At 43.8% G+C, this 142,561-nt stretch overlaps 3 protein-coding genes across 7 annotated transcripts; 1 reads left to right on the top strand and 2 right to left on the bottom strand.

Annotated features, from left to right (window-relative positions):
• Positions 1 to 4,086: 4,086 nt before the first annotated feature.
• On the top strand, positions 4,087 to 52,183 carry WDFY2 (WD repeat and FYVE domain containing 2). Its single transcript, XM_053380480.1, has 12 exons — positions 4,087 to 4,332; positions 28,491 to 28,558; positions 29,980 to 30,053; positions 37,471 to 37,525; positions 40,399 to 40,549; positions 41,519 to 41,631; positions 42,972 to 43,098; positions 44,367 to 44,472; positions 48,457 to 48,558; positions 49,692 to 49,822; positions 50,096 to 50,204; positions 51,202 to 52,183. Exons 1-12 carry the CDS (start codon positions 4,190 to 4,192, stop codon positions 51,229 to 51,231), a joined length of 1,209 nt encoding a protein of 402 aa, XP_053236455.1. The 5' UTR covers positions 4,087 to 4,189; the 3' UTR covers positions 51,232 to 52,183.
• A 336-nt stretch (positions 52,184 to 52,519) lies between these two features.
• Positions 52,520 to 67,174, bottom strand: DHRS12 (dehydrogenase/reductase 12). Of its 3 annotated transcripts, XM_053380481.1 has the most exons (10): positions 67,018 to 67,170; positions 64,574 to 64,707; positions 62,650 to 62,732; positions 61,350 to 61,442; positions 60,020 to 60,101; positions 58,302 to 58,363; positions 55,747 to 55,851; positions 54,870 to 54,960; positions 54,145 to 54,282; positions 52,520 to 53,458 (listed from the first exon to the last, which is right to left on the bottom strand). In XM_053380481.1, exons 1-10 carry the CDS (start codon positions 67,071 to 67,073, stop codon positions 53,343 to 53,345), a joined length of 960 nt encoding a protein of 319 aa, XP_053236456.1. In that variant the 5' UTR covers positions 67,074 to 67,170; the 3' UTR covers positions 52,520 to 53,342. The 3 variants fall into 3 exon arrangements, 2 of the variants coding, with proteins under 2 accessions (XP_053236456.1, XP_053236457.1); XR_008329348.1 differs by lacking the exon at positions 52,520 to 53,458 and having other exon boundaries at positions 54,185 to 54,282; positions 54,870 to 54,985; positions 67,018 to 67,174; XM_053380482.1 differs by lacking the exons at positions 52,520 to 53,458; positions 54,870 to 54,960 and having other exon boundaries at positions 54,181 to 54,282; positions 67,018 to 67,173.
• Positions 67,175 to 73,896: 6,722 nt separating this feature from the next.
• Positions 73,897 to 84,805, bottom strand: TMEM272 (transmembrane protein 272). 3 transcript variants are annotated; one of them, XM_053380484.1, is made up of 6 exons: positions 84,340 to 84,805; positions 80,342 to 80,446; positions 79,882 to 79,963; positions 78,072 to 78,131; positions 76,811 to 76,893; positions 73,897 to 76,027 (listed from the first exon to the last, which is right to left on the bottom strand). In XM_053380484.1, exons 3-6 carry the CDS (start codon positions 79,937 to 79,939, stop codon positions 75,665 to 75,667), a joined length of 564 nt encoding a protein of 187 aa, XP_053236459.1. In that variant the 5' UTR covers positions 79,940 to 79,963; positions 80,342 to 80,446; positions 84,340 to 84,805; the 3' UTR covers positions 73,897 to 75,664. The 3 variants fall into 3 exon arrangements, with proteins under 3 accessions (XP_053236459.1, XP_053236458.1, XP_053236460.1); XM_053380483.1 differs by lacking the exon at positions 80,342 to 80,446; XM_053380485.1 differs by lacking the exons at positions 76,811 to 76,893; positions 80,342 to 80,446; positions 84,340 to 84,805 and having other exon boundaries at positions 79,882 to 79,921.
• Between the last annotated feature and the right edge of the window lie 57,756 nt (positions 84,806 to 142,561).

Here is a 142,561-nt window from a genome sequence, read left to right on the forward strand (position 1 = left end):
GCTTAGGGGTCTGCTCTTGTTGTAACCAATTCACTTTGGTACTATGGTGTTCTGTGGACCTCTTTGGATAATTGGGTTATTTGAGAGGCAATACCTCTAATTTGTTGGAAGATATGCTCAACCGTTCTTGCAATTAGAGTTAATTGGGTGCTCTCCCTACTTGTTATTCCTTCCTCTCTTAGCGGCACAGGATCAACTTGCCCCATTTCTGGATCCAGATCCACGCTCTCACCTTGAATACTCTCCCCACACTCACAATCATGTTCAAGGGGAGAAACCCAGTTTTTTGTTGGAACTATAAAAGCAGATTTGTTTAAAAAGTCCTCTATTTTAGATTGTTTGGGAACCGGTGAGAGAGCTACATCCTCTGGGTCCCTGTGGCGTTTACTAGCAGGCATAGCGTCGCCATGGGGAGTAAACAAGGAGAGGTTTTGTGATGGCTTGTGAATGCTCTCCGCAAGAAATACCTCTGCTCACTCAGAGTTCATATATACAGTCTTTATTTTACATATGTACAAGCAGCACGTTACAATCATGCATCTGAATCCTCCAGCTCAGATTCTGGGAGTGCCTTATGCCCGCCCCTTCTCCAACAGAAAAGGCGTGGAATTTTCATGTGATGTCTCTGTCCCCTCCTCTTTAACACTCTCCTTTCCTTGGCAGACGGAACAGGCATTGTTTCACTGTCTGTGCCAGAACTTCCTGTGCGGTGTTGAGGCTCTGGTCCAACATCTGTGAGCTGTCCCTCCTCCTGGCTTTCCCTTCTTTCCTCCACCGCCACTTCCTGCCCCCCTTCCTCTGCTCCTCCCCTTCATTCTTCAGGAATACCATGACAGGTTTCCCCAACCAAAAAAGAGAGAAAAAATAGAAAGTGCTCAGTTTGTTCAATTTAAGAGCTTCTCCGTGTGGAGACTGCCAGGAGTTCCAGGAACAAAGTATAGAAGGCAGCTGGTGGCCTGGCCAGGATGCTTCACAGAACTTGCCCAAGATGTTTCTCATAGCATAGACAAGAAGGTGCTGTTAGAATCTCAGTAGGTTGGTAAGTTTAAAAGTAGAGAAGTAAAAAAAGGAAAAATTACTTCCCTGGGTAGCAATCAATGCTAATTACAGTCCTGTTATCTGCGGAGCTCCAAAGCCTGCTTGCTAAGCCGTCGCCATCTTGGAAGCTCGACCTATTCTGAAATCAACATATATATGCTGAAGGGTCTTACCTTTTTTGTCCTCTCAAAGAGGGGTCCAGAGGGGGAGGGGGTGGGCAAGGGGGAGGTCTCTGGGATAGGCGAAATTCTATTCTTTCTTCCCAATCAGGAAAACACTTTTCTGAGTCTGCAAAGCCTAAAGAAAAAGAGAAATGGGGCTCACTGTTAGTGCTCTCTAACACCTCTATGCTCAAGATGAATTCTCTATCATCAAAGAATTTTGATGTTAAAGAAATCCTACTTGCATGTCTTCTCCTTTCTCTCGCAATCACAGAATGATCCAAGCATAGGAGATCCCAGGCCTTCTAGAGCTCTGGTGACCTATGAGCCAGCAGAGGGAGATGTCACAATGAACCTTGTGACCCAACAACCCTGGGCCCTGAGAAAACCAGCAGCCACAAGCACTGCTCCTATTAAGTGACACTACTAAGTTTTCTCATATGACTTTTCTTCCATTTTCCACTTGATAAATATGCCAAATGTGCCTATTTTGATTCCAGCTGTAGTTGTTCCTGACCTACTGAGTACTAGCTGTCTCCTATACCTGTCTTATACCCCCCAACATTTCTCCCATGAAAATAGAAATGTCCTATTCCATTATTATGATGATGATGATGGTGATGATGATTCTGACTGGGTTGCCCCAGCCACTCTGGGAAGTTTCCAACATATACAAAAACATAATAAAGCATTAAACATTGGGGAAAAAACCCTTCCCTATACAGGGCTGTCTTCAGATGTCTTCTAAAGATTGTATAGTTATCTCCTGGGCTTGGGGGGTCACATAACTGCATATGCTGCAACATTTCTCCCGTGAAAATAGGAATGTCCTAAGGGTGGTGCTGTGGGTTAAACCACAGAGTCTACGACTTGCTGATCAGAAGGTCGGTGGTTCAAATCCCCGCGACGGGGTGAGCTCCTGTTGCTCGGTCCCTGCTCCTGCCAACCTAGCAGCTTGAAAGCACGTCAAAGTGCAAGTAGATAAATAGGTACCGCTCCAGTGGGAAGGTAAACGGTGTTTCCGTGCGCTGTTCTGGTTCGCCAGAAGCGGCTTAGTCGTGCTGGCCACATGACCCGGAAGCTGTACGCCAGCTCCCTCGGCCAGTAAATCGGGATGAGCGCCGTAACCCTATTCATCCGCGACTGGACCTAATGGTCAGGGGTCCCTTTACCTTTAAGGAAAAGAGGGCCATTCTGGGTTCAAATCAGAAACCGGGAAGGCTTCTGTTAATCTGGGACTGTCGCTGGAAAATAGGGACACTTGGCAGGTCTGCTGAGGTGCCCAGATGGGAGACCACCAGGGAACCTATGATATGGTGCTGCATGAATTATGCAGCCAAAAGTACTGTATAAATAAATAAATAAATAGACACACTAAGTTTGCCACGTGTTGCGGGCGGCTCTAAGAACAATGCCATGATTGTGTGATACATCAAGAAAGCTGTATGCAGCTCCCTTGGCCAATAAAGTGAGATGAGCGCCGTAACTCCAGAGTGGGCCATGAGTGGACCTAATGGTCAGGGGTCCCTTTACCTTTAAGAAAATAAATTAGAGCTGAGTACAACTTCAAGGTGCAGAGAAAATATACCAAACGATATTCGGAAGGAAGGATTGATATCCCAGGCAGGATCAAAGCTCCTGATTCTCAGTAGGGAATCACTTTTGCCAGTTTCAGAATGTCATACTGTACTATGTTCTTAAAAAGACATACATCTGAAGAACCTTAGAGTTGTATCCAGAACAGACTTCCTCTCACACAAAGTTACTGCTTCTTTCCCCTGTACAGTGGTACCTCGGGTTAAGTACTTAATTCGTTCTGGAGGTCCGTTCTTAACCTGAAACTGTTCTTAACCTGAAGCACCACTTTAGCTAATGGGGCCTCCTGCGGCTGCCGCGCCGAAGCACGATTTCTGTTCTCATCCTGAAGCAAAGTTAACCTGAGGTATTATTTCTGGGTTAGAGGAGTCTGTAACCTGAAACGTATGTAACCTGAAGTGTATGTAACCCGAGGTACCACTGTAGTTCCCATGAACCCCAATATCTGCAGTTGCAAGGGAGGCACCAAAGCAGCGCTGAAGGATGGGGAAGAATCCAGCCGTTGGGGGGGGGCCGTTTCAGCAGCCGGGGGGGGGGGGACGCAGGAGAACAGACCCGACCCCTCCGGCTGGGGGGGTGGTGGAAAGAGCCAAGGGGGGGGGGGCAAAGGCAACATCTTGAGTGTCTTGACCATGGTCTCTCCGGGAGGGGGAGCGATGCTGATCCCAGGTGTCCTGGCCAAGGGAGCCCTCCCTCCCCCGGCCGAGGAGGCGCCCCTGGAACGGGCTGCCTCATGAAGCACTGCCTCTGACGCCCTGCCTGCGCCCCGTCCCTCCCGCTCACCTTCCTCCGAGACGCCGAGGAAGCCCCAGAGCCCCCCGCGTCACTCACGGCGGGGTCCGGAGAGCCAGACTCCACCTGCCCCAGCAGGAGCGGGGAAGAGGGAAGCTCCGGGGACGCCACAGGGACCTCCAGCTGTTTTGGGACTACAATTCCCATCATGCTTAACCACTGGTCCTGTTTGCTAGGGATGATGGGAGTTGTAGTCCCAAAGCAACTGGAGGGCCAAGTTTGGCCATCACTGCCAAAGGGCTGACAAAGCCAATCCTGATCCTCCCGCAGATGCTGCTGCTTCTTCGGGAACCACCAGCCAGCCGGCCCGACCACGCATGCGCGCTGCGACGGAGAACGCGGACGAAGAGGGGAGGAGCTACAATTCCCAGCCGCAGCGCCCGGAATTCTTTAAGCGGGAGCGACGGACTCCGAACGTGCGCTCGGGAGCCGGTGGTGGCGTTGTAAAGCCCTTGGCCCCGCTTCCCTTGGGCACCGCCCCTCCCCTCCTCCGTCGCAGCGCGCATGCGCGGCGTGGTCGGGCAAGGCCGGCTCCTGGTTTCCCGAGCGGCTGCACCTGAGGGAGGAATCCGGCTGGGCTCTCTCCGCCCCTCGGTCCCCCTATGGCGGCGCCGGCGCTTCCCTCGTCGCCGCTCCGTCGCCGGCCGCTGCTGCTGGGCCAGGTGGAGGGCTCTCCGGACCACGCCGTGACCATGGCGGCGCTGGTGCCCAAGGAGGACGGCTTCCTCAGCGTCTCGGAGGACAGGTCAGCGGGGACCGAGGGCGCCAGGCTTCTCCCGGCGGGGCGGCAGCGCTTCATGAGGCAGCGCGTTCCAGAGGCGCCTCGGCCTGGGGTGGGATGGCTGTCGGGGCCGCGAAGAGGCGCCCCGAGGCTCGCTTGGCGAGGAGAGGGGTCAGCATACACCCCCCCAGGGACCATGGGCAATAATAATAATAATAATAATGCCCCCCTCCAGAGACCATGGACAGTAATAATAATAATAATAATAATAATAATAATAATAATAATAATAATAATAATGCCCCCCCTCCAGAGACCATGGACAATAATAATAATAATGCCCCCCAAAGACCATGGATAATAATAATAATAATAATGCCCCCAGAGACCATGGACAATAATAATAATAATAATGCCCCCCTCCAGAGACCATGGACAATAATAATAATAATAATGCCCCCCTCCAGAGACCATGGACAATAATAATTATAATGCCCCCCTCCAGAGACCATGGATAATAATAATAATAATAATAATGCCCCCCCTCCAGAGACCATGGACAATAATAATAATAATGCCCCCCAGAGACCATGGATAATAATAATAGTAATAATAATAATAATGCCCCCCAGAGACCATGGATAATAATAATAATAATAATGCCCCCCAGAGACCATGGATAATAATAATAATGCCCCCCTCCAGAGACCATGGATAATAATAATAATAATAATAATGCCGCCCTGAGAGACCATGGACAATACAGTAATAATAATGCCCCCCCCCCGAGAGACCATGGACGACTATTATTATTTATTATTTATACCCTGCCCATCTCCTGAGGGGTCAGCAAGCTAAGGCCCATGGGCCGGAAGCAGCCATGGAGGCCCATGAGCCGCCTCTGAACTGAGGTGCCCGCTCGCGCGCTGCGCTAAACTGGCACAGCACAGTGCGGGGACTCGCTTCCATGGTGCTAAAAATCGCAGGTGCGCACGCACACGTGTGATCTCCGTGGGACCGATCCGGCACAGGCAAGATAAACCTTGCTGACCCCTGGGTTACAGGGAACCAGGCAGAGGGTCTTCTGTGTAGTGGTGCCCACTCTGTGGAATGCCCTCCCATCTCATGTCAAGGAATAATAATAATAATTTATTATTTATATCCTGCCCATCTGGTTGAGTTTCCCCAGCCACTCTGGGCGGCTCCCAATCGAGTGTTAAAAACAATACAGCATTAAATATGAAAAACTTCCCTAAACAGAACAAATTTTTTTTTCTCTTTCCAGTAGCACCTTAAAGACCAACTAAGTTAGTTCTTGGTATGAGCTTTCGTGTGCATGCACACTTCTTGTGCATGCACACGAAAGCTCATACCAAGAACTACCGTATTTTTTGCACCATAACACTCACTTTTTTCCTCCTAAAAAGTAAGGGGAAAGGTCTGTGCGTGTTATGGAGGGAATGCCTACGGGTGGCATGCCTACGGATTTTCCTGCTCTAAAAACTATGTGCGTGTTATGGTCGGGTGCGTGTTATAGAGCGAAAAATACGGTAACTTAGTTGGTCTTTAAGGTGCTACTGGAAAGAAAAATTTTTTTTTGTTTTGACTATGGCAGACCAACACGGCTACCTATCTGTAACTTCCCTAAACAGGGCTGCCTTCAGATGTCTTTTAAAGAGAAGATAGCTGCTTATTTCTTTCACATCTGAAGGGAGGGCGTTCCACAGGGCGGGTGCCACTACCGAGAAGGCCCTCTGTCTGGTTCCCTGTAACCTCACTTCTCGCAATGAGGGAACCGCCAGAAGGCCCTCGGCGCTGGACCTCAGTGTCTGGGCTGAACAATGGGGGGTGGAGATGCTCCTTCAGGTATACAGGACCTGATGTTTGCTTTGGGTCCCCTTTGGCTCTCTGCCAGTGACCCCCCCCCCCGGCCATAAGGGTCGGGTCTGTTCTGCATTAACGGCCCCCACCAGCGGCTGGATTCTTCCCCCGAGGAGACACTACCATTTGGGACTCGCACTCCGTTCTCAAGCCTTGTTTTGCTGCCCCCATTGCAACTGTGCTGCTCCTTTGGGCAGGTGGGTTCTTAACTACTCTGAGGAAGAGGGGAGAGGCACAATTTTTGCAGCCCCTGGTCCTGCACTGTTGGTGGGGGCCAATGTAAACTAGGCTCTGTGGATGGAGTGCCTGCTTTCCATGCAGAGGGCCTCAGGTTCAGCACCTGGTGTTGAGTGGGCCTGGAGAGCCATTGCTGCTGGGGACTCCATAAAAGGTAGCTTGGTATGTGGTGCACAGCTCCAGATTTATGGTGGTTCAGGCTGTTGCCCTGCAAAGAGCGCCAAGCAAAGGGGGTGCAAAATTGAGAAGATCCATTTGGATTCTGTTCTTGACTGAACTCTTCCTTTCTTGGGGTATTTTTGATATGTACTCCCAGGAAAGTTGAAAGGCTTGCAAGTTCTCCTCAGAGGTGCGACACAGAAGCAAAAAATGGTATTGGTTTACCTGCTTGTGTATCTTGTCTTCTAGCACAGCAATAATACTCCCCCTAGAAACCTGCAGCCAAGCAGTTGGCTGGCTGGTTCAAATCAATACGTGACATTTAATCTCACCACCTTTGCACATTGTCTTATGGCCTGCATTGCTCTTCCTAGGTTGCTGAGTACTGCAGTCCCAGGAGAAGCCACAACAGGCAAACTTCCTTTCCTGCATAACTGTTTGTTGTTGTAGTTTTGTCAGGATCAAGTTACCATTGCATGTGGATACATAACAAGGCCCTGATCACCTTTAAAATGAATGGGGAATAAAGCTGATTGAGATGGGCCAGTTTAGGAAAAAGCTGCAGTGTGAGGGCTGTTTTAGCCTTTCTCTGCCTGCCACTTCTCCATTCCTATCTATCCCCAACTGCTTCTCCCTCTGTGCAGTGCTGAACCCATGTTTGTGAGGGTAGAGTGTGGAAACAAACTGGAAATAGCTTGAGAGGGAGGAATCTGTTAGTGCAGAAGAAGGGTATGGAGGGTGGGGTGCTTTTCCTCCTCATTCTCTACTTAAAACAACCCTCTTCCAACAGTGTTCTTTTAAAATAAGTAGGAGATGACAAATTGTACTTTCATGCATCTGCTTGCAATGTTGATGAGACAGGCGCTTGCAAAGCCTGCTATTCTGTGAGGTTTGGTCCCATTTGCACGTTCTCCTCCAGCTCCAGCAGTCATTGCTTCTTAAGAACTGTTATACATCCTATTTTATTTTTTTGCTGATAGGATAAATGTATGTGTCAGCTAAGTGGAAACTTGGAGATTGCAACTTGAAATGTTGCCTGTGGTATGGTGCAATGCAGCTTGTCATGTTCTCCAAAGTTCCTTGTCTCGCTGGAGCCTTCTTCCCCTGTTTCTCTGTCCGTTCTGTGCTTTTCCTCAAGTCTCACTTTCCAGCTCTTCTCACGGGCTCCTCTTTTTTCAGTCCATTGCCTCGCTGCATGCTTCCACCGGCCACCTTGCCTCTGGCCTCTCCACCCCTTCATTTTACTATCTCCTGTGATCTCTTTCTAGTCCCCAGCTTCCCCATAAAGCTCTGCCTCTCCCTAGGGCCTGTGTGGTGTTTTAATCTTAGACACTATGACAAAGTTCTTTTTCAGACTAGAAGTTGAACTGAGGGTATTCTAGCAACTGTGCTCACTCAGCTGTTAGATAATAATCTGTCTGGGGCTTTTCCATCAGAAGTGTAATACGATATAGTGTACCCCCCTTTAATTACCGCATTTTTCGCTCTATAACACGCACCTGACCATAACACGCACATCGTTTTTAGAGGAGTAAAACAAGGGAAAAAAATTCTGAATGAAACAGTGGATGTATCATTTTTGTGCCTCATGCTGTGGCCACAGACATGTGATCTGATGGTGAGCTTGGGGTAGCCCAATGCAAAAATCCTGAGGATCCATGTGGATCCATGCTTTGTAACCACATTTTTGCTCCACTGCAGCCCCAGGCAACAGTGGGTGCGTGATTTGTTTGGTGCAGGCTGCAGCCATGGACATGCTATGTGATCTGATGGTGAATTTGGGGTGACCCAATGCAAAGATCCTGAGGATCCATGTGGATCCATGCTTTGTAACCACGTTTTTGCACCACTGCAGCCCCAGGCAACAGTGGGTGTGTGATTTGTTTGGTGCAGGCTGCAGACATGGACATGCTATGTGATCTGATGGTGAATTTGGGGTGACCCAATGCAAAGATCCTGAGGATCCATGTGGATCCATGCTTTGTAACCACATTTTTGCACCACTGCAGCCCCAGGCAACAGTGGGTGTGTGATTTGTTTGGTGCAGGCTGCAGCCATCGACATGCTATGTGATCTGATGGTGAATTTGGGGTGACCCAATGCAAAGATCCTGAGGATCCATGTGGATCCATGCTTTGTAACCACGTTTTTGCACCAGTGTGCAGAGAAGCAGCTGGCTAAGAATGCAGGAGAGGGGTATAACGGGAGGGAGGAAAGGAAGGCAAAAGCCCCCCCCCCCACACACACCCAAGCCAGCCCCCCCTCTCTCCCACCTCCATGTTTTCCCTAAAATGCTTCCCTGGACGCAGCACTACCGGAAGGACGGAGATCCTTTCCTTTCCCCTCTGCTTGCCTGGAGGGAAGGGGTTGCCTGGAGGGGAGGGGATTTGCCTGCTCTTTGTTCCGTTTGAGCAAACAGCAACCGAAACAGAAGCGGGTGGGCAGTAAGACCCTGAGGCAGAATGCAGGAAAGCAACAGCTTCCTCTCTCACGGAGCTCCCTCCTCCCTTCTCCCTGACGCGTGCGATTGGATTTTTGTCTGATTTTTCCTCTGCGCTTGGGAGGGTCGGCTCCAGGGACCCCCCACATTCGCTCAATAACACGCACAGACATTTCCCCTTACTTTTTAGGAGAAAAAATCTGCGTGTTATAGAGAGAAAAGTACGGTAAAAAAAAAATTACAGACATAGTTTCTGTTTGCATATCACTGTCTTTTTTCAGTGCACCAGTGTGCTTGAGTTGTGTTATCATTAAATGTTTGGGCAGCCCAGTGACTGGTGATGTGACAATTGCTGAACACATTCTGGAGGTGCTGCCATTATTGTGGTGTTAACATTGTTATCTTCTCAGGTATTTAATTACTTTCCAAAAGACATCTATAAATTACCTCCCTAAGCAGTCTGCTATATGAGACATTAAAATATAACTTTTCATTTGGAAAGGTTGCTGAAAAATAATTCATTCTTGTGGTTGGCTTTCTTATTTTAGGCTATTACCCCAGTCTGTCAAAAACCAACCTCATTTTAGCTTTAATCTGTATTAGCCACAGAGTTGTTTTGTGAATTGAAAAAAACGCACCACTTACTCAGGCTAATATATTTTGGATCCACGAGCACAATATTTCAAAAAAATGTGTAGGTAGTTTTCAGCAGTGGTTACAGATGTAAAAGCTCAGTTGCAAATGGCATATGCTAGGTTTTGTGTCATTGCATCAATGCTTTAATATTTCATGATGTCTGTAGTTAAGACAGGTTTTGTAGTGTAGAAGTTCACAAACTCCCTTGGGGTGTTTTTTCTTTGAGGTACAGGATCTCTTAGACCAGGGGTCAGCAAACTTTTTCAGCAGGGGGCTGGTCCACTGTCCCTCAGATCTTGTGGGGGGCTAGACTATATATTTTGGGGGGGAGGGGGAGGATGAACGAATTCCTATGCCTCACAAATAACCCAGAGATGCATTTTAAGTAAAAGGACACATTCTTCTCATGTAAAAACACGCTGATTCCTGGACCGTCCGCGGGCCAGATTGAGAAGGCGATTGGGCCGGATCCGGCCCCAGGGCCTCAGTTTGCCTACCCATGTCTTAGACGCTTCACAGTACCTTCCTAATGCACAAAGGTTGAAAATAATGCACCTTTCTCTGACAGATCAGGGGTTAGTTTGGGTCTCAGTTTGTAGTACAGCAGCTGTTCTGCCTTTTGGGCAGTCAGTTCTTAGATTTGCAGATTCAAGAAACCCCGTCCACTGAGAGCACGCTGCTCTGTTTTCATAATGTTAATTCAAAGTCTTGCACTCGGGTGGTTAAGTAACAAGATGCCATATCATGATGACTACTTTTTGCACAGCCGAGCAGTCATGTTTGGATTTGTAGCTGGGTGTGTGTATTTTAATTACAAAGAATGTGGGCTTGATGAGTCTTTACTACTCAAGAGTCACGTGATTCTAAAGCATCTTCCTTGGAATGATTTTTTTTTTTTTGCTAGGCTAATAAGATACCTAAGGCCCAAATTTATACAAGGTTGAAACTATGAAAAGGAGACACTGTGTTGCCTGTCCTAACTCTGTCCTGAGGGGCAATAGTGTTTCACCTTTTCGATAAGCATCCCTCAATCTATTCCATTTTGGTGCACATCTCAGCGCATGTGAATTGTGCTCTGCCTTGGGGAGTGGCCTTGTCATGAGACTGCTCAATCAGGAATTGAGTAGCAACATAGCATGAGAGAAAGTCACTCAGATCCAGGTTTATTACATAGCTTTTCTGATGAATAGAGGAACAATATGGCCCCTCCTGCTTTTGTTCAAGGGTGCCTGTACACAGACCCCCCCTGCCTGTACAATACATTGGCCGTCCTTGGCCTACATGAGAATGGAAGCAGCTTGCTACATGCTTCTTCCTAGCCTGGGTTACAATTGCAGTGAATACTGCTATTCAGCTTCTCTATTTACAGAAATGTACTGTATTTTTCGCCCTATAGGACACACTTTTTCCCCTCCAAAAATGAAGGGGAAATGTGTGTGCATCCTATGGGGCGAATGCAGGCTTCAGGAAGCTATCTGCTAGCCGTGGGAGATGCAGCTCTCCCACGGCTAGCGGAGAGCTTGCCGGCACCCAGAAGCTTGGGGCGCGCTGAGCTCAGCACGCCCCAAGCTTCGGGCTTCGTGCAGCGCTCCGCTAGCCATGGGAGAGCTGCGCGACTTCGCGCAGCTCTCCCACGGCTTGTGGATAGCAGCCTGTTCTGGGGTCGGGGGAAGCTCGGGCTTCCCCTGCCCCAGCCCCGCACCCGGGGGAAAAATAATTCCCCCCCTTTATTCCCCCCCCCAAAAAAAACTAGGTGCGTCCTATGGGCCAGTGCGTCCAATGGGGCGAAAAATACGGTATTTTGTGCTTTGGTGCTGCTTGTGAATATACCGTATTTTTCGCACCATAGGACGCACTTTTTCCCTCCTAAAAAGCAAGGGAAAATGTGTGTGCGTCCTATGGAGCGAATGCAGGCTTTCGCTGAAGCCTGGAAAGTGAGAGGGGTCGGTGCGCACCGACCCCTCTCGCTCTCCAGGCTTCAGGAAGCTATCCGCTAGCCGTGGGAGACCCAGCTCTCCCACGGCTAGCGGAGCGCTGCATTAATCCCGAAGCTTGGGGCGTGCGGAGCTCAGCGCGCCCCAAGCTTCTGGGTGCCGGCAAGGTCTCCGCTAGCCGTCTAGACCTTGCCGGCACCCAGAAGCTTGGGGCGCGCTGAACTCCGCAGCCCCAAGCTTCGGGATTAGCGCTCCACTAGCCGTGTCTAGGCTGCGGATAGCAGCCTGCTTCCCGGAGCGTCGGGCGCCCTGAAAGCAGAGCGCCCGGCGCTTCGGGAACACATCCGCAGCCTAGGCAACCCTGCGGGAGATCCCGCAGGGATGTCTAGGCTGCGGATAGCAGCCTGCTTCCCGGAGCGTCGGGCGCCCTGAAAGCAGAGCGCCCGGCGCTCCGGGAACACATCAGCAGGGTGGGGAGCCCTGCAGGAGTTCCCCGCAAGGCTCTCCAAGCTGCGGATAGCAGCCTGCCGCCCGGCGGGTGGGGCGCCCTGAATCAGAGCGCCCCTCGCGCCGGGCAGACATCCGCAGGGTGGGGAGCCCTGCAGGAGTTCCCCGCAAGGCTCCCCAAGCTGCGGATAGCAGCCTGTCGCCCGGCGGGTGGGGCGCCCTGAATCAGAGCGCCCCTCGCGCCGGGCAGACATCCGCAGGGTGGGGAGCCCTGCAGGAGTTCCCCGCAAGGCTCCCCAAGCTGCGGATAGCAGCCTGCCGCCCGGCGGGTGGGGCGCCCTGAAGCAGAGCGCCCCTCGCGCCGGGCAGACATTCGCAGGGTGGGGAGCCCTGCAGGAGTTCCCCGCAAGGCTCTCCAAGCTGCGGATGGCAGCCTGCCGCCCGGCGGGTGGGGCGCCCTGAATCAGAGCGCCCCTCGCGCCGGGCAGACATCCGCAGGGTGGGGAGCCCTGCAGGAGTTCCCCGCAAGGCTCTCCAAGCTGCGGATAGCAGCCTGCCGCCCGGCGGGTGGGGTGCCCTGAATCAGAGCGCCCCTCGCGCCGGGCAGACATCCGCAGGGTGGGGAGCCCTGCAGGAGTTCCCCGCAAGGCTCTCCAAGCTGCGGATAGCAGCCTGCCGCCCGGCGGGTGGGGCGCCCTGAATCAGAGCGCCCCTCGCGCCGGGCAGACATCCGCAGGGTGGGGAGCCCTGCAGGAGTTCCCCGCAAGGCTCTCCAAGCTGCGGATGGCAGCCTGCCGCCCGGCGGGTGGCGCGCCCTGAATCAGAGCGCCCCTCGCGCCGGGCAGACATCCACAGGGTGGGGAGCCCTGCAGGAGTTCCCCGCAAGGCTCCCCAAGCTGCGGATAGCAGCCTGCCGCCCGGCGGGTGGGGCGCCCTGAATCAGAGCGCCCCTCGCGCCGGGCAGACATCCGCAGGGTGGGGAGCCCTGCAGGAGTTCCCCGCAAGGCTCTCCAAGCTGCGGATAGCAGCCTGCCGCCCGGCGGGCGGGGCGCCCTGAATCAGAGCGCCCCTCGCGCCGGGCAGACATCCGCAGGGTGGGGAGCCCTGCAGGAGTTCCCCGCAAGGCTCTCCAAGCTGCGGATAGCAGCCTGCCGCCCGGCGGGTGGGGCGCCCTGAATCAGAGCGCCCCTCGCGCCGGGCAGACATCCGCAGGGTGGGGAGCCCTGCAGGAGTTCCCCGCAAGGCTCCCCAAGCTGCGGATAGCAGCCTGCCGCCCGGCGGGCGGGGCGCCCTGAATCAGAGCGCCCCTCGCGCCGGGCAGACATCCGCAGGGTGGGGAGCCCTGCAGGAGTTCCCCGCAAGGCTCTCCAAGCTGCGGATAGCAGCCTGCCGCCCGGCGGGCGGGGCGCCCTGAATCAGAGCGCCCCTCGCGCAGGGCAGACATCCGCAGGGTGGGGAGCCCTGCAGGAGTTCCCCGCAAGGCTCCCCAAGCTGCGGATAGCAGCCTGTCGCCCGGCGGGCGGGGCGCCCTGAAGCAGAGCGCCCCTCGCGCCGGGCAGACATCAGCCAGCCCCACAAGCTCGGGGGACAGCAGGGAGGCGCAGCGCCACTATCCCGCTGTTCCTCGACCTGGTTCGGTTTCCCTGACCTGCTTTTGGGGGGGAAATAAAGGGAAATTTTTTTCCCTTTATTTCCCCCCCAAAAAACTAGGTGCGCCCTATGGTCCGGTGCGTCCAATCGTGCGAAAAATACGGTAACTGAAGTAAAATCTGATGCCTTAACTAGGTCAGAAGGACTCCAGTGATGGTCATTGGCCTTGAATAGGAAGGCTTTGTCACTTTGATTTAGGTGCATATGGTTGCTGGCCCTGGGTTATAGGCGTATAATCTAATATTTGATCATTTTCAAGTTTGTGAAAATTTTAGGGCCCTCTTTAATGACCTTAAGTAGCCCTGTTTGTATTGCGGAACTTTGCTAAACTTAGGGGTAATGAATGCCTTACTATTCTTCCTTCAGCATTACTTGCAGAATAAAACCACCAAGGCAGAGTCATAAAGTTTGTTTTGTCAGTTCTCTGGTGTGTGACATCTTGAACCACATGTCAATAAACCATGGTTAATGTTTAACTTAACTTGCTCAGAAGTCCCCACATCCACTGTCTCTGCAAGCAACAAACCAAAATACTTGGTTTGTCCTGTTGTCCAAACCTGGGTTCATCACATTTATTAGCATTACCCAAGTATGGCAGTTTGATTAGAGAAAGCTATCGTAGACACACCCCAGTAAAGGAGATAATAGATATGGAATAGAACAAAGCTTATTTTGCGGGTTCAAGTTCTTTAGTTCTTTCATAGGTTTTCTGATAAAGCTTTTAAAAAAATGTTTGTGCAAATAAACGACTGTAACTTCAACATCATCTGGTGATTTGGTCTTGATTCTCCACCTATGGAACAGATTTTGTAAAGGCATTATATTATTTCAATTTAGTTCCTGGTTTCTTTTTTAAAAAAAATTAGCAAGACTCTTCTTATTACCAGTAGTTTTTTCCCTTCTAGAATGTCTCAGTGAAAGAACAGATTTGTGTTCAACTATTGACAGTATTATGCTGACGTAAACCAAAAATGCATAGAACAATCAGTGTTTTCAGTAACAAAATGATCTCCGTAATCAGCTGCGTGGAACTGAATAGGTCTATAGCTATGAGGCGATATTTCTGTGCCCAGTGTAGAATTAAATCCTTTTATGAGCCAAAATATGATCTAAGAAGCACAGGCAAGACAGGATGGTGCCTCAGCCTGCGGTCTCCATTTTGTCTGACTTCATGGTTACAATATCTAGCCTAATTTTTCTACATTATTATTGTTGTTGTTGTTGTTGTTGTTGTTGTTGTTATTTTCTTTATTGTTTCATAACGTTTATACAAAGTCTGGTTGTTAAATAAAAAGGCACCTCAAAGCGGTTTACAAAAAGTTAATAATAATAATAATAATAATAATAATTTATTATTTATACCCCGCCCATCTGGCTGGGCCTCCCCAGCCACTCTGGGCGGCTTCCATAAAAACCAAAAATACAGTAAAATATCACACGTTAAAAACTTCCCTGAACAGGGCTGCCTTAAGATGTCTTCTGAATGTCAGGTAGTTGTTTATCTCTTTGACATCTGCTGGAAGGGCATTCCACAGGGCGGGCGCCACTACCGAGAAGGCCCTCTGCCTGGTTCCCTGTAGCTTTGCTTCTCGCAATGAGGGAACCGCCAGAAGGCCCTCGGCGCTGGACCTCAGCGTCCGGGCAGAACGATGGGGGTGGAGACGCTCCTTCAGGTATACTGGACCGAGGCCGTTTAGGGCTTAAAACAAGAAAATCAAGAAAAATTCACAACCGTACTTCAGAACATACAAAAGTTAAAATACTAAAACAGATTAAAATCACTTCAATTATCTAAGCTTTATTTTTCACCCCGTGGTTCCCTACTTAGTAACATCTTGCCAAACGAAGAGTTCTAAAAGCATTCAAAACGTTTGTGACTTTTCTTTTAGGCCTAATGAAGATACTGTTAAACACTGGCATTTGAGCCTCCCCAGCCTGGTGCCCTTTCAGGTGTTTTTGCCTACAAAGGTTGTTTGGGACTGAAGAGACTTGTAGTCCAAAAAATCTGGAGGGCACCTGGTTTGGGCAGGTTGTTTCATAGGTACATAACCTACCAAAGCTACCCTGAGCTGGTTCCCAAGTATGGAATCAAAGAATCATTAAACTACTATCTTAAACACTTCCCACACTATCAGACTAACAAGATGTTGTAAACACTCTGAATTATGATAACATCCTTTAGTACTTGTTAAGCTGTATTTCCCTCCTTTAAAGGGGTTTTTCTGCCTGCTGTAGCAAGGGTAATGCACTTTGCTAGGTGCTGTATGGTTTTTAATTGTATTTGTTATAGAAATGCAAAAGACCACCTGAATGAATTTTGCAGACTGCAATTTGGAAATCACAGCTATAGAAAAAAAGTTTAGGTTCATTGGACTAACTGGCCTAGTTCCCATCTTTGTTGATAAGAATTCCAAAGTTGGCAATTATTTTATAAATAAGGGTTTTTTTGGCCTTGTTAGCAATGGTCATTTAAAAAAGCAAGTTGGTAATTTTATAAATCACATTCAAATTTCCCTTTGATTGGTTGGTAGCTAGCTGAGATAAATACTTTAAAACTCATATAATCTCTTAATGAAAGATGAAGGCATATTATAAAAGTGTCAGATTTGGTAATACTGATGAAATGTTGCCTGCTATTGAGCCATCTCATGTGCCCTGTTAAAGATATGAATTTGAACCCCTTCTTTGATGTGATTCTAATTTTGATCATAGCTAACATTCAAAATTTGCCATGCGCATTTTGCTGTTGGCCACTTGCGACCAGCTGAAGATGCCCAGGTGCCAGAATTGCATTTGAAGTCTCATCATCAGCCTAGATGAGGCGCGTCCAACTCCCAAGAGACTGCGATCTTGCAGTGATCATTATCATTGAGCTTTTTTGGACATGCCTGGCCTAGATGAACAAACTGTTCTGCACCTCCAACTTGTTATGCAGGTTCTCTCAATCACCCATAGCAGATTTGGGGGTTCATGGGAACAACAGGGTAAAGAAGTAGTAACTTTGCATGAGAGGAAATCTGTTCCAGATACAACTCAAATTTGTTCTGCTGTATGCCTTGTTAAGAACACAGTATGACTTTCTGAAACTAACTTGGCAAAAGTGAGCCTGTTGGGAATCAGGAGTTTAGATCCTGTCTGGGAGATCAGTCCTTCCTTACCAATATTGTTTGGTGTCTTTTCTTTGCATCTTGAGGTTGTACAGTGGTACCTTGCAAGACGAAATTAATTGGTTCCGCGAGTTTTTTCTTCTTGCAAGTTTTTTGTCTTGCGAAGCACGGTTTCCCATAGGAATGCATTGAAAATCAATTAATGCGTTCCTATGGAAACCGCTTGCCGGGCTGGCGGTGCGGAGAAGGGCTTTTCTCCCCACCGCAAGCCTTCAGAACAGGTCCGGGAACAGAGGGGAAGGCGCGCTGCGCTTCTCCTCTGTTCCCGGAGCTTGCGGGGCTTGCGGTGAGGAGAAGGGCTTTCCTCCCCACCGCCAACATTCAGAACAGCATTCTGAATGTTGGCGGTGGGAAGGAAAACCCTCCTCCCACCGCAAGTCTTCAGGACAGGTCCGGGAACAGAGGGGAAGGCGTGCAGCGCTTCTCCTCTGTTCCCGGGGCTTGCGGTGGGAGGAGGGTTTTTCCTCCCCACCGCCAACATTAAGAACAGCATTCTGAATGTTGGCGGTGGGAAGGAAAACCCTCCTCTCACCGCAAGTCTTCAGGACAGGTCCGGGAACAGAGGGGAAGGCGCGTTGCGCTTCTCCTCTGTCCCCGGACCTGTTCTGAAGGCTGGCGGTCCACCGCCAGCCTTCAGAACAGCCATCCGAAGGCTGGCGCGGGGAGAAGGGCTCTCCGCCCCACCGCCAGCCTTCGGAGGAGCCTTCCGAAGCCTGGCGGGGGGAGGAGGTCTCTCCGCCCCACCGCCAGCCTTCGGAGGAGGTCTGAGGACAGTGGGGAAGAAACGCTGCGCTTCCCCACTGTCCCTGGAGATTTCCCTATGGGCTTTCGTCTTGCGAAGGAAGCCCATAGGGAAATTCGTCTGGCGAAGCACCTTGAAAAACGGAAAACTCTTTCTTCTTGCGAGTTTTCCGTCTTGCGAGGCATTCGTCTTGCGAGGTACCACTGTACTTAGCTCTCATTTGTTTTCCTACAGTCCAGTTATTCAAAGTACTGTATTTTTCCATGTATAGCACCCCCCCCGGTGTATCACAACCCCTGTTTTTTGGGACTCAGAATTGAGGAAATGAGGGGAGATTGCAGAGAGTTGTTAATCTTTTTCTGGGGGGAGGGGGGATTGCCCAGAGTTGTTGAGCTTTTTGGGGGAGGGATTGCCAACAATCGCTCACCCACCTGACCGCCAATGCCAATTGCATGCATCCAGGAAGCCAACAATCATCTGACTGCTCGCCACCAGCAGCCAACAATCGCATGCCTTATTGCCGCAGCAGACCTTGCCACAGCCATCATTCACCCCACCAAATGCCAATGACAATCTCCTGCTTGCGACAGCCACCAATCGCATGTCCCATCTCAGCACTACCAGTGTATAAGGCGACCCCAAATTTTAAGCATTGTTATTTAAATAAAAAAAAACCTCATCTTAAACACAGAAAAAACGGTATATGTGTTCACATGCTTAATAAGTTAAATAAAAATTGCCCTGTTTTCTCTGGAAATTGATCTATTGGTGTTTCATTCTTAAATTTCAGTAATCCCAGAGGATTTTTAAAATAGATTTATAATCCACCCTATACAAATATCTCAAGGTGCATAACAAACTTTCTCCATTTATTAATAGGTCCCATTGATGATTATCCCTGGGTATGTGAAAGACTGATGTGGCTAGGCTCAGGACAAATTCCAAACATTGGGTGATTTCACTCAGTGTAGACCCATTGAAATTAAAGGCTCTAACTTACTTACTGGTATGTTTATTTCAGTGGGTTTACTCTGAGTAAAACTTGATTACCTTCAGTTGTGTCTTAGCTTTTTTCCAAATCACAATTTGCTTCCTTTTGAGAGTTACCGTATTTTTCGGTATAAGACGCACCAGACCACAAGACGCACCTAGTTTTTGGAGGAGGAAAAGAAGAAGAAAAATATTCTGAATCTCAGAAGCCACAACAGCAAGAGGGATCGCTGTGAAGTGGTCTTACTGTTCTGGCTTCTGGGATAGCTGCACAGCCTGCATTCGCTCCATAAGACGCACACACATTTCCCCTTACTTTTTAGGAGGGAAAAAGTGAGTCTTATAGAGCAAAAAATACGGTAACTGGTAGGCAGCGTGGAAGATTGCTCCGTGGTGGCATCTGTTTCCTGAATGCTTAGGTTGTAGAAAAGTCATTGTGCTGTACTAAGCAGGAGGTAAGTGCCAAAACGTGGGAGGCTTTGTGAGAAATCTGAAAAAGTTGTTAAACTAAATTTGATAATATAGCTGGCATAATCCACATAATGGGGTAGCCAGTGGGTCTCAAACCCTCTGTGTGTTAGGGACTTCCCTTGCACGCAAAGAAAGGCTCTGGCGGATTGAGTGGAGGAGACTAATAGTGTGTCCAGTGTTCAAGAAAGCGAGGAAAGGTAGCCCACCTAGGAGAAGGAACACTCTGATCCTAAACCTCCACTGCCTTCTTCGTCCCCCCCCCTCCTTGCTGCCTGTATGAAATGGGCCGGAGGGCTGAAGGCTTACCACCCATTATGTAGACACAGGGAGGAGCTAGGAAAGAGCAGTGGTTCCTACTGTTGACTTGGCAGGACTGACTGAGCTCTCTTGGAACCAGATGGCAGTGTAGTGTCTGTGGTGGTTGTTGGCATCCATCTGTCTTGGGAGACAGTGGAAGACTGCGTCTGGGTATACAACACCTGCTGTGGCTTTAGAGACAGACATGTTTTGTTGCAGCTGGGGCAGGTGAAAGTGTTCATTGTGCTGCTACAGATACACCATGGTGTTTCTTCTCTCTGCTCCTCCCAGCAGTTTCCTCTGCTGGTCACTGCTGTGGATACACAACCTTGACTGTCTCCGGGCGCTGGGGTCGTCTGCAAGGGATTCTCAAATGGCAGTGGTTGTTATTGCCAGCCTTCAAGTCTTGTTTGCAGACACCTTTGTAACACAGAGTTGGTCTGCCAACAGGCTTGGTGCCTGAAGCCAGCTCCCTGGAGATCTCCCTTGGGGATCCTGCCATCTTCCATTCTGTAGACATGGGCAAGCCAGCGTAGACATCACTGAGACAGGAGTGTGAACGTGCTGGGAATGTGGGTTTGGGAGAGCCCATCTTTGAGACTCTGTCCTGCCATGTGATGCCCAAAATCTTCCTGACACAGCATATGTGGCTCCTGGAAATTGCAAATTGCCTGTGGCTCACTTCCATAAAGCAGCGTGCTCAACACATAAGCCTGGTAGACCTTCATCTTGGTATTGGATATATTAGCATCACATTCTACCATGCCCTTTTGGAGAGGTAAGCCATTGCCGTAGCTGGTAGGATAGCATCAAACAACCAGGACCGATCTAATTCATGCACACGGTAAGATAGATGTATATAAATTCAGCAAATAAATTAAATAAATAAGACGACAGCAGAATATGAAGTTGATATGTATGTAGAATGTTGTACATAGCAGTCAGACTTGAACTGGGGTTTGAATTTTAAAAAGAGAACTTGTTTGTTGGACCAAAGGATTCCCACAAACCCCTTGGAGTTGCCATGCTTTGTCTCTCGCCTCTCTCCCCCTGAGGTTCTGCTGAATAAAAAGGATCACCATACAGTCACAATCTATTTTCCCTTCTGCTACAGAAAGCTTTGTTTGTGATCACATAGACCCTAGTCTAAGTACGTTATGCAGTTAAGTCAGTTGTACAGTTCTTTGAGAGTTTGGGGTTCATTTGTGAAGCAGATGGAATAAGAAGGGCAGTTTCCCAAAATAAAGGGGAAGAATGAAAAAGGGAAGAGGCAGGGAGAGAGGAGTTGGAGACTATAGCTGATCAGACAGTGGAACAAATACGAAGGAGAACAAGCTCAGCTCACAGCTGACTTAATCCTGCAGGGAGGCAGTTCTGTGCATCTCCTGCTAAAGGCTTTAATTCAGACTGAAAGTGGCTCTTGGGATTTCACTTCACGGCATACCAGAGAGATGCCCAGCAATGCTTCAAAAGTGACACTTGAAATGACAACCCTCCTAGAATGGTGTGGTGCACCCAGGTATCTTGCTGTGTGCTAAACGAGCTGGAAGTGGGTGTGCACAAGATGTGCATTTTCTCTCTCTTGTGGCTGCCGCATGAAGAGAACAGGACCTTGCTTCTGGGTTCAGGAACGAGACAGAAATCGTCACGATGAGGTCCTACTTTGGGGGATAGGGTAGCTGAGAGGCACCACCATTGTGACTGTGCTTCTGTTTTCGTGCTGAACTCTTGCTTACTTTTCCTGGATAGTTAGGAAGGAAATTTTCATCTTTGGAAATCTTAAATCATTTTTCATTTGGAATATCTGTAGATAGAAATATATATTTAACATACTGCCATTACAAGCCTATCAGCTTGCCAGATGGAAGTGTCTCCTGCCACTCTCCCTGCATGCAGATCTGGGGGTTGTCTTGACACACACACCCACAAGACAATTTTGGGAGGCCTGCAGGGGAAGGGAAGGGAGGAACCTCCATTATGCAAGCAGAAGCCCTTGGACAGGGCTTTTGTTGATAGGGTTTTTTAGGTGAATGGTGCCCTTTTTATATACAGTCATACCTCATGTTACGTTTGCTTCAGGTTGAGCGTTTTCAGGTTGCTTCCCGCGGCGACCCGGAAGTACTGGAACGGGTTACTTCTGGGTTTCATTGCTCACACATGTGCGGACACGCAAAATGATGTCACACACATGTGCAGAAGCGGCAAATCACGACCCACGTGCAGACGCAGGTTGCGAACGGGCCTCCGGAACATCTCCCATTCTCAACCAGAGGTACCACTGTATATATACTATATACACACTGTCTGTCTATACATCTAGATACACATATGTGTACATACACATATGAGTAATTTTCAAAGCAATGTGCATTGCATCCGAAACTTAGTCTGGAGAAGTCTGTTGGGAACAGATTAAGTCAATTTATGACTTTTATTCAATCAGCCCATGAAACGAGACTGTTAGGTAAACAAAACAATTCCATGAGAATTAATGAGTTGTGTTTATAAGACTTGCCTCCTTCCTCCCCTTCAGCCTCTTTGTCGACATGTGCCTGACATGTGCAGAGCACCTGGGAAGCTCAGTCAATAGAGCCTCACACTCTTAATCTCAAGGTTGTGGGTTCAAGCCCCAGGTTGGGAAAAAGGTTGAACTAGACGGCCCTCATGGTCCCTTCCAACTCTACAGTTCTCTGACACATTTGTACACATTTGTTGCATAGATGTGTTATGCTTTTTAGATGCTCATGTAAAATACTTTGCATGGGCACTCTTCTAAAAATATGTGCAAGAAGGCAACCAGAGAACTGTGCTTTTTTGCTTCAGAACAGGGCCTGATAATATCTATTGACTACATAGCTTGCAGGTACCGTATTTTTCGCACCATAGGACGCACCGGACAATAGGACGCAATTGTTTTAGAGGGGGGAGAACAAGGGGAAAAAATTCTTCCGCTCTCTGCCCAGCGCCCCTTCAGCGAAGCGGCAGGAGGCGCTGCGCAGAGAGTGGGAGAATTTTCCCCCTCTTGTTTTCCCACTCTAAAACAAGGTGCCGTTTAAGGTGCGTTCAGGCGGCTACCTTGGAAGCCTGGAGAGCGAGAGGGGTAGGTGCACACCAACCCCTCTCACTCTCCAGGCTTCAGGTTCCTTTCGACCTGCTCTTTGGGGCTGGCGGGGGGAAGCCCACCACCAGCCCCAAAGAGCAGGTCAGGGAGCAGCGGAAAGGCGCAGCGGAGAGGCTCCTGCCATAGTCACGCGTCACTTCTCCAGCTGGGAGAGGGTCGCGGGGCTATAGCTTCTTTAGCCCCGCACGCGCTCTCCCGGCTGGAGAGGTGACGCATGGCTATAGATGCTCCTGCCATAGCCGCGCGTCACCTCTCCAGCCGGGAGAGGGTCGCGGGGGGCTGCTTTAGCCCCGCGCGCGCTCTCCTAGCTGGAGAGGTGACGCACGGCTATGGAGGCTCCTGCCATAGCCACACGTTACCTCTCCAGCCGGGAGAGGGTAGTGGGGCTATGGCGTCTTCGCTCCATAGGACGCACACACATTTCCCCTTCATTTTTGAAGGGGGAAAAGTGCGTCCTATAGAGCGAAAAAAACGGTATCTTGCTTTTACTAGACTCCTGTGTCAAAGCCAGGGCATGCTTTGGAGAATGCATTTCCTATTTTCTTATGACCTTCCTCCTCTAAAAATAATTCACCTTTTAAGTCTTTCCTCGTCTGCCCCTGGATTAGTCAGAGGTTTGGCTAATAAAAATCCGTTCTGCTAATGTTCTTGCTGTACTTGATTTGCTCTTTAGGCAGCATCTTTCCTGGCTTTCTTGAAAAGGGGCACGAGGCTTGAATTTGCACTTGGAAATGCTACGCAGTTCTCTCTCTCTCTCTCTCTCTCTCTCTCTCTCTCTCTCTCTCTCTCTCTCTCTCCCCCCCCTCCCCCCCCCCGGTTAAACAGACTGAACGAGTGCAGAGGCATCTGCAGCAGGATGCAGACAAATAGGGCACACTGTGCACAAATCTTTTCACTTAAAATACTTACGCCCTACTCTTGACCACAAATACTCTTAAAGTGACTAGCAATTATAGAAGTATAAAATTATCTCTGAAATGCAGAATAGAAGCAAAAGCAGCACCGTCTCAGTGGGCCAGCCTCCAATGGCTTGCACATTCATTGCATAGGATAGTAGTTCGGTTCCCAATTACCGTGGCTAATTACTGCAGACCCGCTGTTTTTCAAAAGCCAAGCCACGGGCTCCCTACTTTTGAAAATTTTGGTAACTCTATTGTAGTTACCTATGCAAAGCAATTTTTTGAACAAAATGTGGGGTAAGCAAAGGATTTTAGGTATACTAAAAAACCCCGTCATTGTGGCCTGGGAGAGGAGGGTCGGAGCCCTACATTCCTCCTTTGTGTCAAGCATAGAAACCAAGGGGAATAGCAGTGGTTAGAAGCTCCTTTCCTCTTCCAGGCCCAGCACAGAACTATAGCAGGCAGCTGCAAGAGGGATGGATTTCTTAATCTCGTTGGTGGGACTAGTAATTATTTGGAGCATTGGAAACTTTTGCTGGCTTATTTATTTGGCTACATAAAGGTATTACTCTTTATTCACTGATTAACTTGGGCCTAAGAACAGAGAAAGGGACGCGGGTGGCATTGTGGGTTAAACCACAGAGCCTAGGACTTGCCAGTCAGAAGGTCGGCGGTTCGAATCCCCGTGACGGGGTGAGCTCCCGTTGCTTGGTCCCTGCTCCTGCCAACCTAGCAGTTCAAAAGCACGTCAAAGTGCAAGTGGGTAAATAGGTACTGCTCCGGCGGGAAGGTAAACGGCATTTCCGTGCGTTGCTCTGGTTCGCCAGAAGCAGCTTAATCATGCTGGCCACATGACCCGGAAGCTGTACGCCGGCTCCCTCGGCCAATAAAGCGAGTTGAGCGCCGCAACCCCAGAGTCGGCCACGACAGGACCTAATGGTCAGGGGTCCCTTTACCTTTACCCTTTAAGAACAGAGAAGGGAAGTAGGCAAACTGCAGGGCCCACTCTTCATCTTTCCAAATGTACAGGTAAGGAAGAGGGAGGAGCAACAAGAACACCGTTGCCTTTAAGTATCTTATCCTATCCGAACAATTCTATCAATGGAGGCAACAAACTCCATTTCAAAGGCTCCTTCCACTAAGTGGAATACAGTGGTACCTCTGGTTACAAACTTAATTCTTTCCGGAGGTCCGTTCTTAAGCTGAAACAGTTCTTATTCTGAGGTGTGCTTTTGCTAATGGGGCCTCCCGCTTTGCGTTCATGCCTCTGGCGCGCGATTTCTGTTTGCATCCTGGGGCAAAGTTTGCAACCAGGAGCAGCTACTTCTGGGTTAGTGGAGCTCGTAACCGGAAGCGTTCGTAACCAGAAGCGTTCGTAACAGGGGTACCACTGTAAATGTTTGAGCACTTGCAAACCTGTGATGAGGATTTTGCCCAGCCATGCTATATAGCATAGCATGTCTATAGTAAGACTTCTGGGACAATCTGAATGAGTGAACTGGTAGCTCATGGACAGATTGTGTTGCTGCGGAGGGCTGAGAGGCTGAAAAGCTGCATTAACAAAGCAGTTCACAGTCTGGGCTAAAACTTTACCCATGCTGTGTTGTAGGTAAAAGAAAACCTTGACTAGAGTTGTGAGAGATACTGCAGTTTTCTGCAAGCTATTGGGAGCAGAGCAGGATTTGAGAGTTCTTGATTGTTCAGTAGTATTGCATCAAGCTTTCTGTTTACTGATGGTCTAGCTGCTGTGAATAAAACATTAGCCCTGGGCTGAACTGTTGTGTTATAAAGGCTGAAAAGAATTCAAAGCTTGTGATTGTGTATGGTGATAAGAAGGAATAAGGAGGGATATTTAAGTTGTATCTGTCCACACACACACACAAACACAATTGCTAGTGCATGAATTGGCTTTTGCATTGCAATAATCTAAACTTTACCATAGGTACACATGTTATGTGAGAACATGTAACATGAGGGCAAAAGAGAAAGGAATAAAAGATGACAATTTCATCGGTGTGGAAGGCAGAAATGTACAAACTGATGACGGCTGGAGCTGATTCACCACACAAATAAGATATTTGGAGGTCACTTGTGCTTATTTCAAACTAATTAGCTGGCATCTGCCCGGGATTACACTTTTGATTAAGTTTGTAAAGTCTTACTGGTTTTATAGTCTTAGCTGTGGATGCTATCTTGTATCTCTGAGAGAAGTATTTAAAGAGATTAGCAACTGGCTGTTCCTCGTAAAACAGTGTGTCAGCAGTTAATGTTTTTATGGCAGATTTCTGTGCACATAATAGTTTGGTCATCTGGAGAAAGAAGTTATTCAGATAGTAGTATCATAGATAAGAGTGCAAAAATGACCGTAACAAATTCCAACAAAAATTTAAGCCATTTGCAAAGTTAGAGCAATCTGATGGAGGCTCCTTCAGAGCAGATTTGGGGAGGGGACTGCAGCAAACAGCGTTTGAAAGTCGCCAAGTGCATTTTGCATCTGGCTATCAGTCACTTAAGGACGAGGGTGGTGCTGTGGGTTAAACCACAGAGCCTAGGACTTGCCGATCAGGAGGTCGGTGGTTCGAATCCCCGCGACAGGGTGAGCTCCCGTTGCTCAGTCCCTGCTCCTGCCCACCTAGCAGTTCGAAAGCACGCCAAAGTGCAAGTAGATAAATAGGTACCACTCCGGCGGGAAGGTAAACGGCGTTTCCGGGCGCTGCTCTGGTTCGCCAGAAGCGGCTTAGTCATGCTGGCCACATGACCCGGAAGCTGTACGCCAGCTCCCTCGGCCAATAAAGCGAGATGAGCGACGCAACCCCAGAGTCGGGCACGACTGGACCTAATGGTCAGGGGTCCCTTTACCTTTTTATCAGTCACTTGCGACCAAGTGAAGATGCCCAGTTGCCAGGATGGTGCCTGACACTATCCGCAGGTGCATGCTTGGGTCTTGACTGTTTTCACACACTAGCAACACATTCTGTAGAATTATGTCTGTTATATTTTATCTACACAACCAGAATGAATTTCAGGAACCAAAAAGTCATATTGAAAAATACAACTTTTCGAGCCGTCTGACCCAAAAATGGCAACTAGGCATTCCCTTTTGGCGACTGCAACCCTGGTTTAAGGAGCCATTTGGCACCCAGTTTATATACCTGAGTTTCTAACACTGGCAGACAGGAAAGGAAGAAGTCCCATCACTTCAGCTCACACAGCATTTGTTACTTGTCCCATTCACACTGCTCACATTTCTAGTAAAATATTGTACATGCATGCCTTGGTCAGTTTCTATCCAAATTATGGAAACATGTTTGGAAACAGCAGCTGGTGCAAAATGCTGCAGCCAAATTTATGTTGGTCTTAGACCAACTGTACTGTCTTCCCGTTAGTTTTCTGGGCTCAATTCAAGGTGCTTCTTTCCTACCCTTAAGGCCTCTAAGTGTGTGTCAAATAATTATTTGCAGTGTATACAACAAAAAACAAGAAACAGTAACAATGAGCTACTCTGCTGGGAAGGCCATAGATACGCATTACTCCAAAATGGGTGTGTGTTGTTTGTGTAAACCATAATGTGTACAAGTTGTATGAGTATGAGAAAACAAGATGATAATCTGTCATCCTTTCACATCTTGGGTTTCTTCCTTGGCAACAACACCGCAGATACCTCCATAGAACGTTTCATATTTCCTCCCTATAACTACTTTTTAGTGGAAGCGAGAGATGAGTAGTAACAACAGAAAGAACTACAGATGACAGCAAAGTCATGGCCTCTGGGAAAAGTGATTTGCTCGTAATATTCGGCTTGGTGCTCATTTGGCTGAGAATATTTTTGAACTTCATAAAAAGTAAAGGTACCCCTGCCCGTACGGGCCAGTCTTACCAGACTCTAGGGTTGTGCGCCCATCTCACTCAAGAGGCCGGGGGCCAGCGCTGTCCGGAGACACTTCCGGGTCACGTGGCCAGCGTGACAAAGCTGCATCTGGCGAGCCAGCGCAGCACACGGAAACACCGTTTACCTTCCCGCCAGTAAGCGGTCCCTATTTATCTACTTGCACCCGGAGGTGCTTTTGAACTGCTAGGTTGGCAGGCGCTGGGACCGAGCAGCGGGAGCGCACCCCGCCACGGGGATTCGAACCGCCGACCTTTCGATCGGCAAGCCCTAGGCGCTGAGGCTTTTACCCACAGCGCCACCCGCGTCCCTTGAACTTCATAGGACCAAACAAAATTTGCATTTTTGTTTTGCATCTACAACTGGTTGAGAACTCTTGCAAACACACAAACGAGAAGTACGGACTCTTCCTAATGGTGCATCAATATTGAAATGGCCACAAATGGTGTCAGTTGGGTTCAGTGGTGGTTTTTTCTGCCCTCTGCTTCAGCTGCTCATAGAAGACCATTCCAGAAGGGGAGGCGCCAGTGAGTGGCATGTTAAGTGTGGGATTGAAGTGCTCTTGTGAGAGAAGGTTGCCATATGCGAAATGGCCCTTAAGTGCTGTAACAAAAACTTTATTGCTTTTCTTCTATCCTCCCCATGGGAAAATGAATTAATATTAGGGGTATCCAGAATTTTCCAGAAAACCCGTACAGTCATACCTCGGGTTACAGACGCTTCAGGTTGCGTGTTTTTGGGGTTGCAGACCGCCAAAACCCGGAATGGGGTACTTCCAGGTTTCAGCGGTCGCACATGCGCAGAAGCACCAAATCGTGCTATGCGCAGATGCGCCGAATCGCAACCCGCCCATGCACAGACGCGCTGCTGTGGGTTGCAGACGCTGCGGGTTGCGAACGTGCATCCTGCACGGATCACGTTTGCAACCCGAGCGCCCACTGTATAAGTTGCTTTTTAAAAAAAGATTCAGGAAATAAGTGGCAAGATAAGGCTGTTTGATGCAGTTGCTTATGGCTTACCAAGCTACTTTTCCATACTCGTTATATGAAGGCATGGGACCCATTGGGGTTAATGTTGGTATTCCATGTGGGGTTAATCCTTCATGGCTGGCAAGGCTTCCAAGTCGAGTTAGCCAAATCCTCAGCTAGCACTTGTGTCCATTTTTTGAATGAGAACCACTAATGATGGGGAAATGCTAAAGATTCTTCCTCCCTTTCTTTTACAGAACTGTTCGTGTGTGGCTGAAGAGAGACAGTGGTCAGTATTGGCCTAGCATATACCATCCACTGCCTTGTAAGTATTTGCAAGACTTAGTCCATTTTAATTCTCAATTTTCAACACCACTCCCACCAGTAATTAGCTGTTGGGAACACAGTGTGGACCTTCCACAATTCTGATGGCACTTAAATACGTTGAACTTTTTAAAACAAAAGATTCTGGTGTATGACAAATTTAACCAATGTGACACCAGTGTTCTTGGATTCCACTTTTTATCCTTGCCCATTGACTCTGCTGGCTGAGGCTGATGGGGGCTATCTGGAGGGTATCCTATAGACTACCCTGGCCTATGATGTTCCTATAGCATTGAATATCCTTCCTGTTTGAGATTCCCAAAGACATGAAAAAGAAAACATTGATAGGAAGAAAGTAAACATAAATTTGTGTAGTACTTCAGGCGGTGTGTTAACTTAAAATCAAAAGCTCAGCTTAATTGTTACCAAGAGGCATTTTCTGTGTCACTATTAAATACAGCAGAACCAAAATTAGTTTAAAAACCATAATTGATTATCTCTCAGCTTCACCATTTTTCACCATTGATCAAAATCAGCTTCTTCCAGGCAACATAGGCTTTTAAAAAAGTCCTGTTCTCCAAAAGTGAGCTGAAGGATATTTTGAACTTTATATAATTAGGGTATATTTATCTAGCATTCGAAAGAAGCAGGCTATCAAATTGTAATGCAAGAGCCAGAACTGATACACAGGAGTATATTCATGTATCTACTGAAAGAAGAATAAAGATCTCAGAAGTAGAACCTTGTCAGAACATAATGTTGCTAGGATGCCGTTTGGAAACCAAAGCAGCACAGAACTAGGAAGTGTTTGGGGGATTTATAATCAAAGCTGTGTAGAAGAGCATGAAAATGTTGTGAATTCAGTTATATTTCTTATCCAGTGGGGAAGCAACCATGTGTACTAATGGGAGGAGCAGTAGACTAATTCACACCTGGTTGCCTCGTAGCTGATTTGAGGAGCTCAAATATAGCACAGCTTTGTCCTGGGCATTGAACAGCACATTCATCCCAAGCTTGCCATGTGCTTCCTGTTCCGAAACTTTAACCCCCAGTTCATGGTTCCTAGGGCTGAGAACATGGAGACACTGAGTATCATAGAACTGTAGAGTTGGAAGGGACCACAAGAGTCATATTGTTCAACCCCCTGCAATGCAGGAATCTTTAGCCCAATGGGGCTTGAACCACAACCCTGCGATTAAGAGTCCCATGCTCTGCCAACTGAGGTCTCCCAGCTTGCCCCCTCTGAAATCTTTGCTCCCCAAAAGTGCATTTAAAAGGTTCACCAGCAACAGGTGACATGCACTAGATTCCTATCTTTCCATCCCTGTCTCCCACACTGTAACAAAGCTGCCTTGATTGTCCTTTGACATTTGTGAGCAATAACACTAAAGGTCTTAAGTTCAACAATATGTTCATTTTCAGCTCCGTGTTCGTGCATGTGCATTAATCCAGAAACAAGGAGGCTGTCTGTCGGTCTAGATAACGGTACAATCTCAGTAAGTACACATGATAAGATTTCCAGTTAAGATGTGCCCCCATCCACTCCCAAAGCAGGCCTCTGTGTTCTGAGAATTTCTTTTTGATTAAATGGCAGATGAATGGAGCTGAAATCTACGGTACAGGAAATGGCAAGCTGCAAGCAAATTTGATTCCTGCATTCAGTAGCACTCTCATAACTAGGGGGCTTGGACCCCATGGACAGCATTTTTATCATCATGAGTCAAACATTTAAATATTTATTTTATTTATTAAATTTCTGTACTGTCCTGCATCTGAAGATCACAAGGCGGTTTACAGTATATCAAGGGTGGTGTTCTGAGAAAACTCCTGTTTTTTCCCTACTTTGTTTACTAGGTACATGGATCTGTACGGTGCCAAGAGTTCAGAGATAGGTTTGTGCAAAGAATTAGAAGCCTGCCCCGTGGACGGAAATTCCTAGCTGTAGCACGGTTCAATAATGCTAGTTTTCAAAGGCGCTGTTAAGACTTGGAGAAAGTGCAAGCTCTTCAGCTTCCATTCTTCCAGTTCATTTATTGTGAGCTGCGTCTTCTTGCCAGGGTTATGAATGCTTATCCATTGCCATCCTTCCTGTTGCGCAGATCTGAGGGCCAGTAATGTGGGTTTTCTGGAAATTACTCCTATGCAAATTAGGGCAATCTGCATAGGATAATTTACACCATAAAACTTCCTGGTGCCCTAGAGTCCGGGTGGGAAGCCTTTGGCAATCCAGATGCTGCCGAAATACTTCCCCCATGAACCCCAGCCAGCTTGGCTAAATAGAAACATCTGGTGGGCCAGAGGTTCCCCACCCCAGCCCTAGAGAGTGATCTAATTTAGTGAGTCTGTTTTACTAGCTTTTAATATGCAAAACTGAATGGTGAAATGGCTAAGCTTGCCTAATGCAGTATTTGCAGTTTGCATCCGTTCATTGTTACTAATGAACTTGTGAAACTGAAATCTTTCCACGGGGAAAAATTAAGCACTAGACACGTTTTTCTCTTCATCTTGAGGCTCGTAGTGCTAGCTGTCCTTTTGTTCATGGGCTACTTTCAGTTGGGAATCTCAAAATATATCCAGAAGGCGCAGTGTAGCTTCTTCACTTTTTCTTTCCGTTCCCCCTTCCCTAAGGCCCCTGTAACTGCCTCTGTCCTTTTGCTTGTGTGAGGCAGACTACACTGAGCTAGAGGAAAACAGAAATGACCTCCTGACCTATTTTGTCACAGTTCTCGCAAATAATTAGGCATTTAGCAGTACTTGCAAACACCAGGGTAGGGAATAGTGAAAAGAGATCTGGGCAACAAAGACCAGCTCCAAAAACATTGGATTGGTCTGAATTCAAATCAGCCATGTCTCTTGTATTAGAGGCTTTCACCCTGCCTTTAAAGTCACCAAATTTAAAACATGGCTTTCAGATGGAACAATTCCACAAATGCCACATTGATATTGAATGGGAGACAAGCATCTCAAAAAAAGGACATAAAATGTGGTATCACTTGAAAGCTGATATTAAAAAAGCTCTTTTTTTAAAGTCCAGGAAAATGACTGTTTTAACTTGTCTGTTGTGCATTCCACCCAGTTCAGAGACTCATCCCTTGGAATCATCTTCCTGATACTCTCTTCTTTTGGGGAGGGGTGTGGATTTACTATTAATCATCAAATTGCTTGAAGCATAACTCAGCACTAATAAAAAAACAAGATATTCCCTGCTGGCAGGCTTATAATCTAAAATGTTTAACAAATCAGGAGGGAAGGGGAAAACAAGGCAACTAGGCTATCCCATGTTTGCTATCCCTCGTTTTCTGCTGCAGGTAGATGATAGTTGATGACTTTCATACAGGAGTTAGATGGTCCACTTACCAAAATGGAAACCTTTATATAGGGAAGTACAGAGCAAACTTGCTTGGTCCCTGGAAAAATTTGCACAGTATTTGATCATTGAAGCAGCAACTTGCTGTTGGACTTACTCATTTGACTTTCTTGACCTGAGGTGATACTACAGCAGATATTAAACAGCAAACCCATAAGCACCTAGAAGAAAGGAAGTGTTTATTAGCAGGCAGCATGGTTTTACACCAGCACAGCTCTTTTGATCGCAATTGGCAAACAGAAGGAAAATATTATTGGATTTCAGAAAGGCTTTTGAGGGAATTCAAATATTTTGAATGACCTCATGGTATCTAGCTCATGGAAGATGAGCTAGAAGGAACCACTGTAAAATGGGTATTCAACACATGAAATGTAGCAATAAAATATCATGGTGGGGAGACTGTCCAGTGACAATACAAAAACATTATCGTATAACCATAATCAAATCCTGAAATAAATATCAGTGCATGAATTTATTGCAGAATGATGTAAAACTTTCCAGTTCACCAATATTACAAATGGCAAATTCTCATGTACCATTCACATTAATTATTGTAATGAGGTTGTTACATAATAAAGATGGTTTACAGTTTACAGATGGCAAAAGTCCATTTCAGCTTTAACGATCTTGTATCCGTCAAAATATCAATACAAGCAGCCCCAAAACAACTGCTTAGATAGACCAAACCTTTCTACCGAGTGCCACAAAGGGAGCTCCTGTCGCTTCAGCTAACAATCTTCAAATGAACAGTATCCAGGCGAGCAAGAATCTGGAGATGACATGGAGTTAGGAAAGTTCTTTTTGCAGTTTGCACTCCCAAAGACGTGGGTGGCGCTGTGGGTTAAACCACAGAGCCTAGGACTTGCCAATCAGAAGGTCGGCGGTTTGAATCCCCGCGGCAGGGTGAGCTCCCGTCATTCGGTCCCAGCTCCTGCCCACCTAGCAGTTCGAAAGCACCCCTAAGTGCAAGTAGATAAATAGGGACCACTTTATAGCGGGAAGGTAAACGGCGTTTCCATGTGCGGCGCTGGTGCTGGCTCGCCAGATGCAGCTTCGTCACGCTGGCCACGTGACCCAGAAGTGTCTTCGGACAGCGCCGGCTCCTGGCCTCTTGAGCGAGATGAGCGCGCAACCCTAGAGTTGGTCACGACCGGCCCTGACGGGCCGGGGTACCTTTACCTTACCTTTACTCCCAAAGAAGAGGAGATTGAGGGTAAGGTGCTGACACTTTGCAGATGTTCACATCTCTTTGTGAAAAAAGGGGGGGCAATTATTAGTTCACAGGAAAGACAGGAGTCCATGGTTTTCGACTACAGTACAGGTAATTTAGTTTAGGTTAAACAAACAGAGCTATGTGTGGCCTGCCCTGCACCACTTAAGCTATTTCCCTCCCTTGGGTGTGGTGGAGGACACTCTCCTGTCATCAGCATTGAAGCAAGATTCACCAGTCTAGCCAGCATCTGCATGAGGGCACCATCTTGCCTCAAGACAGCAAAATGGCTTGGCTTGTAAGAACTCTTTATCATTTAGTGGGGAAGCTCCTAAACTTTGGAACTCCCTGCCTGTTGAGATCTAGCAAGCACCTACACTGTATCCTTTTACACACCTGCTAAAAATATTCCTGTTTAAGACAAGCCTGCCCAGATGCTTAGAAACTTCAGGTAACCTTAAATCTGTTTTAGTATTTTGACTGTCGTGTGTTTTAAAGCATGGGTGTGACTTTTTCTTGATTTTACTGTTTTATCTTTTGTAAACCACATTGAGGGTTTTTTGTGTCCTGAAGGGGAAAAAAGTTAACTCCTTAGCTGATTAAGAGCATGTGTCTCAGAGATGGGGCTGAGTTGAATTCACTGGACTCTTTGGGGTACTTGGAGTTGTGCAGCATTCTGTTCACACAATTTCAGCCTCAATCGTTATTCTTGTAGCTTGCTCCCTATTTTATTAGGCTAAAAAAGGGGGGCACATCTTTCCCAGTAGTTATTTGTTCACACAACTTTTGGTGTGATCACAGGGCCGCTCACCATACAACAAACGCTGTTGTTCTTCCATTGCGGTTGTTTAATTTTGTGCAAGCCAATGACAGCATTTTAAAAGAGGTGTTGGGAAGAAATAAGAGCAGATAATATTGGTTTTTTCCCCCTTTCCCTTCCAGCTGTCTCCTCCAGCTCCATTCCTTTTCCAAATCCTTGTCTTCAGAAATCTTGGATTTCTTTATCTTCTTTATCAGTTTATCCCAACAGACGTGCACTCTTTAAAATGCACTTTTTTAAAAGCAAACAAAATACTGTATTTTTCTGTCTATATGACGCCCCCATGTATAAGACGCTCCCTATTTTTGGGGACTCAGATTTAAGAAAATGGAGGGAGATGGCCCCCCTGACTTTTGACATTATTTTTAAGGAAAAACCCCAGTCTTATACATGGAGAAATACGGTATATTCGAGTCGCTTTTTAATTTGGGCCAGGCTTCATCATATGTACTGGATAATAGATCATTTTCTGGAATTGGAACCTTTTATTCTCTTCTAATCCTGAACAATTTGTGCACTCCCAAGAGAGAGTGGCATTCTCCTGGGATTTTTAAAAGAATGTTTCCCACCTCCCCTTAAGTCAGTGTGTTGCTGAATCTTCACAGCATTACAAAGCTGTGTTGTCTTTGGCATGTAAGAGTCCAAAAATCAAGGTCATTAGAGTCTTGCCTTTCTTGAGGCCTGGCTGTTGTGCAACGAAGTCGCCTGAAGTGGAGGGAAGGAACCTCCATTTTCCTTCCTAAGCTGCAGAGAGGAAGTGGAATGGATAACAGAAATGAAACTTCCAGCAGGGAATTGACTGTAGGATATCATAAGATCAATAAGCATATTTGAGTGAGGTCAGAGTTGGATATTGATCTGTACTGGTAGCATAGTCAGTAAAGTCTGGGTTCTGTTTTATTGACAAGTTTCCAGTGATTGCTATGAGTAGCTTTTTTTCTTTTTTCACAAGCCTTATTGCCGTTAAACATTGGGATCATCTGGCTTACCATAATAAATATTTGCATATGAACAGAACATAAAGGGCAAAGCTGGATTTCTGCTTTTCCTTCCATTCGTGGGTTATGAATAGAAAGTATGTGATCAAGTTGCCGGAGAACTGGGTTCTTTAGTATTGTCAAATTGCAGCAGTAATGGCTGACTGAGCTCCAGAGGAAGATATGCCTGTGAGAAAGTTGAGCATTTAGCTTTGCTTGTTGTGTGAAGCAGCAAAAACCACAAGCAAAGCTCTGGGCAGGGGCGCAGTTCTACCCAGGCTGATCTCTCCTCAAGATGAGCGGGTCTAAATCTCCCTTAGATTCCACGTAATAATGGTTGCTGTTATTTTGTCTTAAAGCCATTGGGTTAAAAAAACAAAACAAATCTGGGTGAAATTTACAGATTTTCAGTTTCTCCTCATGACTTTGTGCTTCTTTTTGTTTAGTCGTTTAGTCATGTCCGACTCTTCGTGACCCCATGGACCAGAGCACGCCAGGCACTTCTGTCTTCCACTGCCTCCCGCAGTTCGGTTAAATTCATGCTGGTAGCTTTGAGAACACTGTCCAACCATCTCGTCCTGTCGCCCCCTTCTCCTTGTGCCCTCCATCTTTCCCAGCATCAGGGTCTTTTCCAGGGAGTCTTCTCTTCTCAGGACGTGGCCAAAGTATTGGGGCCTCAGCTTCAGGATCTGTCCTTCTAGTGAGCACTCAGGGCTGATTTCCTTCAGAATGGAGAGGTTGGATCTTCTTGCAGTCCATGGGACTCTCAAGAGTCTCCTCCAGCACCATAATTCAAAAGCATCAATTCTTCGGCGATCAGCCTTCTTTATGGTCCAGCTCTCACTTCCATACATAACTACTGGGAAAACCATAGCTTTAACTATATGGACCTTTGTTGGCATGGTGATGTCTCTGCTTTTTAAGATGCTGTCTAGGTTTGTCATTGCTTTTCTCCCAAGAAGCAGGCGTCTTTTAATTTCGTGGCTGCTGTCACCATCTGCAGTGATCATGGAGCCCAAGAAAGTAAAATCTCTCACTGCCTCCATTTCTTCCCCTTCGATTTGCCAGGAGGTGATGGGACCTGGCAAATAGAAGGGGAAGAAATGGAGGCAGTGCTACCTTCATGTAAATTTGTCATCTTTTTGAGATCTGTGCTAAGCCGGGTTTCTGAGATGCCCACATTTACCTTTCTTATTGAGTACTTTATAGAATAAAAAACTTGGGATAGGATTTTGGTGGTGGTAACGATGATTTTCCTGTCATAGCTGGCGTCCTCTCGTTTTGTCCTCGCTATTTAGTTCTTCGTTTGATTTCCTCCTCAAAGCTGCCTTGCACAATTTTCCCTTCTGCTTCTTAATCTAAATCACATGCCTGCCTAAAGTCCCAGATGCTTGGTCTGAACGAACAGTACTCAGGAGTCTCATTGTCAGTATTGTGAAACGGTAACATCAGTGCGGCATAGAAGTCTCGCTTCCTTGGGCTCAAAGGAGCCAGTACACTAACTGAACTTCCTGTTCAGTTAGAATGAGACACAAGTAATGAGCACTATTTTCTTGGCAATAGTTCTTTGCACATGTATATGTTTGTCTTGCCAGTTGGGGGGGCTGTTATTCAGACACAAGGTTCTGGATATCTGACTGACTTACTGTCGGGGGAAAAGAACCAGTGCCTGCCAGTGCAAATGATTTCCCTGTTCACTTGTATATTTAACTTTTGTGTAAGCGATCTTTTAAAAGACAATTTTACTTTTAAAAGACAACTGAAGGCAGCCCTGTTTAGTGAAGTTTTTAATGTTTGATGCTGTATTGTTTTTAATATTTGGTTGGAAGCCGCCCAGAGTGGCTGGGGAAACCCAGCCGGATGGGTGGGGTATAAATAATAAATTATTATTATTATTATTATTATTATTATTATTATTATTATTATTATTATTTTGCATGAGTTCTATGAAGGCAGCCTATAAATATTTCCTGTAATAAAATAAAATAAAATGATTCCATATACCTGACAAAAAGAGGGACAGGGAGAAGCAGAAACTGAATCTGAGGGTGACTCTCTTGATGTGTCCTCAGTGGAAATCTGAATTTCCTCCCGCTGCTAGTAAACATGCACACTGCTTCTAGCCCATTGCTGTAATGCATCTCTGCTGTTTTGGAGGTAAGGAGTAAGGAGTTTTGGAGTAAGAAGGGAGTGCTGCATGCCCACAACTGTATTGAGGAAAGCAAAGATATGCAAGCCACACTGTGGCCTTTCCACAGCTATCGCCGGAGTGTGAAGAGGCAGAGAAGACAGACCAGGGATATAGGTTCCATGCACCTCTAACTGTGATACCCATACACAGCTCTTCAGTATTGCTAACTGGGCAGATGGAGTTGATGAGCTTAACTTTCCACACATGTTGATCTAAAAAGATGCGACTCCAGTCCAGAGCAAAGTGATAAATTCTTGGATTTTAACAAGAAACATTACATTGCAAACTACTCTGTAGATATCTACTTCATACTTCACATTCTAAAGTGGCTACTTTGTTATTTTCCAGGAATTTATTTTATCAGAAGATTACAACAAGATGACTCCACTTAAAAGTTACCAGGGTAAGAGATGCAATCCTACTTGTAGAAGAAGAAAAAAGAGGTTTACTTTGATCTTAGCTTGCCTCATAGGCCTTCAAAACAAGAAACCACTTAGGCTTATGAATATTTAGATCAGCTCTTTTTAAATTTCTGGCAGGCCTGAGACTGTTTTCTGGGAAAGTTTAGAATGGTTTTGCAAACATGCCAAAACATCTCCAAAACGTTTAATCTGTTCTGTCCTCTTCACTGTTAGATTATGGATTATGAAGTAATAATTTGGCTGCTACAGTGGTGCCTCGCAAGACGAAATTAATTCGTTCTGCGAGTTTTTTCGTCTTGCGAATTTTTCGTCTTGCGAAGCACCGTTTCCCAAAAACCTCAAAAAAGGCTACCACACCGCGTGCTATGAGTTGTTCTTGCAAGACGTTTTCGTCTTGCGCAGCAAGCCCATAGGGAAATTCATCTTGCGAAGCAACTCAAAAAACGAAAAACTCTTTCGTCTTGCGAGTTTTTCGTCTTGCGAGGCATTCGTCTTGCGAGGTACCACTGTATTGTGTTTATTTTTTGAAATGAATTCATTTTTTAAAAAAGAGAACTTTTCAAGAGAATTTTTCAAGTATGCACTTTGAAAATATCAAGTGAGTTGTATACTTCCCAGACCTATTGCTTTTGTGTGAAAACACAGTATAGTAACAAATACGCCACATTCAGGTAGGTAGCCGTGTTGGTCTTGACACAGTCGAAATAAATGAAAAAAATAAAAATTTGTCCAGTATCACGTTAGAGACCAACTAAGTTTGTTCTGGGTATAAGCTTTTGTGTGCATGCACACTTCTTCAGATACCACATGGTTGCAGAAGATGAGATTCAGAGGCCAAATGAAGTGGCAGTTTGCTGTATATGGATCAGAACGATCACCCACACCTCAAAACACTGTCAGGAGAATCACAGGGACAGAGTGGAAGGCATTTAAAGAATGATATTACATTTCTATACATTTCATTTATTGTTCTGTTCCATGTTTTGTCGCTTACAAAGCGAAATCAGCTCGGCCTCTTCCCTATGTGTGGCATCTTTCAGGCCCCCAGATCCATAGCAAATCCTTTAGGAATTGCTGAACTCTTTTTTTTTTAAATAGAGCAGGAAATAGTTCTGGAAGCTTTGTGCACTTCAAAAAGGCAGCCTTGTGCATTGAACTCCACAAAGAACGTGTAACTTGAATGATAGTTAAATCCGTAGTTCTCAAAACTGTAAGGTGATCGTTGATACTTAAGGTCTCCTAGAGCTGTTCAGCTCTGGCCTCTTTAAAAAAAAGCACTGATTTCATCATAATTTTATACCTGTTTGGTCTGTACACTGTGTTTGCAGTTTGCATTTGGTTTTTCAAGGCCTGCAGGGGTGTTTAATAAACCTCTTGTTACAACTGTGGGAAGCCAGTTTTCTCATCAAAGCCAATTTCTCACCATATCCTTCAGTTCTCTCCAGCCTTCTCTTTATCCTCCCAGGGTACTTAAGCCGTGCTCTGGCTTCTGCAAGCAGCAGCTGCCACAGTTCTCCCGCTTGTGCGCTCTTTTGCTCAGCGGCGCACACATTTCTAACATTTTAGTCAAAGTGCCAGCATTTGGGAATCCAAAAGCATGGTGTTTCGAAACAGTGGTTTCTTTAACAAAAGCCGTCTTGAATAGCATTGATGTTCTATGACATGGAGCTGATGAGAGGAAGAAGGCTAATCAGCACTCTAATTCATTTTTTAGTTGTTATTACCATATTGTGTACATTGCCCTAAGGCATATATGTAGAAGGTGGTTAATAAATAACAGCAATAATAAATAACATAATTGGATTGAACAGATGATTGTTTGTTTGAATAAATCCCCCCCTCACTTTTAATGGGGAGAATGCAAATAAAATGGCTAACTGTGCTGTGGTGGACCCAGGGAAAAAAACACCACAAAATTGATGTTGTAACAGTTCTGGAATCTTAAATGTGGTATGAATTAATTGCATGTGGTAGTGGTTTCAGAGGCTTCTGTTCCCTTTGTTCTCTCCTATTGGTGTTGAACAGGGGTGGGGAACCTGCGGCCTTCCAGATGTTGCTGGGCTGCGGTCCCATCATCCAACATCTGGATAACCTCAGGTCTCTCTCCCCTGGTGAAAGAACTACGGTCACTAAAAGCAGGAATAGCTCACACTGGCATTTTGCTGCCTCGTCTTTTCGTCAGTTGTGTTTTTCTGACATCCAAAACACCGCATTTAATTGCAGCACATTTTTAGGGCCGTGTACTCTGTTCAGCCAGCTCTTATTTCTCCCCCCACCCCAAACATGCAGAACCTCACCAGCACTTTGATTCTCTCTAGCTGAATCAGGCTTACATCAGGCCTGATCCTCCCACCCCATTTTAATGGCATTAAAGAATACATGAAAATAGCAGAGATTAGGGTAGCATGGAAGAAATGTGAATAGCACGGGTGGCGCTGTGGTCTAAACCACAGAGCCTAGGACTTGCCGATCGGAAGGTCGGCGTTTCGAATCCCCGCGATGGGGTGAGCTCCTGTTGCTCGGTCCCAGCTCCTGCCAACCTAGCGGTTCAAAAGCACGTCAAAGTGCAAGTAGATAAATAGGTACCACTCCGGCTGGAAGGTAAACAGCGTTTCCGTGTGCTGCTCTGGTTCGCCAGTCATGCTGACCACATGCTGTACGCTGGCTCCCTTGGCCAATAAAGCGAGATGAGCGCTGCAACCCCGGAGTCGTCCACAACTGGACCTAACTGTCAGGGGTCCCTTTACCTTTACCTTTAAGAGTGGAGTGGAAGATGGGAGGTGGAGATGGAGAAAAGAGATAGAGAAACTCCCACACAAGATGTTAATGCCTCTCTTCCTCTTTCCTTTTGCAGCTCACCAGAGCAGAGTTTTGATGGTTCTGTTTGTTCTGGAGATGGAATGGATCCTGAGCATAGGACAGGATAAGCATTTCACATGGCATTGCTCAGAAAGTGGGCAGCGACTTGGCAGTTACCGCATTAGTGCAGGTGCCTGTGGACTCCAGTATCCTTTACAGTAATTGTGGCATCTCTCATTCACCTTTTTTTTTTTTTTTGCTGTGTGTGTTTGTGTGTTGCTTTAATTCTTAAGGATTTAAAAGAGCTTTCAGAGTTTACGTTTTCATAACCTTGTTGTGCTCCAAAGATGGTGAGCATAGAATTTGTAAAAGTGACTTTGTAAACTGAGCCTTGCAGCAGGTCACAACATATAAGCAGTATAAACAGCAAATAATTTAACCTTGTGCCACTAGGGGAATCCAAAACGTTTCTTAAATAACCTTTTTTCTCAAAAAGCAATCCTTTAACCACTTTCCAAGTTATTAATTTCAAGTCAGCTTTAACATCTCAGGAAAACGAAAACTGTAGCATGAATTAGGGATGCAAATCTGGGCGGCAAGTTTTCACGTTTGTGGTTGGTTGTGGTTAATTAACATTCTGAGGTTTAAGCGCTGACTTATACTAGCATTTGTGGTTTGTGTGTTGCTTGCTGCTGGGATTAACTAGTGGAAATGTGTACATGTGTGCATTTGAATGAATGAATGCCTCCGATAGTGTGTTCTGCAAAGACAAAGGCAGAAATTTGTTGTTGCCACATAGAAAATGAAAACTGAAAACATGAATAGATCCATACTATAGTAGTCCTTTCCCCTCGTGCATGAGACTTAAAGCTTCCATTGCCCAAGTATTTTCTGGCAAGCACAGACACATAATGAAAAGCATCCCTTTCCAGGGACCATGATCTTGTTGAGGTTGAGCGATGGAAGCCAGACTGTGAGTTGTGAGCATGTGCTGTGTGCTGCTGTGCTCAAGTGCTTGCCAGATGAGTTGTACAGATGTTGCCTCTTGCCCAGCATCCCTGAGGTGCAACTGTAGTCCTTTGGGGATTGCTGTGCAAAGTCATTCAAAAAGGTAGCAACACGCACACTTTTAAAAAGTTGGAACTTTGTTAGATTCCTGAGTGCTTCCTCGCCAGATTTGATATGGAGACCCGGCATGTTTTTATCGGCGATCATTCGGGGCAAGTGACCATCCTGAAACTGGAGCAAGAAAACAGCAACCTGATCACAACTTTTAGGGGACATACAGGTATGACTTGGTGCATGTTTAGTCTCTTTGGATTGCTATATATATATGAATACTAATGGGAAATGCCATGCAAGTGGCGAGGAAACTGCCTCTTAGCTATAGGCAGCGGCGTAGCTAGCTGCTCAGGCACCTGAGGAGGCATGTGTGCCCTGCGCCAGGGCAAGCCACCCATGGAGTCTGCTGCTGCCTCCCCCTCAGCTGTGCAAGACCCATGTTGCCGTTTCGGGCAGCTCGGAGCCTGCAAGTGGCCGAGCCACTGTGTCACTCCCAGGAGTGCCACCCCCGTGGTAAGTGCCACTCCCGCACTATGCTTCGGGCTGTGGGAGTTGCTTCAATCTTTGCAATACGTTTTTTCTAGCTGTTGCGGTTGCTTGAAATTTATTGAAGGTTTACAGGGCCATGCAGCTTGAGCAGCATTTTGTAAATGTCTTCTTCTTTGGCGATCACTCATAGCCAAGTAAGATTGTCTTCCATAAACACGGTTTTAACAATGTCCGTCAGTGACTGTGGAGGCCAGTTCTGGACCCACACGTCCTTCCACAGTGGGGACATTGGTTTCTGGGCGGGAGATGATCATGGTGTGGATTTGCCAAGCATGCCTTCCTCTTAGCGCGTTTCTCTCTTGCGTCCTGAGTTTGAGTGTCTTCAAAGCCCACGACACCTTTGGTCAAGGCTGTTCTCCAGCTGGAGCGCTCACAGGCCAGTGTTTCCCAGTTGTCAGTGTTTATACTACATTTTTTTGGATTTGCCTTGAGACAGTCTTTAAACCTCTTTTGTTCACCACCAGCATTACACTTTCCGTTTTTAAGTTCAGAAAAGGAATAGAGAGCTCCAACGGATAGAGAGCTCCAGAATAACATCAGTGAAAGAAGTTTCAAAGTTCGCAAAGTACAAGTGGTGGTTCACAAAGCTGTACTGTCACTGAGGGATTGCACAGCAGCTTTCGCATGCAAAAGACGTCCATTGGTTTGACAGCTGTGCTACATAAAGAGCAGGTCTGTTCAAAGGGAGGCTGCACACAAGCAGGCTGCCCCAGTTTGATGACAGTACAGATAGAGTAGTACATTCTTCTAACTGATGCTGCAAGCTCAGGTTTGTCATAATTGGGTGAGAAAAGTGAAATTCAGGGGGAGGAGGAATTCCTTATCAGTACCCCAGGTTAGTGTAAGCCTGCGCATGTCTATCATCTGTAGTTCCCAGGCTCTTAAAAGATTTAAATCAAATGCAGTCAAATCCTTAACTACTTGATGATGATCTGGCAGTTTACATAAGCTCCTGTATTTCAATAGTAAAAATCCTCCCTCCCCCCCCTCCCCTCTTCCCTGTCCTAATATTTCCAGGTGGAATCACTGCCCTCTGTTGGGATCCTGTGCAACGTGTCTTGTTCTCCGGCAGTTCTGATCATTCCATTATTATGTGGGACATTGGAGGAAGAAAAGGAACAGCCATCGAACTGCAAGGACACAAGTACAATGCGCTGATCAAATGCTTTGCCCTTCCAGATATATCTCGCCCACAGAACGTGCCTGCTTTTATTCAGGCAGATATCGCTCACTGAGAATTGTGGATATAATGAAGTTTTCGGAATGAAATTCAGGAACCTTCAAATCAGCCCACATGCTCTAAAAAACTGGTTTCTAGCAAGTAAAGCATAAAGCAGGGGTGGCTAATCTGTGACACTCCAGAAGGTGTTGGACCACAAGGCCTATTGTCCCTTAGTGCTGAGCATGCTCACTGGTGCTGATGAGAGTTGGAGCTACAGGTTTCCCATCAGCCAGTTAAAAACACTCCTAGCAACTACTACTGCTACTTTTTGCATCCTCTTGGCCTTTCTCACACTGTGGCTGATTTTGTTCTGATTGACAGGCCACCTGGCTATCCCAAAAACAAACTTCACACACACAGACACACGTTGAGTAGGGTTGGATGAATCTGTCAGTTTTGGCATCTCAGTTTCTCATTTCTTGTGGAGTTCGCACCATCTACACATCATTCTGCAATTTTTAAAAAGCTTGCAGGAAAACGTAACATGTATTTTTGTATGACATTTTGTCTAACATACACAATTTTGCAAGCACTTTCCCTATATAATGACCCATTTTGTACTTTTTTCGGGTGGAGAAACTGCATTGCAAAAATTTGTAGTGAGAATTTTGAATTACAATGTGAACCCATCTAATTTATTATTATTATAATTCACGCTTCCAGAACTGACATGTGAACCCAAGTGCAGATAACCTTCAGAATTCTCACTCCTCCAAATTTTAAACCAACCTGAGGTGCAATGGGTTGCAGTGCGTTCCATTTAATTCTGAATAGAGGGCAGGGTTTAGATCAGTCCTGAAACTTGCTAGATGATTTAGTTAGCAGCTCGGCCTGATTTCTGCAGTTTTATCTTCACAACAATCCTTTGAGAACCCCACATGACAGTCCTTATAGATACCATTCTGAGCTTCCTCACAGGATGTGATGTGGGTATCAAAATATGTATTTGATGCTATGAAGACTAGGTCAGGCGTCTCACTGAAGGAATTTATTTTTTAACTAAGGGGAGTAGGATTAGATGCAGGCTTGGAATTTCTTCTGCACAACTGGGCTTTCTGCTCTGCAGAATCTGACCCATTCCAAGCATATGAATGTATTTCTTTGACACAGAGGGAAATTGGCACATTCAAATTGCTGTTTCCTACTCATCAATTGTCTTCTAACTTTTATTTTTTTTATATTTACTGCAGTGATAAAGTTCAGTCACTCTTCTATGCCCATCACACACGGCAGCTTATCTCTTGTGGAGCAGATGGAGGAATTGTCGTCTGGAATATGGATGTTGAGAGGCAGGAGGTACATACTCAGTTCTTCTCCTTTATCTGGTCAGGGAAATGACAGCTTTTTCAGTATTGAATATTTTTAAGAGTACACTGAAGGCCAGTTTTCCCTAACGTCTCTCTTTGAACTTGATCACAACTTGGGTTCATATAGCACTTTTTCCTATTAGGTACATCTGTTTATCCACTAATACTTTTAGCATTAAATGGGCATTACTTAAGGGTTGTAGGTGTGACACATTGTGCAGGGAGGGAGGGATGTTTTTGCAGACATCTTCTGAATATGGAGGGTTCATTTTAGTGATTATGGCTAATAGCTGCTGATACACCCATCCTCCCTGAATTTATCTAATCCCCTTATAAAGTCATCCAAGCCGGTGGTCCACATCACATCTTGGGGCATCAAATTTCAAAAGTTAATTATCAACTCATTGAAGAAGTGCTTACCTGTTTTGCATCTACTGCCAATCACAGAATTTTTAGACCATGGGGTCATCTAGTTCAGCCCCCTGCAATGCAGGAATTTCACCCAACAAGGGACTTGAACTCGCAACCATGAGTTTAAGAGTCTCATGCTCTACCGACAGCTCGTTGGGCAATCCCAAATTTTAGTAGTATGAGAGGAAGAAAATTGTATCTCAGGATCATGCCTAACTTTTATAAATCCCTCTGTTGCTGCACTCAAGTGGTTTTGAACAAAAGGCTTTGTGGGTCAGTTAGTGTCTTAAACATAGGCAGTTCTAGGAATTTGTACATATTTCTTCCTAGGAATGAGTTTCTTTGTAGAATGCCTTGCCTATTACAGACATTAAAACATCGAAACATTAAATCCAGTTACTCTTAAGAATTTCTCTGTTGTTATTATAGCATCGCCTGATACAGATTTGTGGCAGACCTTTCTGCTCAGCTATGTTTTGAACCTAGGCTGGGGCAAGTTGTAAGCAATATTTAACCGGGTTAAACAAGCTTGCTTTGAACAAAGACTAGAGCCGGTAATTGGAAAATGGCTCTTTCACCTAAAAAATGTCAGCCATGTATTTATTTCCAAAATTTGTATCCTGCACTTTAGACCGATCCATGGTGGCAAACACTAAGAACAAGAGGCAATAAAACTAAAAAGAACCTCCTATATTCAAAAAAACAGATCACAGATGAATCAAAATCGCCAAATAGTCTTAACCTGGTGCTGGCTTGATCTGCAGATCCATTTCTGGGAATATTAAGTCCCCACTGGTTTTCTAACAATAGGTCACGTTCCTTGTTTTGAAAAAGCAGGTGGAAAAGGCTCTTAACTATCAGCTACAGGCTAGTTTCCAACCTGTGGAAAGTTCTGCTGCTGTAGTTAGAAAAACAAAGGTTTTGTTTTGCCTCACACAAACGGCAAGTTTCTGTTTTGCCCTGAATGACTTCACTGCTGAGTTGTACATGTCATTCCAGTCTTGCACCACTAAGGATGGCAGAACTAGTACCTGTTGGACAGGACAATGCTTTGCAGGGCATTGCAGTTACGGTCTATAATCCTAGACATACACAGTCACTGGACTGGAATGACTGCTTCTGTTAAATTTCAATTCAATCTGTATAGAACCTGGCTCTTGGATTTTTTAAAAAAATCTCTGGGCCTATTTTTCAAAGCCATGTCTCACGATTATGAAGATACACTTGGTAATGAACAGGTGGCGCTTGAGTCCAGTGTCCAGGTGTAGATTTTCTGTCTCGTGTGTCCCTATATCTCAGGGGTGGGGAAAACCTTCATCTTGAAGGCTGCGTTCCCTTATGAGCAACCTCTGGAGGGCCAGAAGTAAAAATGGGCGTGACTAGAAGTAAACCTGCCAACCTAGCAGTTCGAAAGCACCCCCGGGTGCAAGTAGATAAATAGGGACCGCTTACTAGCGGGAAGGTAAACGGCGTTCCGTGTGCTGCGCTGGCTCGCCAGATGCAGCTTGTCATGCTGGCCACGTGACCCGGAAGTGTCTGCGGACAGCGCTGGCTCCCGGCCTCTAGAGTGAGAAGAGCGCACAACCCTAGAGTCTGTCAAGACTGGCCCGTACGGGCAGGGGTCCCTTTACCTTTACCTAGAAGTAAAAGTGGACGGAGCAACAGACCTGTTCAGTGTGCTACCTTCCAACCCCACGTCAGAGGTTTCTGTCTCCCTATGTACGTACCTGTGTATACAGTCTCTGTCTCTATCCAACTTCCACCCAGGTGAGCAGGAGACATTACCGCAGTTAAAGTACACAGTCCATCCTGGCGCTTATGGAGGGCACAGAGCAGATATGCTGAAGGATACAGTCAGGAGAGAGGGGATGTGGCCTAAGCAGTATTCCTCAGATATAAGGTCAGATAGTGAGTGGCCAGGAGTACCACGTTCAGCCCCCAGGCCTGAAATTCCCCACCCCTGACGGTGGGATTCTTTTAGCCTTCTACTTTATAACACTGATAGTCAGCTTGAAATGGGCTTACAGATGGGTCAGGCTGTCAGCAAGCAAAGATTCCGATGTAAAATACCAGCTATTCTGCACAGATGTGTTGACCCAGGGCATGGGGAGCTGGTCCAGTTTGTATCCAAATATAAGGTATTTTCCTTTTAGGCAGTAGACGGAGGAAAGCAGTATCTCTGTATACTCTCTCGTTTCATGCTCAGACTGACCAAATGGAGTACAGTGGTACCCCGCTAGACGAATGCCCCGCTAAACGAAAAACGCGCAAGACGAAAGGGCTTTCCGACATTTTTTCTGCTTCGCAAGACGTTTTTTTCTATGGGGCTTACTTGCAAAACGAATTTTTTTCCGTGGTCTCCCTTTTTTTTTTTTGCCTTTTCTGAAAGGCGCTAAGCTCCTAATTGCCGCTTATCCGCTTATCCGCTAAGCGCTAAAAGCCGCTAAGCCGCTTATCAGCTGTTTTACCGCTTATCAGCTGATCGGCTGATAGCGGAGCTCCGCAAGACGAAAATCCCTGCAAGACGAAGGCTCCCGCAGAATGGATTATTTCCGTCTTGTGGGGCACCACTGTAGTAGTATTGTGGCCAGTGGCCTCATCCCTGACCCCAAGCAGGTCACGCAAAAGGGCAGAATGGGTCCTATAGGCATAACATCTATATGCATGACCGGGAACTTTGACATGTGCTGGTTTCCCAATGTGCACAAGTGAGACCCTGTACACATGTACCCGGCCCATTCTTATTGCCAGCTGAACATGCAGGGACTGGGTCAGCTAATGAGGTGGCCCTCCCTCTCTGCATCCAGTGTGAAAATGAAATGAAGGCACGAATGGGCCTTAGGATTTCAAAGGGTTTCTTTTTGTTGGCACTCTGTCTGTGGCGAGATTTGATGCTCTTAACCAGATTTGAGTTTATTAAAAGTGCCCTTTTGTGAAGCTGAGAGTGTCTCATTCTGATGGGAACCCGCTTTTCAGGATCAGGGACTCTGTTTGAGAGTTGCTTATAATTAAATGCATTTAATTCAGCCACACCATTCTCAACTCAGGGTGAGACTATGTATTATCCTGGCAAAAGAGATGTTTGCTGGTTAAGAGTAATGTGTGGGGTAAAAAGTCACTTGACAGAAGAGAAATTACAGGTGGGAAAGGAAATGCTTAATGCTTCCCCTGCTACCAGTCCTTCGCCAAGCCAGTTTTTCTCCTGTTAGCTTATGTTCTGTTCTCAGAGCATGCTGAGGGAAGGTTTCATGGAGAAATGGACAAGGAATGCAAAGCGTTAAGACATCCTTTCCTGCCCACTAGTGCTCCCCTGTCATTAGTAATCACAGTGTTGGGAAACCATGTCTGCCCTGTAACTTCTTGCCTATCAGGCCGTGCAGGTAAACTCTGCAAAATAAGAAAATATGTATAAAATTTGCTAAAAGTACTATAATGTGGGATTTCTTGGCTGCACGGTAGAAGCAGCCCCATAGTGGCCCTAATCCTGTTACAGTTTTGATCTGTATATAGAATCCTCTTGCAGCTGGACTTGATGCTTTTTCCATCTTCATTCTTGCATTAGACGCCTGAATGGCTGGATAGCGACTCTTGTCAAAAGTGTGATCAGCCGTTCTTCTGGAACTTCAAACAAATGTGGGATTGCAAGAAAATAGGCCTTAGACAGGTATGTGGTATGCTTAAATAATTGAAGGCACACTCCTGTTTTCACTTCATCAGTGTCCTATCTACATTAGTGAACTCATTCAACTAATGTGGATCCTTGTATAGCCCAAACAGCCAAGATGTGAGTATCACTAGGCTTGAGTGAAATCCAAGGTTTTCAAAAAAAAAGAAGCCTGTGGAAATGAATCTGTACAAATTAGTTAAAATGGGACTGGTGTAGATAAGGACCTTTCCCACTGAAATAATGTAATATTTTCAAACCCAGGTGTTTGTGGTGGATTTCTCAGTTCCTCCATGTTAGGGCCACCCCAAGACATATTGGCACCTAAGGTCAACCACAAAATGGTGCCCCTCTTCCCTGGTGGATTAAGATCTTCATTGGGATCTGCTGCCACTGTGGATCCTGAGTTGGTTGCCCCACTTTGCCTCATGGGTAGGCCCTGCTCCCTGTACATAAAATGTGGATGTCATCAAGAAGGTGATATCAGGGGGATAATAGAATACCTTGCCCTTTGAAGAAAATCGTGTGGGCTTTGCTCAGCTGTGTGGGGAGTTGCTGGGGAAAGGTGAACTCATCCATTGTTCAAACTTAAACACACGTTTTATTTGACTTCTGCTCATGTTACTTAGCATGCAAGCCCGTAGGTAAACTTATTATCAATATATTATTACCACCAATAATGAGTTGTTTGTTAGGGTTGAAGCATTCAAATAAATGAGAAGGCTGCAGTTGTAAGTCAAATGCGATTGTCATAATTGGAAGGTTTTGGGAACTGTTTTGCCATAGATTTTCATTTTGCTGGCTTTCGAGGGCACTTGATCCTATGTTGAGATAGGATTACAGCCTAGAAAAAAATAAGTGTGTGGTTTTTTTTTAAGGCAAGCAATGTCTCTTACAGAAATAGTGGCTTTATGTTATGAAATGCTGGTCTAGATAAGAGTTGGAGCTATAAACAGTTTCACCTTTTTCCTCCTTTCCAGAATAGGTTGCTAATTCTTGATCCGGATTGACAAATCTTACAAAATACCCTTGTAACTCCCTTTTGTAGGATAAACTACAGCATGTAAACCAATATGTCTGGCCTTGTTCTTTCATCTCGTCCAAGTGGTGCTTCGCTGTGTTTTTAATTTCAGCATCATTGCCGGAAGTGCGGGAAAGCAGTATGTGGCAAGTGCAGTTCAAAGCGCTCTTCCATTCCACTGATGGGGTTCGAATTTGATGTGAGAGTCTGTGATAGTTGTTACGAATCAATAACAGATGAGGAGTAAGTAGCAGCCGCGTGTCCTCTCCCCTCCTTCCTTGTTGTCTACCTATCCTGCCTTCTACCCGTCCATGACAAAACATTCCAGTTTCTGTAGGGAAACTGATATTGCAACAGACTAAATGTTGGAAATTCTCTTCTCCAAGCCTTAAGAATTGTGTCCGTAGTGATGCTCCCTCAGAGCAATGCAGACATGAGAAATCAACTTACTAATAGATTCCACCACCCTTTCTAAAGCAGAGCTTCTGCTTCACTCATGGTTTGCTCTTCCCTCAGGCGTGCTCCCACAGCCACTTTCCATGACAGCAAACACAATGTCGTCCATGTACACTTTGACGCAACACGAGGGTGGCTCCTGACATCTGGGACAGACAAAGTTATTAAGGTAAGTACTGCCTGGTGGGATTTATAGGTACACCCCCTATATCTCAAGGCAGAAGTACCTTTTCTTGCTATTTATAATTTCAAGGGCCCTTTCAGATCTCACCCACTGAGCTTCATGACTGAGTGGGGATTTTTCAACCCTGATCTCCTGGCTCCTAGTACAACACTAACCGCTATACCACACTGGCTTCTTACACTACTTCTGCTATGGGGCAGCTATCTAAATTAAGTAAAGGGACCCCTGATCATTAGGTCCAGTCGAGGCTGACTCTGGGGTTGCAGCGCTCATCTCGCTTTATTGGCCGAGGGAGCCAGCGTACAGCTTCTGGGTCATGTGGCCAGCATGACTAAGCCGCTTCTGGCGAACCAGAGCAGCGCACGGAAACGCCGTTTACCTTCCCGTCGGAGCGGTACCTATTTATCTACTTGCACTTTGACGTGCTTTCGAACTGCTAGGTTGGCAGGAGCTGGGACCGAGCAACAGGAGCTCACCCGTTGCGGGGATTCGAACCACTGACCTTCCGATCGGCAAGCCCTAGGCTCCGTGGTTTAGACCACAGCTCCACCTGCGTCCCTAAATTAAGTAGGTAAATACATATGGGGAAAGTAAAATGTCACTTAGAGAAGGATCTTTTATTTTCCTTGAAGTTTGAATTTGTTTTATTCTGGATTGCTTTACTTGATGTGAGATTTTTATTTAAACTATAAAATGGTATAAAAATGAAATGAATAATTCCATTGCGGGGGAAATGGTGCCTAGACATTCTGTTGTGGTGACTACAGCCTAGGTTTAAGGTGGCATTTGGCAATTAGCTTATATATCTGATTTTCTAACACTTTTGTGAAGAGGCAGACCGCATGCCACCCTACTTTGGGTTTATCTGTCCCTCATTGGGTTCTACCGTCCCTGCTGTTGACTTGTTAGAACTATCCACAAATAATTCAGTAAATCACACCTGAATCTCTTCTCACTGCCCACATTTGTATCTTTTTAACAGTTGTGGGATATGACACCTGTAGTATCTTGATGCATTGGTGAAACACAAAGCAGCATTACTGAAGAAGGGATTCTTAATGTACTGCAGAAGATGAAGCAAGCTGTGTGGCGACTGTTAACTTCCGGATGGTTTTTCAAGTGACGTACTAGATCCAGGGTGAACACTTGCACCAAACACTCTACTTCTTTGTTCTCAAAATGCAAGAAATATTTTTTTAAACTTAACAACTATACAATCTGGCTCTGCTCAGCCATTTGGAACTTGTCTGGGGAGTCTGTGTGCGGTGCGGTTTGTGTTTCATGTTCTCTGTCGACTTGTGCCGTTTGGCACGGAGGAATTCTTGCAAATGTGAGTAGCATTCTGCAATATTAGGTTGGAGAGGCTGAATCTGCTCTTAGGGGCTAAAAGAAAAGCAAATGATTCCTCTTTCTATCTTTCCCAGCAGAGTCATTGAGCAACAACCTTAACAGTAAAGGTCGTCTTTGCAACGACATTCTAGCAAATGGTACTGTGGGTTGTGAGGGGGAGAAAAAGTTAGACAATGTCCAGTCTTTTTCATTGCATAGCCAAGAGAAATGCTTGTTTAGCAACTTCAGAATTTGTTGCTAAACTATTTTTCAGGCTTGACCCATGAGCACAGAAACCAGTTCAAACTGAGGGCTGCATAAAATAGTTTTATGCAATTGCCATACCTTGTCAGTGTGGAAGTATTCTTGTTTAGCTGGACCAGTGATACCTGAACATTTTTTTTAGAAGGCGGGGTGAGAATTATGCTAGTGTTACTGGGCATGGTTTGAAACTAACTATTCCATTCCTGTCATCTCTCTGGCAGGATGTGTTTTTAAAATTGCTGATAACTGTGATTTGTTTCTAATTCTCAATGTTGCCCCCCTCCCCAAATTAATGTGGTTTAATTTCATATTTTGTTTTGCTGCCTTTTTCAAAAAGTAAATTGCTGAAATAAAAACTTCCTTTCATAGCATCTGGTATAGGAGACTCGCCTATTTTATAAACCTCTGCCATTTATTTTAATTTTCTTCCAAACTGGGAAGATCCTCCTTCAGGGAAACTTCCACTCAACTTTCTCTGCTAGGATTTTTGACAGCAGTGTGCAAATATATGTTAACTTGGTTCACATCAAGAACACTGTATGCTGACTGCCAAGTGATACCAAATATATGAGCTTTATCTACATAAGAAACTATGCAAAGTACTGCCAACTTAAATATGCCGTTTTAAAATAATTCATACAGATGTCTATATGACCTTAAATGTAGCTGTCCGTCCTTCAAAAAAGGATGGCCTGGAACAAACAGAATGCTTTTTCAAACATTAGGTTTTAATTAGATTTTTCTTGCAGGAAAACTTCAGAAGTGCAAACCAAAATACAATTTCAAAAACGTTTAGATTCTAGCAAATTTACAATTCTACAGAGGTTTTTAAGCAGAGGTTAGATGGCCACCTGTCGTGTATAATCTAGTATTCCTGCAGGGGAGTTAAACTAGATGACCCTTGGGATCCCTTCCAACTCCACAATTCTGAGATTCCAGAAGGTGGGCTGTTTCATACTTGTTGTGGCACAGTGGGCATTCTTGATGCATGATTATTACATAAAAAAGAATTAGCACCTTGAGAGATTTTTAGAAAATAGATACTGTGCTCCCACTGGAATGTTAATAATACAAGCACTAACCATCGCAGCATCTCATCCCCAAGTATTTGTGATTTTTTAAAGAACAAATGTGAAATGGGTAATAAACAGAAGTTACAGCATGAAAAGAAGGAAATGCAAGTAGGCATACAAATAATACTCTGTGCTCCATAATCAAATCTTTTGCAAACTAAAGTATGCCTACAGTTTTCTTGACTGAAACCTAGCTTCAATGAAATTGCAGCCCAAATGCTTTCAGCTTTTTTTCTAGCATCATTCCAGAAACTATAGTTCTAGCTGCAGGAAATTATCAAGATGCAAAGCATGTCAAAACAGAATCACTGAATTTTTAACAGTGCCTTTCTTCCTGCCCTATAATAAAGCATGTTATTGGGTTATACTCACTGGCACATATTATAGCTTTCCAACTGCAGATTGTCAAGAGGTCACTAGTTCAGTACACACTGTTAATGCTTCTAGACTCTAATGATTATCTGGGTTTAAACTTTTGTGAGAGCTCTTCCAGAAACTGCATCAGTTTTTCTTCATCACCCGGTGAAGATTTGGTCTGTGCAAGTGGTAAGTGAGTTGGAACAGGCTGCCGGTCTGGAAACAAAAGGGCAAAATAAGTTATTTCAACGATCAAGAATCTGGGTTCTTGAACCTGCTTTTCTGGCCTTCCTATCAGTGAGTTGAAGGGAGGACAGAGATTGCAGGAATGTAAATGTTCATAAAGTTAGGGTAGCACGACAAAAGCAGGTTCCCACAATATATATTCAGTTGGGCGTTGCAGCCAATCCCAGCCCTGTACAGTTTGTATACGAGTTCAATGTGTTCATTTTTTTAGGTTTACCCTTTTTGGTTTATATATATTACTAAAGGTAAAGGGACCCCTGACCATTAGGTCCAGTCATGACCGACTCTGGTCTCGCTTTATTGGCCAAGGGAGCCGGTGTACAGCTTCTGGGTCATGTGGCCAGCATGACTAAGCTACTTCTGGCGAACCAGAGAAGCGCCCGGAAACGCCGTTTACCTTCCCGCCGGAGTGGTACCTATTTATCTACTTGCACTTGGACATGCTTTCGAACTGCTAGGTGGGCAGGAGCAGGGACCGAGCAACAGGAGCTCACCCCGTCGCAGGGATTCGAACCACCAACCTTCTGATCGGCAAGTCCTAGGCTCTGTGGTTTAACCCACAGCACCACCCGTGTCCCTGTATATATTACTAGGGACAGCTTTTTCTGTCCTTCTCTATTATTATACCGCATTCAATGATCCATTAACTCCCTTACCTTGGAAGAACTGCCCGCTTGCTTGCTTGCCTGCTACATGGGAGACTGCAAGCCATACCACCGTGTCTGCCCCCTGGTCCTCCGTCCGCAATCTATTCTTCATTTTCTCGTAGAAATCTGGCATAGATGACCTCACAGCTGCAAGGTGACAGTTGTGCTAAGCATATGTAACAGCTTCCCAACAAACATATGTCTTCCACGAATTATGCTCTTTGACTGCTACTACCCTAATCTTGGGCTCTGCTACGGCTTCGGTCTACAAAAGGCCCTTGGACATTTCTTCCTACAAACCTTAACGCTCCATATGATTTTATGCTACCAGACTCTATTCTTCCTCACACTACCTAAGCCCTTGGATAACACGGAGCCCTTTAAACACACTTAAAAGTTAAGTTCTGCCTGGGCACAAGTTACCTGCAAGGTGGCAGGAATTCTCCAAAGCAGCTAAACCAAGGATGGGGCGAAAGAAATGCAAAAGTTCAAAGAGAAACGGGAATAATAGAAGTGTGGCACTTCTCCTTCCTATTTCTCCCACCCCATTCATATAATAGCAAAAGATACTCTCTGTTTAGCTCTGGGGTGAATGTTGGACTCTTAACTCCTATCAGTCCCGGCCAACCATTGGGAATGATGCAGCTTGCAGTCCAGTAACAGCTGGAGGCCCACAGGTGCCCCACTCCCGATTTAGCCAAAGAGATTAAATATTTCTGCTCAGCAACAAGTACCTGGTGTATCTGCCCAGCCAGGATGCATAGAAGAAAAGTGAACACTGGGATGTGCTTTAGCCCACTGTTCTGTCATGACCACTTGCTGTCTCTAGGGTACGACAAAAGGCATAAAACTGAAAAAAGATCAATAGGCCATTAGCCTGGCATCTTCATATTCATTATTGACTTACGCAGCGCGGTTATTTCTTCCCTTGGAAGCTCAGCACTGCAGCTAGCCTGCGCCCTGCCTACTTTGTGTGTGACAACAGGGCAGGTTTCTATTTCTGTTCCAGTTTTAGGGCAAGGCAGCTCTCAAGTATAGCCCTCATTGCACACTCACTACTCATGACACACACTAGGCCAGAAGGGCACCTCTGAAATCTGGTCTGCTTCAAGCAAAGCAGGAAAAATGAACTACCATTCCAAGACGGTGATGCAAAGGTACAGTAATGACATTTTCTCCTGCCTTCAAGCAAGTGGAGAATGACCACCCACTTGGTACTGCCCAATAAAGTCGTCGTCGTCGTCTTACACCTGAAACCAGGGTGGAAAAATGCTTTTCAAAAAGCAAGTTTCTCTTAAATAATAACTAGTTAACATTAAATAATATCTGGACTTTAGAATCTCCAAACTGAACAATGCCTCTATGAGATACAGTGAGTTAAAGGAGTCTTTTCTATGTAAATAAAGACCCAACTTGACAAGTGTATAATAGTCCCAATACCTCATCTGTTATGGGTGCTGGTTGTAAGACAAGACTTTACATAGAATATTTTAAAGAATTATCTATAGAAAGAGCAAGCAAAGTACATAAAATGTATAGTGTGACAAAAATACAGGATTGCAAAGCAGCTACGTAGTCTGTGGCTGTTTGTTCAAGAACTACAGATCTTACCTTATTCTGCGCATAGACCATTGTCCCATCAAATGCCACATTCTCTGATTGCAAGTTTGATACATCTAGTTTCTGAACTAACATTCCTCCTGAGGAGACAGTGATCTGCAAAATAAACAAACCAAAGGAACTATGAAATCCTTATCCACAAGTAGACTTGTCTTTACATGCAACTTGGATAGATAATCACCATGACAATGCAAGTTTAGCAGTTCACTTAAAGCATGGGTGGGAAAGCAGTGGCCTCTAGATGTTGGATCCCAGCTGCATTCAGCCGCAGCCAGCATGGGATGATGAGACATTTAGTCCAACAACATCTAGTGCCACAAGCCCCCACCCAAGGAGTGGCAACTGAATGCTGAAATTCAGAGTCATCCACAATGCTGGCCGACTCCCTTGACAGCCCTGTTGGTTTCTATCTTGTCAACAACCCTTTAAAAGTCACACTGCAACCGTGGAGTAACTACTCAAATCAAACATTCCAAAGGTTATTACACAAAATGCAACCACATCAATCAGAACAGGCCAAATCTCTCTATGATACTCTTTCCCCTTTGAAACATATACCATATTTTTCGCTCCATAAGACGCACCTGACCATAAGACACACCCAGTTTTTAGAGGAGGAAAACAAGAAAAAAATATATTCTGAACGAAACAGTGGATGTATGATTTTTGTGGTTCATGCTGTGGCCACAGACATGTGATCTGATGGTGAATTTGGGGTGACCCAATGCAAAAATCCTGAGGATCCATGCTTTGTAACCACATTTTTTCACCATTGCAGCCCCAGGAAACACTGGATGTGTGATTTTTTTGGTGCAGGCTGTAGCCATGGACATGCTATGTGATCTGATGGTGAATTTGGGGTGACCCAATGCAAAAATCCTGAGGATCCATGCTTTGTAACCACATTTTTTCACCATTGCAGCCCCAGGAAACACTGGATGTGTGATTTTTTTGGTGCAGGCTGTAGCCACGGACATGCTATGTGATCTGATGGTGAATTTGGGGTGACCCAATGTAAAAATCCTGAGGATCCATGGGCTTTTACCTCCCCACTCCCAGGCAGCCTCCTTTATCACTAGCATCCCTTATCTCCCTCCTGATCCCTTACCGATCAGCTTCTTCCTTTCAATACTCCCTTCCCTCTTGTTTGCCTTGGTGTCTTTTCCTTAGCTGGAGCAGTTTTTTGCTCCTCCTTTTCTTCTAATTTCTCTCCTTATTGCTTTAGTCTTCCCCCCCTTTTCAAGTTTGCTGTCTTTACCTCCCCCTCCCAGGCAGCCTCATTTCTCTCTCTCCCCAATGGATCAGGGGCTTTGTTTCAACACCCACTTCCCTCTTTAAAAAAAAAAAGCATGATCTGCTTTTTGCCCCTGGGCAATTCGGCTCCAGGGACCACGCATTCGCTCCATAAGATGCACAGACATTTCCCCTTTTTAGGAAGAAAAAAGTGTGTCTTATGGAGTGAAAAATATGGTAACTGAACCTTTTATACACCGCTGTTGAAATACTTCATTTGTAGACTGGAATGGCAATTCTTTTAAACACTCAGTGGCTTCTGACACAACGGGAAACATTACTTCCCACTCAGGAGGGCAAACAGTAATCTAAAGGAGGCAATTAAACTGCTTCGCTTGCACCAAGCATTTTGTATTGTGCAAATAAAACTGTTTCAGTGAAGCATGAAGGTACACATTGGCACCACGGCACCTCAACATTTGTGCCAGCATATGCAATGGTTTGTCGTGGTATTGAGTCAGGCGCTAAATCAGTTTGTTCCCCAATTAAGATGCTATTAGCTGCAATGGGCGTCACCATCCTCCTGTCCTTGGGTGGGTTGCCAGAGACTACAGAACATTTCATATCTCTTCCTCTGAAGGCAGAGAGAGTGGTCCGCCTGCAGTGAGGAAAATCACAATTGATAGGGCCCCTTTGCCCAACAGTAGAGCACCTACCGTATTTTTCGCACCATAGGACGCACCGGACAATAGGACGCACCTTGTTTTAGAGGGGGGAGAACAAGGGAAAAAAATTCTTCCGCTCTCTGCCCAGCGCCCCTTCAGCGAAGTGGCAGGAGGCGCTGCGCAGAGAGGGGGAGAATTTTCCCCCTCTTGTTTTCCCGCTCTAAAACAAGGTGCCGTTTAAGGCGCGTTCAGACGGCTACCTTGGAAGCCTGGAGAGCGAGAGGGGTCGGTGCACACCGACCCCTCTCGCTCTCCAGGCTTCAGGTTCCTTTCGACCTGCTCTTTGGGGCTGGCGGGGGGAAGCCCATCACCAGCCCCAAAGAGCAGGTCAGGGAGCAGTGGAAAGGCGCAGCGGAGAGGCTGCTGACATAGCCGCGCGTCACTTCTCCAGCCGGGAGAGGGTCGCGGGGCTATGGCGTCTTCGCTCCATAGGACGCACACACATTTCCCCTTCATTTTTGAAGGGGAAAAAGTGCGTCCTATAGAGCGAAAAATACGGTACTTGCCCTAGGAGTTATGAATATTGAGAACGGGAATGACAATGAAAGGGACAGCCAAGTGCCCCCAAACTAAGACATACAAACTTACAACTCTAGGGTCATCTGCTCTTTCCAAGAGAGGTAGAAGGGCTGTTGTTAAAATATATGTACCTAGAAGATAAATAAAAAATGTTTAGCGTGTATTACCTTCCACATGTTTGGTGTTTTGTTGTTGTTGTTGTTGTTTTGTATATTTAATTAAACTTCATTCTCCTACCCTTCAGCTGGATGGATTGCTCTACATTTCACAAGGCTTTTAAAGAAAAGTAAAATGAAGAGCCCCATTGCATCAGCACAAAGTCTATCTAGGTCAAGCACTCTAGTCTCACTGCAGCAAACCACATGCCCATGAGAAGACCATGAGCAGGACCTGAGTGCAGTAGCACTCCTTCCGTTAGCAAAGGACACAGCATTAAAACTTTGTACTTGGACCATGAAGCACCCTGTTATTTGAGAGGACCATTCAAATAATGCACCAAGTTAAAAACCTGATATATGATTACTTCAAGGGAAAGGGACCCCTGACCGTTAGGACCAGTCGCAGACGACTCTGGGGTTGCAGCGCTCATCTTGCTTTATTGGCCGAGGGAGCCGGCGTACAGCTTCCGGGTCATGTGGCCAGCATGACTAAGCCGCTTCTGGCGAACCAGAGCAGCGCACGGAAACACTGTTTACCTTCCCACTGGAGTGGTACCTATTTATCTACTTGCACTTGGACGTGCTTTCAAACTGCTAGGTTGGCAGGAGCAGGGACCGAGCAACGGGAGCTCACCCCGTCGCGGGGATTCGAACCGCCAACCTTCTGATCGGCAAGTCCTAGGCTCTGTGGTTTAGACCACAGCGCCATCCGCGTCCCAATATGATTATTTATCCAAGTACAATTCCATGCCCTAAAGCAGGATACTCTTTGTAAAACAGCAGCATACACCTGTTTAACCTGTTAATCTAAATTCCAGAGGTAGATTTCACAACCAAGAAAATGAACTGCTCTCACCTACAGAGTTAAACCCAAGACTACCTTCCTTTAGTCTAAACCCAACTGCTTCTTGTCTGACCCTCACTAGACAAGGAAGAAAACAATTTGAAAGTTATTTATGGCAATCCAATTCAATAGTATGTTATTTCTGTATGCATGTTTCTTCCTCTGTATTGTTGCTTTTTAAAAGAGTGAACTGGATATTCAATCTACAGTGGTACCTCGGGTTAAGTACAGTGGTACCTTGATTTAAGTACTTAATTCGTTCCGGAGGTCTGTTCTTAACCTGAAACTGCTTAGCTAATGGGGCCTCTTGCTGCTGCTGCTGCGTGATTTCTGTTCTCATCCTGAAGCAAAGTTCTTAACCTGAAGCACTATTTCTTGGTTAGCGGAGTCTATAACCTGAAGCGTATGTAACCCGAGGTACCACTGTACTTAATTCATTCCAGAGGTCCGTTCTTAACCTGAAACTGTTCTTAACCTGAACCACCACTTTAGCTAATGGGGTCTCCTGCTGCTGCTGCCGCGCTGCCAGAGCCCGATTTCTGTTCTTATCCTGAAGCAAAGTTCTCAACCCGAGGTACTATTTCTGGGTTAGCGGAATCTGTAACCTGAAGCGTATGTACCCTGATGCGTATGTAACCCGAGGTACCACTGTATATGTGTCAGGAGGCCCTATTAGACAGTATAAACATTAGCCAAGCGTACTCAGGCATCAGAAGAACGCTTCAGAAATGCACAACCTCCACTTCCAGTCAACAACAACTTCCCAGGAAAACTGCCCTACATACCCAGAGTATTTGTAGCAAAATTCTTTTCAAGCCCATCTTTCGTTAGTTCTCTTTGGTTTACCATGCAGCCTGCATTGTTGACCTACATGAAGAAAATATAGTTAAAATATCTATCTGTGCTGTGCCATAGTGGCAGAGCATGCGCTTTGAATATGCAGAAAGATCTAGGTTAAATTTGGTAGGACTGGAAAAAACTCTCACCTGGAACCCTGAAGAGCCACTACCAGTCAGTATAGATAACAGAATACTGTATACTGAGCAAGGTGGCCCAATGGTTTGAAAGGAATAAGGCAGCTTCCCATTTATGGGAGTCAAAGCACTATGCTGCATACAATACTCTTAATAATGATAAATCTCAACTGTGCAGCATTAAGCCGCCATGTGAAAATGACGCTTGCACAGAAATTTAGAATTTCTGGCTACAGTGCTGGCAGTACAAAGAATATTACCAAATTGTTTCTTGTTCAAGCAAGTAACTGCTAGTTGCTAGGTAGTGTCAATCAGTGTTAGAAACTGAGATGTGAAAGCGAGGAGCTAAATGGCACCTTAAACCTAGGTTATAGAATGTCTAGGTGCAGTTTTTTTATAACAAGAATAAAGGTAAAGGTAAAGGGACCCCTGACCATTAGGTCCAGTCATGGCCGACTCTGGAGTTGCAGCGCTCATCTCGCTTTATTGGCCGAGGGAGCCAGCGTACAGCTTCCAGGTCATGTGGCCAGCATGACTAAGCCGCTTCTGACAAACCAGAGCAGCACACAGAAACGCCGTTTACCTTCCCGCCAGAGCGGGACTACTTGCACTTTGACATGCTTTTGAACTGCTAGGTTGGCAGGAGCAGGGACCGAGCAACGGGAGCTCACCCGTCGCAGGAATTCGAACTGCCGACCTTCTGATCAGCAAGTCCTAGGCTCTGTGGTTTAACCCATAGCGCCACCCATGTCCCTTATAACAAGAATACAAAGCTGAAAATGAATTAACTGCAGCTAAAATCTTATATTCATTTTTCACATGGTCTAGTCCTCATTTGAAGACTGCAAAAAACAAAGCCATACTTTCCCTGCCCGCCCCCCAATATTCTTATGAGGGTCCCTTGTCAGGTTCTCAGAGAGTAGCTGGAAGTGGGGAGGCAGAAAAAGGTCCACCTTTCATTCCAGCAGTGGCAGTTTTAAACTGAAAACTTAGGCACAGTACAGCTCCCACAGCTCAGAAACTGCTCCCATTATTGAAATTCCCTGTCGCATAATGCACCTAGAACAATGGGAGTTTCAAACTCTGGTGTCAATGTTTGGCAGCCCTAGAGATGGGCTTCACTTTTGAGTTCCCAACTCACCAAGACGTTTAATCTGTGTTCATTCTTGAACCGTTCAGCAAATTCCCAAATTCCTTTGGGGTCAGACATGTCCAGAATATGGATAAAAACATTCTAGCAAAGGAGAAAAGAAGAGTTGTTAACCAAACCAAAAACATTTCTACAACCAATTCAGTAGCTTTCTGCAGCATCACCTGGCTCCAAATCTTACATCCCAAGCACAGCTCAATCACCCCACCACAAGATTGAAAGGGTTCATTTAACATGCTTTAACAACACTACATAATCAGATAGCAGGAACACAATATATCCACTTAGCCAAGCTGTATCTAAATGGCAGAGAGAATCTTTGAATATTTGTAGTTGACAGAGAAATCCAAGCAGCAAAAAATGCAGAACACAACATAGGGACTGTTTCATGTGTTGCGTAAGAAGTAACCTGGCAACTTACAGATGCTGCCCACAATGAGATTCATAGCTCCAGAAGCTATTTTTGACTCAAGATTCCATAGAAGGGAGAGGATAGAATGAAAGTCAATTTTTCTGATAATGTAGCTGCTGCTCACTGCAGTGACTACTTATTCCACAAATGCAAGTGCATACAAGGTAATGATGGTACGACTGTCTGAGACTCCGAGGTAAAGATTTTAATCTCAGCATCATGAAAAATTCATTGGGGGAAACATTGACTGTTTAAAGTAGCATAACACTGCTTTAAATTACAGTATAGCACAGATGGATCCAAAGAGGGAGCACATTTTCTTAGCTTTAAGGCAGTTTTAATGCATAACTGACTGTTGCGCATTTGTGGCAATATGTGTCACTCCCTTAGATGTGGCAGCATCTATTTTTTAAAAAAGGATACTAATAATTTCTGGTGATTTTTTAAAAAAATCTTACTTTTAGCTATGCACTAGAAATATCATCTGAGTCAACACATGGAATGAAAAACCTCCATTTAGTTGATCCAGCTGTAACTGTGGTGGAACTTGAATACCAGGTTCCACATTCCAAAAAATGATAATTTTTTATTTCAAATTCCATGAGTTGAAATACATCCAAACATCCACAGAAACAGGGACAGAATTTGTAGCACTATTCAGCGGTGGCAAATGCAATCAAACAAAAGAAATGCAACTGGCCAACAGGCGAATTGCTCACAAAAACCTGTAGGGTTGGAACTTACTGAAATAAATGGACCTTAATTAGTCATTTTCATTAATTTGAATGAATATACTACTGGTATGACTTAGTTGGGTGCAACATGTAATCTTTCCAATGACAAAGCATAGAAGAAAAAACATCCAAGGCCAACTCTTACCTGATTATCAGCTTCTGTTGTTATTTCTTTCTTAGCTTCCTCGGCTCTGTCTTTGTTTCGGCAAACTAGATGAACGAGTCCCCCTGAAAGAATTCAGAAACAATCGGTGAAAAGGACCATAGAACTATCTGCATGAAAGAAATATTCAAATCAAGTTTCCAAATAGCTTCATAGCTGACAGAATGTTTAATCTGTGCAAATGCAGAGAATGCCTTTTTATAATTAAGAAGTTTTTGACAAATGGCAGATCTTCAGACAGCTAAGGGCTGGATTCATCTAATGAGCCCTGCTAGTGGAAGCCTGGCAAAGACTTCTGCTAGCACTATGAGCTTTTCCTCCCCTCTTCTCCCGCTCCCAATTGGCTCTTGAGGGCTCAGGATAATCCCCAGAACAGGAGGATAAAAACAGGATGAGAGGGGAGGAGAGGGGGGTCATTCTGCAGGTTACCTGAAATGTTTGTACCGATGGAACAATTGTCACAGTGCTATGATGAATTCCTCTCAAAGTCCCTTAGCTATTTAGATGACGAACTTGAACAGCGCCAGGGGCATACCTAGGGGTTGTCCAGGTTGGCCCTCGCCAAGGGCACAGGCCCAGGGGTGGGAGGCAAAAATCATGCCTCTCCACTCTGGTTCAGCTCCTCTGGCAAGGATGCAAGAGATGCAGCGGCGCCAATGTCTCCTTACCAAGAGCGCCTAAGTACACCTCCAAATTGCACACTCTTACAGGGTCACTTGAAATATTACCAGGTCTATATTCTTACATTCACTGGAAGCAACTGCTAAAATACAGTGCTAGTGGAGCAAGACAAGAAGATAATCTCCTGTCTTTGAACACCTGATCTTGGGGAGACCTGGTTCATATTGGCTCCACCAACCCCTCACTTTTCCAACCCACCCTTTTGTTTAGGAGGAAGACTCATGTGCCTGGCCTCCAGACAACTTGACATGGGAGGTTAGGAATAGCAGAGAGAAAGAAAATGTGACACACTACTGCTCCATGCTATTTCAGCACTGGTGGCCATAGAAAAAATGAGAATATTTTGCACACAACACCACCAAGAATGCTTTAAGCAGCTCACTCAGGGTTACTTGGTACTGTGGAGAGCTCTATTGTCTGTTGTTTTTATGTAAGCAGCCTCCAAAATCCACACTGGGGCTACCTGGGGCTTTATTCGTATTATAATTCTCATGCTTGTAACAACTGCTATCTCCCTGAGCCTGGTGGCAGTCCTCTGTCACTGTGAAGCAGTTGGTTCACACTATATGTAAAGTAAGATGTAACGAGTAGGGTTGGTTTGGAGGTGCGCAGACCATGCTTATTTAAAGCATATTTTCAGAGCCTAGCTCTCAGCAAGCAAGCAGGCAGGCACATAGATAAAAACCAAGTTCTACATAATTACAGCAAAAGTCACCTGTTTAGCAGTCATGACAATGCACTACTCCTTGCGTTCCCCAGAGATTGCTACTGTTTTTAAAAGTCTTCCTTGAACAGAAGAACAGATAAACAAAGATGTGGCACTAAAAGGAAAAATGAAAGAAACTGTGGGAGCCAGTCTGCAACATGGGAGAAGGGCCTAGCCAGACTATTCGACTTGATAGATGTTGTGCAAATTGTGAAGTCAGGTGGAAGCCGGGCTCACACCACAGGTGAAGATCTAGCTGTAACCACTCTCTTTAAATATTATGGTTTTCTTCCGCCTCTTCCCTACCCAGGTTTCTGCGGAGAGCGCTTCCGCGCATGCGGCGAAACCCGGAAGTATACACTTCTGGGTTTGCTGCGTTCGTATCCTGAAAAACACAACCAGAGACTGATGTAACAAGAGGTACGACTGCACAACTGAGGAGAGAAAATAAGACCTCTTGTTTTGTATAAACTCAGCCTCAGAAATAATCTCAATAGCAGCAGTATAGCTTCAACTTACCTCTTCTGGCTATTTCTTTTGCAGCCGCCTTGCCAATGCCACTATTTCCTCCAGTGACCAAGAAATGCCTTCCAGTTACATCTACTTCCAAGTCTTCTGGAACAAAGTGTTTGCTTGCCGATTCATAGCCACTCCTGCAGAAGTCAATGAAAACTTAGGTTTGGGAAAAATACTAGCTAAACGGGGGGGAGGGGAAACATTTGATTGAAAAGTTTTTGAATGTTTTATACATTTATAATATTACTCAATTCCTCTCTCTAAAGCGTATTTTGTGTTGTAAACTATAAAAAAATAAAGATTGAATATATAATGCAAGCATTATTAACAGCTAGACTTTTCACAATGGTAAACTAGCAGAAAACAAAAGGTTTGGAATTTTAGCTTTATCAATACAGGTTAACTTTTTGTGGGAGAGGACGGGGGGAATTTGGGGGGAAAGTGAAGCTTATATTCAGGGCAATATGGTAAAACAAAAACAACTTTCTTCTGCTGAAGCTTCCTGCATTCAGGCATACAGTCCTCATGGAAAAGTGGCCCTGCAAGTACCCATCCTGGTAGCAGGCCCTGCCCTCAACAACTTCTGCCCAGACACTGTTGCTGCCTGATCCTGCACCATCCCCAAGGAGACTCACCTAGCAGCTAAAGAAGGTGCAAGGCGAAAACATTTCTCTTCAACCAGGCCTTTGGCTCATAAACACTATGGCCTTTTAATGTGTCTGTGAGAGGGAGATTTGTTTGTTTGCTTTGCTCTACTACTACTACTACTACTACTATTAAATTGATATACCGCCGTTTATCAAACAATCCCAGGGCGGTGTACAATATTAAAAACACAGAACGCCAATGATCAAAACATAGTAACATCATTAAAAAGCATGCTGATGGACAGCCACAGCTTAATAATAAAGTAAGTCATTGCGACAGTTCTCTCCCCCACTTTCACAGACCACAGATTACTTAATAGCCACAGGCCTGGGTAAAGAGGAATGTTTTTGCTTGGCACCTAAAGACATGTGATGATGGTGATCTCTGGGGAGAGCATTCCACAATCAGAGAAAACTGTATTTTTGTGTTTTCATTTTGTATTTTTATGTTGTGAACTGAGGAGGAGGAAGAGGAGGAAGAGGAGGAGGAAGAAGAAGAAGAAGAAGAAGAAGAAGAAGAAGAAGAAGAAGAAGAAGAAGAAGAAGTAGTAGTAGTAGTAGTAGTAGTTCAGTAGCCCCTGCTTGGTCATGTGAATGCAGCTACTGTGATAGGAATTTTATGGTCTTAGATATATGGCAACGTTCATAACCACACGTACATAGATCAGCACAGGAAAGCCAACCTGGAACCATTTTGATTCCTAAACTGAGCAAATGTTTCTCTGCATGGTCAAAATGGAAAAGCCTCCCCATTGTCTCTTCCTTCACAAATCCTGTCTTAATCTGTGTTTGAATAAGGGTGTGAGCCTTATCATTACAAAAGACTGCCCAGGCTCCCCAAGAAATCCAATCAAGTAACCTGCCAGACAAGAAATAAACAAAGCGACAGGAGAAAACAACATGCAAATGTTCTGTTTTAGACCGCCTTATCTGAGGGGTGGTCTTAGGTTACACCCCTTCTGTGATGAATGCATAATGTTTCTGGGGGTGGTCTGGATCTAGAGGATGGGAATTTCAAAAGTCTTTATAAGCCCTTGCACAGCATTTTTGGGGGTCCTCTTCCTCTCCTGCGTGTGAGGGGAGCACCCTGTTGCAACAGATCAATAAAGATCAAGCTTACTAGCTGCTTTGCTTCTCAATATTCTCTGGTTGGCCTCTGTTATTCTCTCCTACCAATAGGGAACCTATGTAAGGACTCTATATGGGCTCTTGGATACCCCATAACGGAAAAGGGCATATTTTTATTTACAACACTACACACGTGTCTATCTAAAATCTTGCCAGGGCAAGACTTGCTTCCTAGATGACACCACAGCTTCCAAATGAACGCAAAAAAGTTATACAACGCTGCAAAACTGGAACCCACGGCTGGGGCCAGCCTTAGGACTAGCCTTGCACCGAAACCCGGAACCTCGGAACTTTAGGGACAACTTTTAGTTAGGACTATTATTAATAATAATAATTTATTAATAAGAATTGCAAAGGTTCGCCTTTTAATGCACCCCCCGTCTCTCTCTCTCGCTGCCTCCCTCCGCCTGCGCCTCGCGGCGAACTGGCCCCTCGAACCCAAAGGGGTTCGCGCGAACTTGGCGCCCAAGTCCCGCAAAAGGGGCTTTGGCGCCGCGCGTGGAAACGCCCCTCCCGTTACATAAAAGTCCCTAAAGCGTGGGGCGGAGGAGGGGGAGTGGGCTCGGACCCCACGTACTGTGGGAGGGGGGGGGTCCGTTTTCCCTCCGTAAGCCAACACCGTGGAGCCCCGGGTGGCTGGCTTGCGCCGCCTCATCCCGCCCGCTCCCTTACCGGCAGTAATGGCGCAGCCCCTTCACGAACCACACGGAGTTCCTATACAGGGACATGGCCAGGGCCGCTCCCTCGCCGCCGCCCGGCTCCTCCGCTGGCGAAGAGGCGGCGCTCGGCGACGGAGCTCGACCTCGCCCGTGGCGGCGCTGCCTTGAGCCCCCGAAGGAGGGAGGCCGCCTCCCGGGCGGGTGTGTGAGAGGAATCCTTGTGGAACTCCCATCACACACACACACACAAAATGGCCGCGGCTGTGGTGGGAATTGTAGTTCGGCAGCACCTGGAGTTCCCCCTCACTTCAAGCCACGCTCCCCTTGTCCTTGATTTCGGACTCCTCAGGCAAAAAGCCTTGTTGTGAAAGCAAAAGGCAAACTTAAGTAATTTCACTGGGTTTCTGGCCAACGGTATAGCACAAAAGTAACGTAGGCAACACACCTGGGAGGAAGGTTAAGTCCCATCGAAGCAAGCAGGGCTTACTTCTGAGTAGGCCTATTATATTGCACTGTCAGAGGTAGAATTTAAGAAGTAAAGAGAATAATAATAATGATGATGATGATGATATTATTATTATTATTATTATTATTATTATTATTATTAATACCCCGCCCTCCCCAGCCAAGACCGGGCTCAGGGCGGCTAACAACCAATAATAAAAACAAGTTGATTAAAATACAATTTAAAAGATTAAGATACAACATTAAAACATTAGGGTTCGATCTCTTCATAGGAGGAGAAAGGAAAAGGCACATAAATCACTGTAATGAATGACATCCTTTCCACAGTTATAAATGTTGTCTTTCTATCTACGCGCTGCAACAAAGACGACCATTTGCTTGTGGAACTTTTAAAGACTATTAACATGCAACTCCCTCAACCTGTTCTATTGCTTCAACAGTCCAGAAAAAATCCATCTTTTAAATTCTAGGTCCAGTAGAATTCCATCTTTTAAATTCCATCTTTTAAATTCTAGGTCCAGTGAGACACAGAACTTAATCTGCAATCCTACATAGTTAACCATTTAATCCAACGAGGCTTTATTCTGAGTAGACAAATATGTGTAGGGATTGCGTTTTGCCAGAATAGATTTCATGGGCTGCACTCCAAGGGTGGTTAGCACTGCATTAAGTCTATATAAACTAACAAGTTTATGTGGACACAACTACATATTTGGACAGTAGTGGGTTTTATGCCACAGTGACTACACTGCTGCACGTATAAGCCCCAGTGAATTTCACGGGGGAAACAGTAAACAGTGGTGCCTTGCAAGACGAAATTAATTTGTTCCACAAGTTTTTTCTTCTTGCGAGTTTTTCGTCTTGCGGAGCACGGTTCCCCATAGGAATGCATTGAAAATCAATTAATGCGTTCCTATGGAGACCGCCTTCAGACCAGGTCCAGGGACGGTCTGTCCCCGGACCTCTTCTGAAGGCTGGCGGGGGGAGAAGGACTTTTCTCCCCACCGCCAGCCTTCAGAACAGCCTTCTGAAGGCTGGCGGTGGGAAGAAAAGCCCTTCTCCCGCGCCAGCCTTCAGAAGAGTTCCCGCAGGGCTGCCTAGGCTGCGGATAGCAGCCTGCTGCCCGGCGCGAGGGGCGCTCTGAAGCAGAGCGCCCCTTGCGCGGGGCAGACATCTGCAGCTTGGGGAGCCCTGCAGGAGTTCCCCGCAGGGCTCTCCAAGCTGCGGATAGGGATAGCAGGCTGCTATCCGCAAGCTGCGGATAGGGGCAGCAGACTGCTATCCGCAGCTTGGAGAGCCCTGCGGGGAAGTCCTGCGCGCCTTCTCCTCTGTTCCCGGACCTGTCCTGAAGGCTTGCGGTGGGAGGAGGGCTTTCCTCCCCACCGCCAACATTCAGAATGCTGTTCTGAATGTTGGCGGTGGGGAGGAAAAACCCTCCTCCCACCGCAAGCCCCGGGACCAGGAGGAGCGCTGCGCGCCTTCTCCTCTGTTCCCGGACCTCCCACCGCAAGCCTTCAGGACAGGTCCGGGAACAGAGGAGAAGGCGCGCTGCGCTTCCCCGCTGTCCTCGGAGATTTCCCTATGGGCTTTCGTCTTGCGAAGCCGCTAAAAATCGGAAAACCCTTTCGTCTTGCGGGTTTCTCGTTTAGCGAGGCATTCGTCTTGCGGGGCACCACTGTACCTCACTTCCCTCCCTGCTCCTCCTCAACTTCTACATCTTTTCAAGAGTGTGGAATAAGGCAGAAGAGTATTAAGTGGACTAAGACCTGGGAGACGATGGATCAAATCCATACTTGCCCATGGAGTTCACTGAGTGACCTTGGACCAGGACCATTCATGATTTCTTAGCCTAACTTACCTCACAGGGTTGTTTTGTGGATAAAATGGGGAAAGAGGAGAACCACTAGTTTCATCTTGAGCTGGAAAGCTGGAGTATAAATGTAATAATAATAATAAATATCCAGCCTGCTGCCCTTATTTTGAATTGAAAGCCTGTGAGCATCTGTGTGTTTGTAGGAGACTGAGTTTGGAGTTGAAGAAAGAAAATGAGAAGAGAGAAAGGGGTTGGGGAGAAATAAAATATGACTCACATTTGTTTTGCAAAATAATAAAAATCAGAGTGGGAAATAAAAGTTGCCTAATGGATAAAAGAAGGGAAGGCGAACTTACTTAGCCCACTGAATGCAGTTCAGCCATAATAGGTGAGAGATTGCAAGCCAAGACAGGCGGAAAACTCACCCTATTCCTGTGACTGCAATTTGTTTTAACTGGTCTTAATGTTGATTTATTTTTGTTAGATAGTTGTGGTCCACCCTAGAACCATAGGCCTTTTGTAGCAGGCAGATAAGCAGAACCGATAACTAGGTGCAGGAGCAACTGTAGAGGAAAAGGCACATAATACATAAAAAGGCTGAGCATGAATTAAAAGCCCTGTACATGAATTTAGCAGGGCCAGAAAGAAGTGTCTGGGATCCTCCCAAGCACGCTAGGTTGCAGAATCCATTGTGATCCAGGCGTTGTCACGGTGACACCTCCTCCAACTGCCTCTTGTGTCAGTTGGTCATGATCCGTTAAAATCTTAGGCCTGTGCTCCCCAAACAACGCTGTTATATATATATTTAAAAATCAAGAATAAGTTACATGCTTCAGCCAGTCCTTCTGGACATCTTCATGACTCCACCTGCTGATTTATAATAGGGAAGCGACTGGATTCTGCTTAAGCTTTTGGAAAAGGAAAACAGATAAGATAGAACAGCTTGCAAATGGGCTTTGGGGCTAGTGGCAGAAGAGTCGATAACTTGCCATAGGCCTCTGGAGAGGGTAATATGTCCTCTTGGTCATGCAGCCATTATTCTGAAACTGTGAAGAGTAGGACTTTGGGCAGTAGCTGAAGAGGCCACCATGTTGGAAGGGACAACCTAGTCATACTCTCTGTCCATTGCAGGATCTGTAATGCATCTTTGGGATCCTTGACAGAGCCATCTACTACCCTCCAATTAAATACCCGCTGCAAAGATGACTGGCAGAATCCGAGACCAGGGAGAAGAGTTGGTGGAAGAAGATTGGAGGAAATTTAAAATTTATTTACAGAAGTATTGTAAAATGTATGAATGCTGATGACATTGAAATAAAATGAAGGGGTTCTAGTAATAAGAGATAAAAATTTGAAATTATAAATTTGGGAGGTAAAATATATAAGGACAAAGTAGTAGGATACGAATTTGCTGAACTAATTGTTTAAAAGGGATATAAAAAAGGGAGGCGTGAGGAAGTCAGGAAAATAAGTTAATTGAAGATGAATAATTAGAAAAGAGTGATTTGTGTTTTTCTTATTTTATGTTTTGTGTGTTGATTGTTCTTTTTTTTCCTTGTTAAATGTTTGTATTTTATGTATTGTGAAAGTTTGTATTGTTGTGTTTTGTATTTTCTCTGTGTTTTTATTGTTCTACTTTTCTATTGTTAAACTTAATAAAATATTATTATAAATAAATAAATAAATACCCGCTGCAAAGGAGAACCCACCGCCTCCCAAGGGATGCTTTTCCACTATGAAACTCTTAGGAGGTTTGGCCAATAGCCAACCAAGTAACAGTTGATTTAAGTCCCACCTTCTGGAATAACAGACCTTCAGGTATTTGATTACTCCCCTTAAAACATCCCTTCTCCAAGCAAACTCACATCTTTTAATGAGATGATGAGAGATGTCTGTTAATATCCAGAAGGTGCCACCCTGGCTACGATATTCAGGCACCCTCTTCACAAGATACACATTATGTTGTACCCAGAATGGTGAATTCATCTTGAGCTTTGAGCAGTGAATGGCCCCAGACCAATCTAGTGAGGTAGATCAGGAGAGTACTACCTGTGAGCCCCATTTCCCATATTTTTCTCTTTCTTTCCTAGGCTTTTGCTTAATCATGCATATTTTTCTCATTCTTTTCTAGGCTTGCGGGACTGAAGAAGGTTTTGTCCCGCTTGGGTAGAAGGAACAAGTTCTCACCTCTCCAGGACAGAGTGCCAAGGTGCCCAGCTGTGAAGAATGGCAATCTGTAGAAATTTCCACACTTCCAGCAGCTCTTTCTGGAATTTTAATGTTCAAACTCTTTGCCAATGGCGAAAATGCCTATTTCCAATCTTCCTTTGAGACACCAAAAAGCTGAAGAAAGAAGGATCCATACACACGGCATCTCTAGGGAAACAGATATACATACGGGACTACAGGTACAATTCAAATGGGACAAATGTATGGATATTCCGCAAAAGAGGAAGGGTATCTTTTTATATGCGACGGCGGCAGCAAGCGCTCTGATGGCAGCAAAATGGAAGAGTAATGAAATCCCCTCTATACAAGATTGGATCCAAAAGCTGACAGAATATGCCAAATTAGACGGTCTACCAGAAAAAATAAAGAATAAATCAAAACAGGAATTTGTTTCAAAATGGGAGGTTTTCAAAGAATATCTGGAAAATAAATATAGTAGTTTAAATTCTGTTGCAGCATTCGAGGAACTTCAGTAATAGCTGCAAGGTAGATATAAGAAATTAGATATATTAAGAAAAAGTTTAATTATGATAAAAGTGTGTATTGGCAATAAGTAATATGAAATCGAAATATGGAATAGACGGGAGGTTGGGTCTTTGGTGTTAAGACCAATATATGTTTTATTGTTTGCTAAGAAAATTATGTGTCTATGGTTATTCCTGTGTGTAATTTGGTATTTGTGTTTTTTTCTTTTTTCTTGCTGTATCAATAAAAATCTTTTTAAAAAATCAAATCAAATGGGACAAATGTAGACATCAGTGTTTAATGGAGGAAACCCTCACTCATAAATTGATTATCTCCCCATCACATGAGCCTGTCCTCACTGGCGCTGCTGCTAAGATCACTCCAGTCTTGCAGAGTACTGTAAAATCAGGCTCAAGGGCGGGGGGACGACGACATTTTTCTTGCTGCTTTTTAACAGATTGTGTTGTAGTTCTTAAGATTTGGAGATTCTTGGATTATTTTTTTTTGGATCTTCACAAGAGGAATATTTTTGGCTTGCATTTTGGTTGTAAGGCTAAGATCTGTTTCTTCTGCTGACAACCAGGTGGTTCTAGTAGATGTAGCCTGGGGTTTTGGAAAAAGCAATCCTATTTTGTAGCATTGTGATAAAGCTATCTAAAACTTTGATTTTAGCATTTTTGCATAAACCTCTTAGGGTTTTCATATTTTAAGTAGTACAAAAATATTGATAATAAAGATGACATGATATTAAAAATGGAAAGCCTGTCCAGGTGATATTTTGGCCCTAGTTTTATCCAAAGGGGGTGGGAGATGGAGAATAGACCTCATGCTCACAGGGTCACTTCCTGGTGCTCAGGGATAGGATGTTAGAGGGAAACAGACACAAAGGACCTTTCTGGGATTTGCTTCCACCACTTGATGCTTTATCCTGTTCTGATGTTTTATTGTGTTTCCAATATTCTGTTGGGAGCCGCCCAGAGTGGCTAAGGAAACCCAGCCAGATGGGTGGGGTATAAAGAAATTATTATTATTATTATTATTATTATTATTATTATTATTATCAAGCTCCATGTTGCTTTAGTTGATGTGCATGCAGCTGCCTCTAGCCATGCACTGAAGCGAGCAAATATAAATCTTTCATTGTTGGGACTTTGAAGCCCAATGCAAGGCTTGCAAAACACACTGCGTGGTGAAAAACAGTGAAATGGCCACTTTTGGTGGGCCAAATTTGGTCTCTGAGCCAGAGGCCACCCATAACATGTTCTATTTCTCCCTGCTTTCACCTGCTGTCCAGGCTACAGGATTTCCCTGTGAAAGTGCTTTTATTTTGCCATTTTTTCCATACCTGACTGTTGCTGAAGCTAGAGCATCAAAATAAATAACCCCACTTTGGGGGGAAACAAGAGACTTAAAAATTATTTTCAAGGTATGTTTACACTTGTTTATGCATATGCCACAAGCTTCACAGTAGGAAACTTTTCAATATAAAAATAACACTTTATGAAAATTGGCAAGAATCACTTTATTATACAAAGCCATTGCTAGCGTTCTGAAACACAAAGTAGTTCATATGTACGTATTGTAAATAAATTGCAATATAACTCATTACATTTAAAAACACACACAAATGTATAATCACAAAATTAAAGCAGGGATATGTCTAAGAAATACTGTATGGAATTTGAAATGAACTTAATCCATCTCTACTTAACAACATTTCCTTCCACGTATTCTAGTGTTTCTCTATATATTTTGAAGAAGTAGAGCAATAAATGGAATGGGAGGACTTAAATTATTTTCTTCTTGTTTCAAAGTAAAAACGATTGTATTACACAAATGGGGAGGCATCTGGATAATGGACAACTTCTAAAAAGCATTTTAAGACTATTCCTCAATTATCTATAATGGCCTCCCTGGCTGGCTGCCTCAGATGCAGCATCCATATCCAGAACTTTTCTTTCCCCTCTAACCATTTAAATAATTGTGGAGTGCACACTAATGCATGTTCCACTCTCAAAAGGTCTTTTAATTAACACATGTAGCGCTATAACACATCTCTGCTTTTAAGCTTGGTGTTTGGTCTTTGTCAACACTGAGCAGGGGTCATGGTTACCACAATTATGGTGGTAAGAGTATCTGTATCATGTTCTACTTCATAGATTGTTGTGAAGGCAAAAAAGATAAAGATCTGTAAGTACAGTGGTACCTCGGGTTAAGAACTTAATTCGTTCCGGAGGTCCGTTCTTAATCTGAAACTGTTCTTAACCTGAAGCACCACTTTAGCTAATGGGGCCTCCTGCTGCTGCTGCGCCAACGGAGCACGATTTCTATTCTCATCCTGAAGCAAAGTTCTTAACCCGAGGTACTATTTCTGGGTTAGCAGAGTCTGTAACCTGAAGCGTCTGTAACCCCAGGTACCACTGTATTTAGGTTTTTAAAACTCCTGTCTATTATTTGTATATTTTTTTTTAAATAATCCTGTACAGATGACTGCTTAGTGATGTTACATGGAGGAAAAGTAACAAATAGAACACATTTCATACCATTTTCGGGTACCATAGATTTGGATGCACCAGAGTCTGGAACAAAGCAATCTCAATGCTGCTGCCTTATTGCCACATTACAGCTGTCATGAAGAAGTAGCTGTTTCATCACATCAATCCACAAAGAAGATATACACAACATGCATCATTCTAGGAAACAAGCTGAAATCCTGAAAGTACAAACAATGCAATATCAAAGCAAATGTAATATGTACATGTAATATGTAAATTCACGCCTCTTGCAGTGGTTTAGAGATGAAACCAGGGACCTTTGAGTAGGTGATCAAAAATTGTTCATTACTGTAGTCCTTCAAAAAAACTTTTTGTACAAACCAAAGAAAACATAAGCTGCCATTTTCTTTGAAAGAAAATAACTGGGATTCAATCACATAGCCAAAATGCAGGTTTGTGCAGTGTTCTGCTGCTACAAACCCACTTGAAAAAAAGAAAATGATGTGGAAATGCTCTAAAAAGTGTGATATAAATCATTAATGGAAAGCTGTATAAGCTCTGTGCAAGCAAATGCTCATTGTTGTATATCCTCTCCACAAACAAATAGGAACAAACACTCAATAAAGACCAAACATCATCTAACGTCTGTGCAAGCAAATCAACATGAATACTCAATAGGCAGACAAGCTGGAGCAGCTTTCAGACTTCCTGTCCCAATTTAACTACACCATACCTGCATTTTCTATGGGGGCGGGGGAGAATAGTAATTTACTTGTGTGCCCAACGCTACCCTCATTCTCACCTCCGCCCCACGTTCCATCATTTCTACCACTGAAATCAGTAAATACGTTTGAGAAAGCATTAAAAAAAAAGGCGTGGTGTGGCAGTGCAAGCGTCTCACTTCCAGGGCATGCACTGGGAAGTTGATGCTTTCCCTGGCATGCGCCAGAGCAAAAAAGACCCTTTTTACTACCTTTCTAATATACAGACTTTGTCTATCATCCACATTTATTTCCACAGGAGAGAAAAAAGTAATCATGTAAAAAAAGACCTCCATGGAGTTTGCTAGTCATATGCACTATGTGTGCAGGGAGGGTGAACATGACCAACAAATACCGGAATTGCCTCTTTCTCTTCCCTATTGCTTCTCTAATAGTCCCATGGCTCATCTTCTATGGCTTTCCACCCCCTTTTCAGTCCTCCTCTGTAGCATATCGTTGCCTGGAGCAGCAATAAACACAGCAGCTGCAGAAGATCAGCAAAGCCAGAACTGTGTGGCTCACAACAAGCACCCCAACTGCAAAAACGTACAGGATTTTATCACAGTAATCTTGAGGGTGGTGGAAAGGTGGGATGAAATTAGGTAGGTAGACGGAAAACACCCAGTAGTTCCCCAGGATGAACCAGAGGAAGAGGAAGAGGCTGAGGGTGAGGTGTATGTAATATTTGTGAGCATTCTGTCTCCAGGGATACTCGTCGTCATCGTCATCGTCGATCATAACCGATTTGGTGAGCAGCTGTCTCATCCGGGTGGAGTCAAAGAGCAGAAGACCAACCTAGACATTGCACAAAGGTTAAAAAAAATCCCGGTGGGATCATTATATTCCAGATTTGGCTCCTCGGTATCAAACATTTGTCTTCATTTAACAACATTTATACAGTGGTACCTCGGGTTAAGAACTTAATTAGTTCTGGAAGTCTGTTCTTAATCTGAAATTGTTCTTAACCTGAGGTACCACTTTAGCTAATGGGGCCTCCCTCTGCCGCCACCGCACAATTTCTGTTCTCATCCTGAAGCAAAGTTCTTAACCTGAAGTACTATTTCTGGGTTAGCGGAGTCTGTAACCTGAAGCGTATCTAACCCGAAGCGTATGCAACCCGAGGTACCACTGTATGCTGCTGCTTCGTAGCAACATCTCTAAGTGGTTTACAATAAATGTTCGGCAAAATTGCATACGAAGTAGTGCAAGCAAATTTGCATCAAAATGCTGATGGATTTTAATGTGGACTTTTAAAAAAAACAGCCTGATGTGGAAATGTGAGGAAAAAATGAGAAACTGAGAGGAAACTGACATTAAAAGATTCACACACACAACTAGTTGTACTGAATAAAATAGTTTAAATAGTAACATTTTTAAAAGGCTACACAGTGTATGATCCTTTCTCAATCCAGAAGTCTCCTCCTGAGTCAAATCCTTATTTCCTTGAAGTTAATTCACTAAGATATAAACACGGTGCTTTGGTGTTTTCTTTTGTATCTTCTATGAATGAAGATAATTCCATACAAACTTCATCACAAATCTCCTCAGAGGAAAATATTGTTCAGTGAACAGCAGTACCTTCAAACTGCCAACCACACCGCCCACAAGCAGATATAAGGGGATTCGCGGCTGGACTGGACAGTTGTCTAAAAACTTCATTCCTGAGGAACAACAAACAAAGTAAATTATTTCGATCAAGTCTCACGTGCAGAAGCAAAAGGGCAGGTGCACTGATTCAGAACTGCAGTGGTGCCCTGAAACATTTTGCACAACATGTAAAATAACAGGAGAGTTCCAGAGGGTGGCAACATGAGAAGGGGCCTTTTCTGCTGTGGCTCCCCGTTTGTGGAATGTTCTTCCCCTGGTGCATTCGCTACATATCTTTAAGCATCAGGCAAAAACTTCCCTCTATAACCAGGCCTATAGCCTTTGGATATCTGTGGCCTTTTAGAAGTGGGTGGGATGTTTACAATGTATTTCTCTTTACTCTAGGTTGTAATCTAAAGGTAAAGGGACCCCTGACCATTAGGTCCAGTTGCGGATGACTCTGGGGTTGCGGCACTCATCCTGCTTTACTGGCTGAGGGAGCCGGCGTACAGCTTCCGGGTCATGTGGCCAGCATGACTAAGCCGCTTCTGGCGAACCAGAGCAGCGCACAGAAATGCCATTTACCTTCCCGCCAGAGCGGTACTTATTTATGTACTTGCATTTTGACATGCTTTCGAACTGCTAGGTTGGCAGGAGCAGGGACCGAGCAACGGGAGCTCATCCCATAGTGGGGATTCGAACCGCCAACCTTCTGATCGGCAAGTCCTAGGCTCTGTGGTTTAGACCACAGCATCACCCGCGTCCCATAGGTTGTAATCTATCTGGAGTTTATTGTCTGGTTGGTTGGTTGGTTGTAAGTTGCTTTGGGCTGCCCTGGGCAAGATTAAGTGACTAAGAAATAATCATGATATCATTATCATAATATCATTATCATTCCTGCCAAAGTTAGGACTACCAGTGTCCTTCCAGCAGATTCCTGCAATTTCAACAACTGTCTGACATGCAAGGAATTTAGGAGGTGATGGCTCTCCTGACATGCGGAAACAAAGAAAAACCTAATTTCCTACATGAAGCTGGAATCCAATAGTGTTTTTGCACAAGCAAATCAGACTTCTCTTCATGCAACAGAACTCCCCCCCCCCTCTACCCCACCCCAACCAGAACCAAAAACCTGCTATGGAAGGTGGGAAGCAAAAACCTGCTTGTACATTGTTGGATTTTATCCATATCATTTAACTCATTATCTCCTGGTTGCTATAGTATTTTTTTTTTATTTTGGCAGTGTACTTACCTGTAAAAGCCATAGACAGTGGTAATGCTAGGAAAGCAAGGAGTCCAAAAATGAAGCAAGCTGTAAGGAAATAAATGACAAGTTATAGATAGTGATAAAACATCCTCCAGATGCCCTCCATTTTTTGTCACATACACAGGTAGATAGTAGGAATGAAGGAGCAATTAAATTCTCTTCTCATTTAATGGCAAACCTATCTAATTCATACTTTCCAAAACAATATAGGAACTGAAACACAGCCATTTTTCAAAATTGTCACCACTCTAAATGTTGCAATAGCAATGTGTAAAAAACACATATACTGGGTATATACGGTACATATACTGGGTAAAGGTAAAGGGACCCCTGACCATTAGGTCCAGTTGTGGCCGACTCTGGGGTTGCGGCACTCGTCTCGCTTTATTGGCCGAGGGAGCCGGCATACAGCTTCCAGGTCATGTGGCCAGCATGACTAAGCCGCTTCTGGCAAACCAGAGCAGCACACGGAAATGCCATTTACCTTCCTGCCGGAGCAGTACCTATTTATCTACTTGCATTTTGACGTGCTTTCAAACTGCTAGGCTGGCAGGTGATACTGGGGTAAAATGTGCCTTAAAATGCATATATTAGGGAAAATAACATACAAATTGTCAGGGGCTCAGGAGCAGAAGCACAGGGGAGAGAGGAAATGGAGAGCGAAGGGGAAGAATTCGAGGGCAGCGTGGGGGAGTATGACAGTGACCCGAGAGATTCCATGAGCTTCTCCAGCGAATCAGAAGATTCCCAGAAGGGGGCGCCGATGGTCAGGGCAAGGGGGGTCCCAGGGGGGACGCACCAGAAACAAGGGGCCAGCGGGGACTCCCAAAGCAGCAGCGGGGGATCAGGACCAGCTTCCCCACCAGAGCGTAGTGGGGGGGAAGAGTCACATGTGTCAGGACCAGCGTCTCCTCCAGCGGGGAGAGAAGATGAGTCAGGGCTGACCACGCCTCCATCGGAGAGTGGGGGAACGGAGGGGAGGTCAGTTCCAGCTAGCCTCCCCGAAGGGGGGAGCAGTGAAAGCAGCAGTGCAACGTTCAGGAGGAAGGTTGCCGGCTGGGCGCGCGCGCCAAGTTCAAATGTACAGGCGCGTGGGACAGCAGGAAACCCGGATTGGGAACCAGGTCCTAAAGCCCGCCGGAGGGAGGGGGAAGACTCAGGGGACTCAGCGTCAGAAGAGTCTAGGAAGGGCGAGACCCCGACGGACAGGCAGAACCAGAGGAGGAGAGAGCAAAGGAAGAGGTGGAGCAAGGCTAGAGTCTTAAACTGGTGTCTGGGGGGAGGAGATTCAGACGGAGCTTCAGCGGTCTAGAGTTTGAGACGTAGTGCTGCACGCTGCGGCTGTGAAAGTGAAACTGAACTTCAATAAAGACTTTCGTACTTAACAACGAAACGGCGTTGGTCCTTTGTGAGCTGGGACCTCGGGCAGCTCTGACACAAATATACATTACTTTTGGGGGAATTGTTTTGCAAAAATGTGTTTATTTGGGGAAATTGCATACAAAGAAATGCATATTAGAAATTTGCTCTAAAATGCTGAGAGTTACATATGTATTGTTTTTAATGCAAATTACTGTAACCATGTGGAGAACGGAATTTAAAATTGGAACAGTGGGAAACTTTGAGAACCGAAATGGATGGATTCATCCATTGCTATCAGACAGTGATGCAAACTGAGTTGGGACAGGTATGCTTGGTTGCAGCCTCCCTGCTTGACCTGCAATCAGCATCCTTTGCGGAATCCCTGTAGTGCTCCAGATCTCTTGCCACTATCTCCCTTTCTCAGGCAACCTACCATTGCTGGCAATTTTGGAGATGCATCGATGGCATGCTTTCTCGAAGCCTGCAACCATTGCGAATGACAGTCTTCTGCAGACCTTGGGGAAACAAGAAACCATGTGTTTGATTTTAACTTAAAACACTCACACCCACAAATTGCAAAAATCAACTAAGAAGAGTCTCACTATAAAGGCCACTTTTTTGTTTTCTTTCCTTGGTTAGGGCTTCCACGAGCCTTTGGGAGAAGCCTTCATCCTTTCGCAAGTCAGAGACATTCAGCCAACCAGGGGCCGGAAGCTCATTGCAAAACAAAACAAAACTGAGCTCAAGAGGAAGTCTAAGGCAGAGGGCTTAGGGGATGAGTTTTGGTGCTTTTAATGCTATTTAATGCATTGTGTTTGAAACCTCAGGCAATTGACATCAGAAAACTCATGCAAAACTGAAGCACAAAACACCGAAACAGTTGCTAAACTTACACTGTTGCGTCGTTCAAATGCTTAGAAAAAGAGCAGGAGATGAAAAGTAGCAGAGGCAGAATCACATCGTTGTATAGATGTTTCCACTTTTAAGGCAAAATCGTTCTGAAATTTGTGTAGTCATGATGACATAGACAAGTCAGGAATGCGTAAAAAATAATATTCTCGCTTTACAGCTAAACTCCAGCCTAGGGAGACTGGCATATAGATAAACGTGCTCCAGTCACTTTTTACAAAATAAAAAGGCCAGTTTTCCATGTTTAAAAGTTAAGTCTGGCTTCCCACCCACTGCCAGCATTGAGATCATCTTACAAACTCCCACAGGTGTCACAGGAAGGCCCAGAGAATTAACTGGCATTCGTAATAATAATAATAATAATAATAATAATAATAATAATAATATTTTATTTATACCCCGCCCTCCCCAGCCAAGGCCGGGCTCAGAGCGGCTTACAAGCAATAATAAAAACAAGAAGAATGATTACAACTTAAAAACAAAAATAAAATACAACATTAAAATAATGGAACATTAAAATATTAAAATGTAGCCTCATCGCAGGAGGAGAAGGAAAAGAAAAAAGAAAGAGAGGGAGGGAATCAAATTGGCTCCAAGCCAAAGGCCAGGTGGAACAACTCTGTCTTACAGGCCCTGCGGAAAGAAATCAGATCCTGCAGGGCCCTTGTCTCGTGAGATAGAGCGTTCCACCAGGCTGGAGCCAGTGTTGAAAAGGCCCTGGCTCTGGTTGAAGCCAACCTAACTTCCTTAGGGCCCGGGACCTCTAGGGTGTTGCTATTTATGGACCTTAAGGTCCTCCGTGGGGCATACCAGGAGAGGCGGTCCCGTAGGTACGAGGATCCTAGGCCGTGAAGGGCTTTAAAGGTCAAAAGCAGCACCTTAAATCTGACCCTGTACTCCACCGGGAGCCAGTGCAGCTTGAAAAGCACTGGGTGAATATACTCCCATGGCAGAGACCCCGTGAGGAGCCTCGCTGCAGCATTCTGTGCCCGCTGGAGTTTCTGGGACAGCTTCAAGGGCAGCCCCGCGTAGAGCGAATTACAGTAGTCAAGCCTGGAGATGGCCGTTGCATGGATCACTGTGGCCAGGTTGGGGCGGGAAAGGTAAGGGACCAACTGCCTGATGCAGCGAAGGTGGAAAAATGTCGCCTTGGCTGTTGCTGTAACTTGCGCCTCCATGGAAAGGGAGGCGTCAAGGATTACACCCAAACTCTTAACGGAAGGCAATGGCACTAATTGGGCCCCCGCAAGAGAAGGGAGTTGGTCCCTCATCCCCATGCCATCCCGACCTAGCCAGAGGACCTCTGTCTTTTGTAGGTGAAATAAGATACTTTCTTCCCTTCAGTCAATTCACATTCTTCCCCAAGAAGTTTTGGAACAGATGTAGCATCTTAATAGCAGCTCAAATGCAAAAGGGGAGAAAATCTAGAGAGATATTCTAAAATGCACACTATTTATAGATCTGTCACACAAGGCAACAAACATCCATTAGCTTGTTCCAAGCTGATGGAGGAGTGTGTGCTTGTTTCAACAGCTGGATCCCCAAGGCATACCTTCATGGAATACAGGAAGCTGCCTTATACACTATCAGGCTATTTGTCCAACTAGCCCGCCATGATTTACTCTTGACGCTACATCAGGGCCGGTCCTAACATTTGGCAGTGTGAGGCAGCCACCTCAGGCAGCAGATATGGGGAGCCAGGGAGGAGGAGTGACAAAGCAAGAACATCGGAAGAGTCCTCCTGTACCTAGTCCATCATCCTGTTCCCCAGGTTGCTGCTGGTCAGATGGGAACGAGCTGCAGCAGGGAGAGCACTCTGCAGATTGGGCAACAGAACCTTGCTGTGGAGTGGGCCTTGTGGGTGGCCTGTGAAACTGACCACTCCTCAAAGAAGCTCAGGCCATTGCAGCTGTTCCACAAATTTAAATAGCATGAACTGGTGTGTGTGTGTGTGTGTGTGTGTGTGTGTGTGTGTGTGTATAAGGGGGCAATATTTACCTTCCTAGCTGAAAGGATAGTTAGATTATTCATTTTGGCAAATAAATACTCTCAACAAGTATACATTCTTTTTATTGTTTACTTACTTATTTTGAAGTTTTGCACCTGTCTTTCTCAACCATTTCGGCTTAAAGCAACGATAACATGCATATATACATGATGCACCAAAGCATCTGGAGTGTGCCAGGTTTGGGATGGTTGATTACAGAAGTGTAGAGATGGCAGGGACCATGAAGGAGAAGAAGAAGAAGAGGAAGAAGAGGAAGAAGAGGAAGAAGAAGAAGAAGAAGAAGAAGAAGAAGAAGAAGAAGAAGAAGAAGAGTAGTAGTAGTAGTAGTAGTAGTAGTAGTAGTAGTAGTTTGGGTTACAGAAAGGTAGCCGTGTTGGTCTGCCATAGTCAAAACAAAAAAATTTTTTTCCTTCCAGTAGCACCTTAAAGACCAACTAAGTTAGTTCTTGGTATGAGCTTTCGTGTGCATGCACACTTCTTCAGATACCAGTAGTTTGGATTTGATATCCCGCTTTATCACGCCCCGAAGGAGTCTCAAAGCAGCTAACATTCTCCTTTCCCCTCCTCCTCCACAACAAACACTCTGTGAGGTGAGTGGGGCTGAGAGACTTCAGAGAAGTGTGACTGGCCCAAGGTCACCCAGCAGCTGCATGTCGAGAAGCGGGGAAGTGAACCCGGTTCACCAGATTACAAGTCCACTGCTCTTAACCACTACACCACACTGGCCATGAAGGCTGTGTAGTCCAACCCCCTGAATTTTTGCCCGTTGTGGGGCTCAAACCCACAACCCTGAGGTTAAGAGTCTCATGTTCCTACCAACTGAGCTATCCCAGCAGCCCCTCGCCCTCTGCAGGATGGGGCCAGATTAAAGAGTGAGTTCCCTTCCTTCTGAACAAGCAACATGACCTGGAGTAGAGTCTTTTTAGCAGGGAAGCAAACTCGCGGCCGCTGCTCCTTCTCTGGCTGTTGTGTTGGGCTAGGCTGATGTTCCCCTTGCTATGCTGTTCTTCTTGGGAGCCACAGGGAGCAACGTCCCAGTGATCCTTTTCCTTTTAGCAGGTGGTGAGGCCTAGGGTGGATGCACTTCAGCTCTGCAGTCCATAAAATCAATCAAAAACCAGGGGAGTCTGATGTTATCCAGATGTCCTTGGACTCCAACTTCCATCAGCTCCAGCCAGCATGGCCAAAGGTGAGGGATGATGGGAGCTGTAGTCCAGTGACACCATGCTGACCACCTTTGATGAAGCTGAACAATAATACAGTGGTACCTTGGTTCTCGAACGGCTTGGCTTTCGAACAAAAAGTGTTCCGGTTTGCAAACTTTTTTGGAAGCTGAACGTCCAGCGTAGCTTCCACGTGACTGCAGGAAGCTCCTGCAGCTAATCAGAAGCTGCACCTTGGTTTTCGAATGGTTTTGGGAGTCTAATGAAGTCCCAGAATAGAACCAAGAACCAAAGTAGCCACCGTACAGCACAAAGCAAGGAATCACCTTACAGAATAAGCCACCAAAGCTAGATCAGCCCAGTGCCTGCTGAAAAAGGAAGTTTTGCAACCTTTCCAGGAACAGATAAAAATGTAGGCTCTGCTTCTAGCTGTTACAGACCTTAGTTGCTGTAAGCATAACATAATGAACAATGCCAGCTGAACTGATTTCACCAGGGGAAATGGTGCAACTGGCCCAACTTGCATTTTAAAAGCCTTGCTGGTGGAAAATGAGCAACTCCATCCCACCTGATAAAGAGATTTGTGCAACTCAAAAGCTTGCATATCTTTTACACCAACAAAATCTGATCCTCAAGATATCCAGGATTATTCATCAACCTATTCACCCCCCTTTTTTCATCATTCAAGACTGACAACAGCAGCCACACACTCACTTTCCCCCTCCAACAGCTAATGCCACACTGTTCCTAAAGTTGCTGGCAACCCCACCCTGTTAGGTGCAATTGCTTCGCGGCGCCATTCCCTACTCACCTTACTATTCCAAGCAGAGATCTGGGAAGAAAAAACTGGAGCCAATATTCCTCAAGAAAGTGTGTGGTGTTAAGTGACACACTGGATAAAGCTTCTCTTTGCATCCAGGTCTTTGAAGCAGCTGAGGTGTTTCATTTCTTCGTTCTGAAGCCCCTTTGAGGGTCACTGGCTGTTTGAGAGCTTCTGCATCTCTGCTCCTGCTGTTGTGATGAAAGCTCTTATCCTTTATTCCCTGCACACCCACGTTCGGTTCCCTCCACAGCCAAGCAACTGCACGCATTCAACTTGCCACCAGAGGACAGTAAAGGAGTCCTGGAACTTTTATGAAAGCAGGTAGTCATAAAGCAGGTATGTTCTCTGGGTTGTTTCACTGCAATTTTCAGAGTGGTTTAACAGCCAGCCCCTCTTCCCACCCTGGGATTTTAAGGTGTGTCTAAGGAGGTCAGGATCTTTAAGACTAAGGCTGCATACACAAGATACCTTTAAAGCACACCCCCCCCAAATAAGTTTACCCCTCACAGAGTTAAAGGTAAAGGGACCCCTGACCATTAGGTCCAATCGTGACCGACTCTGGGGTTGCGGCGCTCATCTCGCTTTATTGGCCGAGGGAGCTGGTGTAGCTTCTGGGTCATGTGGCCAGCATGACTAAGCCGCTTCTGGTGAACCAGAGCAGCACATGGAAACGCCGTTTACCTTCCCGCCGGAGCGGTACCTATTTATCTACTTGCACTTTGACGTGCTTTCAAACTGTTAGGTTGGCAGGAGCAGGGACTGAGCAATGGGAGCTCACCCCGTCGTGGGGATTCGAACCGCCAACCTTCTGATTGGCAAGTCCTAGGCTTTGTGGTTTAACCCACAGCGCCACCCGCATCCCTAACTCACAGAGTTAAGCAAGCCTTAAACAAACGACAATCGAAAGAAATTGTTGGGGGTGGGGGAGTGTGCTTTGAATTTATTTTAAAGGTATGGTAATGTTCACAGGGTAAATCTAGACCCTTGTGTTAAACTACCAGATCATTGCGGCAAGGGGATTTCATCACACAGGCAAAGAAACCTGTGGTTCTCTCATCTATAGCATGATCAGTGCCATGTGTGATCTGCAGCTATTTCTTCATGATACATCTCGGCTTCAAATGGCACTCATGCTCTTCCATGTGGCACATTGGGGTTTGAATGACTGGATTGTTGAGCCAATGGTCAAGCACTTGGGCAGGGGCTAGGCTTTGAACTCCCGATTTTCCCATTCTACCCTCCTGCGACACCCTCCGCCCAGATGGGAGAAGTGTGAACAAGCACCCAACCTTGATGACTAATGCTGATAATGTAAATGTCAATGCTCAAAAAGAGGAGTTAAAGGTCTGATTTCCCCCTTATTACTCAAATCAACATGCCAAATTAATAGCAATTTAGACACACCGTGGCTTACAAAGAACTATGAATACATGGAATGGTTTTAAGAAAGAAGAAATGAATAGATTTTCATATAAAAGCCTAGGCCAGAGAAGCAATCATTGTCATTATGAGGACTGTTCCTGCACATTCAAAGCTTGCTCCAATTATATTTTCAGCTTTTTCATAATTCTCCTGCAAAAGCATAACATTGTCTGGTGAATTTTATGGAAGGTAACTTCTGAATTACACAAACACACACACACACTACTGGCAACTTCAGAGACTGCCATTGTTTGAGACAATAAGGTGGTGTTGAGTTGAGTTCAATACCATATTTGTTCCGGTTCCTCTGGTCATGGTGCTGATCAGGTTCTTCAGATCATTTGTGTACTCACATTTATAAATATCAATATCCTGATTGTCTATGAATCATGCTAATAGGGCATGATAACAGGGCAAGCTAGTCATTTTTGCCTTTCCAAAGCCCACTCCCTTGAGTAAGGATAGGGCCTTCTCACTGGCCAGCCCAGCAGTTGTGGAACACCCTTCCTCAGGAATTACGAAAGGCCTCTTCAGAAATACACCCTTCAAGCGTGTCTTGCAGACCCTCCAAGTATCCCTATTCTGCAGGGACAGCCCCCAATTTACAGAAGCCACCCCAGTTCCTGATTTGATCCCAGAATGTCCCATTTTTCCTTAGGACATCCCTATTTTCATCAGAGAGATGTTGGAGGGTATGGAGTTATGCGACTCCAGAGCCAAGTAACTATAAAACCTTTAGAAGACATCTGAAGGCAGCCTTGTATAGGGAAGGTTTTTTTTATGTTCAATATTTTTGTACAGTGGTGCCTCGCAAGACGAAAACAATCCGTTCCGCGAGTTTCTTCGTCTAGCGGTTTTTTTGTCTTGCGAAGCAACCCTATTAGCGGCTTAGCGGATTAGCGCTATTAGCGGTTTAGCGGCTATTAAAGGCTTAGCGGCTAAAAGGCTATTAGCAGCTTAGCGGCTATTAAAGGCTTAGCGGCTTAGTGGCTAAAAGGCTATTAGCGGCTTAGCGGCTTAGAAAAAGGGGGGGGGAGCGGGGAAAAATTGCAAGACTCGCAAGACGTTTTCGTCTTGCGAAGCAAGCCCATAGGGAAAATCATCTTGCGAAGCAAGTCAAAATCGGAAAACGCTTTCGTCTAGCGGGTTTTTCGTCTTGCGAGGCATTCGTCTTGCGGGGCACCACTGTATATGTTGGAATCTGCCCAGAATGGCTGGGGCAACCCAGTTAGATGGGTAGGCTAACAACAACAACAAGATTTGCATAGGATGTCCCTATTTTCATTGGCGAAATGTTGGCAGGGTATGCAAATATTTTAAATAAAGACACAACCCTGGAGAAATCTGTTTGTCAAATGCAGCACTGTGCATCCTCTCCAATGCCAGTATCCTGCAGCCCGGACTGCAACAGCTGATTGGTGCAGACTGATGACCTTTCAAGTTCCTTCCTGCTCTGATTTTATGACAGCCTTGAAGCGAAGGCCTAGGAACACTGTCAGTCTTGATGTCATGTAATTGCGCACTCAGTTGTGCAAGCCTTCTCCTTCCATCCCCATAATTTTACTACTCTACAAAAGACAGGTGGAGGAGGAAGCAGGTAGAGGCAGGCTGTTGGCATCCCCTCCCCCCAAACAAGATGTATCATTGTATAATCACTATAATTAAGTTGTCTCTGTTCTCTGTTATAACGGTATGACAGTAGGTATTTAATAAGCCAGTTTCCATCAAAAAGCCTCTCTCTCTTTTTTTCAAAATCCCAGCTGCATTGCAGAGAGCTTTAAATAGCACACACTTATTCGGAAGGAACAATTTGTGCCAGGAACCAGAATCCCACCCCAAGCAAGAGGGATGCATGGGCTTCTACTATGGATGCCCCCAGGCAAGGTTGCAGCTGCCCAAGCTTGTCAGGGTTGCATGCTGAGTTCACACCATGATCCCCACCAGTGTTTCAGCATTGCATGATCTGGTGTCCCCAGCCTCTTATTAAGCAACACCACACCAATCAGTACTTGTGCACAACCATTTTTTTGCATGGTCTACGCACTTGTTGTTTGTTGTTGTTTAGTCGTTTAATCATGTCCGACTCTCCGTGACCCTATGGACCACAGCACGCCAGGCACTTCTGTCTTCCACTGCCTCCTGCAGTTTAGTCAAACTCATGCTGGTAGCTTCGAGAACACTTTCCAACCATCTCGTCCTCTGTCATCCCCTTCTCCTTGTGCCCTCCATCTTTCCCAACATCAGGGTCTTTTCCAGGGAGTTTTCGCTTCTCATGAGGTGGCCAAAGTCTTGGAGCCTCAGCTTCAGGATCTGTCCTTCCAGTGAGCACTCAGGGCTGATTTCCTTCAGAATGGAGAGGTTTGCTCTTCTTGCAGTCCATGGGACTCTAAAGATTCTCCTCCAGCACCGTAATTCAAAAGCATCAATTCTTCGGCAGTCAGCCTTCTTTATGGTCCAACTCTCACTTCCATACATCACTACTGGGAAAACCATAGCTTTAACTATACGGACCTTTGTTGGCAAGGTGATGTCTCTGCTTTTTAAGATGCTGTCTAGGTTTGTCATTGCTCTTCTCCCAAGAAGCAGGTGTCTCTTAATTTCGTGACTGCTGTCACCATCTGCAGTGATCATGGAGCCCAAGAAAGTAAAATCTCTCACTGCCTCCATTTCTTCCCCTTCTATTTGCCAGGAGGTGATGGGACCAGTGGCCATGATCTTCGTTTTTTTGATGTTGAGCTTCAAACCATATGGTTTGAAGTTCCACACACTAGAGCCATTTAAAAACAAAACAAAACAAAACTGGCATCTGACTGGTCCAGAGGACAATTGAACCTGACACTGTAGAGGTGTGGTGGCAGTAGCAAAAGAGTCTATTGAATTATCGAGGGATAATTCTGTTTCCGATGATAAAAACCCATATGTTTCCACCGAAAATGCTTTCAGGGGATTGTTTGCAACAGTTTGGCACCATTTTTGAGTGACTTGCAGAACGTCAGATTTTTGCTGAAATTGTGACCGCGCGGCTTAGGGATTTTTTCAAAAATAAGTTGTTCAGACGTCGAGGGCTAATTCTGTTTCCGATGATAACGACCCATCTGTTTCCACCGAAAACGCTTTCAGGGGAATGTTTGCAACAGTTTCGCACCATTTTTGAGTGAATTGCAGAATGTGAGATTTTTGCTGAAATTGTGACCGCGCGGCTTAGGGATTTTTTCAAAAAAAAGTTGTTGAGACGTCGAGGGATAATTCTGTTTCCGATGATAACGACCCATCTGTTTCCACCGAAAACGCTTTCAGAGGATTGTTTGCAACAGTTTGGCAGAATTTTTGAGTGAATTGCAGAACGTCAGATTTTTGCTGAAATTGTGACCGCGCGGCTTAGGGATTTTTCAAAAAAAAAGTGGTTCAGAGTTCGAGGGTTAATTCTGTTTCCGATGATAAAAACCCATATGTTTCCACCAAAAACGCTTTCAGGGGATTGTTTGCAAGAGTTTGGCACCATTTTTGAGTGACTTGCAGAACGTCAGATTTTTGCTGAAATTGTGACCGCGCGGCTTAGGGATTTTTTCCAAAAAAAGTTGTTGAGACGTCGAGGGATAATTCGGTTTCCGATGATAAAAACCCATCTGTTTCCACCGAAAACGCTTTCAGAGGATCGTTTGCAACAGTTTGGCAGAATTTTTGAGTGAATTGGAGAACGTCCGATTTTTGCTGAAATTCTGACCGCACGGCTTATGGATTTTTTCAAACAAAAGTTGTTGAGACGTGGAGGGCTAATTCTGTTTCCGATGATAAAAACCCATCTGTTTCCACCGAAAACGCTTTCAGAGGATCGTTTGCAACAGTTTGGCAGAATTTTTGAGTGAATTGCAGAACGTCAGATTTTTCCTGAAATTGTGACCGCGCGGCTTAGGGTTTTTTCCAAACAAAAGTTGTCCAGACGTCGAGGGATAACTCTGTTTCCGATGATAAAAACCCATATGTTTCCACCGAAAACGCTTTCAGGGGATTGTTTGCAAGAGTTTGGCACCATTTTTGAGTGACTTGCAGAACGTCAGATTTTTGCTGAAATTGTGACCGCGCGGCTTAGGGATTTTTTCAAAAATACGTTGTAAAGACGTCGAGGGCTAATTCTGTTTCCGATGATAACGACCCATCTGTTTCCAACGAAAACGCTTTCAGGGGATTGTTTGCAACAGTTTCGCACCATTTTTGAGTGAATTTCATAACATGAGAGTTTTGCTGAAATTGTGACCGCGCGGCTTAGGGATTTTTTCAAAAAAAGTTGTTGAGACGTCGAGGGATAATTCTGTTTCCGATGATAAATACCCATCTGTTTCCACCGAAAACGCTTTCAGAGGATTGTTTGCAACAGTTTGGCAGAATATTTGAGTGAATTGCAGAACGTCAGATTTTTCCTGAAATTGTGACCGCGCGGCTTAGGGATTTTTTAAAAAAAAAGTTGTTCAGAGTTCGAGGGTTAATTCTGTTTCCGATGATAAAAACCCATGTTTCCACCGAAAACGCTTTCAGGGGATTGTTTGCAACAGTTTGGCACCATTTTTTAGTGACTTGCAGAACGTCAGATTTTTGCTGAAATTGTGACCGCGCGGCTTAGGGATTTTTTCAAAAAAAAGGGTTGAGACGTCGAGGGATAATTCTGTTTCCGATGATAACGACCCATCTGTATCCACCGAAAACGCTTTCAGGGGATTGTTTGCAACAGTTTCGCACCATTTTTGAGTGAATTTCATAACATGAGATTTTTCCTGAAATTGTGACCGCGCGGCTTAGGGATTTTTTCAAAAAAAGTTGTTGAGACGTCGAGGGACAATTCTGTTTCCGATGATAAATACCCATCTGTTTCCACCGATAACGCTTTCAGAGGATCGTTTGCAACAGTTTGGCAGAATTTTTGAGTGAATTGCAGAACGTCAGATTTTTCCTGAAATTGTGACCGCGCAGCTTAGGGATTTTTTCAAAAATAAGCTGTTCAGACGTCGAGGGCTAATTCTGTTTCCGATGATAACGACCCATCTGTTTCCACCGAAAACGCTTTCAGAGGATTGTTTGCAACAGTTTGGCAGAATTTTTGAGTGAATTGCAGAACGTCAGATTTTTCCTGAAATTGTGACCGCGCGGCTTAGGGATTTTTCCAAAAAAATGGGGTTCAGAGTTCGAGGGTTAATTCTGTTTCCGATGATAAAAACCCATATGTTTCCACCGAAAACGCTTTTAGGGGATTGTTTGCAAGAGTTTGGCACCATTTTTGAGTGACTTGCAGAACGTCAGATTTTTGCTGAAATTGTGACCGCGCCGCTTATGGTTTTTTCCAAAAGAAAGTTGTTCAGACGTTGAGAGCTAATTCTGTTTCCGATGATAAAAACCCATCTGTTTCCACCGAAAACGCTTTCAGGGGATTGTTTGCAACAGTTTGGGAGAATTTTTGAGTGACTTGCAGAACGTCAGATTTTTGCTGAAATTGTGACCGCGCGGCTTACGGTTTTTTCAAAAATAAGCTGTTCAGACGTCGAGGGCTAATTCTGTTTCCGATGATAACGACCCATCTGTTTCCACCGAAAACGCTTTCAGAGGATCGTTTGCAACAGTTTGGCAGAATTTTTGAGTGAATTGCAGAACGTCAGATTTTTCCTGAAATTGTGACCGCGCGGCTTAGGGATTTTTCCAAAAAAATGGGGTTCAGAGTTCGAGGGTTAATTCTGTTTCCGATGATAAAAACCCATATGTTTCCACCGAAAACGCTTTCAGGGGATTGTTTGCAAGAGTTTGGCACCATTTTTGAGTGACTTGCAGAACGTCAGATTTTTGCTGAAATTGTGACCGCGCGGCTTATGGTTTTTTCCAAAAGAAAGTTGTTCAGACGTCGAGAGCTAATTCTGTTTCCGATGATAAAAACCCATCTGTTTCCACCGAAAACGCTTTCAGAGGATCGTTTGCAACAGTTTGGCAGAATTTTTGAGTGAATTGCAGAACGTCAGATTTTTCCTGAAATTGTGACCGCGCGGCTTAGGGATTTTTTCAAAAATAAGCTGTTCAGACGTCGAGGGCTAATTCTGTTTCCGATGATAACGACCCATCTGTTTCCACCGAAAACGCTTTCAGAAGATTGTTTGCAACAGTTTGGCAGAATTTTTGAGTGAATTGCAGAATGTCAGATTTTTCCTGAAATTGTGACCGCGCGGCTTAGGGATTTTTCCAAAAAAAAAGTGGTTCAGAGTTCGAGGGTTAATTCTGTTTCCGATGATAAAAACCCATATGTTTCCACCGAAAACGCTTTCAGGGGATTGTTTGCAACAGTTTGGCACCATTTTTGAGTGACTTGCAGAACGTCAGATTTTTGCTGAAATTGTGACCGCGCGGCTTAGGGATTTTTCCAAAAAAAAGTGGTTCAGAGTTCGAGGGTTAATTCTGTTTCCGATGATAAAAACCCATATGTTTCCACCAAAAACGCTTTCAGGGGATTGTTTGCAACAGTTTGGCACCATTTTTGAGTGACTTGCAGAACGTCAGATTTTTGCTGAAATTGTGACCGCGCGGCTTAGGGATTTTTTCAAAAATAAGCTGTTCAGACGTCGAGGGCTAATTCTGTTTCCGATGATAACGACCCATCTGTTTCCACCGAAAACGCTTTCAGAGGATTGTTTGCAACAGTTTGGCAGAATTTTTGAGTGAATTGCAGAACGTCAGATTTTTCCTGAAATTGTGACCGCGCGGCTTAGGGATTTTTCCAAAAAAAAGTGGTTCAGAGTTCGAGGGTTAATTCTGTTTCCGATGATAAAAACCCATATGTTTCCACCGAAAACGCTTTTAGGGGATTGTTTGCAAGAGTTTGGCACCATTTTTGAGTGACTTGCAGAACGTCAGATTTTTGCTGAAATTGTGACCGCGCGGCTTATGGTTTTTTCCAAAAGAAAGTTGTTCAGACGTCGAGAGCTAATTCTGTTTCCGATGATAAAAACCCATCTGTTTCCACCGAAAACGCTTTCAGAGGATCGTTTGCAACAGTTTGGCAGAATTTTTGAGTGAATTGCAGAACGTCAGATTTTTCCTGAAATTGTGACCGCGCGGCTTAGGGATTTTTTCAAAAATAAGCTGTTCAGACGTCGAGGGCTAATTCTGTTTCCGATGATAACGACCCATCTGTTTCCACCGAAAACGCTTTCAGAAGATTGTTTGCAACAGTTTGGGAGAATTTTTGAGTGAATTGCAGAACGTCAGATTTTTCCTGAAATTGTGACCGCGCGGCTTAGGGATTTTTGCAAAAAAAAGTGGTTCAGAGTTCGAGGGTTAATTCTGTTTCCGATGATAAAAACCCATATGTTTCCACCAAAAACGCTTTCAGGGGATTGTTTGCAACAGTTTGGCACCATTTTTGAGTGACTTGCAGAACGTCAGATTTTTGCTGAAATTGTGACCGCGCGGCTTAGGGATTTTTTCAAAAATAAGCTGTTCAGACGTCGAGAGCTAATTCTGTTTCCGATGATAACGACCCATCTGTTTCCACCGAAAACGCTTTCAGAGGATTGTTTGCAACAGTTTGGCAGAATTTTTGAGTGACTTGCGGAACGTCAGATTTTTCCTGAAATTGTGACCGCGCGGCTTAGGGATTTTTCCAAAAAAATGGGGTTCAGAGTTCGAGGGTTAATTCTGTTTCCGATGATAAAAACCCATATGTTTCCACCGAAAACGCTTTCAGGGGATTGTTTGCAAGAGTTTGGCACCATTTTTGAGTGACTTGCAGAACGTCAGATTTTTGCTGAAATTGTGACCGCGCGGCTTATGGTTTTTTCCAAAAGAAAGTTGTTCAGACGTCGAGAGCTAATTCTGTTTCCGATGATAAAAACCCATCTGTTTCCACCGAAAACGCTTTCAGAGGATCGTTTGCAACAGTTTGGCAGAATTTTTGAGTGAATTGCAGAACGTCAGATTTTTCCTGAAATTGTGACCGCGCGGCTTAGGGATTTTTTCAAAAATAAGCTGTTCAGACGTCGAGGGCTAATTCTGTTTCCGATGATAACGACCCATCTGTTTCCACCGAAAACGCTTTCAGAAGATTGTTTGCAACAGTTTGGCAGAATTTTTGAGTGAATTGCAGAACGTCAGATTTTTCCTGAAATTGTGACCGCGCGGCTTAGGGATTTTTCCAAAAAAAAATTGGTTCAGAGTTCGAGGGTTAATTCTGTTTCCGATGATAAAAACCCATATGTTTCCACCGAAAACGCTTTTAGGGGATTGTTTGCAAGAGTTTGGCACCATTTTTGAGTGACTTGCAGAACGTCAGATTTTTGCTGAAATTGTGACCGCGCGGCTTATGGTTTTTTCCAAAAGAAAGTTGTTCAGACGTTGAGAGCTAATTCTGTTTCCGATGATAAAAACCCATCTGTTTCCACCGAAAACGCTTTCGGAGGATCGTTTGCAACAGTTTGGCAGAATTTTTGAGTGAATTGCAGAACGTCAGATTTTTCCTGAAATTGTGACCGTGCGGCTTAGGGATTTTTTCAAAAATAAGCTGTTCAGACGTCGAGGGCTAATTCTGTTTCCGATGATAACGACCCATCTGTTTCCACCGAAAACGCTTTCAGAGGATTGTTTGCAACAGTTTGGCAGAATTTTTGAGTGAATTGCAGAACGTCAGATTTTTCCTGAAATTGTGACCACGCGGCTTAGGGATTTTTGCAAAAAAAAGTGGTTCAGAGTTCGAGGGTTAATTCTGTTTCCGATGATAAAAACCCATATGTTTCCACCGAAAACGCTTTTAGGGGATTGTTTGCAAGAGTTTGGCACCATTTTTGAGTGACTTGCAGAACGTCAGATTTTTGCTGAAATTGTGACCGCGCGGCTTATGGTTTTTTCCAAAAGAAAGTTGTTCAGACGTTGAGAGCTAATTCTGTTTCCGATGATAAAAACCCATCTGTTTCCACCGAAAACGCTTTCAGAGGATCGTTTGCAACAGTTTGGCAGAATTTTTGAGTGAATTGCAGAACGTCAGATTTTTCCTGAAATTGTGACCGTGCGGCTTAGGGATTTTTTCAAAAATAAGCTGTTCAGACGTCGAGGGCTAATTCTGTTTCCGATGATAACGACCCATCTGTTTCCACCGAAAACGCTTTCAGAAGATTGTTTGCAACAGTTTGGCAGAATTTTTGAGTGAATTGCAGAACGTCAGATTTTTCCTGAAATTGTGACCGCGCGGCTTAGGGATTTTTCCAAAAAAAAGTGGTTCAGAGTTCGAGGGTTAATTCTGTTTCCGATGATAAAAACCCATATGTTTCCACCGAAAACGCTTTTAGGGGATTGTTTGCAACAGTTTGGCACCATTTTTGAGTGACTTGCAAAACGTCAGATTTTTGCTGAAATTGTGACCGCGCGGCTTATGGTTTTTTCCAAAAGAAAGTTGTTCAGACGTCGAGAGCTAATTCTGTTTCCGATGATAAAAACCCATCTGTTTCCACCGAAAACGCTTTCAGAGGATCGTTTGCAACAGTTTGGCAGAATTTTTGAGTGAATTGCAGAACGTCAGATTTTTCCTGAAATTGTGACCGCGCGGCTTAGGGATTTTTTCAAAAATAAGCTGTTCAGACGTCGAGGGCTAATTCTGTTTCCGATGATAACGACCCATCTGTTTCCACCGAAAACGCTTTCAGAAGATTGTTTGCAACAGTTTGGGAGAATTTTTGAGTGAATTGCAGAACGTCAGATTTTTCCTGAAATTGTGACCGCGCGGCTTAGGGATTTTTGCAAAAAAAAGTGGTTCAGAGTTCGAGGGTTAATTCTGTTTCCGATGATAAAAACCCATATGTTTCCACCAAAAACGCTTTCAGGGGATTGTTTGCAACAGTTTGGCACCATTTTTGAGTGACTTGCAGAACGTCAGATTTTTGCTGAAATTGTGACCGCGCGGCTTAGGGATTTTTTCAAAAATAAGCTGTTCAGACGTCGAGAGCTAATTCTGTTTCCGATGATAACGACCCATCTGTTTCCACCGAAAACGCTTTCAGAGGATTGTTTGCAACAGTTTGGCAGAATTTTTGAGTGAATTGCAGAACGTCAGATTTTTCCTGAAATTGTGACCGCGCGGCTTAGGGATTTTTCCAAAAAAATGGGGTTCAGAGTTCGAGGGTTAATTCTGTTTCCGATGATAAAAACCCATATGTTTCCACCGAAAACGCTTTCAGGGGATTGTTTGCAAGAGTTTGGCACCATTTTTGAGTGACTTGCAGAACGTCAGATTTTTGCTGAAATTGTGACCGCGCGGCTTATGGTTTTTTCCAAAAGAAAGTTGTTCAGACGTCGAGAGCTAATTCTGTTTCCGATGATAAAAACCCATCTGTTTCCACCGAAAACGCTTTCAGAGGATCGTTTGCAACAGTTTGGCAGAATTTTTGAGTGAATTGCAGAACGTCAGATTTTTCCTGAAATTGTGACCGCGCGGCTTAGGGATTTTTTCAAAAATAAGCTGTTCAGACGTCGAGGGCTAATTCTGTTTCCGATGATAACGACCCATCTGTTTCCACCGAAAACGCTTTCAGAAGATTGTTTGCAACAGTTTGGCAGAATTTTTGAGTGAATTGCAGAACGTCAGATTTTTCCTGAAATTGTGACCGCGCGGCTTAGGGATTTTTCCAAAAAAAAATTGGTTCAGAGTTCGAGGGTTAATTCTGTTTCCGATGATAAAAACCCATATGTTTCCACCGAAAACGCTTTTAGGGGATTGTTTGCAAGAGTTTGGCACCATTTTTGAGTGACTTGCAGAACGTCAGATTTTTGCTGAAATTGTGACCGCGCGGCTTATGGTTTTTTCCAAAAGAAAGTTGTTCAGACGTCGAGAGCTAATTCTGTTTCCGATGATAAAAACCCATCTGTTTCCACCGAAAACGCTTTCAGAGGATCGTTTGCAACAGTTTGGCAGAATTTTTGAGTGAATTGCAGAACGTCAGATTTTTCCTGAAATTGTGACCGCGCGGCTTAGGGATTTTTTCAAAAATAAGCTGTTCAGACGTCGAGGGCTAATTCTGTTTCCGATGATAACGACCCATCTGTTTCCACCGAAAACGCTTTCAGAAGATTGTTTGCAACAGTTTGGCAGAATTTTTGAGTGAATTGCAGAACGTCAGATTTTTCCTGAAATTGTGACCGCGCGGCTTAGGGATTTTTCAAAAAAAAAATTGGTTCAGAGTTCGAGGGTTAATTCTGTTTCCGATGATAAAAACCCATATGTTTCCACCGAAAACGCTTTTAGGGGATTGTTTGCAAGAGTTTGGCACCATTTTTGAGTGACTTGCAGAACGTCAGATTTTTGCTGAAATTGTGACCGCGCGGCTTATGGTTTTTTCCAAAAGAAAGTTGTTCAGACGTTGAGAGCTAATTCTGTTTCCGATGATAAAAACCCATCTGTTTCCACCGAAAACGCTTTCAGAGGATCGTTTGCAACAGTTTGGCAGAATTTTTGAGTGAATTGCAGAACGTCAGATTTTTCCTGAAATTGTGACCGTGCGGCTTAGGGATTTTTTCAAAAATAAGCTGTTCAGACGTCGAGGGCTAATTCTGTTTCCGATGATAACGACCCATCTGTTTCCACCGAAAACGCTTTCAGAAGATTGTTTGCAACAGTTTGGCAGAATTTTTGAGTGAATTGCAGAACGTCAGATTTTTCCTGAAATTGTGACCGCGCGGCTTAGGGATTTTTCCAAAAAAAAATTGGTTCAGAGTTCGAGGGTTAATTCTGTTTCCGATGATAAAAACCCATATGTTTCCACCGAAAACGCTTTCAGGGGATTGTTTGCAACAGTTTGGCACCATTTTTGAGTGACTTGCAGAACGTCAGATTTTTGCTGAAATTGTGACCGCGCGGCTTACGGTTTTTTCCAAAAGAAAGTTGTTCAGACGTCGAGAGCTAATTCTGTTTCCGATGATAAAAACCCATCTGTTTCCACCGAAAACGCTTTCAGAGGATCGTTTGCAACAGTTTGGCAGAATTTTTGAGTGAATTGCAGAACGTCAGATTTTTGCTGAAATTGTGACCGCGCGGCTTAGGGATTTTTTCAAAAATAAGCTGTTCAGACGTCGAGGGCTAATTCTGTTTCCGATGATAACGACCCATCTGTTTCCACCGAAAACACTTTCAGAGGATTGTTTGCAAGAGTTTGGGAGAATTTTTGAGTGAATTGCAGAACGTCAGATTTTTCCTGAAATTGTGACCGCGCGGCTTAGGGATTTTTGCAAAAAAAAGTGTTTCAGAGTTCGAGGGTTAATTCTGTTTCCGATGATAAAAACCCATATGTTTCCACCAAAAACGCTTTCAGGGGATTGTTTGCAACAGTTTGGCACCATTTTTGAGTGACTTGCAGAACGTCAGATTTTTGCTGAAATTGTGACTGCGCGGCTTAGGGATTTTTCCAAAAGAAAGTTGTTCAGACGTCGAGAGCTAATTCTGTTTCCGATGATAAAAACACATCTGTTTCCACCGAAAACGCTTTCAGAGGATCGTTTGCAACAGTTTGGGAGAATTTTTGAGTGAATTGCAGAACGTCAGATTTTTCCTGAAATTGTGACCGCGCGGCTTAGGGATTTTTTCAAAAATAAGCTGTTCAGACGTCGAGGGCTAATTCTGTTTCCGATGATAACGACCCATCTGTTTCCACCGAAAACGCTTTCAGAAGATTGTTTGCAACAGTTTGGCAGAATTTTTGAGTGAATTGCAGAACGTCAGATTTTTCCTGAAATTGTGACCGCGCAGCTTAGGGATTTTTCCAAAAAAAAAGTGGTTCAGAGTTCGAGGGTTAATTCTGTTTCCGATGATAAAAACCCATATGTTTCCACCGAAAACGCTTTTAGGGGATTGTTTGCAAGAGTTTGGCACCATTTTTGAGTGACTTGCAGAACGTCAGATTTTTGCTGAAATTGTGACCGCGCGACTTATGGTTTTTTCCAAAAGAAAGTTGTTCAGACGTTGAGAGCTAATTCTGTTTCCGATGATAAAAACCCATCTGTTTCCACCGAAAACGCTTTCGGAGGATCGTTTGCAACAGTTTGGCAGAATTTTTGAGTGAATTGCAGAACGTCAGATTTTTCCTGAAATTGTGACCGTGCGGCTTAGGGATTTTTTCAAAAATAAGCTGTTCAGACGTCGAGGGCTAATTCTGTTTCCGATGATAACGACCCATCTGTTTCCACCGAAAACGCTTTCAGAGGATTGTTTGCAACAGTTCGGCAGAATTTTTGAGTGAATTGCAGAACGTCAGATTTTTCCTGAAATTGTGACCGCGCGGCTTAGGGATTTTTCCAAAAAAAAGTGGTTCAGAGTTCGAGGGTTAATTCTGTTTCCGATGATAAAAACCCATATGTTTCCACCGAAAACGCTTTTAGGGGATTGTTTGCAACAGTTTGGCACCATTTTTGAGTGACTTGCAGAACGTCAGATTTTTGCTGAAATTGTGACTGCGCGGCTTATGGTTTTTTCCAAAAGAAAGTTGTTCAGACGTCGAGAGCTAATTCTGTTTCCGATGATAAAAACCCATCTGTTTCCACCGAAAACGCTTTCAGAGGATCGTTTGCAACAGTTTGGCAGAATTTTTGAGTGAATTGCAGAACGTCAGATTTTTCCTGAAATTGTGACCGCGCGGCTTAGGGATTTTTTCAAAAATAAGCTGTTCAGACGTCGAGGGCTAATTCTGTTTCCGATGATAACGACCCATCTGTTTCCACCGAAAATGCTTTCAGAAGATTGTTTGCAACAGTTTGGCAGAATTTTTGAGTGAATTGCAGAACGTCAGATTTTTCCTGAAATTGTGACCGCGCGGCTTAGGGATTTTTTCAAAAATAAGCTGTTCAGACGTCGAGGGCTAATTCTGTTTCCGATGATAACGACCCATCTGTTTCCACCGAAAACGCTTTCAGAAGATTGTTTGCAACAGTTTGGCAGAATTTTTGAGTGAATTGCAGAACGTCAGATTTTTCCTGAAATTGTGACCGCGCGGCTTAGGGATTTTTCCAAAAAAAAATTGGTTCAGAGTTCGAGGGCTAATTCTGTTTCCGATGATAACGACCCATCTGTTTCCACCGAAAACGCTTTCAGAAGATTGTTTGCAACAGTTTGGCAGAATTTTTGAGTGAATTGCAGAACGTCAGATTTTTGCTGAAATTGTGACCGCGCGGCTTAGGGATTTTTTCAAAAATAAGCTGTTCAGACGTCGAGGGCTAATTCTGTTTCCGATGATAACGACCCATATGTTTCCACCGAAAACGCTTTCAGGGGATTGTTTGCAAGAGTTTGGGAGAATTTTTGAGTGAATTGCAGAACGTCAGATTTTTCCTGAAATTGTGACCGCGCGGCTTATGGTTTTTTCCAAAAGAAAGTTGTTCAGACGTTGAGAGCTAATTCTGTTTCCGATGATAAAAACCCATCTGTTTCCACCGAAAACGCTTTCAGAGGATCGTTTGCAACAGTTTGGGAGAATTTTTGAGTGAATTGCAGAACGTCAGATTTTTCCTGAAATTGTGACCGTGCGGCTTAGGGATTTTTTCAAAAATAAGCTGTTCAGACGTCGAGGGCTAATTCTGTTTCCGATGATAACGACCCATCTGTTTCCACCGAAAATGCTTTCAGAAGATTGTTTGCAACAGTTTGGCAGAATTTTTGAGTGAATTGCAGAACGTCAGATTTTTCCTGAAATTGTGACCGCGCGGCTTAGGGATTTTTTCAAAAATAAGCTGTTCAGACGTCGAGGGCTAATTCTGTTTCCGATGATAACGACCCATCTGTTTCCACCGAAAACGCTTTCAGAAGATTGTTTGCAACAGTTTGGCAGAATTTTTGAGTGAATTGCAGAACGTCAGATTTTTCCTGAAATTGTGACCGCGCGGCTTAGGGATTTTTCCAAAAAAAAATTGGTTCAGAGTTCGAGGGTTAATTCTGTTTCCGATGATAAAAACCCATATGTTTCCACCGAAAACGCTTTCAGGGGATTGTTTGCAACAGTTTGGCACCATTTTTGAGTGACTTGCAGAACGTCAGATTTTTGCTGAAATTGTGACCGCGCGGCTTACGGTTTTTTCCAAAAGAAAGTTGTTCAGACGTTGAGAGCTAATTCTGTTTCCGATGATAAAAACCCATCTGTTTCCACCGAAAACGCTTTCAGAGGATCGTTTGCAACAGTTTGGGAGAATTTTTGAGTGAATTGCAGAACGTCAGATTTTTCCTGAAATTGTGACCGCGCGGCTTAGGGATTTTTTCAAAAATAAGCTGTTCAGACGTCGAGGGCTAATTCTGTTTCCGATGATAACGACCCATCTGTTTCCACCGAAAACACTTTCAGAGGATTGTTTGCAAGAGTTTGGGAGAATTTTTGAGTGAATTGCAGAACGTCAGATTTTTCCTGAAATTGTGACCGCGCGGCTTAGGGATTTTTGCAAAAAAAAGTGGTTCAGAGTTCGAGGGTTAATTCTGTTTCCGATGATAAAAACCCATATGTTTCCACCGAAAACGCTTTTAGGGGATTGTTTGCAAGAGTTTGGCACCATTTTTGAGTGACTTGCAGAACGTCAGATTTTTGCTGAAATTGTGACCGCGCGGCTTATGGTTTTTTCCAAAAGAAAGTTGTTCAGACGTTGAGAGCTAATTCTGTTTCCGATGATAAAAACCCATCTGTTTCCACCGAAAACGCTTTCGGAGGATCGTTTGCAACAGTTTGGCAGAATTTTTGAGTGAATTGCAGAACGTCAGATTTTTCCTGAAATTGTGACCGCGCGGCTTAGGGATTTTTTCAAAAATAAGCTGTTCAGACGTCGAGGGCTAATTCTGTTTCCGATGATAACGACCCATCTGTTTCCACCGAAAACGCTTTCGGAGGATCGTTTGCAACAGTTTGGCAGAATTTTTGAGTGAATTGCAGAACGTCAGATTTTTCCTGAAATTGTGACCGCGCGGCTTAGGGATTTTTGCAAAAAAAAGTGGTTCAGAGTTCGAGGGTTAATTCTGTTTCCGATGATAAAAACCCATATGTTTCCACCGAAAACGCTTTTAGGGGATTGTTTGCAACAGTTTGGCACCATTTTTGAGTGACTTGCAAAACGTCAGATTTTTACTGAAATTGTGACCGCGCGGCTTATGGTTTTTTCCAAAAGAAAGTTGTTCAGACGTCGAGAGCTAATTCTGTTTCCGATGATAAAAACCCATCTGTTTCCACCGAAAACGCTTTCAGAGGATCGTTTGCAACAGTTTGGCAGAATTTTTGAGTGAATTGCAGAACGTCAGATTTTTCCTGAAATTGTGACCGCGCGGCTTAGGGATTTTTTCAAAAATAAGCTGTTCAGACGTCGAGGGCTAATTCTGTTTCCGATGATAACGACCCATCTGTTTCCACCGAAAACGCTTTCAGAAGATTGTTTGCAACAGTTTGGGAGAATTTTTGAGTGAATTGCAGAACGTCAGATTTTTCCTGAAATTGTGACCGCGCGGCTTAGGGATTTTTGCAAAAAAAAGTGGTTCAGAGTTCGAGGGTTAATTCTGTTTCCGATGATAAAAACCCATATGTTTCCACCAAAAACGCTTTCAGGGGATTGTTTGCAACAGTTTGGCACCATTTTTGAGTGACTTGCAGAACGTCAGATTTTTGCTGAAATTGTGACCGCGCGGCTTAGGGATTTTTTCAAAAATAAGCTGTTCAGACGTCGAGAGCTAATTCTGTTTCCGATGATAACGACCCATCTGTTTCCACCGAAAACGCTTTCAGAGGATTGTTTGCAACAGTTTGGCAGAATTTTTGAGTGAATTGCAGAACGTCAGATTTTTGCTGAAATTGTGACCGCGCGGCTTAGGGATTTTTCCAAAAAAATGGGGTTCAGAGTTCGAGGGTTAATTCTGTTTCCGATGATAAAAACCCATATGTTTCCACCGAAAACGCTTTCAGGGGATTGTTTGCAAGAGTTTGGCACCATTTTTGAGTGACTTGCAGAACGTCAGATTTTTGCTGAAATTGTGACCGCGCGGCTTATGGTTTTTTCCAAAAGAAAGTTGTTCAGACGTCGAGAGCTAATTCTGTTTCCGATGATAAAAACCCATCTGTTTCCACCGAAAACGCTTTCAGAGGATCGTTTGCAACAGTTTGGCAGAATTTTTGAGTGAATTGCAGAACGTCAGATTTTTCCTGAAATTGTGACCGCGCGGCTTAGGGATTTTTTCAAAAATAAGCTGTTCAGACGTCGAGGGCTAATTCTGTTTCCGATGATAACGACCCATCTGTTTCCACCGAAAACGCTTTCGGAGGATCGTTTGCAACAGTTTGGCAGAATTTTTGAGTGAATTGCAGAACGTCAGATTTTTCCTGAAATTGTGACCGCGCGGCTTAGGGATTTTTGCAAAAAAAAGTGGTTCAGAGTTCGAGGGTTAATTCTGTTTCCGATGATAAAAACCCATATGTTTCCACCGAAAACGCTTTTAGGGGATTGTTTGCAACAGTTTGGCACCATTTTTGAGTGACTTGCAAAACGTCAGATTTTTGCTGAAATTGTGACCGCGCGGCTTATGGTTTTTTCCAAAAGAAAGTTGTTCAGACGTCGAGAGCTAATTCTGTTTCCGATGATAAAAACCCATCTGTTTCCACCGAAAACGCTTTCAGAGGATCGTTTGCAACAGTTTGGCAGAATTTTTGAGTGAATTGCAGAACGTCAGATTTTTCCTGAAATTGTGACCGCGCGGCTTAGGGATTTTTTCAAAAATAAGCTGTTCAGACGTCGAGGGCTAATTCTGTTTCCGATGATAACGACCCATCTGTTTCCACCGAAAACGCTTTCAGAAGATTGTTTGCAACAGTTTGGGAGAATTTTTGAGTGAATTGCAGAACGTCAGATTTTTCCTGAAATTGTGACCGCGCGGCTTAGGGATTTTTGCAAAAAAAAGTGGTTCAGAGTTCGAGGGTTAATTCTGTTTCCGATGATAAAAACCCATATGTTTCCACCAAAAACGCTTTCAGGGGATTGTTTGCAACAGTTTGGCACCATTTTTGAGTGACTTGCAGAACGTCAGATTTTTGCTGAAATTGTGACCGCGCGGCTTAGGGATTTTTTCAAAAATAAGCTGTTCAGACGTCGAGAGCTAATTCTGTTTCCGATGATAACGACCCATCTGTTTCCACCGAAAACGCTTTCAGAGGATTGTTTGCAACAGTTTGGCAGAATTTTTGAGTGAATTGCAGAACGTCAGATTTTTGCTGAAATTGTGACCGCGCGGCTTAGGGATTTTTCCAAAAAAATGGGGTTCAGAGTTCGAGGGTTAATTCTGTTTCCGATGATAAAAACCCATATGTTTCCACCGAAAACGCTTTCAGGGGATTGTTTGCAAGAGTTTGGCACCATTTTTGAGTGACTTGCAGAACGTCAGATTTTTGCTGAAATTGTGACCGCGCGGCTTATGGTTTTTTCCAAAAGAAAGTTGTTCAGACGTCGAGAGCTAATTCTGTTTCCGATGATAAAAACCCATCTGTTTCCACCGAAAACGCTTTCAGAGGATCGTTTGCAACAGTTTGGCAGAATTTTTGAGTGAATTGCAGAACGTCAGATTTTTCCTGAAATTGTGACCGCGCGGCTTAGGGATTTTTTCAAAAATAAGCTGTTCAGACGTCGAGGGCTAATTCTGTTTCCGATGATAACGACCCATCTGTTTCCACCGAAAACGCTTTCAGAAGATTGTTTGCAACAGTTTGGCAGAATTTTTGAGTGAATTGCAGAACGTCAGATTTTTCCTGAAATTGTGACCGCGCGGCTTAGGGATTTTTCCAAAAAAAAATTGGTTCAGAGTTCGAGGGTTAATTCTGTTTCCGATGATAAAAACCCATATGTTTCCACCGAAAACGCTTTTAGGGGATTGTTTGCAAGAGTTTGGCACCATTTTTGAGTGACTTGCAGAACGTCAGATTTTTGCTGAAATTGTGACTGCGCGGCTTATGGTTTTTTCCAAAAGAAAGTTGTTCAGACGTCGAGAGCTAATTCTGTTTCCGATGATAAAAACCCATCTGTTTCCACCGAAAACGCTTTCAGAGGATCGTTTGCAACAGTTTGGCAGAATTTTTGAGTGAATTGCAGAACGTCAGATTTTTCCTGAAATTGTGACCGCGCGGCTTAGGGATTTTTTCAAAAATAAGCTGTTCAGACGTCGAGGGCTAATTCTGTTTCCGATGATAACGACCCATCTGTTTCCACCGAAAATGCTTTCAGAAGATTGTTTGCAACAGTTTGGCAGAATTTTTGAGTGAATTGCAGAACGTCAGATTTTTCCTGAAATTGTGACCGCGCGGCTTAGGGATTTTTTCAAAAATAAGCTGTTCAGACGTCGAGGGCTAATTCTGTTTCCGATGATAACGACCCATCTGTTTCCACCGAAAACGCTTTCAGAAGATTGTTTGCAACAGTTTGGCAGAATTTTTGAGTGAATTGCAGAACGTCAGATTTTTCCTGAAATTGTGACCGCGCGGCTTAGGGATTTTTCCAAAAAAAAATTGGTTCAGAGTTCGAGGGCTAATTCTGTTTCCGATGATAACGACCCATCTGTTTCCACCGAAAACGCTTTCAGAAGATTGTTTGCAACAGTTTGGCAGAATTTTTGAGTGAATTGCAGAACGTCAGATTTTTGCTGAAATTGTGACCGCGCGGCTTAGGGATTTTTTCAAAAATAAGCTGTTCAGACGTCGAGGGCTAATTCTGTTTCCGATGATAACGACCCATCTGTTTCCACCGAAAACACTTTCAGAGGATTGTTTGCAAGAGTTTGGGAGAATTTTTGAGTGAATTGCAGAACGTCAGATTTTTCCTGAAATTGTGACCGCGCGGCTTAGGGATTTTTGCAAAAAAAAGTGGTTCAGAGTTCGAGGGTTAATTCTGTTTCCGATGATAAAAACCCATATGTTTCCATCAAAAACGCTTTCAGGGGATTGTTTGCAAGAGTTTGGCACCATTTTTGAGTGACTTGCAGAACGTCAGATTTTTGCTGAAATTGTGACCGCGCGGCTTATGGTTTTTTCCAAAAGAAAGTTGTTCAGACGTTGAGAGCTAATTCTGTTTCCGATGATAAAAACCCATCTGTTTCCACCGAAAACGCTTTCAGAGGATCGTTTGCAACAGTTTGGCAGAATTTTTGAGTGAATTGCAGAACGTCAGATTTTTCCTGAAATTGTGACCGCGCGGCTTAGGGATTTTTTCAAAAATAAGCTGTTCAGACGTCGAGGGCTAATTCTGTTTCCGATGATAACGACCCATCTGTTTCCACCGAAAATGCTTTCAGAAGATTGTTTGCAACAGTTTGGCAGAATTTTTGAGTGAATTGCAGAACGTCAGATTTTTCCTGAAATTGTGACCGCGCGGCTTAGGGATTTTTTCAAAAATAAGCTGTTCAGACGTCGAGGGCTAATTCTGTTTCCGATGATAACGACCCATCTGTTTCCACCGAAAACGCTTTCAGAAGATTGTTTGCAACAGTTTGGCAGAATTTTTGAGTGAATTGCAGAACGTCAGATTTTTCCTGAAATTGTGACCGCGCGGCTTAGGGATTTTTCCAAAAAAAAATTGGTTCAGAGTTCGAGGGTTAATTCTGTTTCCGATGATAAAAACCCATATGTTTCCACCAAAAACGCTTTCAGGGGATTGTTTGCAACAGTTTGGCACCATTTTTGAGTGACTTGCAGAACGTCAGATTTTTGCTGAAATTGTGACCGCGCGGCTTACGGTTTTTTCCAAAAGAAAGTTGTTCAGACGTTGAGAGCTAATTCTGTTTCCGATGATAAAAACCCATCTGTTTCCACCGAAAACGCTTTCAGAGGATCGTTTGCAACAGTTTGGGAGAATTTTTGAGTGAATTGCAGAACGTCAGATTTTTCCTGAAATTGTGACCGCGCGGCTTAGGGATTTTTTCAAAAATAAGCTGTTCAGACGTCGAGGGCTAATTCTGTTTCCGATGATAACGACCCATCTGTTTCCACCGAAAACACTTTCAGAGGATTGTTTGCAAGAGTTTGGGAGAATTTTTGAGTGAATTGCAGAACGTCAGATTTTTCCTGAAATTGTGACCGCGCGGCTTAGGGATTTTTGCAAAAAAAAGTGGTTCAGAGTTCGAGGGTTAATTCTGTTTCCGATGATAAAAACCCATATGTTTCCACCGAAAACGCTTTTAGGGGATTGTTTGCAAGAGTTTGGCACCATTTTTGAGTGACTTGCAGAACGTCAGATTTTTGCTGAAATTGTGACCGCGCGGCTTATGGTTTTTTCCAAAAGAAAGTTGTTCAGACGTTGAGAGCTAATTCTGTTTCCGATGATAAAAACCCATCTGTTTCCACCGAAAACGCTTTCGGAGGATCGTTTGCAACAGTTTGGCAGAATTTTTGAGTGAATTGCAGAACGTCAGATTTTTCCTGAAATTGTGACCGCGCGGCTTAGGGATTTTTTCAAAAATAAGCTGTTCAGACGTCGAGGGCTAATTCTGTTTCCGATGATAACGACCCATCTGTTTCCACCGAAAACGCTTTCGGAGGATCGTTTGCAACAGTTTGGCAGAATTTTTGAGTGAATTGCAGAACGTCAGATTTTTCCTGAAATTGTGACCGCGCGGCTTAGGGATTTTTCCAAAAAAATGGGGTTCAGAGTTCGAGGGTTAATTCTGTTTCCGATGATAAAAACCCATATGTTTCCACCGAAAACGCTTTTAGGGGATTGTTTGCAAGAGTTTGGCACCATTTTTGAGTGACTTGCAGAACGTCAGATTTTTGCTGAAATTGTGACCGCGCGGCTTATGGTTTTTTCCAAAAGAAAGTTGTTCAGACGTTGAGAGCTAATTCTGTTTCCGATGATAAAAACCCATCTGTTTCCACCGAAAACGCTTTCAGAGGATCGTTTGCAACAGTTTGGCAGAATTTTTGAGTGAATTGCAGAACGTCAGATTTTTCCTGAAATTGTGACCGCGCGGCTTAGGGATTTTTCCAAAAAAATGGGGTTCAGAGTTCGAGGGTTAATTCTGTTTCCGATGATAAAAACCCATATGTTTCCACCGAAAACGCTTTTAGGGGATTGTTTGCAAGAGTTTGGCACCATTTTTGAGTGACTTGCAGAACGTCAGATTTTTGCTGAAATTGTGACCGCGCGGCTTATGGTTTTTTCCAAAAGAAAGTTGTTCAGACGTTGAGAGCTAATTCTGTTTCCGATGATAAAAACCCATCTGTTTCCACCGAAAACGCTTTCAGAGGATCGTTTGCAACAGTTTGGGAGAATTTTTGAGTGAATTGCAGAACGTCAGATTTTTCCTGAAATTGTGACCGCGCGGCTTAGGGATTTTTTCAAAAATAAGCTGTTCAGACGTCGAGGGCTAATTCTGTTTCCGATGATAACGACCCATCTGTTTCCACCGAAAACGCTTTCAGAAGATTGTTTGCAACAGTTTGGCAGAATTTTTGAGTGAATTGCAGAACGTCAGATTTTTCCTGAAATTGTGACCGCGCGGCTTAGGGATTTTTCCAAAAAAAAAGTGGTTCAGAGTTCGAGGGTTAATTCTGTTTCCGATGATAAAAACCCATATGTTTCCACCGAAAACGCTTTTAGGGGATTGTTTGCAAGAGTTTGGCACCATTTTTGAGTGACTTGCAGAACGTCAGATTTTTGCTGAAATTGTGACCGCGCGGCTTATGGTTTTTTCCAAAAGAAAGTTGTTCAGACGTTGAGAGCTAATTCTGTTTCCGATGATAAAAACCCATCTGTTTCCACCGAAAACGCTTTCGGAGGATCGTTTGCAACAGTTTGGCAGAATTTTTGAGTGAATTGCAGAACGTCAGATTTTTCCTGAAATTGTGACCGTGCGGCTTAGGGATTTTTTCAAAAATAAGCTGTTCAGACGTCGAGGGCTAATTCTGTTTCCGATGATAACGACCCATCTGTTTCCACCGAAAACGCTTTCAGAGGATTGTTTGCAACAGTTTGGCAGAATTTTTGAGTGAATTGCAGAACGTCAGATTTTTCCTGAAATTGTGACCGCGCGGCTTAGGGATTTTTGCAAAAAAAAGTGGTTCAGAGTTCGAGGGTTAATTCTGTTTCCGATGATAAAAACCCATATGTTTCCACCGAAAACGCTTTTAGGGGATTGTTTGCAAGAGTTTGGCACCATTTTTGAGTGACTTGCAGAACGTCAGATTTTTGCTGAAATTGTGACTGCGCGGCTTATGGTTTTTTCCAAAAGAAAGTTGTTCAGACGTCGAGAGCTAATTCTGTTTCCGATGATAAAAACCCATCTGTTTCCACCGAAAACGCTTTCAGAGGATCGTTTGCAACAGTTTGGCAGAATTTTTGAGTGAATTGCAGAACGTCAGATTTTTCCTGAAATTGTGACCGCGCGGCTTAGGGATTTTTTCAAAAATAAGCTGTTCAGACGTCGAGGGCTAATTCTGTTTCCGATGATAACGACCCATCTGTTTCCACCGAAAACGCTTTCAGAAGATTGTTTGCTACAGTTTGGCAGAATTTTTGAGTGAATTGCAGAACGTCAGATTTTTCCTGAAATTGTGACCGCGCGGCTTAGGGATTTTTCAAAAAAAAAATTGGTTCAGAGTTCGAGGGTTAATTCTGTTTCCGATGATAAAAACCCATATGTTTCCACCGAAAACGCTTTCAGAAGATTGTTTGCAACAGTTTGGCAGAATTTTTGAGTGAATTGCAGAACGTCAGATTTTTGCTGAAATTGTGACCGCGCGGCTTAGGGATTTTTTCAAAAATAAGCTGTTCAGACGTCGAGGGCTAATTCTGTTTCCGATGATAACGACCCATCTGTTTCCACCGAAAACACTTTCAGAGGATTGTTTGCAAGAGTTTGGGAGAATTTTTGAGTGAATTGCAGAACGTCAGATTTTTGCTGAAATTGTGACCGCGCGGCTTATGGTTTTTTCCAAAAGAAAGTTGTTCAGACGTTGAGAGCTAATTCTGTTTCCGATGATAAAAACCCATCTGTTTCCACCGAAAACGCTTTCAGAGGATCGTTTGCAACAGTTTGGGAGAATTTTTGAGTGAATTGCAGAACGTCAGATTTTTCCTGAAATTGTGACCGCGCGGCTTATGGTTTTTTCCAAAAGAAAGTTGTTCAGACGTTGAGAGCTAATTCTGTTTCCGATGATAAAAACCCATCTGTTTCCACCGAAAACGCTTTCAGAGGATCGTTTGCAACAGTTTGGGAGAATTTTTGAGTGAATTGCAGAACGTCAGATTTTTCCTGAAATTGTGACCGCGCGGCTTAGGGATTTTTTCAAAAATAAGCTGTTCAGACGTCGAGGGCTAATTCTGTTTCCGATGATAACGACCCATCTGTTTCCACCGAAAATGCTTTCAGAAGATTGTTTGCAACAGTTTGGCAGAATTTTTGAGTGAATTGCAGATCTTCAGATTTTTCCTGAAATTGTGACCGCGCGGCTTAGGGATTTTTTCAAAAATAAGCTGTTCAGACGTCGAGGGCTAATTCTGTTTCCGATGATAACGACCCATCTGTTTCCACCGAAAACGCTTTCAGAAGATTGTTTGCAACAGTTTGGCAGAATTTTTGAGTGAATTGCAGAACGTCAGATTTTTCCTGAAATTGTGACCGCGCGGCTTAGGGATTTTTCCAAAAAAAAATTGGTTCAGAGTTCGAGGGTTAATTCTGTTTCCGATGATAAAAACCCATATGTTTCCACCGAAAACGCTTTCAGGGGATTGTTTGCAACAGTTTGGCACCATTTTTGAGTGACTTGCAGAACGTCAGATTTTTGCTGAAATTGTGACCGCGCGGCTTACGGTTTTTTCCAAAAGAAAGTTGTTCAGACGTTGAGAGCTAATTCTGTTTCCGATGATAAAAACCCATCTGTTTCCACCGAAAACGCTTTCAGAGGATCGTTTGCAACAGTTTGGGAGAATTTTTGAGTGAATTGCAGAACGTCAGATTTTTCCTGAAATTGTGACCGCGCGGCTTAGGGATTTTTTCAAAAATAAGCTGTTCAGACGTCGAGGGCTAATTCTGTTTCCGATGATAACGACCCATCTGTTTCCACCGAAAACACTTTCAGAGGATTGTTTGCAAGAGTTTGGGAGAATTTTTGAGTGAATTGCAGAACGTCAGATTTTTCCTGAAATTGTGACCGCGCGGCTTAGGCATTTTTGCAAAAAAAAGTGGTTCAGAGTTCGAGGGTTAATTCTGTTTCCGATGATAAAAACCCATATGTTTCCACCGAAAACGCTTTTAGGGGATTGTTTGCAAGAGTTTGGCACCATTTTTGAGTGACTTGCAGAACGTCAGATTTTTGCTGAAATTGTGACCGCGCGGCTTATGGTTTTTTCCAAAAGAAAGTTGTTCAGACGTTGAGAGCTAATTCTGTTTCCGATGATAAAAACCCATCTGTTTCCACCGAAAACGCTTTCGGAGGATCGTTTGCAACAGTTTGGCAGAATTTTTGAGTGAATTGCAGAACGTCAGATTTTTCCTGAAATTGTGACCGCGCGGCTTAGGGATTTTTTCAAAAATAAGCTGTTCAGACGTCGAGGGCTAATTCTGTTTCCGATGATAACGACCCATCTGTTTCCACCGAAAACGCTTTCGGAGGATCGTTTGCAACAGTTTGGCAGAATTTTTGAGTGAATTGCAGAACGTCAGATTTTTCCTGAAATTGTGACCGCGCGGCTTAGGGATTTTTCCAAAAAAATGGGGTTCAGAGTTCGAGGGTTAATTCTGTTTCCGATGATAAAAACCCATATGTTTCCACCGAAAACGCTTTTAGGGGATTGTTTGCAAGAGTTTGGCACCATTTTTGAGTGACTTGCAGAACGTCAGATTTTTGCTGAAATTGTGACCGCGCGGCTTATGGTTTTTTCCAAAAGAAAGTTGTTCAGACGTTGAGAGCTAATTCTGTTTCCGATGATAAAAACCCATCTGTTTCCACCGAAAACGCTTTCAGAGGATCGTTTGCAACAGTTTGGCAGAATTTTTGAGTGAATTGCAGAACGTCAGATTTTTCCTGAAATTGTGACCGCGCGGCTTAGGGATTTTTTCAAAAATAAGCTGTTCAGACGTCGAGGGCTAATTCTGTTTCCGATGATAATGACCCATCTGTTTCCACCGAAAACGCTTTCAGAAGATTGTTTGCAACAGTTTGGCAGAATTTTTGAGTGAATTGCAGAACGTCAGATTTTTCCTGAAATTGTGACCGCGCGGCTTAGGGATTTTTCCAAAAAAAAAGTGGTTCAGAGTTCGAGGGTTAATTCTGTTTCCGATGATAAAAACCCATATGTTTCCACCGAAAACGCTTTTAGGGGATTGTTTGCAAGAGTTTGGCACCATTTTTGAGTGACTTGCAGAACGTCAGATTTTTGCTGAAATTGTGACCGCGCGGCTTATGGTTTTTTCCAAAAGAAAGTTGTTCAGACGTTGAGAGCTAATTCTGTTTCCGATGATAAAAACCCATCTGTTTCCACCGAAAACGCTTTCGGAGGATCGTTTGCAACAGTTTGGCAGAATTTTTGAGTGAATTGCAGAACGTCAGATTTTTCCTGAAATTGTGACCGTGCGGCTTAGGGATTTTTTCAAAAATAAGCTGTTCAGACGTCGAGGGCTAATTCTGTTTCCGATGATAACGACCCATCTGTTTCCACCGAAAACGCTTTCAGAGGATTGTTTGCAACAGTTTGGCAGAATTTTTGAGTGAATTGCAGAACGTCAGATTTTTCCTGAAATTGTGACCGCGCGGCTTAGGGATTTTTGCAAAAAAAAGTGGTTCAGAGTTCGAGGGTTAATTCTGTTTCCGATGATAAAAACCCATATGTTTCCACCGAAAACGCTTTTAGGGGATTGTTTGCAAGAGTTTGGCACCATTTTTGAGTGACTTGCAGAACGTCAGATTTTTGCTGAAATTGTGACTGCGCGGCTTATGGTTTTTTCCAAAAGAAAGTTGTTCAGACGTCGAGAGCTAATTCTGTTTCCGATGATAAAAACCCATCTGTTTCCACCGAAAACGCTTTCAGAGGATCGTTTGCAACAGTTTGGCAGAATTTTTGAGTGAATTGCAGAACGTCAGATTTTTCCTGAAATTGTGACCGCGCGGCTTAGGGATTTTTTCAAAAATAAGCTGTTCAGACGTCGAGGGCTAATTCTGTTTCCGATGATAACGACCCATCTGTTTCCACCGAAAACGCTTTCAGAAGATTGTTTGCTACAGTTTGGCAGAATTTTTGAGTGAATTGCAGAACGTCAGATTTTTCCTGAAATTGTGACCGCGCGGCTTAGGGATTTTTCAAAAAAAAAATTGGTTCAGAGTTCGAGGGTTAATTCTGTTTCCGATGATAAAAACCCATATGTTTCCACCGAAAACGCTTTCAGGGGATTGTTTGCAACAGTTTGGCACCATTTTTGAGTGACTTGCAGAACGTCAGATTTTTGCTGAAATTGTGACCGCGCGGCTTACGGTTTTTTCCAAAAGAAAGTTGTTGAGACGTCGAGAGCTAATTCTGTTTCCGATGATAAAAACCCATCTGTTTCCACCGAAAACGCTTTCAGAGGATCGTTTGCAACAGTTTGGCAGAATTTTTGAGTGAATTGCAGAACGTCAGATTTTTGCTGAAATTGTGACCGCGCGGCTTAGGGATTTTTTCAAAAATAAGCTGTTCAGACGTCGAGGGCTAATTCTGTTTCCGATGATAACGACCCATCTGTTTCCACCGAAAACACTTTCAGAGGATTGTTTGCAAGAGTTTGGGAGAATTTTTGAGTGAATTGCAGAACGTCAGATTTTTCCTGAAATTGTGACCGCGCGGCTTAGGGATTTTTCCAAAAAAAAGTGGTTCAGAGTTCGAGGGTTAATTCTGTTTCCGATGATAAAAACCCATATGTTTCCACCAAAAACGCTTTCAGGGGATTGTTTGCAACAGTTTGGCACCATTTTTGAGTGACTTGCAGAACGTCAGATTTTTGCTGAAATTGTGACCGCGCGGCTTAGGGATTTTTCCAAAAAAAAGTTGTTCAGACGTTGAGAGCTAATTCTGTTTCCGATGATAAAAACCCATCTGTTTCCACCGAAAACGCTTTCAGAGGATCGTTTGCAACAGTTTGGCAGAATTTTTGAGTGAATTGCAGAACGTCAGATTTTTCCTGAAATTGTGACCGCGCGGCTTAGGGTTTTTTTCAAAAAAAAGTTGTCCAAACGTCGAGGGCTAATTCTGTTTCCGATGATAAAAACCCATATGTTTCCACCTAAAACGCTTTCAGGGGATTGTTTGCAAGAGTTTGGCACCATTTTTGAGTGACTTGCAGAACGTCAGATTTTTGCTGAAATTGTGACCGCGCGGCTTACGGTTTTTTCCAAAAGAAAGTTGTTCAGACGTCGAGAGCTAATTCTGTTTCCGATGATAAAAACCCATCTGTTTCCACCGAAAACGCTTTCAGAGGATCGTTTGCAACAGTTTGGGAGAATTTTTGAGTGAATTGCAGAACGTCAGATTTTTGCTGAAATTGTGACCGCGCGGCTTAGGGTTTTTTCAAAAAAAAGTTGTTGAGACGTCGAGGGCTAATTCTGTTTCCGATGATAACGACCCATCTGTTTCCACCGAAAACGCTTTCAGAGGATTGTTTGCAACAGTTTGGCAGAATTTTTGAGTGAATTGCAGAACGTCAGATTTTTCCTGAAATTGTGACCGCGCGGCTTAAGGATTTTTCCAAAAAAAAGTTGTTGAGACATCGAGAGCTAATTCTGTTTCCGATGATAAAAACCCATCTGATTCCACCGAAAACGCTTTCAGAGGATCGTTTGCAACAGTTTGGCACCATTTTTGATTGAATTGCAGAACGTCAGATTTTTCCTGAAATTGTGACCGCGCGGCTTATGGTTTTTTCCAAAAAGAAAGTTGTTCAGACGTTGAGAGCTAATTCTGTTTCCGATGATAAAAACCCATCTGTTTCCACCGAAAACGCTTTCAGAGGATCGTTTGCAACAGTTTGGGAGAATTTTTGAGTGAATTGTAGAACGTCAGATTTTTGCTGAAATTGTGACCGCGCGGCTTAGGGATTTTTTCAAAAATAAGCTCTTCAGACGTCGAGGGCTAATTCTGTTTCCGATGATAACGACCCATCTGTTTCCACCGAAAACGCTTTCAGAAGATTGTTTGCAACAGTTTGGCACAATTTTTAAGTGAATTGCAGAACGTCAGATTTTTGCTGAAATTGTGACCGCGCGGCTTAGGGATTTTTTTCAAAAAAAAGGGTTGAGACGTCGAGGGATAATTCTGTATCCGATGATAACTACCCATCTGTATCCACCGAAAACGCTTTCACGGGATTGTTTGCAACAGTTTCGCACCATTTTTGAGTGAATTTCATAACATGAGATTTTTGCTGAAATTGTGACCGCGCGGCTTAGGGATTTTTTCAAAAAAAGTTGTTGAGACGTCGAGGGATAATTCTGTTTCCGATGATAAATACCCATCTGTTTCCACTCATAACGCTTTCAGAGGATCGTTTGCAACAGTTTGGCAGAATTTTTGAGTGAATTGCAGAACGTCAGATTTTTCCTGAAATTGTGACTGCGCGGCTTAGGGATTTTTTCAAAAAAAAGTTGTTCAGACGTCGAGGGATAATTCTGTTTCCGATGATAAAAACCCATGTTTCCACCAAAAACGCTTTCAGGGGATTGTTTGCAACAGTTTGGCACCATTTTTTTAGGGACTTGCAGAACGTTAGATTTTTGCTGAAATTGTGACCGCGCGGCTTAGGGATTTTTTCAAAAATAAGCTGTTCAGACGTCGAGGGCTAATTCTGTTTCCGATGATAACGACCCATCTGTTTCCACCGAAAACGCTTTCAGAGGATTGTTTGCAACAGTTTGGCAGAATTTTTGAGTGAATTGCAGAACGTCAGATTTTTCCTGAAATTGTGACCGCGCGGCTTAGGGATTTTTCCAAAAAAAAGTGGTTCAGAGTTCGAGGGTTAATTCTGTTTCCGATGATTCAAACCCATATGTTTCCACCGAAAACGCTTTTAGGGGATTGTTTGCAAGAGTTTGGCACCATTTTTGAGTGACTTGCAGAACGTCAGATTTTTGCTGAAATTGTGACCGCGCGGCTTATGGTTTTTTCCAAAAGAAAGTTGTTCAGACGTTGAGAGCTAATTCTGTTTCCGATGATAAAAACCCATCTGTTTCCACCGAAAACGCTTTCAGAGGATTGTTTGCAACAGTTTGGCAGAATTTTTGAGTGAATTGCAGAACGTCAGATTTTTCCTGAAATTGTGACCGCGCGGCTTAAGGATTTTTCCAAAAAAAAGTTGTTGAGACATCGAGAGCTAATTCTGTTTCCGATGATAAAAACCCATCTGATTCCACCGAAAACGCTTTCAGAGGATCGTTTGCAACAGTTTGGCACCATTTTTGATTGAATTGCAGAACGTCAGATTTTTCCTGAAATTGTGACCGCGCGGCTTAGGGTTTTTTTCAAAAAAAAGTTGTTGAGACGTCGAGGGCTAATTCTGTTTCCGATGATAAAAACCCATATGTTTCCATCGAAAACGCTTTTAGGGGATTGTTTGCAAGAGTTTGGCACCATTTTTGAGTGACTTGCAGAACATCAGATTTTTGCTGAAATTGTGACCACGCGGCTTATGGTTTTTTCCAAAAAGAAAGTTGTTCAGACGTTGAGAGCTAATTCTGTTTCCGATGATAAAAACCCATCTGTTTCCACCGAAAACGCTTTCAGAGGATCGTTTGCAACAGTTTGGGAGAATTTTTGAGTGAATTGCAGAACGTCAGATTTTTGCTGAAATTGTGACCGCGCGGCTTAGGGATTTTTTCAAAAATAAGCTGTTCAGACGTCGAGGGCTAATTCTGTTTCCGATGATAACGACCCATCTGTTTCCACCGAAAATGCTTTCAGAAGATTGTTTGCAACAGTTTGGCACAATTTTTAAGTGAATTGCAGAACGTCAGATTTTTGCTGAAATTGTGACCGCGCGGCTTAGGGATTTTTTTCAAAAAAAAGGGTTGAGACGTCGAGGGATAATTCTGTATCCGATGATAACTACCCATCTGTATCCACCGAAAACGCTTTCACGGGATTGTTTGCAACAGTTTCGCACCATTTTTGAGTGAATTTCATAACATGAGATTTTTGCTGAAATTGTGACCGCGCGGCTTAGGGATTTTTTCAAAAAAAGTTGTTGAGACGTCGAGGGATAATTCTGTTTCCGATGATAAATACCCATCTGTTTCCACTCATAACGCTTTCAGAGGATCGTTTGCAACAGTTTGGCAGAATTTTTGAGTGAATTGCAGAACGTCAGATTTTTCCTGAAATTGTGACTGCGCGGCTTAGGGATTTTTTCAAAAAAAAGTTGTTCAGACGTCGAGGGATAATTCTGTTTCCGATGATAAAAACCCATGTTTCCACCAAAAACGCTTTCAGGGGATTGTTTGCAACAGTTTGGCACCATTTTTTTAGGGACTTGCAGAACGTTAGATTTTTGCTGAAATTGTGACCGCGCGGCTTAGGGATTTTTTCAAAAATAAGCTGTTCAGACGTCGAGGGCTAATTCTGTTTCCGATGATAACGACCCATCTGTTTCCACCGAAAACGCTTTCAGAGGATTGTTTGCAACAGTTTGGCAGAATTTTTGAGTGAATTGCAGAACGTCAGATTTTTCCTGAAATTGTGACCGCGCGGCTTATGGTTTTTTCCAAAAGAAAGTTGTTCAGACGTTGAGAGCTAATTCTGTTTCCGATGATAAAAACCCATCTGTTTCCACCGAAAACGCTTTCAGAGGATCGTTTGCAACAGTTTGGCAGAATTTTTGAGTGAATTGCAGAACGTCAGATTTTTCCTGAAATTGTGACCGCGCGGCTTAGGGATTTTTTCAAAAATAAGCTGTTCAGACGTCGAGGGCTAATTCTGTTTCCGATGATAAAAACCCATCTGTTTCCACCGAAAATGCTTTCAGAAGATTGTTTGCAACAGTTTGGCAGAATTTTTGAGTGAATTGCAGAACGTCAGATTTTTCCTGAAATTGTGACCGCGCGGCTTAGGGATTTTTCAAAAAAAAAATTGGTTCAGAGTTCGAGGGTTAATTCTGTTTCCGATGATAAAAACCCATATGTTTCCACCGAAAACGCTTTCAGGGGATTGTTTGCAACAGTTTGGCACCATTTTTGAGTGACTTGCAGAACGTCAGATTTTTGCTGAAATTGTGACCGCGCGGCTTACGGTTTTTTCCAAAAGAAAGTTGTTCAGACGTCGAGAGCTAATTCTGTTTCCGATGATAAAAACCCATCTGTTTCCACCGAAAACGCTTTCAGAGGATCGTTTGCAACAGTTTGGCAGAATTTTTGAGTGAATTGCAGAACGTCAGATTTTTGCTGAAATTGTGACCGCGCGGCTTAGGGATTTTTTCAAAAATAAGCTGTTCAGACGTCGAGGGCTAATTCTGTTTCCGATGATAACGACCCATCTGTTTCCACCGAAAACACTTTCAGAGGATTGTTTGCAAGAGTTTGGGAGAATTTTTGAGTGAATTGCAGAACGTCAGATTTTTCCTGAAATTGTGACCGCGCGGCTTAGGGATTTTTGCAAAAAAAAGTGGTTCAGAGTTTGAGGGTTAATTCTGTTTCCGATGATAAAAACCCATATGTTTCCACCAAAAACGCTTTCAGGGGATTGTTTGCAACAGTTTGGCACCATTTTTGAGTGACTTGCAGAACGTCAGATTTTTGCTGAAATTGTGACCGCGCGGCTTAGGGATTTTTCCAAAAAAAAGTTGTTCAGACGTTGAGAGCTAATTCTGTTTCCGATGATAAAAACCCATCTGTTTCCACCGAAAACGCTTTCAGAGGATCGTTTGCAACAGTTTGGCAGAATTTTTGAGTGAATTGCAGAACGTCAGATTTTTCCTGAAATTGTGACCGCGCGGCTTAGGGTTTTTTTCAAAAAAAAGTTGTCCAAACGTCGAGGGCTAATTCTGTTTCCGATGATAAAAACCCATATGTTTCCACCTAAAACGCTTTCAGGGGATTGTTTGCAAGAGTTTGGCACCATTTTTGAGTGACTTGCAGAACGTCAGATTTTTGCTGAAATTGTGACCACGCGGCTTACGGTTTTTTCCAAAAGAAAGTTGTTCAGACGTCGAGAGCTAATTCTGTTTCCGATGATAAAAACCCATCTGTTTCCACCGAAAACGCTTTCAGAGGATCGTTTGCAACAGTTTGGCAGAATTTTTGAGTGAATTGCAGAACGTCAGATTTTTCCTGAAATTGTGACCGCGCGGCTTAGGGTTTTTTCAAAAAAAAGTTGTTGAGACGTCGAGGGCTAATTCTGTTTCCGATGATAACGACCCATCTGTTTCACCGAAAACGCTTTCAGAGGATTGTTTGCAACAGTTTGGCAGAATTTTTGAGTGAATTGCAGAACGTCAGATTTTTCCTGAAATTGTGACCGCGCGGCTTAAGGATTTTTCCAAAAAAAAGTTGTTGAGACATCGAGAGCTAATTCTGTTTCCGATGATAAAAACCCATCTGATTCCACCGAAAACGCTTTCAGAGGATCGTTTGCAACAGTTTGGCACCATTTTTGATTGAATTGCAGAACGTCAGATTTTTCCTGAAATTTTGACCGCGCGGCTTAGGGTTTTTTTCAAAAAAAAGTTGTTGAGACGTCGAGGGCTAATTCTGTTTCCGATGATAAAAACCCATATGTTTCCACCGAAAACGCTTTTAGGGGATTGTTTGCAAGAGTTTGGCACCATTTTTGAGTGACTTGCAGAACGTCAGATTTTTCCTGAAATTGTGACCGCGCGGCTTAGGGATTTTTTCAAAAATAAGCTGTTCAGACGTCGAGGGCTAATTCTGTTTCCGATGATAACGACCCATCTGTTTCCACCGAAAACTCTTTCAGAGGATTGTTTGCAACAGTTTGGCAGAATTTTTGAGTGAATTGCAGAACGTCAGATTTTTCCTGAAATTGTGACCGCGCGGCTTAGGGATTTTTTCAAAAAAAAGTTGTTGAGACGTCGAGGGCTAATTCTGTTTCCGATGATAAAAACCCATATGTTTCCACCGAAAACGCTTTTAGGGGATTGTTTGCAAGAGTTTGGCACCATTTTTGAGTGACTTGCAGAACGTCAGATTTTTCCTGAAATTGTGACCGCGCGGCTTAGGGTTTTTTCAAAAAAAAGTTGTTGAGACGTCGAGGGCTAATTCTGTTTCCGATGATAACGACCCATCTGTTTCCACCGAAAACGCTTTCAGAGGATTGTTTGCAACAGTTTGGCAGAATTTTTGAGTGAATTGCAGAACGTCAGATTTTTCCTGAAATTGTGACCGCGCGGCTTAAGGATTTTTCCAAAAAAAAGTTGTTGAGACATCGAGAGCTAATTCTGTTTCCGATGATAAAAACCCATCTGATTCCACCGAAAACGCTTTCAGAGGATCGTTTGCAACAGTTTGGCACCATTTTTGATTGAATTGCAGAACGTCAGATTTTTCCTGAAATTGTGACCGCGCGGCTTAGGGTTTTTTTCAAAAAAAAGTTGTTGAGACGTTGAGAGCTAATTCTGTTTCCGATGATAAAAACCCATCTGTTTCCACCGAAAACGCTTTCAGAGGATCGTTTGCAACAGTTTGGGAGAATTTTTGAGTGAATTGCAGAACGTCAGATTTTTCCTGAAATTGTGACCGCGCGGCTTAGGGATTTTTTCAAAAATAAGCTGTTCAGACGTCGAGGGCTAATTCTGTTTCCGATGATAACGACCCATCTGTTTCCACCGAAAACGCTTTCAGAAGATTGTTTGCAACAGTTTGGCACAATTTTTAAGTGAATTGCAGAACGTCAGATTTTTGCTGAAATTGTGACCGCGCGGCTTAGGGATTTTTTTCAAAAAAAAGGGTTGAGACGTCGAGGGATAATTCTGTATCCGATGATAACGACCCATCTGTATCCACCGAAAACGCTTTCACGGGATTGTTTGCAACAGTTTCGCACCATTTTTGAGTGAATTTCATAACATGAGATTTTTGCTGAAATTGTGACCGCGCGGCTTAGGGATTTTTTCAAAAAAAGTTGTTGAGACGTCGAGGGATAATTCTGTTTCCGATGATAAATACCCATCTGTTTCCACTCATAACGCTTTCAGAGGATCGTTTGCAACAGTTTGGGAGAATTTTTGAGTGAATTGCAGAACGTCAGATTTTTCCTGAAATTGTGACTGCGCGGCTTAGGGATTTTTTCAAAAAAAAGTTGTTCAGACGTCGAGGGATAATTCTGTTTCCGATGATAACGACCCATCTGTTTCCACCGAAAACGCTTTCAGAGGATTGTTTGCAACAGTTTGGCACCATTTTTTAGGGACTTGCAGAACGTTAGATTTTTGCTGAAATTGTGACCGCGCGGCTTAGGGATTTTTTCAAAAATAAGCTGTTCAGACGTCGAGGGCTAATTCTGTTTCCGATGATAACGACCCATCTGTTTCCACCGAAAACGCTTTCAGAGGATTGTTTGCAACAGTTTGGCAGAATTTTTGAGTGAATTGCAGAACGTCAGATTTTTCCTGAAATTGTGACCGCGCGGCTTAGGGATTTTTCCAAAAAAAAAGTGGTTCAGAGTTCGAGGGTTAATTCTGTTTCCGATGATAAAAACCCATATGTTTCCACCAAAAACGCTTTTAGGGGATTGTTTGCAAGAGTTTGGCACCATTTTTGAGTGACTTGCAGAACGTCAGATTTTTGCTGAAATTGTGACCGCGCGGCTTAGGGATTTTTCCAAAAGAAAGTTGTTCAGACGTTGAGAGCTAATTCTGTTTCCGATGATAAAAACCCATCTGTTTCCACCGAAAACGCTTTCAGAGGATCGTTTGCAACAGTTTGGGAGAATTTTTGAGTGAATTGCAGAACGTCAGATTTTTCCTGAAATTGTGACCGCACGGCTTAGGGATTTTTTCAAAAATAAGCTGTTCAGACGTCGAGGGCTAATTCTGTTTCCGATGATAACGACCCATCTGTTTCCACCGAAAACGCTTTCAGAGGATTGTTTGCAACAGTTTGGCAGAATTTTTGAGTGAATTGCAGAACGTCAGATTTTTCCTGAAATTGTGACCGCGCGGCTTAGGGATTTTTCCAAAAAAAAATTGGTTCAGAGTTCGAGGGTTAATTCTGTTTCCGATGATAAAAACCCATATGTTTCCACCGAAAACGCTTTCAGGGGATTGTTTGCAACAGTTTGGGACCATTTTTGAGTGACTTGCAGAACGTCAGATTTTTGCTGAAATTGTGACCGTGCGGCTTATGGTTTTTTCCAAAAGAAAGTTGTTCAGACGTCGAGAGCTAATTCTGTTTCCGATGATAAAAACCCATCTGTTTCCACCGAAAACGCTTTCAGAGGATCGTTTGCAACAGTTTGGCAGAATTTTTGAGTGAATTGCAGAACGTCAGATTTTTGCTGAAATTGTGACCGCGCGGCTTAGGGATTTTTTCAAAAATAAGCTGTTCAGACGTCGAGGGCTAATTCTGTTTCCGATGATAACGACCCATCTGTTTCCACCGAAAACGCTTTCAGAGGATTGTTTGCAACAGTTTGGGAGAATTTTTGAGTGAATTGCAGAACGTCAGATTTTTCCTGAAATTGTGACCGCGCGGCTTAGGGATTTTTCCAAAAAAATGGGGTTCAGAGTTCGAGGGTTAATTCTGTTTCCGATGATAAAAACCCATATGTTTCCACCGAAAACGCTTTTAGGGGATTGTTTGCAAGAGTTTGGCACCATTTTTGAGTGACTTGCAGAACGTCAGATTTTTCCTGAAATTGTGACCGCGCGGCTTATGGTTTTTTCCAAAAGAAAGTTGTTCAGACGTTGAGAGCTAATTCTGTTTCCGATGATAAAAACCCATCTGTTTCCACCGAAAACGCTTTCAGAGGATCGTTTGCAACAGTTTGGGAGAATTTTTGAGTGAATTGCAGAACGTCAGATTTTTCCTGAAATTGTGACCGCGCGGCTTAGGGATTTTTTCAAAAATAAGCTGTTCAGACGTCGAGGGCTAATTCTGTTTCCGATGATAACGACCCATCTGTTTCCACCGAAAACGCTTTCAGAGGATTGTTTGCAACAGTTTGGCAGAATTTTTGAGTGAATTGCAGAACGTCAGATTTTTCCTGAAATTGTGACCGCGCGGCTTAGGGATTTTTCCAAAAAAAAGTGGTTCAGAGTTCGAGGGTTAATTCTGTTTCCGATGATAAAAACCCATATGTTTCTACCGAAAACGCTTTTAGGGGATTGTTTGCAAGAGTTTGGCACCATTTTTGAGTGACTTGCAGAACGTCAGATTTTTGCTGAAATTGTGACCGCGCGGCTTATGGTTTTTTCCAAAAGAAAGTTGTTCAGACGTTGAGAGCTAATTCTGTTTCCGATGATAAAAACCCATCTGTTTCCACCGAAAACGCTTTCAGAGGATCGTTTGCAACAGTTTGGGAGAATTTTTGAGTGAATTGCAGAACGTCAGATTTTTCCTGAAATTGTGACCGCGCGGCTTAGGGATTTTTTCAAAAATAAGCTGTTCAGACGTCGAGGGCTAATTCTGTTTCCGATGATAACGACCCATCTGTTTCCACCGAAAACGCTTTCAGAAGATTGTTTGCAACAGTTTGGCAGAATTTTTGAGTGAATTGCAGAACGTCAGATTTTTCCTGAAATTGTGACCGCGCGGCTTAGGGATTTTTCCAAAAAAAAGTGGTTCAGAGTTCGAGGGTTAATTCTGTTTCCGATGATAAAAACCCATATGTTTCTACCGAAAACGCTTTTAGGGGATTGTTTGCAAGAGTTTGGCACCATTTTTGAGTGACTTGCAGAACGTCAGATTTTTGCTGAAATTGTGACCGCGCGGCTTATGGTTTTTTCCAAAAGAAAGTTGTTCAGACGTTGAGAGCTAATTCTGTTTCCGATGATAAAAACCCATCTGTTTCCACCGAAAACGCTTTCAGAGGATCGTTTGCAACAGTTTGGGAGAATTTTTGAGTGAATTGCAGAACGTCAGATTTTTGCTGAAATTGTGACCGCGCGGCTTAGGGATTTTTTCAAAAATAAGCTGTTCAGACGTCGAGGGCTAATTCTGTTTCCGATGATAACGACCCATCTGTTTCCACCGAAAACGCTTTCAGAAGATTGTTTGCAACAGTTTGGCAGAATTTTTGAGTGAATTGCAGAACGTCAGATTTTTCCTGAAATTGTGACCGCGCGGCTTAGGGATTTTTCCAAAAAAAAGTGGTTCAGAGTTCGAGGGTTAATTCTGTTTCCGATGATAAAAACCCATATGTTTCTACCGAAAACGCTTTTAGGGGATTGTTTGCAAGAGTTTGGCACCATTTTTGAGTGACTTGCAGAACGTCAGATTTTTGCTGAAATTGTGACCGCGCGGCTTAGGGATTTTTCCAAAAAAAAGTTGTTCAGACGTCGAGAGCTAATTCTGTTTCCGATGATAAAAACCCATCTGTTTCCACCGAAAACGCTTTCAGAGGATCGTTTGCAACAGTTTGGCAGAATTTTTGAGTGAATTGCAGAACGTCAGATTTTTGCTGAAATTGTGACCGCGCGGCTTAGGGTTTTTTTCAAAAAAAAGTTGTCCAGACGTCGAGGGCTAATTCTGTTTCCGATGATAAAAACCCATATGTTTCCACCAAAAACGCTTTCAGGGGATTGTTTGCAACAGTTTGGCACCATTTTTGAGTGACTTGCAGAACGTCAGATTTTTCCTGAAATTGTGACCGCGCGGCTTAGGGATTTTTCCAAAAAAAAGTTGTTCAGACGTTGAGAGCTAATTCTGTTTCCGATGATAAAAACCCATCTGTTTCCACCGAAAACGCTTTCAGAGGATCGTTTGCAACAGTTTGGGAGAATTTTTGAGTGAATTGCAGAACGTCAGATTTTTGCGGAAATTGTGACCGCGCGGCTTAGGGATTTTTTCAAAAAAAAGTTGTTGAGACGTCGAGGGCTAATTCTGTTTCCGATGATAAAAACCCATATGTTTCCACCGAAAACACTTTCAGAGGATTGTTTGCAACAGTTTGGGAGAATTTTTGAGTGAATTGCAGAACGTCAGATTTTTCCTGAAATTGTGACCGCGCGGCTTAGGGATTTTTGCAAAAAAAATTGGTTCAGAGTTCGAGGGTTAATTCTGTTTCCGATGATAAAAACCCATATGTTTCCACCGAAAACGCTTTCAGGGGATTGTTTGCAACAGTTTAGCACCATTTTTGAGTGACTTGCAGAACGTCAGATTTTTGCTGAAATTGTGACCGCGCGGCTTAGGGATTTTTCCAAAAAAAAGTTGTTCAGACGTCGAGAGCTAATTCTGTTTCCGATGATAAAAACCCATCTGTTTCCACCGAAAACGCTTTCAGAGGATCGTTTGCAACAGTTTGGCAGAATTTTTGAGTGAATTGCAGAATGTCAGATTTTTCCTGAAATTGTGACCGCGCGGCTTAGGGATTTTTCCAAAAAAAAATTGGTTCAGAGTTCGAGGGTTAATTCTGTTTCCGATGATAAAAACCCATATGTTTCCACCGAAAACACTTTCAGGGGATTGTTTGCAACAGTTTGGCACCATTTTTGAGTGAATTGCAGAACGTCAGATTTTTGCTGAAATTGTGACCGCGCGGCTTAGGGATTTTTTCAAAAATAAGTTGTTCAGACGTCGAGGGCTAATTCTGTTTCCGATGATAACGACCCATCTGTTTCCACCGAAAACGCTTTCAGAGGATTGTTTGCAACAGTTTGGCAGAATTTTTGAGTGAATTGCAGAACGTCAGATTTTTCCTGAAATTGTGACCGCGCGGCTTAGGGTTTTTTTCAAAAAAAAGTTGTTCAGACGTCGAGGGCTAATTCTGTTTCCGATGAAAAAACCCATATGTTTCCACCGAAAACGCTTTCAGGGGATTGTTTGCAACAGTTTGGCACCATTTTTGAGTGACTTGCAGAACGTCAGATTTTTCCTGAAATTGTGACCGCGCGGCTTAGGGATTTTTCCAAAAAAAAGTGGTTCAGAGTTCGAGGGTTAATTCTGTTTCCGATGATAAAAACCCATCTGTTTCCACCGAAAACGCTTTCAGAGGATCGTTTGCAACAGTTTGGCAGAATTTTTGAGTGAATTGCAGAACGTCAGATTTTTGCTGAAATTGTGACCGCGCGGCTTAGGGATTTTTTCAAAAAAAAGTTGTTGAGACGTCGAGGGCTAATTCTGTTTCCGATGATAAAAACCCATCTGTTTCCACCGAAAACGCTTTTAGGGGATTGTTTGCAAGAGTTTGGCACCATTTTTGAGTGACTTGCAGAACGTCAGATTTTTGCTGAAATTGTGACCGCGCGGCTTAGGGATTTTTTCAAAAATAAGCTGTTCAGACGTCGAGGGCTAATTCTGTTTCCGATGATAACGACCCATCTGTTTCCACCGAAAACGCTTTCAGAAGATTGTTTGCAACAGTTTGGCAGAATTTTTGAGTGAATTGCAGAACGTCAGATTTTTCCTGAAATTGTGACTGCGCGGCTTAGGGATTTTTCCAAAAAAAAGTGGTTCAGAGTTCGAGGGTTAATTCTGTTTCCGATGATAAAAACCCATATGTTTCCACCAAAAACGCTTTCAGGGGATTGTTTGCAACAGTTTGGCACCATTTTTGAGTGACTTGCAGAACGTCAGATTTTTGCTGAAATTGTGACTGCGCGGCTTAGGGATTTTTTCAAAAATAAGCTGTTCAGACGTCGAGGGCTAATTCTGTTTCCGATGATAACGACCCATCTGTTTCCACCGAAAACACTTTCAGAGGATTGTTTGCAAATGTTTGGGAGAATTTTTGAGTGAATTGCAGAACGTCAGATTTTTCCTGAAATTGTGACCGCGCGGCTTAGGGATTTTTCCAAAAAAAAGTGGTTCAGAGTTCGAGGGTTAATTCTGTTTCCGATGATAAAAACCCATCTGTTTCCACCGAAAACGCTTTCAGAGGATCGTTTGCAACAGTTTGGCAGAATTTTTGAGTGAATTGCAGAACGTCAGATTTTTGCTGAAATTGTGACCGCGCGGCTTAGGGATTTTTCCAAAAAAAAGTGGTTCAGAGTTCGAGGGTTAATTCTGTTTCCGATGATAAAAACCCATCTGTTTCCACCGAAAACGCTTTCAGAGGATCGTTTGCAACAGTTTGGCAGAATTTTTGAGTGAATTGCAGAACGTCAGATTTTTGCTGAAATTGTGACCGCGCGGCTTAGGGATTTTTTCAAAAAAAAGTTGTTCAGACGTCGAGGGATAATTCTGTTTCCGATGATAACGACCCATCTGTTTCCACCGAAAACGCTTTCAGAGGATTGTTTGCAACAGTTTGGCACCATTTTTTAGGGACTTGCAGAACGTTAGATTTTTGCTGAAATTGTGACCGCGCGGCTTAGGGATTTTTTCAAAAATAAGCTGTTCAGACGTCGAGGGCTAATTCTGTTTCCGATGATAACGACCCATCTGTTTCCACCGAAAACGCTTTCAGAGGATTGTTTGCAACAGTTTGGCAGAATTTTTGAGTGAATTGCAGAACGTCAGATTTTTCCTGAAATTGTGACCGCGCGGGTTAGGGATTTTTTCAAAAATAAGCTGTTCAGACGTCGAGGGCTAATTCTGTTTCCGATGATAACGACCCATCTGTTTCCACCGAAAAACCTTTCAGGAGATTGTTTGCAACAGTTTGGCACAATTTTTAAGTGAATTGCAGAACGTCAGATTTTTCCTGAAATTGTGACCGCGCGGCTTATGGTTTTTTCCAAAAGAAAGTTGTTCAGACGTTGAGAGCTAATTCTGTTTCCGATGATAAAAACCCATCTGTTTCCACCGAAAACGCTTTCAGAGGATCGTTTGCAACAGTTTGGGAGAATTTTTGAGTGAATTGCAGAACGTCAGATTTTTCCTGAAATTGTGACCGCGCGGCTTAGGGATTTTTTCAAAAATAAGCTGTTCAGACGTCGAGGGCTAATTCTGTTTCCGATGATAACGACCCATCTGTTTCCACCGAAAACGCTTTCAGAGGATTGTTTGCAACAGTTTGGCAGAATTTTTGAGTGAATTGCAGAACGTCAGATTTTTCCTGAAATTGTGACCGCGCGGCTTAGGGATTTTTCCAAAAAAAAGTGGTTCAGAGTTCGAGGGTTAATTCTGTTTCCGATGATAAAAACCCATATGTTTCTACCGAAAACGCTTTTAGGGGATTGTTTGCAAGAGTTTGGCACCATTTTTGAGTGACTTGCAGAACGTCAGATTTTTCCTGAAATTGTGACCGCGCGGCTTATGGTTTTTTCCAAAAGAAAGTTGTTCAGACGTTGAGAGCTAATTCTGTTTCCGATGATAAAAACCCATCTGTTTCCACCGAAAACGCTTTCAGAGGATCGTTTGCAACAGTTTGGGAGAATTTTTGAGTGAATTGCAGAACGTCAGATTTTTCCTGAAATTGTGACCGCGCGGCTTAGGGATTTTTTCAAAAATAAGCTGTTCAGACGTCGAGGGCTAATTCTGTTTCCGATGATAACGACCCATCTGTTTCCACCGAAAACGCTTTCAGAAGATTGTTTGCAACAGTTTGGCAGAATTTTTGAGTGAATTGCAGAACGTCAGATTTTTCCTGAAATTGTGACCGCGCGGCTTAGGGATTTTTCCAAAAAAAAGTGGTTCAGAGTTCGAGGGTTAATTCTGTTTCCGATGATAAAAACCCATATGTTTCTACCGAAAACGCTTTTAGGGGATTGTTTGCAAGAGTTTGGCACCATTTTTGAGTGACTTGCAGAACGTCAGATTTTTGCTGAAATTGTGACCGCGCGGCTTATGGTTTTTTCCAAAAGAAAGTTGTTCAGACGTTGAGAGCTAATTCTGTTTCCGATGATAAAAACCCATCTGTTTCCACCGAAAACGCTTTCAGAGGATCGTTTGCAACAGTTTGGGAGAATTTTTGAGTGAATTGCAGAACGTCAGATTTTTGCTGAAATTGTGACCGCGCGGCTTAGGGATTTTTTCAAAAATAAGCTGTTCAGACGTCGAGGGCTAATTCTGTTTCCGATGATAACGACCCATCTGTTTCCACCGAAAACGCTTTCAGAAGATTGTTTGCAACAGTTTGGCAGAATTTTTGAGTGAATTGCAGAACGTCAGATTTTTCCTGAAATTGTGACCGCGCGGCTTAGGGATTTTTCCAAAAAAAAGTGGTTCAGATTTCGAGGGTTAATTCTGTTTCCGATGATAAAAACCCATATGTTTCCACCAAAAACGCTTTCAGGGGATTGTTTGCAACAGTTTGGCACCATTTTTGAGTGACTTGCAGAACGTCAGATTTTTGCTGAAATTGTGACCGCGCGGCTTAGGGATTTTTCCAAAAAAAAGTTGTTCAGACGTCGAGAGCTAATTCTGTTTCCGATGATAAAAACCCATCTGTTTCCACCGAAAACGCTTTCAGAGGATCGTTTGCAACAGTTTGGCAGAATTTTTGAGTGAATTGCAGAACGTCAGATTTTTGCTGAAATTGTGACCGCGCGGCTTAGGGTTTTTTTCAAAAAAAAGTTGTCCAGACGTCGAGGGCTAATTCTGTTTCCGATGATAAAAACCCATATGTTTCCACCAAAAACGCTTTCAGGGGATTGTTTGCAACAGTTTGGCACCATTTTTGAGTGACTTGCAGAACGTCAGATTTTTCCTGAAATTGTGACCGCGCGGCTTAGGGATTTTTCCAAAAAAAAGTTGTTCAGACGTTGAGAGCTAATTCTGTTTCCGATGATAAAAACCCATCTGTTTCCACCGAAAACGCTTTCAGAGGATCGTTTGCAACAGTTTGGGAGAATTTTTGAGTGAATTGCAGAACGTCAGATTTTTGCGGAAATTGTGACCGCGCGGCTTAGGGATTTTTTCAAAAAAAAGTTGTTGAGACGTCGAGGGCTAATTCTGTTTCCGATGATAAAAACCCATATGTTTCCACCGAAAACACTTTCAGAGGATTGTTTGCAACAGTTTGGGAGAATTTTTGAGTGAATTGCAGAACGTCAGATTTTTCCTGAAATTGTGACCGCGCGGCTTAGGGATTTTTGCAAAAAAAAGTGGTTCAGAGTTCGAGGGTTAATTCTGTTTCCGATGATAAAAACCCATATGTTTCCACCGAAAACGCTTTCAGGGGATTGTTTGCAACAGTTTAGCACCATTTTTGAGTGACTTGCAGAACGTCAGATTTTTGCTGAAATTGTGACCGCGCGGCTTAGGGATTTTTCCAAAAAAAAGTTGTTCAGACGTCGAGAGCTAATTCTGTTTCCGATGATAAAAACCCATCTGTTTCCACCGAAAACGCTTTCAGAGGATCGTTTGCAACAGTTTGGCAGAATTTTTGAGTGAATTGCAGAATGTCAGATTTTTCCTGAAATTGTGACCGCGCGGCTTAGGGATTTTTCCAAAAAAAAATTGGTTCAGAGTTCGAGGGTTAATTCTGTTTCCGATGATAAAAACCCATATGTTTCCACCGAAAACACTTTCAGGGGATTGTTTGCAACAGTTTGGCACCATTTTTGAGTGAATTGCAGAACGTCAGATTTTTGCTGAAATTGTGACCGCGCGGCTTAGGGATTTTTTCAAAAATAAGTTGTTCAGACGTCGAGGGCTAATTCTGTTTCCGATGATAACGACCCATCTGTTTCCACCGAAAACGCTTTCAGAGGATTGTTTGCAACAGTTTGGCAGAATTTTTGAGTGAATTGCAGAACGTCAGATTTTTCCTGAAATTGTGACCGCGCGGCTTAGGGTTTTTTTCAAAAAAAAGTTGTTCAGACGTCGAGGGCTAATTCTGTTTCCGATGAAAAAACCCATATGTTTCCACCGAAAACGCTTTCAGGGGATTGTTTGCAACAGTTTGGCACCATTTTTGAGTGACTTGCAGAACGTCAGATTTTTCCTGAAATTGTGACCGCGCGGCTTAGGGATTTTTCCAAAAAAAAGTGGTTCAGAGTTCGAGGGTTAATTCTGTTTCCGATGATAAAAACCCATCTGTTTCCACCGAAAACGCTTTCAGAGGATCGTTTGCAACAGTTTGGCAGAATTTTTGAGTGAATTGCAGAACGTCAGATTTTTGCTGAAATTGTGACCGCGCGGCTTAGGGATTTTTTCAAAAAAAAGTTGTTGAGACGTCGAGGGCTAATTCTGTTTCCGATGATAAAAACCCATCTGTTTCCACCGAAAACGCTTTTAGGGGATTGTTTGCAAGAGTTTGGCACCATTTTTGAGTGACTTGCAGAACGTCAGATTTTTGCTGAAATTGTGACCGCGCGGCTTAGGGATTTTTTCAAAAATAAGCTGTTCAGACGTCGAGGGCTAATTCTGTTTCCGATGATAACGACCCATCTGTTTCCACCGAAAACGCTTTCAGAAGATTGTTTGCAACAGTTTGGCAGAATTTTTGAGTGAATTGCAGAACGTCAGATTTTTCCTGAAATTGTGACTGCGCGGCTTAGGGATTTTTCCAAAAAAAAGTGGTTCAGAGTTCGAGGGTTAATTCTGTTTCCGATGATAAAAACCCATATGTTTCCACCAAAAACGCTTTCAGGGGATTGTTTGCAACAGTTTGGCACCATTTTTGAGTGACTTGCAGAACGTCAGATTTTTGCTGAAATTGTGACTGCGCGGCTTAGGGATTTTTTCAAAAATAAGCTGTTCAGACGTCGAGGGCTAATTCTGTTTCCGATGATAACGACCCATCTGTTTCCACCGAAAACACTTTCAGAGGATTGTTTGCAAATGTTTGGGAGAATTTTTGAGTGAATTGCAGAACGTCAGATTTTTCCTGAAATTGTGACCGCGCGGCTTAGGGATTTTTCCAAAAAAAAGTGGTTCAGAGTTCGAGGGTTAATTCTGTTTCCGATGATAAAAACCCATCTGTTTCCACCGAAAACGCTTTCAGAGGATCGTTTGCAACAGTTTGGCAGAATTTTTGAGTGAATTGCAGAACGTCAGATTTTTGCTGAAATTGTGACCGCGCAGCTTAGGGTTTTTTTCAAAAAAAAGTTGTCCAGACGTCGCGGGCTAATTCTGTTTCCGATGAAAAAACCCATCTGTTTCCACTCATAACGCTTTCAGAGGATCGTTTGCAACAGTTTGGGAGAATTTTTGAGTGAATTGCAGAACGTCAGATTTTTCCTGAAATTGTGACTGCGCGGCTTAGGGATTTTTCCAAAAAAAAGTTGTTCAGACGTCGAGGGATAATTCTGTTTCCGATGATAACGACCCATCTGTTTCCACCGAAAACGCTTTCAGAGGATTGTTTGCAACAGTTTGGCACCATTTTTTAGGGACTTGCAGAACGTTAGATTTTTGCTGAAATTGTGACCGCGCGGCTTAGGGATTTTTTCAAAAATAAGCTGTTCAGACGTCGAGGGCTAATTCTGTTTCCGATGATAACGACCCATCTGTTTCCACCGAAAACGCTTTCAGAGGATTGTTTGCAACAGTTTGGCAGAATTTTTGAGTGAATTGCAGAACGTCAGATTTTTCCTGAAATTGTGACCGCGCGGGTTAGGGATTTTTTCAAAAATAAGCTGTTCAGACGTCGAGGGCTAATTCTGTTTCCGATGATAACGACCCATCTGTTTCCACCGAAAAACCTTTCAGGAGATTGTTTGCAACAGTTTGGCACAATTTTTAAGTGAATTGCAGAACGTCAGATTTTTCCTGAAATTGTGACCGCGCGGCTTAGGGATTTTTCCAAAAAAAAGTGGTTCAGATTTCGAGGGTTAATTCTGTTTCCGATGATAAAAACCCATATGTTTCCACCAAAAACGCTTTCAGGGGATTGTTTGCAACAGTTTGGCACCATTTTTGAGTGACTTGCAGAACGTCAGATTTTTGCTGAAATTGTGACCGCGCGGCTTAGGGATTTTTCCAAAAAAAAGTTGTTCAGACGTCGAGAGCTAATTCTGTTTCCGATGATAAAAACCCATCTGTTTCCACCGAAAACGCTTTCAGAGGATCGTTTGCAACAGTTTGGCAGAATTTTTGAGTGAATTGCAGAACGTCAGATTTTTGCTGAAATTGTGACCGCGCGGCTTAGGGTTTTTTTCAAAAAAAAGTTGTCCAGACGTCGAGGGCTAATTCTGTTTCCGATGATAAAAACCCATATGTTTCCACCAAAAACGCTTTCAGGGGATTGTTTGCAACAGTTTGGCACCATTTTTGAGTGACTTGCAGAACGTCAGATTTTTCCTGAAATTGTGACCGCGCGGCTTAGGGATTTTTCCAAAAAAAAGTTGTTCAGACGTTGAGAGCTAATTCTGTTTCCGATGATAAAAACCCATCTGTTTCCACCGAAAACGCTTTCAGAGGATCGTTTGCAACAGTTTGGGAGAATTTTTGAGTGAATTGCAGAACGTCAGATTTTTGCGGAAATTGTGACCGCGCGGCTTAGGGATTTTTTCAAAAAAAAGTTGTTGAGACGTCGAGGGCTAATTCTGTTTCCGATGATAAAAACCCATATGTTTCCACCGAAAACACTTTCAGAGGATTGTTTGCAACAGTTTGGGAGAATTTTTGAGTGAATTGCAGAACGTCAGATTTTTCCTGAAATTGTGACCGCGCGGCTTAGGGATTTTTGCAAAAAAAAGTGGTTCAGAGTTCGAGGGTTAATTCTGTTTCCGATGATAAAAACCCATATGTTTCCACCGAAAACGCTTTCAGGGGATTGTTTGCAACAGTTTAGCACCATTTTTGAGTGACTTGCAGAACGTCAGATTTTTGCTGAAATTGTGACCGCGCGGCTTAGGGATTTTTCCAAAAAAAAGTTGTTCAGACGTCGAGAGCTAATTCTGTTTCCGATGATAAAAACCCATCTGTTTCCACCGAAAACGCTTTCAGAGGATCGTTTGCAACAGTTTGGCAGAATTTTTGAGTGAATTGCAGAATGTCAGATTTTTCCTGAAATTGTGACCGCGCGGCTTAGGGATTTTTCCAAAAAAAAATTGGTTCAGAGTTCGAGGGTTAATTCTGTTTCCGATGATAAAAACCCATATGTTTCCACCGAAAACACTTTCAGGGGATTGTTTGCAACAGTTTGGCACCATTTTTGAGTGAATTGCAGAACGTCAGATTTTTGCTGAAATTGTGACCGCGCGGCTTAGGGATTTTTTCAAAAATAAGTTGTTCAGACGTCGAGGGCTAATTCTGTTTCCGATGATAACGACCCATCTGTTTCCACCGAAAACGCTTTCAGAGGATTGTTTGCAACAGTTTGGCAGAATTTTTGAGTGAATTGCAGAACGTCAGATTTTTCCTGAAATTGTGACCGCGCGGCTTAGGGTTTTTTTCAAAAAAAAGTTGTTCAGACGTCGAGGGCTAATTCTGTTTCCGATGAAAAAACCCATATGTTTCCACCGAAAACGCTTTCAGGGGATTGTTTGCAACAGTTTGGCACCATTTTTGAGTGACTTGCAGAACGTCAGATTTTTCCTGAAATTGTGACCGCGCGGCTTAGGGATTTTTCCAAAAAAAAGTGGTTCAGAGTTCGAGGGTTAATTCTGTTTCCGATGATAAAAACCCATCTGTTTCCACCGAAAACGCTTTCAGAGGATCGTTTGCAACAGTTTGGCAGAATTTTTGAGTGAATTGCAGAACGTCAGATTTTTGCTGAAATTGTGACCGCGCGGCTTAGGGATTTTTTCAAAAAAAAGTTGTTGAGACGTCGAGGGCTAATTCTGTTTCCGATGATAAAAACCCATCTGTTTCCACCGAAAACGCTTTTAGGGGATTGTTTGCAAGAGTTTGGCACCATTTTTGAGTGACTTGCAGAACGTCAGATTTTTGCTGAAATTGTGACCGCGCGGCTTAGGGATTTTTTCAAAAATAAGCTGTTCAGACGTCGAGGGCTAATTCTGTTTCCGATGATAACGACCCATCTGTTTCCACCGAAAACGCTTTCAGAAGATTGTTTGCAACAGTTTGGCAGAATTTTTGAGTGAATTGCAGAACGTCAGATTTTTCCTGAAATTGTGACTGCGCGGCTTAGGGATTTTTCCAAAAAAAAGTGGTTCAGAGTTCGAGGGTTAATTCTGTTTCCGATGATAAAAACCCATATGTTTCCACCAAAAACGCTTTCAGGGGATTGTTTGCAACAGTTTGGCACCATTTTTGAGTGACTTGCAGAACGTCAGATTTTTGCTGAAATTGTGACTGCGCGGCTTAGGGATTTTTTCAAAAATAAGCTGTTCAGACGTCGAGGGCTAATTCTGTTTCCGATGATAACGACCCATCTGTTTCCACCGAAAACACTTTCAGAGGATTGTTTGCAAATGTTTGGGAGAATTTTTGAGTGAATTGCAGAACGTCAGATTTTTCCTGAAATTGTGACCGCGCGGCTTAGGGATTTTTCCAAAAAAAAGTGGTTCAGAGTTCGAGGGTTAATTCTGTTTCCGATGATAAAAACCCATCTGTTTCCACCGAAAACGCTTTCAGAGGATCGTTTGCAACAGTTTGGCAGAATTTTTGAGTGAATTGCAGAACGTCAGATTTTTGCTGAAATTGTGACCGCGCAGCTTAGGGTTTTTTTCAAAAAAAAGTTGTCCAGACGTCGCGGGCTAATTCTGTTTCCGATGAAAAAACCCATCTGTTTCCACTCATAACGCTTTCAGAGGATCGTTTGCAACAGTTTGGGAGAATTTTTGAGTGAATTGCAGAACGTCAGATTTTTCCTGAAATTGTGACTGCGCGGCTTAGGGATTTTTCCAAAAAAAAGTTGTTCAGACGTCGAGGGATAATTCTGTTTCCGATGATAACGACCCATCTGTTTCCACCGAAAACGCTTTCAGAGGATTGTTTGCAACAGTTTGGCACCATTTTTTAGGGACTTGCAGAACGTTAGATTTTTGCTGAAATTGTGACCGCGCGGCTTAGGGATTTTTTCAAAAATAAGCTGTTCAGACGTCGAGGGCTAATTCTGTTTCCGATGATAACGACCCATCTGTTTCCACCGAAAACGCTTTCAGAGGATTGTTTGCAACAGTTTGGCAGAATTTTTGAGTGAATTGCAGAACGTCAGATTTTTCCTGAAATTGTGACCGCGCGGGTTAGGGATTTTTTCAAAAATAAGCTGTTCAGACGTCGAGGGCTAATTCTGTTTCCGATGATAACGACCCATCTGTTTCCACCGAAAAACCTTTCAGGAGATTGTTTGCAACAGTTTGGCACAATTTTTAAGTGAATTGCAGAACGTCAGATTTTTCCTGAAATTGTGACCGCGCGGCATAGGGATTTTTTCAAAAATAAGCTGTTCAGACGTCGAGGGCTAATTCTGTTTCCGATGATAACGACCCATCTGTTTCCACCGAAAACGCTTTCAGAAGATTGTTTGCAACAGTTTGGCAGAATTTTTGAGTGAATTGCAGAACGTCAGATTTTTCCTGAAATTGTGACCGCGCGGCTTAGGGATTTTTTTTAAAAAAAATTGGTTCAGAGTTCGAGGGTTAATTCTGTTTCCGATGATAAAAACCCATATGTTTCCACCGAAAACGCTTTCAGGGGATTGTTTGCAACAGTTTGGCACCATTTTTGAGTGACTTGCAGAACGTCAGATTTTTGCTGAAATTGTGACCGCGCGGCTTATGGTGAAATGATGCCAGACGGTTGCAAATGCTCCCCTGAAAGGTTTGGCATTCGAAACAGAAGGCTTTTTATTACAGGACAAGAAATCAGCCCTCGACAACTTAACCGGCGGAAAAAGGTTTTTTGAAAAAATCCCTAAGCCCCGGGGTCACAATTTCAGCAAAAATCTAAATTGGCAATACACTCAAAAATGGTGCTAAACGGTTGCAAATGCTCCCCTGAAAGCTTTGGCGGTCGAAACAGAAGGCTTTTTATCACAGGACTAGAAATCAGCCCTCGACAACTTAACCGGCGGAAAAAGATTTTTTGAAAAAATCCCTAAGCCCCGGGGTCACAATTTCAGCAAAAATCTGACTTTTGGCAATTCACTCAAAAATGGTCCTAAACGGTTGCAAATGCTCCCCTGAAAGGTTTGGCAGTCGAAACAGAAGGCTTTTTATCATAGGACAAGAAATCAGCCCTGACAACTTAACCGGCGGAAAAAGATTTTTTGAAAAAATCCCTAAGCCCCGGGGTCACAATTTCTGAAAAAATCTGACTTTTGGCAATTCACACAAAAATGGTGCTAAACGGTTGCAAATGCTCTCCTGAAAGCTTTGGCGAAGGAAACAGAAGGCTTTTTATCACAGGACATGAAATCAGCCCTGACAACTTAACCAGCAGAAAAAGATTTTTTTGAAAAATCCATAAGCCCCGGGGTCACAATTTCAGCAAAAATCTGACTTTTGGCAATTGACTCAAAAATGGTGCTAAACGGTTGCAAATGCTCCCCTGAAAGGTTTGGCAGTCGAAACAGAAGGCTTTTTATCACAGGACAAGAAATCAGCCCTCGACAACTTAACAGGCGGAAAAAGATTTTTTGAAAAAATCCCTAAGCCCCGGGGTCACAATTTCAGCAAAAATCAGACTTTTCGGAATTTACTCAAAAATGAGGCCAAACTGTTGCATATGCTCCCCTGAAATGTTAGGCGGTCGAAACAGAAGGCTTTTTATCACAGGACAAGAAATCAGGGGTCACAATTTCTGAAAAAATCTGACTTTTGGCAATTGACTCAAAAATGATGCCAATCTGTTGCAAATGCTCCCCTGAAAGCTTTGGCGAAGGAAACAGAAGGCTTTTTATCACAGGAGAAGAAATCAGCCCTCGACAACTTAACCAGCGGAAAAAGATTTTTTGAAAAAATCGCTAAGCCCCGGGGTCACAATTTCTGAAAAAATCTGACTTTTGGCAATTCACTCAAAAATGATGCCAAACTATTGCAAATGCTCCCCTGAAAGGTTTGGCGGTCAAAACGGAAGGATTTTTATCACAGGACAAGAAATCAGTCCTCGACAACTTAACCGGCGGAAAAAGATTTTTTGAAAAAATCGCTAAGGTCACAATTTCAGCAAAAATCTGACTTTTTGCAAATCACTCAAAAATGATGCCAAACTGTAGCAAATGCTCCCCTGAAAGCTTTGGCGAAGGAAACAGAAGGCTTTTTATCACAGGAGAAGAAATCAGCTCTCGACAACTTAACGGGCGGAAAAAGATTTTTTGAAAATATCGCTAAACCCCGGGGTCACAATTTCTGAAAAAAGCTGACTTTTGGCAATTGACTCAAAAATGATGCCAAATAGTTGCAAATGCTCCCCTGAAAGCTTTGGCGAAGGAAACAGAAGGCTTTTTATCACAGGAGAAGAAATCAGACCTCGACAACTTTACCGGCGGAAAAGGATTTTTTTGAAAAAATCCCTAAGCCCCGGGGTCACAATTTCAGCAAAAATCTGACTTTTGGCAATTGACTCAAAAATGGTGCTAAAACGGTTCCAAATGCTCCCGTGAAAGGTTTGGCTGTCGAAACAGAAGGCTTTTTATCACAGGACGAGAATTCAGCCCTCGATAACTTAACCAGCGGACAAAGATTTTTTGACAAAATCCCTAAGCCCCAGGGTCACAATTTCTGAAAAAATCTGACTTTTGGCAATTCACTCAAAAATGAAGCCAAACTGTTGCAAATGCTCCCCTGAAAGGTTTGGCAGTCGAAACAGAAGGCTTTTTATCACAGGACAAGAAATCAACCCTCGACAACTTAACCGGCGGAAAAAGATTTTTTGAAAAAATCCCTAAGCCCCGGGGTCACAATTTAAGCAAAAATCTGACTTTTGGCGATTTAGTCAAAAATGGTGCTAAACGGTTGAAAATGCTCCCCTGAAAGGTTTGGCAGTCGAAACAGAAGGCTTTTTATCACAGGACAAGAAATCAGCCCTCGATAACTTAACCGGCGGAAAAAGATTTTTTGAAAAAATCGCTAAGCCCCGGGGTCACAATTTCAGCAAAAATCTAACTTTTGGCAATACACTCAAAAGTGGTGCTAAACGGTTGCAAATGCTCCCCTGAAAGCTTTGGCGAAGGAAACAGAAGGCTTTTTATCACAGGAGAAGAAATCAGCCCTCAACAACTTGACCGGCGGAAAAAGATTTTTTAAAAAATCCCTAAGCCCCCGGGTCACAATTTCAGCAAAAATCTGACTTTTGGCAATTCACTCAAAAATGGTGCTAAACGGTTGCAAATGCTCCCGTGAAAGCTTTTGCGAAGGAAACAGAAGGCTTTTTATCACAGGAGAAGAAATCAGCCCTCGAAAACTTAAGCGGCGGAAAAATATTTTTTGAAAAAATCCCTAAGCCCCGGGGTCACAATTTCAGCAAAAATCTGACTTTTGGCAATTCACTCAAAAATGACGCCAAACTGTTGCAAATGCTCCCCTGAAAGCTTTTGTGAAGGAAACAGAAGGCTTTTTATCACAGGAGAAGAAATCAGCCCTCGACAACTTAACCGGCTGAAATTTTTTTTTTTGAAAAAATCCCTAAGCCCCGGGGTCACAATTTCAGCAAAAATCTGACTTTTGGCAATTCACTCAAAAATGGTGCTAAACGGTTGCAAATGCTCCCGTGAAAGGTTTGGCGGTCGAAACAGAAGGCTTTTTATCACAGGAGAAGAAATCAGCCCTCGACAACTAAACCGGCAGAAAAGGATTTTTTGAAAAAATCCCTAAGCCCCCGGGGTCACAATTTCAGCAAAAATCTGACTTTTGGCAATTCACTCAAAAATTTTGCCAAACTGTTGCAAATGCTCCCGTGAAAGCTTTTGCGAAGGAAACAGAAGGCTTTTTATCACAGGAGAAGAAATCACCACTCGACAACTAAACCGGCAGAAAAATATTTTTTGAAAACATCCCTAAGCCCCGGGGGTCACAATTTCAGCAAAAATCTGACTTTTGGCAATTCACTCAAAAATGGTGATAAACGGTTGCAAATGCTCCCATGAAAGGTTTGGCGGTCGAAACAAAAGGCTTTTTATCACAGGACAAGAAATCAGCCCTCGACAACTTAAGTGGCGGAGAAATATTTTTTGAAAAAATCCCTAAGCCCTGGGGTCACAATTTCTGAAAAAATCTGACTTTTGGCAATTCACTCAAAAATGGTGCTAAACGGTTGCAAATGCTCCCGTGAAAGGTTTGGCGGTCGAAACAGAAGGCTTTTTATCACAGGAGAAGAAATCAGCCCTCGACAACTAAACCGGTAGAAAAAGATTTTTTGAAAAAATCCCTAAGCCCCGGGGTCACAATTTCAGGAAAAATCTGACTTTTGGCAATTCACTCAAAAATGATGCCAAACTGTTGCAAATGCTCCCCTGAAAGCTTTTGTGAAGGAAACAGAAGGCTTTTTATCACAGGAGAAGAAATCAGCCCTCGACAACTTAACCGGCTGAAATTTTTTTTTTGAAAAAATCCCTAAGCCCCGGGGTCACAATTTCAGCAAAAATCTGACTTTTGGCAATTCACTCAAAAATGGTGCTAAACGGTTGCAAATGCTCCCGTGAAAGGTTTGGCGGTCGAAACAGAAGGCTTTTTATCACAGGACAAGAAATCAGCCCTCAACAACTTGACCGGCGGAAAAAGATTTTTTGAAAAAATCCCTAAGCCCCGGGGGTCACAATTTCAGCAAAAATCTGACTTTTGGCAATTCACTCAAAAATGGTGCTAAACGGTTGCAAATGCTCCCGTGAAAGCTTTTGCGAAGGAAACAGAAGGCTTTTTATCACAGGAGAAGAAATCAGCCCTCGAAAACTTAAGCGGCGGAAAAATATTTTTTGAAAAAATCCCTAAGCCCCGGGGTCACAATTTCAGCAAAAATCTGACTTTTGGCAATTCACTCAAAAATGATGCCAAACTGTTGCAAATGCTCCCCTGAAAGCTTTTGTGAAGGAAACAGAAGGCTTTTTATCACAGGAGAAGAAATCAGCCCTCGACAACTTAACCGGCTGAAATTTTTTTTTTGAAAAAATCCCTAAGCCCCGGGGTCACAATTTCAGCAAAAATCTGACTTTTGGCAATTCACTCAAAAATGGTGATAAACGGTTGCAAATGCTCCCCTGAAAGGTTTGGCGGTCGAAACAGAAGGCTTTTTATCACAGGAGAAGAAATCAGCCCTCGACAACTAAACCGGCAGAAAAGGATTTTTTGAAAAAATCCCTAAGCCCCGGGGTCACAATTTCAGGAAAAATCTGACTTTTGGCAATTCACTCAAAAATGATGCCAAACTGTTGCAAATGCTCCCCTGAAAGCTTTTGTGAAGGAAACAGAAGGCTTTTTATCACAGGAGAAGAAATCAGCCCTCGACAACTTAACCGGCGGAAAAATATTTTTTGAAAAAATCCCTAAGCCCCGGGGTCACAATTTCAGCAAAAATCTGACTTTTGGCAATTCACTCAAAAATGGTGCTAAACGGTTGCAAATGCTCCCGTGAAAGGTTTGGCGGTCGAAACAGAAGGCTTTTTATCACAGGACAAGAAATCAGCCCTCAACAACTTGACCGGCGGAAAAAGATTTTTTGAAAAAATCCCTAAGCCCCGGGGGTCACAATTTCAGCAAAAATCTGACTTTTGGCAATTCACTCAAAAATGGTGCTAAACGGTTGCAAATGCTCCCGTGAAAGCTTTTGCGAAGGAAACAGAAGGCTTTTTATCACAGGAGAAGAAATCAGCCCTCGAAAACTTAAGCGGCGGAAAAATATTTTTTGAAAAAATCCCTAAGCCCCGGGGTCACAATTTCAGCAAAAATCTGACTTTTGGCAATTCACTCAAAAATGATGCCAAACTGTTGCCAATGCTCCCGTGAAAGCTTTTGCGAAGGAAACAGAAGGCTTTTTATCACAGGAGAAGAAATCACCACTCGACAACTAAACCGGCAGAAAAATATTTTTTGAAAAGATCCCTAAGCCCCGGGGTCACAATTTCAGCAAAAATCTGACTTTTGGCAATTCACTCAAAAATGGTGATAAACGGTTGCAAATGCTCCTATGAAAGGTTTGGCGGTCGAAACAAAAGGCTTTTTATCACAGGACAAGAAATCAGCCCTCGACAACTTAAGTGGCGGAAAAAGATTTTTTGAAAAAATCCCTAAGCCCCGGGGTCACAATTTCTGAAAAAATCTGACTTTTGGCAACTCACTCAAAAATGGTGCTAAACGGTTGCAAATGCTCCCGTGAAAGGTTTGGCGGTCGAAACAGAAGGCTTTTTATCACAGGAGAAGAAATCAGCCCTCGACAACAAAACCGGCGGAAAAAGATTTTTTGAAAAAATCCCTAAGCCCCGGGGTCACAATTTCAGGAAAAATCTGACTTTTGGCAATTCACTCAAAAATGATGCCAAACTGTTGCAAATGCTCCCCTGAAAGCTTTTGTGAAGGAAACAGAAGGCTTTTTATCACAGGAGAAGAAATCAGCCCTCGACAACTTAACCGGCTGAAATTTTTTTTTTGAAAAAATCCCTAAGCCCCGGGGTCACAATTTCAGCAAAAATCTGACTTTTGGCAATTCACTCAAAAATGGTGATAAACGGTTGCAAATGCTCCCCTGAAAGGTTTGGCGGTCGAAACAGAAGGCTTTTTATCACAGGAGAAGAAATCAGCCCTCGACAACTAAACCGGCAGAAAAGGATTTTTTGAAAAAATCCCTAAGCCCCGGGGTCACAATTTCAGCAAAAATCTGACTTTTGGCAATTCACTCAAAAATTTTGCCAAACTGTTGCAAATGCTCCCGTGAAAGCTTTTGCGAAGGAAACAGAAGGCTTTTTATCACAGGAGAAGAAATCCCCACTCGAC

Source organism: Podarcis raffonei, chromosome 3 (genome assembly GCF_027172205.1).
Source record: "Podarcis raffonei isolate rPodRaf1 chromosome 3, rPodRaf1.pri, whole genome shotgun sequence".
NCBI lineage: Eukaryota > Metazoa > Chordata > Lepidosauria > Squamata > Lacertidae > Podarcis > Podarcis raffonei.

Bases quoted from the DNA above. Each gene is read 5' to 3' on its own strand.
- WDFY2 (XM_053380480.1), top strand. From the start codon at position 4,190: ATGGCGGCGCCGGCGCTTCCCTCGTCGCCGCTCCGTCGCCGGCCGCTG. The intron at 4,333-28,490 runs GTCAGCGGGGAC...TTTCTTTTACAG, and splicing joins CTCAGCGTCTCGGAGGACAG to AACTGTTCGTGTGTGGCTGA. The intron at 40,550-41,518 runs GTATCCTTTACA...CTTCCTCGCCAG, and splicing joins GCAGGTGCCTGTGGACTCCA to ATTTGATATGGAGACCCGGC.
- TMEM272 (XM_053380483.1), bottom strand. From the start codon at position 79,939: ATGGTTGCAGGCTTCGAGAAAGCATGCCATCGATGCATCTCCAAAATT. The intron at 78,132-79,881 runs GTAGGTTGCCTG...ATTTCCTTACAG, and splicing joins CTCCAAAATTGCCAGCAATG to CTTGCTTCATTTTTGGACTC. The intron at 76,894-78,071 runs GTAAGTACACTG...GTTGTTCCTCAG, and splicing joins ACTGTCTATGGCTTTTACAG to GAATGAAGTTTTTAGACAAC.
- DHRS12 (XM_053380481.1), bottom strand. From the start codon at position 67,073: ATGTCCCTGTATAGGAACTCCGTGTGGTTCGTGAAGGGGCTGCGCCAT. The intron at 62,733-64,573 runs GTAAGTTGAAGC...GAATTCTTTCAG, and splicing joins AAAAGAAATAGCCAGAAGAG to GGGGACTCGTTCATCTAGTT. The intron at 55,852-58,301 runs GTAAGTTTGTAT...TTTATTTTGCAG, and splicing joins GAGCAGATGACCCTAGAGTT to ATCACTGTCTCCTCAGGAGG.